This window comes from Equus przewalskii, chromosome 9, assembly GCF_037783145.1.
Source record: "Equus przewalskii isolate Varuska chromosome 9, EquPr2, whole genome shotgun sequence".
Lineage (NCBI taxonomy): Eukaryota > Metazoa > Chordata > Mammalia > Perissodactyla > Equidae > Equus > Equus przewalskii.
The window spans coordinates 11,621,324-11,726,835 of NC_091839.1; the positions used below are offsets into that span (position 1 = coordinate 11,621,324).

The window sequence follows — 105,512 nt, forward strand, 5'->3', positions numbered from 1 at the left end:
TTATATTTATCATCAAACAAAACAATACAACTATACTTCCAAATAAATAAATAGACTAAATTTCCAGTAGGCTCATCTTGTGTAAATATCATGTTATCAATGCCTGACACACAAGGGAAATCCAAGAGATAGAAAGAGTCAGAGGTTAGATCAAAACAGATAAACTGCTGAGGTAGGCAAGAGAATCCCAGAGAAATGTCAACAAGATGAGACATGGAAACAGAGATAAGGAGAGGTGGAAAGGAGAGATGGAGAGGTGGGGCAGAGACCAACAAAAAGACATGAGTATGAGAGAGGGAGATGCAGAAAGAGAAAAATGTGACAATATGCATTAAAAGAGACATAGAATTAGTGAGCAAGGGACTCAGATACAGAAAGTGGGAAACAGAATAAGACAGAGACAGAGATACAGAGAAACAGAGGCAGACAGAGATTCCCCCTCTGCAGTATCAGCACAGCTACCCCTCCCTGTGACCTCAGCAACAGGAGGACTGCACAGGCCCTTCTCTCCTGCTTCCTGCAAGTGTTTGAGCTCTTCTCTGACTTCCTGAAGCACTTTCCTGGCATACACAGGCAAGTCTACAAAAACCTGCAGGAAGTCAACACCTTCATAGGCTGCAATGTGGAGAAGCACGATGAAACCCTGGACCCCAGCAACCCCTGACTTCCTAGATACCTACCTGCTCCACATGGACAAAGAGAAGTTTGGGAGAGGGCAGCTGGAGGGGAGGGGGGAAGGAAAAGATTGGATATGAGAAGAAGGGAGGGGAAAGGTGTAGAGAGTGGGGAAGAGGGGGAGAGAAGAACAGAGGATGAGGAAGGGAGATTAGGAAAAAGGAGGGGAGATGCTGGAAGGAATGGAGGGGGAGTTGAAAGGAAGGAGAACGTGGGGAGGAGAGAGAGAGAGAGATACAGGAAATACAGGACAAGGGAAAAAATATATAGCAACAGGTGAAAAGACCCAGAGAGGCAGAAAGAGGCTTGGAGAGGAAGAGAGACAAACACACCAAAGAGATGGAGAAAGAGATTGAAACGAGCCAGATAGAGTGAAGAGAGACTGAGAGAGGCAGAAATAGAGATATATGGCTGGACACGCAGAGGATAGAGAAAAGTAAAATGAGCCAGACAATAAGAGAGACTCAGAAACAGGTGGAGGGTGCCTCAAGAAAAGTGTGTGCTCCTAGGCTCCAGCTTCCCCTGGTGTGAGCCTACCACTCAGGACCCAGGAGAAGTCCAACCAAACAGTGAGTTCCAGAGTTCCACCTGCAGAACCTCATCATCACTGTGGTTTCGCTATTCTTCACTGGCACTGAGACCACCAACACCGCTCTGCGCTATGGATTCCTGCTCATGCTCAAACATCCCTACAAAACAGATGGGTGGGCTGGGGATAACAAATTCGCAGGGGTGTTTTGACCCCTTTGGGGACTGTAGGAGTTGGGCTAAGGGTCTTTCATCAATTAGAGAGGGAGAATTTCCATCTTATAGCTGGATCATTGCAGATTTTGAAGGAACCTCCAACCAGGCCAGTTCTGACGATGGATGAATGAATGAAGAATCTGTCAATCTTTGCTCACACTGTTTTCTCTGACCAATTAAAGATCAACTCATCCATCCATCCATCCATCCATCCATCCATCCATCCATCTACCCACCCATTCATCCATCTGGTTTTTTTTAACTAATTAACCTGAATCTTCAGATTCTTGTATTTATGATTCCTAAAAAAACCATACAATTCCATTATTTATTTGGATTGATTGATTCATCTGTTTATCCTTTGAATCAATGATTAATTGAATGAACTATTTGCCATAGATTCATTGGCTCATTCATTCTTTAATGCATCCATCTGTCCTTCTATGAGCTAGGTCTCACTCCTTAATCCTTCTGTCAGTCAGTCTTTTACTTCATCCTTAATTCATCTATTCTTTCATTTATCCATTTAATAATTCACTCATTAATTCATCCTTGATTTATTCATCCATCATTTCATATATCCAACCATTTATTCTTTTATTTACTCATTCCCTCAATAATTTATTCATTCACTTACTCCTCTCTAAATCTGGCCATTGGCCCATTCACGTGATTTATTGATCTGTGGGTCATTTATTAATTAATGTTCATTAATTCATCTATTGTTTGATAAATAAATACATACATATATTCATTAATGTTCTTCTGTTCATCAATCTTTTCATTCATGAATTGATCCATTGCTTGTTTGATTGCTGCATCCATTTATTTATCCAGTTCTTCATGGGTTAATCTATTGATCTATTTCACTGTTATATCCCTGAAGACCTAACACAGTGCCACATCTTTAATACATACACAATAAATAGTAGTTTATATTTCTACTCATCTTGGAGAATTTTTATAGATTCATAGCGTACAGTTATTAATATGAAATTCTACACAAATAGAATAGTGGCTCACATAGGTGTGTATGTGTGTGTTTACCTGTGCATGTGGGGAGAGAACCCACAACATTCCTTAGATTTCAATGGGTAAGAATTCTTGTTGCTCCCACCCTGCTCCCTCCACACCAAGTTGGTTGTTCTGAGGGGTGTCATAATCTAAACCTATATTATAGATATTTCCTGGCTTATTGCCTCATAAAGTAGTGACCATACTGAAATGCCTCTTTAATGAGGTTCACTGGTCCTGCTCTTCTGTGCAGAGAGAGTCCACAAGGAGATTGATCAGTGGTTGACTCCCATCACCCTCCAGCCCTCAATGACTGAGCCAAAATGCCATACACTGATGCAGTCATCCATGAGATTCAGAGATTCTCAGAACTTATCCCCCTTAGCGTGCCCCACGTGGTCACCAAAGACACTCACTTCTGAGGGTATGTCATCCCCAAGGTGAGGCCAACCTGTCTCCTGCATCTGTTCTGGGTGGGCATCCTGGGTTCTCTTAATCTACAAACTTGACCTCCTGTTGGTTTTATCACTAGGGCCCTGTTGTTCTGTTTTTAGGGGTGGAGTGGGGAAGGGAATGACAATAACTTTGATCTTGTGACCCTTCCTAAGGACACTCAAGTATATCCCATCCTGAGTTCTGCTCTTCATGACCCATGTTACTTTGAAAAACCAGACACCTTCTACCATGACCACTTTCTGAATGCCAATAGGGAACTGAAGAAGAATGAAGCTTTTATCCCCTTCTCCACAAGTAAGCTGGATGCACACTTCCTTTCCCAGACACCAGAGTGCAGGTACCACCCCCTCCTTGAGACTATCCAGGAGAGGTCATTTTTTATTGAGCAGTGAGTATATACCAGTTGTTTTACCTGCATTAACCCACTCCAGCATAGCTACAACCCTAGATGGGGCTTGAGAAGTGAGATCATGTCCCAAAGGCACATCTTGATAAGCTGGACCCTAGACAAGTATTTAAACATCTCCACATGTTCAGGTATAAAATATCTGTGGAGCATTACTCTGAGTCCAGTGCTCTGTTGAGAGCTGAAGATAATACATTGGACAAGTCACATAGAGACACAGTTCCTGCTCCAGGAAATTTACGGTCCAGCAGGGGAGATGGGCATTCATTGTATGGTCACAAAATAATATCTAATGAAATGAATTTATGCTTGAAATGTGCTTAGAACTACTTGGCACAAGGTAAGTGCTCATATGGGCAATTATTATCTTACAATTAATCATAACTGTTACAAGTGTTCTAAAGGGGACTTTAGGAGCAAAAAATAGGAGGTATTATCAACTCTTGGTTGGTTGGTGAGGAAAAGCTTACCTGGAGCACTGATTTCTAAGCTAAGACCTCATGGGTGAGCATCAACGGGCCACTGGAAAGAGTGTTTCAGGCAGAAGGAACAGCAAGGACAGAGCCTGAAGGAGGATACAGCATGGTGCATTGAGAAAGCGGAAGAACCCAGGCAGCTGGGGTGTGGATTCCAGAAGGGGATAAGGGTGAAGAGCTCAGCTGAGTGTTGAAGGGAGTTTGGATTTATCCTGCTGGCACTGGGCAGCCAGCCAGGATCTTGTGCTCTGAAGTGTCTCTATCCCCGTTCTCCACATTTTGGCCCCATCTAGAGAAAACTTCTAGACCCAGAGTCCTCTTCACTTAGTAGAAAAGACAACCCGAGACACCAGTCTCGAGTCTTGAGCTCCATCAGTGACTTCAGTGACCCAGGGCTGAGGCTCTTCCCAGTGCAATGGCCTCCTCCCTCATTTCATCTTTTTTGTTTTTTAGTGCTTTTGTAAAATCTCATTTTTTAAAGATTGACCCTAAGCTAATATCTGTTGCCCATCTTTATTTTTTTCTTCTACTTCTCATCAAAGCTTCCAGTTAATAGTTATATATTCTAGTTGCAGCTCCTTCTAGTTCTGCTATGTGGGACACTGCACGGCTTGCTGAGTGGTGCTGCATCTGTGCCCGGGATCTGAATCAGTGAAACCCTGGGCCTCTGAAGCGGAGGGTGTGAACTCAACCACTCGGGCATAGGACCAGGCCCTCTCAATTCATCTTAAGTGAGAATTGGGGGTTCTCTGGGGGGGGGGGGTGAGGGTCAGCTACTCCATTCAATAGTCCTCACCTACATTTAGAGAGAGGTGGAGAAATAAGAACAGAGACAAGGAGATAAGGATAGAGTAAGTGAGAAACAGAGAGAAGAACAGAGAGATACATAGAGGGAGATGGAGACAGGATCTGCAGTGGTGAAAAGAGACAGAGAATGAACATGAGACAATAGAGGGAGGAGGGGAGAGAAGGAGAAGAAGGAAGGAGGAGGAGAGAGAAAGGAAAGGCAGAAGAAAAAGGAGAGAGAAGAGAGAAAGAGGGGAAAAAGAGAGTGACATAAGCAGAGAAGAAGAAATAGTAAAGGAGAAAAAAGGGATCTGTAGAAGGAGATGCAAAGTGAGACAGAGAGGGTTGCATACAGAATCAGATCCAAACAGACAGAGGCAGGGAGTTAAACAAGATGGAAGAAAGCAGGAACAAGGAGAGTTAAAGAGAAGTGAGACAGAGAAACAGTACCTGACAGGAGTTATAGACAGAGAAAAGACTAATTTTAACTGCCATGGACCGAAGTAAGACAAGCTGAGCCAAAAATGTGTTAGAGCTAAAGGGAACCAAAGTGTGTCCAAATGGACAGCCCCAGGGATGGGGAGGATGGAAGGAAAGGAGATAACAGGCGTCAGGCTGTTCTGGAAAGAGCAGGGTCACAGAACCACTTACAAGAAAAGAATCAGCCCTAAGCTCTGCCCTGAGTATCTCTAAGCTCATGTCTCCTGACTTCTGGATGTGCCAGAAACATGTGGACCCTTCCCCAGACGACTCCACACAGGCACAACATTTATCAACTTGAAAGGTCTAGCCAATTCATGGAGACTCGTCCTTGACATGACCTTCCAAGGTTGTCAGCTTGCAGATGAAGAACCATGGAGGTAAAGGAGGAGCCTCTCAGTGTCTCTGCCTTAGTTTTCAGCTTCGATTGTCCAAATTTCTCTCCAAGCTCTTGGTTTATAACCTAATGGGTGAGGTGTGTTACACCTCTGAGAATCTGATGGAAGCCGCAGACCCCCCACTCAAGTGCCTCAGTCTCATTCACAATTTTATGTACAGTCTGGGGATTTTTCACAACTCTTGAAGTGCATGGCTCTCAGTCTGAGATAAGACATCCCAGAGATAAACACATGCAGTGCCAGAGAGACACCAACACACACTCCTAACCAAACACATCGAGAAACAAACAGAAAGAACTAAGTACATCTATAGGATCCTTAGTAAAGGCCAGAAGAAAATTCTATTCTAAGAATTTTTCAAATATTATTTCTTTAAACTCAAAATAGCCCATGAGATAGGTACCATTATCCTCATATTAGAAATGAAGTGTATTAAAAATGTTATGTCAGAAACATGCACACATCTACATGTGGAGGCAGACACAAACACACACACACACACAGCTGACCAGAAGCGGGTCCTTAGGATCTCTGGGGCCACTGGACCCTTGGAAATGGATCAGAAGCTACAAACTTCTGGAAAAATGTGCAAAGTACATCCACCCAAAGATTTGTACCTGGATTCACAGGGTTTGTGAGCTACCTAAAGGCCCACCCTGAATGGCAGGTTAAAAGCCAACCTCATGCACATCTGTTGGAATGGATGCAGGTGTCTTGGCTTTGGGATATGACGGGGCAAAAAATGTGCATCCGCCCCATGCCCACATTGGTGATCCTCTGTGCCCACAGGGAAGCACATTTGTCCTGGCAAAGGCATCACTCACACCGAATTATTCCTCTTCTTCACCACCTTCCTCCAGAACTTCTCTGTGGCCAGCCCCATGGCCCCTGAGGACATTGACCTCACACCCAGGAGAGTGGTGTGGGCAAATATCCCCTGCATACAAGATCAGCTTCCTGCCCCCCCAAGGAGGCTGAGGGAAGCGGGTTGAAGGATTCCAGGGTCATGAAGTAGCCCCTCCTCTGTAGAGGATGTCTCCGGACTCTCTCTTTGTCTTCCTGCCTCTGAGAGACCTGCTGCAAGCCTGTATACTTCCCCCTCCTTGGTTGCCACCTCAGTGGGAAAGTCCTTCCTGCAGTCTCATCTCCTTCCATCTTGCTGAAGCACTTCAAAGACTCAAGATTGTTTTTCTTTCTGCTATTAATAGAATTCCAGAAGTGGTGTATGTATAGAAATGGGGGGCCAAAGGGCAAAACTTTGCTCACGATCTCTGCAATTCTGCCTCCCAGGTCAAGGCCCACCCTGAGTGACTTCTCTCCTCCTCAGAAGAGCCACAGCCTCCATTTATCAACTCCTTATGCTCCACAGTCTGTGGATACATGACCATGCTTGAATCCTTCTCCCATTTGCCCCTATGGTGAGTACAACAATCATGCCCATTTTACAGTTGAGTAAACAGAGGCTGGGCAGTGGCATCAGTTGTCCAAGGTCGCATGGTTAGTGAGTGGAGGAACATAATTCACACTGTCTGCCTGGCTCCAAAACTCAAATTCTTCACCATAGCTCCTTCTCCCCACACATATATTTTCAAATTAAGATGAAACCCACATAACACAAAATTAACCATTTTAAAGTGTAATGGCATTTAGTTCATTCACTACCACTATCTAGTTCCAAATATTTCCATCACCCCAGGAGAAAACCCCACACAAATTAGCAGTCACTCCCCATTCCCTCTTCTGCTGAGTCCCCGGCAAGCACCAGTCTGCTTTCTGTCCTGTGGAATGTGCTATAATGCAAACTGAATGTTGCGTTCTTACACCTGATGAATCTTCCAATGTATCATCTCTATTAAAATACATGAAAAAACAGGTGAATCCTCTAAGCAACCGCTCATGAAGTCTCCACTTATTTAGTTCACTCCCTGCAGGTATTGGTTCCCTCCTGCAATTCGGATTACAATTTTTAGTTTTGTTACTTTCGGGAATTCTTGTATTAATCATAATATTCAAGGTAATTAGTTTTTTTACTCAATGTTGAATGACTTATATGCAAGCTAGAGTAACAATCACTTGAAAACTTGAGTTGGTTGATCATTCTTAAAATTGTGAATGAGCCTCTTTCTCTGATAAGGATTACACTTGACTTATTATTTTAATAATAAACTAAACATTTTATTATCATTACTATTATGTCTGCTCCAGAGTTGTTAACTGTTACAAGTGAATGATTACAAAATCTTGTTCAAGTTCATGCACAATGGTTGTGTGACAATCCAAAATTATTGACCTATGGAATGTTTCCCCTGCCAGCATATACCACTCTGTCTGCTCACTAAGCTTAGCTCTTTTCCTTCCAACATGGATAACTGGGTAAAATAAAATGAAAGCCAAGTTCCAAGGGACACGATGGACCCAGGGCAGGCAGCAACCACCCTGGCACCAAGGGACAATAAATTGATCATCAATTCTTTCTATTGAAGGGTTATCGATCACAAGGGGAAAATGATGGAAATAATAAAAATAAAATGAAATTTTCATATACTGGGGTATATGGGGAAGCTATTCTGGTTGAAATTTGATTTGACCTAAAACATGTTTATGTCAGAGCAGTCTGACTTATGGTCCAACAACATGCATCCACTCTACATCTCCTTCAAACATCTCCCAAAGAAAAGACTGAAGTCTTTAAAGATAGGGGTGAGTGTCTCCCTTTCTCTGATGCTGATACCAGTAGTTCTTTGAAGATAAGCCTTCTTCCCAGGGAACCAAGGTAAAGTTGACCTGATAAACTGAGGCAAAATATCTCCTTGTGTCTTTGGGGGAAAAAATGTATATATTTCTCTCATACTTTGTTCCAAAATGGTATATAGCCAGGCTGTAAAACACACTTCCCCAGAGTGCTTTCTTCCCTGGGAAAGACAGTGCTTCCAGACTAGTCCTCACATTAGCTCTTTAAATATCTCTCTTACCTACAGATTGGTTATTGATTATTTATATCAACAGTGCATATCCAGAAGCCTCCAGGTACCAAGGAAAATAGAAATAACATTTGTTTTGCTTAATTTTAGAGCTACAGTCTTCCAATTCTGCTTTAAGAAAAGCTAGTTTGGGGAAATCAAAAGTCCCCATAATGGCCATTGCAATTCTGAACTACTTTTGGTCTGTTGAGCCCACTTAGTTAAAAATGTGCACGTAGGGGAACCAAAGTTCTTAAACATAAATCAGGCCAGGCCCCCTGAAGGAGGGTTTTCTTCAGAATGTTTAGATGACTGGGATCCTATTTCTGAAATTCCTTCTGAAAACCCAAGAAAGTTCTAAAGTCCTAGAGCTAACCCTGAGGAATCTATAAACAAAAGAAAAGTTGCTAGATTCCTAGCCCTGATTCCAAAAGTAATCTGAAAACCAAAGAAAGACTCCTGGATTATCAGAAAACCTGAGCCCAAAAAGGAGCTGTGCTACCTTCAGAAAAAAACTGGGTACTCACCAAAGATGACCCCTTGAACCCAAAGACAGAGAATGGAACCAGGAGGACAAAGACTCTCCCATTTCGAAATAAAATCTACCAGCTCATAACACAAGGAGAGCAGACCTCAGTATCTGAGAAGAGACTCACCGAACCAAAAGTAGGTGGCAGCACTTGTAAGCAATGAGCACAAGTGCTCCGTGTGGGTGCCTCACTCGATTCTGGGGGTCACTGTTTCTAGGAGATTTCCTCCCTTGGATCCACTTTTCTGACACCATATATGTCAACTAAAAAGGCAAATTCACCTGTTATTTTATCTCAAAATGAGTTTATTTGGAAATAGTCAAAAGAATTGCAATTTGGTATGAGCATACTATGGCAAACAAAGGCAAATCCAGAAAACCAAGGAAGGAAGCATGCTTTTTTAGCGAAAAAGGGGGAGTAGGCAGGGGCTGTTCTAAACTAAAAGTCCATTGGAGGAAAGTATCAGTTCAGAAGGGCAACGACTCCTAATTGGCTGAGCTGCAGCATATCTCATTGGCTGATTTGTTGCTGCGTGGGGAGAGAAATCCCCTTTTCATAGTAAAGTAGTCTTACTTCCAGTCAGATGCAAGCATCTATCTGTCTCTTCCTGTTTGGTGTAACTGACAATATGTGATAAGGTGTGAGAGCTCCCCCTACAGATCTTCCTGACTCTAATTTAGTTTAGATATCTTTTATTAATTTTCACTATATGTGTCTATATAGATATATATCTCCTGTCCTATGCATTCCTCTTTCAATGTGACACTGACAAGCCACCACTGAGATGTCCTCTTTTCCCGTCCACTTGAATATGGGTAGATTTGTAACTGCTTTGACTAATAGAATGCAGTAGAAGTGCTGCTGCATGACTTCCATGGCAAGGTCATAAACGGCAGTAGAGTTTCCACCTGGCTGTCTCTTGGGACACTTTGCTCTGCCCTCCAATCGTTGAATCCGCATGAGTCTGGATCGAGCAACACAATCTCACTCCCATTAGAGAATCCCTTGATGTTCCATCACCATCTTCTCAACAATCTGAATTCCATGCAGCACAACCACCAGCAGGAACCCTTGGCAGGAGAATCAGTGCCAAGCTTTCCTGCTGAAGTTATAGTGTAGCTTTCACAACTCAACTCTCTTTCTGGCTGCTTCTTCCAGTTGAGCCTGGAACCTACTGTTTGTGGCCATAACAGGGAAGAGAGGAACATTCTTTAGCTCCATGTGTGACCTCAAGCACTGCCCTTTCCTTCAGCAGTAAAGGTGTAGCTCAGGTTGTCTAAGGATCTGTAATCTGAGATGCAGTAAGCCCCTCACCCCACTGCAGCCCCCAGCCTCCCTTCTCCTGCGCACCAGGCCTTAGCACACACTGCGCCTGCCTGGGGTTGAGGCAGAGAAAGATGGAACAGGGGAGGGGAGGCAGTTACATTGGCTGTTTGTGATCCCCATCCTCACATCCATTCTCCCTGATATAGGAACCAGCTTTCCCTCCCACCCTTCTTCATGAAACAGCCTCACTCCAGAAATGCCTTGACTAGGCTTCTCAGCATGAGACAGGAGGCAAACCTAGGCAGAGAGCTGATGGGAAAGGCCATCCCTCTCCACGGTATCCAAGCTTCCCTCCTGATCTACCAAAGTCATCCACATCTAAGAGCTCAGCCTTGGCAGTCATCAAGTTGGGGTGTGAATCAGGCTATGACCTCAGGCCAGTCACTTCACCTCTCTCAACCTCAACTCAAAGATGAGGATTCGTTTAATTATCAAACACTTAAATAATGCTTACTTGGTGCCAAGCACTGTTCTAGACACTTTATCAGTACTGTCTCATTTAATCTTCAAAACCACCTGTGAACGGCATCTTATAGGGGAGATATGGCCCCATCCTTCCAGAACCTCAGGTCTGAAGGTGGAGACTGAAGATCATCTTCCTTCCATTGGCCCAATGAAGAGTAAAACAAAAGCAAGGCCATCCTGTGCAAATGTTCACGGCAGCTGTATTCACAGTAGACAAAGTTGGAAAGAACCCACATGCCAATTAACTCATGCAGGGATAAACATATGCGGTATTTCCAAACAATGGAATATTATTCCACCCATGAAATGAATGAGGTACTGATACATGCTAGAATGTGGATGAACCTTGAAAACATGCTCAATTAAAGAAGCCAGCCACAGGTCACTTACTGTATGATTCCCTTCATCTGAAACTTCCAGAAAACGTAAGTTCACAGAGACAGAATCATACTAGTTGTTGCCAGGGCCTAGAGGAAGGGACGAATGGGAACTGACTTCTTAATGGGTACAGAGTTTCCTTTTGGGGTGATGACAATGTTTTGTAATAGATAGAGATGATGGTTGCACAAATTTGTGATTGTACTAAATGCCATTGAATTGTACACTTTAAAATGGCTAAAGTTTAATTTTATTTTCTGTGAATTTTCCTTCAAAAATATATGTAATAATAGCAAGGCAGTACAGATAGCCATTTTGCCTAGAAATAGTAGAACTTTGTTTTGATCTCACTAATTTTAGAGGATAAGAACAGAGAGATAAAGGAGATATTTTTGAGTCACTCAGCACAGAAGTTGAGACTGAACTGGCCCTTTCACTCAAGGAGGGAACAGGAGGGTACGGCTGGGGCACATAGATGGGGACAAAGGGTAAAGAAAGGCACCTGTTGCTGCTGTCCTGGGTAACCTAGGATCTAAATCTTTCCCTTGTTTGGGCCTCAGTTTCCCTAACTGTGCTAGGAGTAGTGGTAACACTAAGTTACTGAGTATTTCTTGGGCCTGAAACCCTGAGATTTTACTCTTGGTCAACAGCTCAGGCCACCTGGAACAAATGGTGAATCCAGTCGTCTGGATGAAAGAGAAACAACAGAAAGTACTTACCACAGGGTAGAATGAACAGGGAGGAGTCAGGAGACCTCCACAGATTCATTGTGGGCAGAGACGAGGGCTGGATGCAAGGACTCTGAGGGGATCTTCATCCCTTCTCCCCCTCCCCAGTGGGGCAGGAAGCAGAGCTGGAACACAGGGGTCAGTTTCACCAACCTGTTCTTCTTTGATGTTAGGTTGATGTCTTCCGGGGTCTTAGGAGAGACCAAAGGGATGTTCTGCAGCATCAAGGTCAAGAAGAGGAAGAACTCTAAGTGAGCCAACCTCTTCTCCAGACAGATGTTTTCCTGAAGGCACGATAAGTGGATGTGTCTATCCATCTATCCATGCCTTATCTACCTTGGTGTGAGTGCACATAATTAATAAAATTTTTGGAAGGACATCTCCTATGATATTAACAGATATGGTTTCGGTGGTGAAATGAAGGTGATTTTTCACCTTCAACTTATTTATTTCCTTTTTTGTATAAAAATCATAAAAAATAATAAAGTTATTTTTACTTTAAAAGAAAAGCTGAAAATGCTTTCCTAATTCTTGGCACACAGCAGTTGCTCAATAACGGTTCATTTATTTGTCTGTTCTTTGTCGATGTGCATGCATGTGTGTGTCCTTCTCTTTCACGTTGTCTCCATCACTGACTGAGTCTCCATCTTTCTCTCCCATCATATCTCCTTTCTCTCATCCCCCTCAAAATATCTTTGTGTCTGTAGATGTCTTACTTTCTTTTTCTTTCAGCATCCTCATCTTCTTCAAAAAGTTTCACCCAGTGTTTGGGGTTAGACAAAAGGAGAAAGTCACACACAGACAAGGGGTAAGCAGGCACTCTCATAGGATGAGGAGGATGTCACTTACCCATGGAGAATAGGATGAAGGCTTCTTGCTTCCTGAAGTTGCCCTCCAAATCCAGGAAGTGGCCAGGATGGAAAGCATCTGGCTTCTCAAAGTGGTATGGGTCGTGGAGGACAGAGCTCAGGATGGTGTACACAGTAGTGTCCTAAGAGAGCATCAAAGCCAAAGGGACCAAAATTGCCATCAACAAGAGCATCTGGATCAATGATGGGACATCCACAATTGATAACAAGCTTCACTCACTGTATGATCTACAGATGGTGGCGAAAATAATTGCCAAAATAATGCATTTAAATAATTCTTCTCCATTTGGTTAATAGTTGTGTTCTGAGCTCTCCAGGAATCCCCACTGACCACCCTGACCCTTCTTCCCAATGACCCTTTGGACTTTTCCGTGATCCATCAACTAAAAGGCTCCTATCTGGCTCAGCTGAGGCCTCCAAGGACCCGACTCCAGCATAAGGGCCAGAATCTAATCTGATGGATGTGCCCATTGGGGGAATTAGATATTGTATCACCCCTAGGTACACCTATACTCTGGAACTTTCGCAACCATGGGAAAAAATGAATCAGAACCATAGGCATTGACCTGAAAATATATCAACAACATAATTGTATATTATAAAAGGAAAAGCAGACACACAGACACAAAATAAAAAACAAGTTGCAAATTGTATTAGTAGGAACACAAAAACTAGAAGGGAAGGAGACATGCACAGTGTACACACAAGTTCCAAAGTGATAGATACAGTATGAACGGATATTGGTGTATATGTGTATATATGTGGTATATGTCCACATAATTTAAAGAAAGTGTGCAAGGAGAACCATCAAATTTTGAATGCCTTCTCATCAAGGACAATGTAGGGGAAATGATAACATAGTCGTTCTTTTTTTTAAAAGAAAAGCTCTAGATATAACAAGTTTCAATAAGTATATGGTATTTTTTTTTTCAGAAAATCTAACATCTGCCAAAGGTAAAATATAAGACAGAGAGAAGGGACAGGACTTTTCTGTATTTCTAAAATGCCCCTCCCTGCCATAGAAATCTGGAAATATAAATTCTCATTGAAGTCCAACAACCAGAGACGTGAAGCATAAGACTGCAGGCAGACAGCACCTTCCATCCAAGATTCTGTCACCCTGCAGGTCTCATCTTAGGGAGATGATATCCTGGAAGTGAGTGTCCTTGATGATAGAGTGAGGGTCATCAAAGGGGGTAAGGTCACTGAATCTCTGAATTTCGTGTATCACAGCATCTATATAGGGCATTTTTGCCTGACCTTCTAAGGCTGGGATACGGTGTGGGCCAATCACTCTGTCTATCTCGACCTAGACTTTCTCTGAGAATGATGAGGGTGGGAATGGGTCATCAATTATTACCCAAGGCAGTGGGATTAGCCAAGTCACCCCAAAATGACATGTAGACTGGGAGGCAGGTCTTGTGAGCTCTTTACTAAGATATTGGGTTATTTTCCCTGTTCAATGAAACTATTGAGAAAGAAAATCAATGGCTTCTTTGTGGAGAAGTCTTGTCTATTGTTTACAATTTAGTTATGAAAGGGATAATTTAGGTAATACAGGAGGCTGGAAACTCATTCAACATTTAAGGCAACTTTTTAAAAAAATATATAAAAATGAGTTGTAGCTGGAACTGGAGACTTGTCCTTCTGTCCCACTGATGTGCTATGTGATTTTGGATTAGTTACTTCCCCTCTATGGGCCTAAATTCATTATCTGTAAAATAAAGGGGTTTGATTAGATGAAAGTTTCTCCAAGTCTGATCTGCAGATGATCCACAGGAGAATTAATAGAGAAGCTTTTTAATTAGTTGTAAATCATCAATATACTCCAAAAAGTCAAATTCTTTGTCAGCCTCAAAGTGCCAACCTCAAAGTGTTCTGTCAAGACCCATGTGCTCTCATAGACTCCAAAATGCCCTGTGAATATTAATGCTTTGTGATTGGAGCATGCTTTGTAAACCACAAAGCACTTTACAATCTCCCACGTGTTTTGCAGATTCCAAAACACTTCATAAGTACAAAAACATCTTCTAAACCATAGAGTGCTTCACTGAATTAAAAATATTTTGTAAACTGTGATTACCTTGTCAATTTCAAAGAGCTCTGTTGGCAGCAAAACTTCATTATAAGTTACAAATCCTTACAGAGGTGGATTTTTTATTTTTCAGACTGATCAGGACAGATGTCTTCGTTCATCACCCAACCACCTTCCAGCATGGCCTCAGAGACCCTTGACTGTCCCCAATCACATTCACCATAAGCCCAGCTCGTCTAAGACGTCCAGGTTCTTAAGCAGGAGAAGAGGCACGTAGTTGAGAGCGGTGCTGGAGGTCTCCATGACAACAGAGAACCGCAAGACCACCTTGTGGACAAGATTCTCATGGTGGAACTCACTCGCGGGATCCGAGAATTCCTGAGGGTAGAAATGGACAATCCTTGACGCCTCACCTTGGGAAGATTCCTAGATGGGTCTTTTCTCCCCACCCACCCACGTGTTACTCTGTAATGGTTTTTCTTTCACCCTATTAACTTTTCTCTCAATTCAAGGTCAACAGTGTAGCAAAAGGATTGGCTCTAGAGGCAAACTGACTGGTATTCAGCTCAGGCCCTAGAATTTACTAGCTGTGTGCATTTGGGCAAGGAACTTAACCTCTCTGTGCCTTAGGTCATGAAATGGGGTGGTTTTGATATTATGTATGTAAGCATTCAATAATTATTAGGGATTAATTTTTGTTGTTATTATCTTCTCTGCCCTTTGTTGTCTTTACTCTCCTGATTGGCTCTTACAGCTGTATATCAAGAGGTAATATCAAAGATCTTTAACAACCTGGATGACTCTTGCCAGACGAATCAGAACAAACATCAACCTCAACCAATCAGAACAGACATAGGCTCTGACCAATCAGAACAGATATGGGCCTCTGAATGCTCAGGATGGGAGGGAGTAGCTCAGGCAAGAGAAACAAAAGAAAAAAATAAATAAATGGAACAGCAGACTAAAAAACTTCTGCAAGGAAATGGAAACCATGAATAAAATGAAAAGACAAAACACCAACCGGGAGAAAATATTTGCAAACCATATATGTGGCAAGGAGTTAATTTCCAAAATATATAAAGTATTCCTACAACTAAACAGAAAATAAAAACCCAAATAACACATCAAAAAATAGGCAGAGGACATGAACTGACATTTTTCCAAAGAAGATGTACAGACGGCCAACAGGCACAGGAAAAGATGCTTGACCTCATTACTCATTACGAAAATGCAAACCAAAACTATGATGACATATCACCTCATACCCATCAGAATGGCTAATATTAACAAGACAAGAAATAACAAATGTTGGAGAGGATGTGGAAAAAGAGAACCCTCATACTATGCTGATGGGAATGCAAACCAATGCAGCCACTGTGGAAAACAGTACAGAGATTTATCAAAAATTAGAAATAGAAATACCATATGATGCAGCTATTTGACTTTTCTGTATTTACCCACAGCACATTAAAACACTTATTTGAACATATATATTCACCCTTATGTTCATTGCAGCATTATTAAGACAAGCCAAGACATGCAAACAACCTAAGTGTCCATCAAGGGATGAATGGATAACGAAGATATGGTATATGTGGACAATGGAATACTACTCAGTCATTAAAAAAGACAAAATTGTGCCATTTGTGACAACATGGCTGGACCTTGAAAATATTATGCTAAGCAAAATAACACAGACAAAGACAAATGCCATATGATTTAACTCATATGTGGGAGACAGACAAACAAAAACATCAATAAGGAGAACAGATTGATGGTTACCAGAGGAGAAGTGGGTGGAGGGAGGGTGAAAGGGGTACAGAGGCACATATTTATAGGGCACAATGGAAACTGGACAAAGTTTGGTCCATTTCATCTACTGCCCACCCAACCTCTAGATAAGTGCCTTCAGATTTCCTGCCCATCTGGAAGCTATGGATATGGGGATGGGGATCATAAACGGGCAAAAATAATCCCCTCCCCTCCCCTGTTCCACTTTTCTCTACCTCAATCCCAGGCAGGAGCAGTGTTGTTTGGGCCTAGTGCTCAGGAGAAGGGAGGCTGGGGGCTGTGGTGAGGTGAGGGGCTTACTGCATTTCAGATTGCAGTTCCTTAGACAACCTGAGCTACACCTTCACTACAAGAGGGAAAGGGCAGTGCTTGAGGTCACACAAGAAGATAAAGAATGTTCCTCTTTTCCCTGTTGGGGCCACAAACAGTAGGCTTCAGTCTCAACTGGAGGAGGTGGCCTGAAAGAGAGTTGTGAAATCTACTCTATAACTTCAGGAGGAAAACTGGGCACTGGTTCTTCTGCCAAGGGCTCTGACTGGTGGTTGTGCTGTGTGGAATTGACGTTGTTCAGGGACAGGTGATGGAACAATCAAATGATTCTCCAGTAGGGATGAGATACGTTTGCCGGAAACAGTTTGATAGAGAATCAATGAGTAGGGGGCAGAGCAAAGGATCCCAAGGGAAAGCCAGGTGGAAACTGTACTGCCTATCACGACCTTGCTTTGGAAGTCATGCAGTGGCACTTCCACTGCATACTATTGGTCAAACAGTTAAAAATTCCATTCACATTCAAGTGGAGGGGAAAGAGGATGTCTCAGTGTTTGCATGTTAGCATCACATTGAAAGACGAGTGGATTGGACAGCAGATACATACCTATACAGATATATAGGTATACAGTGGAAATCAACAAAAGAAACCTTAACTAAATTGGTGTAGGGAAAGCCTGTAGGAGGAGTTCTGAAACCCTATCACGTATCATCCATTACACCAAACAGGAAGAGACATGTAGAGTCTTGCATCTCTGACAGGAAGTGAAGCTACTTTACTACTAAAAGGAGATTTCTCTCCCCACCTAGCAGCAGCCCAGACAATGAGAAACGCTTCAACACAGCCAATGAGAAGCCATTGACACTCTGAAGTGCTACTTTCCTCCAATGAACTTTCAGTTTATAACATCTCATCCCTACTCTCCCTTTTCTTCTACAAAATCCTGCTCGCCTCATTGGTTTTCTGGATTTGCCTATGGTTTGTCATAGTTTCCACAATCTGAAATGCAATTCTTTTGGCTATTCCAAAATAAACTCATTTTGAGATAAAAATAACAGGTGAATTTGCCTTTTATTTGATATCTATGGTGTCCAAAAAGTGGATCCAGAGAGGCAACCTCCTAGAGACAATGACCTCCAGTATGGAGTGAGGTACCCATTTGAAACCACTTGTGCTCACCACTTATGTGTGTTGCCACCTGCTTTTGGTGTGCAGAGTCTCCTCTCAGATACTGAGCTCTGCTCTCCTTGTGTGAGTTCTCAGACTTCATTCAGAATCGGGAGAGGCTTTGTCATCTTGAGGGAGGGACTTGGTCCTCCTGGTTCAAGGATCTGTCTTTGGGTTCAAGGTGTTGTCCTTGGTGACTATTCAGTTGTTTTCCAGAGGTAGCACATTTCCTTTTTGGGCTTGGGCTTGCTGACAATCCAGGAGTTTTCTTTGGTTTTCAGATTCCTTTTGGAATCAAGGCTAGAAATCCAGCAACTTTTCTTTTCTTTTTAGATTCTTTTGGCATAGGGCAAAGACTTCAGCAACTTTCTTGCATTTTCAGAGGAAATTTCAGAAATGGGATCCCAGTCATCCAAATGTTCTGAGAGAAACCCTCCTTCAGGGACCCTGGGCAGGTTTATGTTTAAGAGGGTTGAGTGCCCTACATGCACATTTATAACTAATTGATCCAAACACACCAAAAGCAGTCCAGAATTTCAATGGCCATTATGGGCAACTTTGGATCTCCCCACACTAGCTTTTCTTAAAACCAAATTGGAAGACTGCAGCTCTAAAATTAAGCCCAAAAAATGGTATGCTTGTTTTCATTGGTACCTGGAGACTTCTGGATACTCACTTTCAAAGTAAATAATCAATAACCAATCTGTAGGTAAGACAGATATTTAAAGAGCTGATGTAAGGTCTAGTCTGGAAGCACTCTATTCCCCAGGGAAGAAAGAACTCTGGGAAAGTGTGTTTTACAACATGGTTATATACCATTTCAGAACAAAGAACATACAGCAACCATGACAGAAATATTTTTTTTCCCCAAAGTCACAAGGAAATATTTGGCAGAGTTTAGGATATATTCAGCAGGTCAGCTGAATCTTGATGCTCTGGGAAGAAATGTTTGTCTTCAGACAGCTACGGCATTGGCTTCAGAGAAAGGGAGACACTCATCCCTATCTTTAAATAGTGCATTCCTTGTTTTGGGGAAATGTTCGAAGCGATGGACAGTGCATGTTTGGTGGGCCATAAGTCAGGGTGCCCTGGGAAACACTAGTTTTAGGTCAAGTCATATTTAAACAAAATGGCTTCCCCATACATCTGAATATGCCCCTGTGTGAGCTACACATGTTCTTATGATGCAGCAAGGCTACTCTTACTGCATGTACCCAGGGAGTCTAGGCTTTCCCCCCATAGCTGGCTGTTTGTAAATTGGGTTTGTGGAGCCCAAGCACAGTTGGATGCAGTCTAATATCACATTCCTGTTGCTGTTTTTCTGTTAAGTGAATAGGCATCCAGTGTGGCTGGTTGCTATGATCATGGGCTTACAATGGCTTTAGGCCTCAGGCCTGCAAGGCTGTTATCAGCTCTCTTAGGATTGGAGCTGAGCAGAACTAGCCCCAGGCACAGGAGAGCCCAATTGTTCCAGGTTTTGGAAGGTGAGGCCAGTCTCCTTTGTGGCTATTTGTGAAGCACAGATTTTCTGCCACTGATAAGCCCCTCCCCTCAAAGGTCCAGTAACACCATCAACACACTCCTGGTCCATGCACACTTCCCAACCCCTGGAGTGTACCTAATCACCCCTCTGCAGTGGCCTGCACGCTGTCCACCATTGTCCCCCACACTTTGCCTGTTCCTCATGCAGGCTCTGATCCATAGAGGCAGACACACTCACCTGTCTGCAGAGGATCAAGGCCCCCAGTCTATGAAGGCTGACAAATAGCCTGGGGGTTTGCTATTGGGTTGGGCCAGTCCCTAGGGCAGGCTGCCTGCCCTGGCTCAGCTGAATTAAATCTGTTCTTTAGTGGGCATGGCACACTCCTGGACTAACAGGCCAGGGGAACAACTCCAATGGCATCTGCTAACATCTGTGTCAGGACACCTGCACTAGGTCACAACAATGGCTGTCACCAATGTCTCATTCTCCAGAAAGGTCTCATCCCTCACTGAGATGCACCCAGAGCCTAGTAGGTGAGTCGCTTTTCACCAAAGGACAGTGTACCTTTCTTTCTGGTGATTTTAGGTTGTTTTCAGAGATGGGTGAATTTGTGCATGGGCCATTTAAGAGCTGGCTTTATACCAAGTATGACCCATAGCTTTTCTGGAGGTAGTCCCCATTGCAGTTACTAGCCAGAAAATTACTAGTAGATATTATGACACTAATCTCAGTGGCACTGAGCCCAAATGATGCTTACAGAGGTAACATGCCCCCATTCCTCCAGAAAGGGCTGTGTAAATTACAGTTGCTCCTGCTCAGCTGTGAAGCTCCACAGCTTGCAAAGGTGGCTTTTTTCTCTACAAAAGGAATTTCTGCCTCTCCCACCACAGTCGGGGATGTCCCATGTTGTGAGGGTTCTATTTACCCTGTTTTCAGTGCTCTCTCTGGAGTAATTTTTACAAAAATGGTTGTAACCTGGTTGTGTTCACATAAGGAGGTGAGTTCAGAGTCCGCCCACACTGCCACTTGATGAGATCTCCTAATGTCCTTCATTTCTAATTTGGGGATCATGGTACCTATCTCATAGGGCTATTACAAGGATATAGAAATAGTAAAAATTAATAGAATTGAATTCTATTCTGCCCCATATTTATGATCCCATAAATATAGTTAGTGCTTTGTGTTTGTTTCTGTGTGTGAATTGTAGGGAGCGTGTGTGTGTGTGTGCACGTCTCTTGCACTGCATGTGTTTGTCTCTGAGATGTCTTCTTATCTCAGCCTGAGAGCCATGTACTTCAAGAGTTCTGAAAAATCCCCAGAATGTACATTGTTGTGAATGAGAATGATGCACTTGAGAGGGGAATCTATGGTTTCCATCAGATTCTCAGAGGTGTAAGGACCTGACTGAGGCAGAAGAGGCAGAAATTCCTCCTGGAGAGAAAAAAGACAGCTTCACAAGCCACAGAACTTCGCAGCCAGGTCGCTGCAACCCTAAGGTACACAGCCTTCCCTGGAGGAGTGGGGTACCTGAACCGAGGAGCATTACCACTATAAGCATCCTTCAGACTCAGAAAAAATGAGATGAGTCTCATAATATCTGGCTTTTCTGGCTATTAATTACAAAGGAGAATACACCAAGGAAACCTATCTGATATAAGCAGAAAAAAGTCAGTTCATAAAGAGCCCATGAACAAATTCATCTGTTGGTTTAGTAACCTAAAATCAGCAGAAAGATAGGTGTACAGTCTTTTGGTGAAAAGAGACTCACTTGATAGGCTGTGGGTACATCACAGTGAGAGATGAGACCTCTCCAGAGACTGAGAAATTGGCAGAAGGTGTCATTGTAACCTACTACAGGTGTGCTAACACAGATGCCGGCAGATGCCATTGGAGTTCTTCCTCTGGCCTGTTAGCCCAGGGGTCTGCCACACCCACTGGTGCATCAATTTAACCCAGCTGAACCAGAGCAGGGACTGGCCCCAATAAACAGAAAGCCCTGAGGCAAATTTTTGACCTGCACAGACTGGGTGCCTGGAACCACTGGAGGCAGGTAAGTGGCTCTGCCTCTGCAGGGAAGGGCATGCATGAGGAGCACTGGCATGGGAGGAGCATTGGGTGGAGTGTGTCGGGGCCTCTGCAGTTGGGCATATGGGTCCTCTCCAGGGGGCTGGGACGTGTGCATGGGCCAGGACCGTGTTGACAGTGTGTGTGGACCTGTGGGCTGTGGGGCTTATCAGCAACAAAAGACTTGTGCTTCACAAACAACAACAGGGCATTCGCCCCACCTTCCAAAGCTCGAAAGAATTGGGTGCTCCTGTGCCTGGGGCCAGCCCCACTCAGCTACAAAGCTGAGAGAGCAGGCAGCAGCCTTGTAGGTGGAGACCCACAGCAACTGTAAGCCCCTGAGGGTAGCAACCAGCCATCCTGGGGGCCTACAAACTTAACAGGAAATGGCAACAGGAAGGTGCTGTTAGAACTTCCAGCCAACTGTGCTGGGGCTCCCCAAACACAACAAAGTGACTGAAGGGTCCATAGCAGCCACACACTGCTGAGAATTACAAACGGCCAGCCAGGGAGACAGCCTAGACTCCTGGGCTACTGCAGCAAGAACAACCCTGCCACAACAGAAGGACACATGTAGCTCACACATAGGTCACTCCTGGAATATTTGAAACTGGTGACAAGAGGGAAGGACACTACTGGGCCTTAAAAGGCATGCCCTTCATAAGACCACCTCTCTAAGATCAGAGGACGTAGCTTATCCACTTAATACATAGATAGAAGCACAGAGAAAGAGGCAAAATGAGTAGGAAAAGGAATACGTTGAAGCAAGGCAACAGGACAACACCCCAGAAGAGGAACTAAATGAAGCAGAAAAAACAATCTACCTGACAAACAGTTCAAACAAAAAGTCGTAAAGATGCTCACTGATCTTGGGACAAGATTGGATAAACACAATGAGAACATCAACAAAACATTGGGACCTATTTCTAAAACCTGTCAGAAATGGAGAAAACAATACTGGAATTGAAAAATTCACTAGAAGAACTCAATACAGGGTAGGTGGTACAGAAGAACAGATCAGTGAACTGGAGAAAAGACTAGAGGAAATCACCCAAGATGAACAGATGAAAGAAAAAGAATTAAAATAACAAGAACAGTCTAAAGGATCTCTGAGACAACATGAAGCAGATTACATTTGCATTATAGGTGTCCCAGAAGGAAAAAGAGAAAGACAAAGGGACAGAGAATGCATCTGAAAACATAATAGCTGAAAACTTGCCTAACCTAAGGAAAGAAACAGACACCACAGTACAGGAAGTACAGAGATCACCAAACAAGATAAACCCAAAGAGGTCCAAGTCAAGAAACATTGTAATTAAAATGCCTAAAAGAGAGACTCCTAAAACCTACAACAGAAAGGTGGAAAGATACATACAATGGAAAGCCCATAGTTATCAGCTGACTTCCAAGCTGAAACCTTACAGGCTAGAAGGGAGTGGCATGATATATTTAATGTGCAGAAAGGCAAAAATCTACAGCCAAGAATACTGTACCCAGAGACGTTATCACTCAAAAAGGAAGGAGAGATAAAGAGTTTCCCAGACAAGCAAAGGTTAAAGGAGTTTATCACCAAGAAACCAGTTCCATAAGAAAGGCTAAAGAGACTTATTTCAGTGAATAAGAGAAGACCACAAATAGTAGTAAAAAAATTATAAAAACACAAGGCAAAAAATTCACTGGGACAGGCAAAAATACAGTAAAGGTAACAGATCAACCACCTATGGAGGTAACATAGAGGTCAAAAGACATAAGCACTAAAATCACCTAATTCAATGATAAGAGGGTAGTGAATAGATATGATATCAAAAGCATGAAATGTGGGAGGAAGGGGGGTAAAAGAGTAGAATTTTTAGTGAGAGATCAAACAAAAGAGATCATCAACTCAATATAGATTGCTATATGTGCATATTATTATATATGAACCTTATGGTAATCACAAACAAGAAACCTATAATAAATACACAAATAAGTAAGAGAAAGGAAATCAAACATAATAAAAAGAAAGCCATCAAACAACAAGCAAAGAGAGGAAAGGAAGAAGAAAGGAACAGAGAAGAACTATTAAGACACTCAGAATAAAAGTAACAAAATGGCAATACATACATATTTATCAATAGCTACTTTAATTGTCAATGAGCTATATTCTCCAATCAAAAGGCATAGAGGGGCCTACTGGATAACAATACAAGACCCATATACATGCTGCATACAAGAGACACACTTCATGCCTAAAGACTCTGGGAAACTGAAAGTGAATGGAAGGAAAAAGATACTCCATGCAAATGGCAAGGAAAAGAAAGCTGGGGCAGCAATAATTTTATCAGAAAAAGACTTTAAAATGAAAAATGTAAGAAGAGACAAAGGAGGGCACTACATAATGATAAAGGGAAAAATTCAACAAGAGGAAATAACCTTTGTATATATCTATGCAACCAAAAGAGGAGCACCCAAATACATAAAGCAATTACTAACAGACATAAAAGGAGAAATAGACAGTAACATGATAATAGTAGGGAAGTTTAACACTCCACTTACACCAGTGGATAGATCATCCAAACAGAAGGTCAATAAGAAAACATTGACCTTAAATGACACATTAGACCAGATAGACATAGGAGATATATACAGAACATTCCATCACAAAACCACAGAATACACATTCTTTTCAAGTGCACATGGAACATTCTCCAGGACTGGCCACAGATTAGGCCACAAAACTAGTCTCAGAAAATCTAAGAAGACCAAAATAATACCAAACGTCTTTTCTGACCACAATGGTATGAACCTAGAAATCAACTACAGGAAGAAAATCGCAAAAGCCACATATACGTGGAGATTAAACAACATGCTCCTGAACAATGGTTGGGTCAATGAAGAAATCAAAGGAGAAATCAAAAACTACCTGGAGATAAATGAAAATGGAAATACAACAGGGGAAAAGCTATGGCATAAAACAAAAGCAGTTCTAAGAGGGAAGTTTATGTCAATTCAGGCCAGCATAAACAAACAAGAAAAACCCCAAATAAACAATCTATCAGTGCACCAAAAGGAACTGGAAAAAGAACAAACAAAGCCCAAAATCAATAGAAGGAAGGAAATCATAAAAATAAGACCAAAAACAAATGAAATAGAGTCTTAAAAAAATAGAAAAAAATCAATGAAACTAAGACCTGTTTCTTTGAAAAGATAAAAAAATTGACAAACCCAGGGGCTGGCCCCGTGGCCGAGTGGTTAAGTTCGCGCGCTCTGCTGCAGGCGGCCCAGTGTTTCGTTAGTTCGAATCCTGGGCGCGGACATGGCACTGCTCATCAGACCACGCTGAGGCAGCATCCCACATGCTTGAAACGTGCATCCTTTGCCTCCTCACTTTGCCTCTTTCTCTGTGCTTATATCTATGTATTAAGTGGATCAACTATGTCTCCTGATCTTGGGGAAGGGGCCTTATGTAAGAGACAGCTTTTGAGGCTCTGCAGAGGATCCAGGCACCCAGACTATACAGAGTGAAAAGTTGCCTGAGGGCTTGCCATTGGGTGATGCCAGTTCTCAGGGCAGGCTGCCTTCCCTGGCTCAGCTGGATTAAATAGGTGCTCTAGTGTGTGTGGCAGACCCCTGGGCTAACAGGCCAGGAGAGGAACTCCAACAACATCTGCCAATGTCTGTGTCAGAACACCTGTAACAGGTGACAATGATGGCTGCTGCCAATGTCTCAGTCCCTGGAGAGGTCTCACCTCTCACTGAGATGTACCTGTAGCCTATGAAGTGAGCCTCCTTTCACCAAAGGACTGTGCACTTATCTTTCTGCTGATTTTAGGTTACTTTCCCAAACAGATGACTTTGTGCATGGGCCCTTTAAGAGCTGGCTTTTTCCTGCCTATGTCTGAAAACTTTTCTAGGGGTTTTCCCCATTGAAGTTGACTACCAGAAAGCCAGATATTATGAGACTCATCCTAGTTGTGCTGAGTCTGAAGGATGCTTATAGTAGTAACATTCCCCCACTCAGGTCCCCGTTCCTCCAGGGAAGGCTGCCTAACATAGGATTGCTCCTGGTTGGCTGTGAAGTTCCATGCCTTGTGAAGGTGGATTTTTTTCTCTCCAGAAAGGAATTTCTCTCTCTTCTGCCTCAGTCAAAACTGTCGCTTTTTTATTTTTTATTTTTTTTTATTTTTTTTAAGATTTTATTTTTTTCCTTTTTCTCCCCAAAGCCCCCCGGTACATAGTTGCATATTCTTTGTTGTGGGTCCTTCTAGTTTTGGCATGTGGGACGCTGCCTCAGCGTGGTTTGATGAGCAGTGCCATGTCCACGCCCAGGATTCGAACCAACGAAACACTGGGCCACCTGCAGCAGAGCGCGCGAACTTAACCACTCGGCCACGGGGCCAGCCCCAAAACTGTCGCTTTTTGCTGGGGTTCTTTTTATACAGTTTTCACACTTCTTTCTTGGGTAATTGTTGTACCTTGGCTTGGTCATGGCAGAAGGTAAGTTCAGAGTCCACCTATGCCACCATCTTGACACCAACCAGTACAGACATTGAGAAAATGGCAAACTGAGTTTTCCTTTATGTAGGTGAACTGCTGATGAGCCAGCAGAGAGCAAATAGGGCAGGGGGGTATGTTGCTATCAGGCATCTAGATGAGCTGTCAAAGAAGTATTTCTGGTTGTTTTGGGAAAACGCATAAATGGATGGTACTGAGACATAAAGTTGACAGGATCGTTTCTTAAGAATTTGCAAGACATAAATGTGGAGGCTGGGAAGGAGAAGCAGAGGCAGAGACACCGGGAGCAACAGAGGAATTGGTATAGAGGGCTGAGAAGAAAGACAGGAAGAAACAGAATGACACAGAGACACAGAGGAGACAGAGAGAGACATGGAGGGACCAAGAACAAGAGCGACATGCAGAGACAAAAGAGAGAGTCAAAGAGGCTCAAAGAGGCAGAAAGAAACAAAGGGAGAGAGGAATTGAGGGAGAGAAAATTAGAGAGACAGAAAGTCTCAGGAAAGGGTCTGCAGGGGCACAAGAGAAGATGGACAGATGAGACACAGAGAGAGAGGCTGCACTGACCTGACATTCCTGGGCTCACAGCTCACCCTCCCTCCGGTGGTGCCAAGCCTGGGGTACACTGACATCAACTAACAAGTGCAGAACAATTCCCTAAGACCAAAGGTTGGAGAGAAGAGATGAAGGGGGAGTGCCACATAAGGGACAGGGAGAGCAGAGCTTTTTAATTTGCACATGTGATTGATTGAACACCTGCTCTGAGCCACCCCTGCCCCCGAGACTGAACTCTACCAGCTCCCAGAGTCAGATCTGGGGCCTGAGTTGAGACCAACCACACAGCCCTGTAGCTGGATGGCCTGGGTCTGAGTCCCAGCCCGAGAGATGATAGCTGTGCAACCCTGGTCAAATGATATAGCCTCCCAATCGCCCATCTATGAAATGTGGATAATCAAAGCATTGGATATTCCTCACAGGGTTGTGGAAAGAATTAAATAACAATATGCGACATGCTTGGAATAGAGCCTGGCACCTGACACAGGCTAGTGAGTAGTAGCTGTTCTTAGTGCCATTTTCTTCACCGTTACTGAACAAAGGAGGACGGTCACAAAGAGCCGGGGCAGCAGCCAAATGCTCCTCAGGCCTTTGAGTCTGTGTCCAGTAACCTGCACCTCCTCCCCCTAGGAGCCCTCCAGGACCTCAACTTCTACAGCCACGCCATCACTGCAAACATCATCTGCTCCATTATCTTTGGAAAACCTGTCTCCTACAGAGATTCCCCAATTCCTGCTGCTCCTGGACTGGACCTACGAGTCTTTTGTGCTTGTCAGCTACTTCTCCAGCAATGTCAGGAAGAAGCTGAGGGACAGCGGGATAAGGAGGGCCTCCAGGATAGGGAAATGGGGGTGATTTGCTTATGAAGAAATGAGGTTAGTGCTGAAAGCTGGGCAGAGACAACAGGGAAAGACAAGGACACTGAGACCTGCAGGGAGGGGTAGATGGTAAGAAAGGGACTAAGAGACTAAAAGAAAGAAAGGGAAGTGATGGAGGTGGCAGGAATAGAGAGACTAAGGAATGAGGGCTTGGAAGAGAGGACAGAAGAGAAGACAGAGAAAACAGGACAAAGAGGGGCAGAGATGAAGAGATCCTGAGAGAGACAGTTGAAAAGACTGTGGTTGTGTGTGTGTCTGTGTGGATGTGTGAGACAGAGAGAAAATGAGTCAGACTTCAGGTTCTCTACTCTTCTGTCCCTGCTTCCGCTGAATCTTTGCCTGTGCCTTTGGTAAAGTCCCTCACTTGAAGAAATACGAGGATACATGAAAATAAAACACTGCGTTTCTTCATTGTCCCCACTTCTCCTCATTCTTTCTGTTTTTAAAAATTGCTCCCCAGACTATAAGGGAATATGCTCCTCTTTTAAAACAAAATAACAAAGTTTCTCTTTCTTGACCAATCTCGAAATACACCTTTTGTATATTAAGCTAAAAAAATTAAACTGAAGAACAGTATGCTTGGCTGTCTTTCTTCACCAGGTGAATGTCAGATTCACAGGTAGGATTGTTACAAAGTGGGAATGGGGCCCACAGTGAGTATTTGCAACAAGCCCAACAGGTGGTTTGCATTTCCTCTTCCCATAGAGAATCATGGAGAGAGAACACTCTGGAAGGATATCCACCAAAGAGGTAACAGTAGTTATCTATAGACGGAGCTACTAAGAAGGAATTTTATTTCGATAAGATTCTGCATTTTTGGAAATTATTTGCAGCAAGTTAGCTATTACACTTATCATGAGGAAAACAATACCAATATGCTTCACAGTAAATAAATACTCTGAAGTCATCAGACTCTTCCTGCGTAAACATCATGTTATCAATACTTGACACAGCAAGAGAGATGCAAGTGGTGAGGTGGAAGAGTCATAAAAAGGTTTGAGTAGAACAGATATATGGGCTGAGGTAGGCAAGCGAAGCCCAGAGAGATGATAAGAAGGCAAGACATACAGAGATAAGGAGAGATGGAATGGAAATGGAGAGGTGGGGCAGAGACCAAGAGAAAGACATCAGATTGAGAGAGGATGATGCAGAAAGAAAAAATGTGAGAATAACAGATCAAAGGAGACATGGAAGCAGTGAGCAAGGGACTCAGGTACAGAGAGAGAGACACACACACGCACACACACAGAGATAAGAGACATAAAGACAGAAACAGAGACAGAGACTCTCCCTTGGCAGTATCGTGGCATAGAAGGGCTGTCCCCCTGTGTGACCCAGCCCCAGGAGGACCTCATAACCCCTTCTCTCCTGCCTCTGCAGGTGTTCGAGCTTTTCTCTGACATGCTGAAGCACTGTCCTGGCACACAAAGGTAGGTCCACAAAAACCTGATGAAAATCAAAGCCTTCACTGTCCACATTGCGGAGGAGCACTGTGAAATGTTGGACCCCAGCAACCCCTGGGACTTCATTGATACCTACCTGCTCCACATGGACAGTGGGGTTTGGGAGAGGGAAGTTGGAGGGTATGGGAGGAATGAAAACACTGGGAGTGAGAAGAAGGGAGGGGAAAGGGTTAGAGAGTGAGGAAGAGGGGGAGGGCAGAACAGAGGATGAGGAGAGGAGATAAGAAAAGGACGGGAGATACTGGAGGGAACAGAGTGGGGAGATGAAGTATGGAAGAGAGGGAGAGAGAGATACAGGAAATACAGGAGAAGGGGCAAAAATACAGCAACAGGTGAAAAGACACACAGAGGCAGAAAGAGACTTGGAGAGGAAAAGAGACAAACACACCAAAGACCTGTTGAGAAAGATTGAAACACAGTCAGACAGAGTGAAGAGAGACAGAGACAGATCGAAATAGAGATATGTGGTTGTGCATGCAGAAGAGAGAGAAAAGTAAAATGAGCCAGTGGTTGGAGAGACCCAGAAACAGGTGGAGGGCATCCCAAAAGACATCTGGCCAGTGACACTCCAACCTCCCCTGACATTAGGCCTACTTCTCTGGACCCAGGAGAAGTCCGACCTGAACAGCGAGTTGCACCAGCAGAACCTCATCATCACTGTGCTCTCAGTCTACTTCACTGACACTGAGATCACCAGCATCACTCTGCACTATGGATTCCTGCTCATGCTCAAATACACTCACATCAAAAGTGGGTACACAGGAGACAGCCAATCGACGGGGGTCCTCTGACCCCTTTTAGTGCAGCAGAAGTGGGGCTAGAGTTCCTTAATCCATGAGAGAGGGTGCATTCCTCTCTTATACCTGGATCACTGCAGCTTTTGAAGGAGCCTCCAACTAGGCCAGCCCTGTTGGTGGATGGATGGATGAAGAATCTGTCAATCTGTTCTCCTACTGTTTTCTAAATGACTTACAGACTAACGCATCCATCCATCCATCCATCCATTCTTCTGTCTGTCCTTTTATTCATTAATTAACCTATATCCTCAAATTCTTTTGTCATTTATTTATCCAAAAACATACACTTATGTTCATTATTTGGATTAATTGATTTATCTGTTAATCCTTTGAAACAGTGATTGATTGAGTGAAATATTTGTCATTGATTCATTGGCCCATTCACTCATTCATGTATCCATTTGTGCTTCTATGAGCTAGGTTTCATTCCTTAGCTCTTCCATCAGTCAGTCTTTCAATTCATCCTTCATCCATATTTTCCATCATTTATCCATTTAATTCATTTGCTCATCCTTGATTTATCCATTGATCATTCAATCCATCCATACAATTATTTCTTTATTTACTCATTCCTTCACTACATTATTCAGTCAGTCATTCTTCCCTAAATCTGGCCATTCATCCATTCATGTGGTTTGTTGGTCTAAGGACTATTTATTACTTAATGATTCATTAATTCATCTATTCATTTATAAGTAAATGCATACATACATTCACTAATGTTCTTCTATTCATCAATCTTTCCATTCATGAATTGATCCATTGGTGAATTGATTGATTGCTGTGTTCATTTATTAATCTAGTTGGTCTTGGGTTAATCTAGTTGTCTGTTTCACTGTTGTATTCCTGAGGACCTCATACAGTGCCTCATCTGTCTTACATTCACAATAAATAGCAGTTCACCTTTTTACTCATCTTGGAGAATTTTGAAAGGGTCATAGCCTAGAGTTATGAATCTGAATTTCTATGGAAAAATGTGGCACATGTGGGTATGTGTGTGTCTGTTTACCTGTGCACGGGGATGCAGCATACATAACATTCATTAGATTCAATGGATGAGAATTCTTGTTTCTTCCTCCCACCCCGCTGACAGACAAAGCTGGTTGCTTTGAGGGTTATCAATAATCTAACACTTTGCTGTAGATATTTCCTGGCTCATTGGCCCATAGAACAGTGTCCCTGCTGAACACCTGTTTAAAATGAGGTCAACTGGTCCCACTCGTCTGTGCAGAGAGAATCCACAAAGAAATTGATCAGGAGATTGGCTCACACGACCCTGCAGCCTTCAAGGACCAATCCAAAATACCACACACTGAGACAATCATTCATGAGATTCAGAGATTCTCGAAACTTATCCCCATTGGCGTGCCCCACGTGGTCACCAAAGACACTCAATTCTGAGCATACATCACCCTCAAGGTGAGGCCAGCTGGGTTCCCACATCTGTCCTAGGTGGGCATCCTGGGTTCTCTTAATCACCAAGCTTGACCTCTTGTTGGTTTTATCACTAGAGCCCTCTTGTTCCATTTTTTTCTGGGGTGGAATGGGGAACGGAATAGCAATATCTTTTGATCTGGTGACCTTCCCTCATGGCACAGAAGAATAGCCCATCCTGAGCTTTGCTCTCCATGACCCACGTTACTTTGAAAAACCAGACGCCTTCAACCTTGACCACTTTCTGGATGCCAAAGGATCACTGAAGAAGAATGAAACTTTTACCCCCTTCTCCACAGACAAGCTGGAACCACACTGCCTTTCCCAGACACCAGAGTGCAGGTGCCATCCCATCCTTGAGGCAATCAACGAGAGGTGTTTATTTATTCAGCAGTGAGCATATGACACTTGCTTTACCTGTGTTAACCCACTACAATCCTAGAGGGGGTTTGAGAAGTGAGATCACCTCCCAGACACATGTTGATAAGTTGGATCCTGGGCAAGTGTTTTCACATCTCCGCATGTAAGTACAAAATATCTGTTCAGCATTACTCTCAGCCCAGTGCTCTATTGGAGTCCAAAGATAATACACAGGACAAGCAACATAAAGACACAGTTCCTGTCCCAGGAAATTTATGTTCCAGCAGGGGAGATGGACATTCACTGTGTGGTCACAAAATAGTGTCTAATTGAATGAATTAATGCTTGCAATGTGCTTAGAACTGGGTGGCACAAATTAAGTGCTTATGGGGCAATTATTACTATTATAATTAATCATACTTGTGATAAGTGTTCCTAAGGGGACCTTTGGAGCACAAAATAAGAATTACTGACTACTCTTGGTAGGTTGGTGAGGAAAAGCTTACCTGAAGCCCTGGCTTCTAAGCAAAGACCTCATGGGTGAGCATCAGTCAGCCACTGGAGAGTGTTCCAGACAGAGGCAGCAGCAAGGGCAAAACCTGAAGGCGGAGGCAGTGTGGAGCATTTGAAAAACTACAGATCAGTGAGCCTTCTTGAGGATTACAGGTGAGGATAAGGGTGAGGACCTCACCTGGAGGGCCTTGAAAGTTGGGTGGCATTTGGATTTCTCCTGCTGGCACTGGGGAACCAGAGAGGCTCGTGACATGCTCTGACATGTCTCTGTTTCCATTTTCCGAACTTAGGCCCCATCTAGAGAAAACCTCTAGCCCCAGGTTCCTTACCATTCAGTAGAAAGGAAGACCCAAGATCAAGTCCCTGTCTTGAGTTGTATCAATCACTTCAGCGACCCAGGACTTTGGTTCTGCACAGTGCAATGGCCTCCTCCCTCATTTCATCTTAAGTGAGAGTTGACGGCCATGTGGTTGGGGGGGTGGGTCAATTCCTCCATTCAATAACCCTGTCCTATGTTTAGAGAGAAGCAGAGAGACAGAGAAACAAGGACAGAGAGAGACAGAGAATAGAGGGAATGAGAAACAGAGAGAGGAACAAAGAGAGACACAGAGGGAGAAAGATACAGGGGAGGTATTGCTGGAAAGGGACAGAGAGTGAATGTGAGATGAGACAGGGAGGAGGGGAGAGAGAGAGAGAAGGAGAAGAAGGAAGAAGGAGGGGATAGAGAAGGAAGGAGGGAAGGGGAGAGGAAAAGGGAGAGACACAGATAAGAGAGAGGAAACAAAGAGAGTCACATAAGCAGAGAAGAAGAAATAGTACAAGAGAGAAAAGAGATCTTTAGAGGGTGATGTCAAATGAGAGCAAGAGAGAAGCAGAGCCAAACAGAGACATGGAGGAAAGTAAGAAGGGAGAATGCAGAAAAAAAGGAGACAAAGAGGAGAGAGACAGACAAACAGTGACTGACAGGAGGTATAGACAAACAAAAAGACTGAGGCTGGCTGCCATGGCCAGAAAGACAACCTGAGCCAAAAAGGTGTGAGAGACAAAGGGATACCAAAGCACATCCAAAGGACAGTCACAGGGATGAGGAGGATGGGGTGGGAGGGAGATAACACGTGTCAGGTTGTTCTGGAAAGAGCTGAGTTGCAGAACCAGTTAGAGGAGAAGGACCAGTCCGGAGTTCTGCCCAGAGTACCTCGAGGCACATGTCTCCTGACTTCTGGATGTGCCAGGAAGATGTGGACCCTTGCCCAGATAGCTTCACACAGGCACGATGTCTATCAACTTGAAATGTCTAGCAAATTCCCAGAAACTCATCCTTGACCTACCCTTCCAAGGTTGTCAGTTTGCGGATGAAGAATCGTGGAGGTAAAGGAGGAGGTTCTCAGTGTCTCTGCCTAAGTTTTGGGCTCCCTTTGTCCTCATTTCTCTCCAAGCTGGTTATTTATAATCTATTGGGAGGGGGTATCTCTACACCTCTGAGAATGTGATGGAAGCCATAGACTCCTAACTCAAGTGCCTCAGTCTCATTTACAACTTAATGTACAATTCAGAGATTTTTCAGAACTCTTGAAGTACATGGCTCTCAGTCTGAGACAAGAAGAAATCTCAGAGATAGACAAACATACGCAGCACCAGAGACACACCCTACAGAAACTCTCCACCTCACACACCCAGAAACAAACACAAAGCACTAACTACATTTATAGGATTCTAAATATGGGCCAGGATAGAATTCTATTTTAAGAAATTTTAAAAATATTAACTTGTTTAACCTCACAATAGCCCAACGAGATAGGTACCATTCTCCCCATATTAGACAAGAAGGACATTAGAAATGTTATGTAACAAATATGCACACACCTACATGTGGAGCAGACACAAACACACACACACACACATCTGACCAGAAGTGAGTCTTTAGATCCTGTGGGGAAACCAAACCCTTTGGAAATCTAATAGAAACTGCAAACGCTGTCAAGGAAAATTGTGCAAGGCACACTCACCCTAAAATTTGCCTCTTGGTCATCAGGGTTTGAGAACCCCCTAAAACTCCACTCTGAATTGCAGATTAAAGGTCAATGCCATGCAAATCTGTTGCAATGGACACAGATGTCTGGACTTTGGAATGTGACAGGTCAAAGAATGTGCACCTGCCCCATGCCCTCATTGGTGATCCTCTGTGCCCACAGGCAAGTGCATTTGTCTTGGTGAAGGCATTGCTCACACTGAATTATTCCTATTCTTCACCGCCATCCTCCAGAACTTCTCCCTGGCCAGCACCATGGCCCCTGAGGACATCAACTGCACTCCATGGGGCAGTCGTGTGGGCAAACTACTCCCAATGTACCAGACCAGCTTCCTGCCCCACCAAGGGGGCTGAGGGAAGGGGGTCAAAGGATGCCATGGTCATGAAGTATCCCCACCTCTGCAAAGAATGGCCCCTGACTCTCTCCATGTCTTCCCACCTCTGAGAGACCTACTGCAAGCCTGTATCCTTCCCCCTCCTTTGTTGCCACCTCTGTGGGAAAGTCCTTCCTGCAGTCTCACCTTCCATAATGCTGCAGCTCTTCTAAAGCCTCAAGTAGGTTTTGCCTTTCCTCTGTTAATAGAATTCCAGAAGTGATGTATATATAGAAATGGGGGCTAAAACAGGAAATTTGGCTCAGGATCCCTGCAGTTCCACCTCCCAGGCCACAGCTGACCCTGAGTGACTTCTCCCTTCCTCAGAACAACCACACCCTCCACTTGTCAACCCCTTGTGCTCCACAATCTGGGCATACATGACTGTGTTTGAATCCTCTTCCTCTTAGCCCCTGTGGTGGGTACAATGATCATGCCCACTTTACAGATGAGTAGAAAGAGACCAGGTAGTGACATCAGTTGCCCGAGGTCACATGGCTAGTGAGTGGAGGAGCATGATTCCCACTCTGTCTACGTGGCTCTAGAATTCAAACTCTTCAACATAGCTCTTTCTCCCTCCACATATATTTTTAAATTAGTGAAGTGAATTAACATAACATAAAATTAACAATTTTAAAGTTTGCAATTCAATGGGAGTTGATTCATTCAGGATGTTGTGCATCCACCACCACTATCTACTTCCAAATATTTTCATCACCCCAGGAGAAAACCCCACACCCATCAGCAGTTGCTCCTCATTTTCCCCTTCCTCTCGGCCTCTGGAAAACACATCTGCTTTCTATCTCTGTGGATTTGCCTATTCTGGAAATTTCCTATGAATGGAGTCACACAATGTGTGATCTTTTGTGTCTGGCCACTTTCACTCAGCCTGACATTTTCTAGGTTCATCTGCATTGTTGATGATAGTTGTAGACCATTGTTGTTGTCCCACATCCTCATTCTTACTGGCTTTCCCCTTCTTCCTTCTATGAAAGGGCCTCCTCAGCCCGTGGCCCCTGAGCTGTGTGACTCTAAACTGGTGATATGGATTCCCTCATATTCCCCTTCAAGTCCCCTGAGACTCAAATAAACATCCAAACCCTGACCTCTTGAGTCAGGTGGTGATTCAGGCCATTTTACATGTGACTCATTTATTGTCAGGTTACTAGAGATCTTTCCAGAAGAGGAGACCAAATCCTTCAACTCAATGCCAGGTCCATGAAGGCAAACTCATTGTGTTGTTCATTGCTGTACTCTCAGCACCTAGACAGTGTGTGACATATGACAGGTATTCAAAAATATTTGCTGAGGAATGAATGAATAAATAAATGAGCGGCTAAATCAGGTAAACCTCCAACTCACCCAACATGACTCTAGGCCTCCCTATCAGGCCATGTTTCCTTCTCCCTATCTCACTCTCCTATGATGCCCATAATAAATCCTTGTCCCCAAAGGACACAAGGTGCCCCAGTTCTGAATGCCAGCTACTGTCGATCACTCATGTTGCAATGCCCCCCACCCTTTGACAAAACCAGCTGAGAGCCACCCTTGCAGTGCAACTAGCCTAAACCCAGCCTCACAAGTTCCACAGTTGACAACTCCACCCTTCCTTGAGAGAGGTGCTCTCCATTCAGTGGCATTGCCCACGGAGATAACTCTGGCCAGCCAGGGACAATGGGAAGGAGGCCTTGGGATGCAATGAAGATGCTAAACTCCTGGTCTGTGTGGCACCTCCCACATTTAGCTTCTTGTTTCCTCTGGAGAGTTACCTGGAATCTGCCAAGGTACATTCCTGGCATACCTTGTCCCAGCAATCACAGAAATAAGACAACAAACAAGAGAGCAGCCTGCTTTTTAAGAGAGGTAGGAGGAGGAAAGACAGGCACAGAGACAACCATGGCGCTGATGGCCATCCTGCTTCTCATCATCCTCATTGGCCTCTTGCTACTCTGGAGCCAGCCCACTTCCCGGGGTCGCCTCCCTCCTGGACCTTGGCCTCTGCCCTTCCTGGGAAACATTTTGCATCTGGACCACAAGGACTTTCTCAAGTCCTTCCAGGCGGTGAGATGGGGAGGGCAAAGGGGTGGAGAGCAGGAGGGAGTTGGACAGGAAACAGCTCACAAGCAGAAAAGCATGTTGGGGTAAAACTCTGGGTGGGACTTGGCCGGCCAGCTTGGGGATTGTATTCATCCAGCAGCGACCTGGCCCGACTTACCCACTGGAGAAGCTTCTGGAATTCCTGTGGGAAAGAATGGAGGAAAGGCAGACTGGAGGGAGAAATTCTGATAGACTTGACACTTAGAGCTGTGGTCCTGTGGCAATTGGGAAGAAGAAGTACTATAACTCAGGTGAGGGGAGTCTCTGCAATTCTTAAAATCCAAAGCTGTGAGGGTTCTTGGAAAAGCCGAAAGAGAAGGATACTTGGGGTGAGGGAATGTGTGGGAGACGTGAAGGAGGCCACAGAGTTCAAGTCTCCATTCTTCCCTGATGGAGCTGCAGCCAGTGGGATTTAGGCTACCCTGGAAGGTGTGATCCAGGTGGGAGCGTTAAGACCTTTCTCTTGAGTTAGAGAGTGAGATCAGGACCTGCCCCCACAGCTGCGAGAGAAATACGGGGATGTCTTCACGATCTACCTGGGGACCCAGCCAGCCGTCATCCTGTGTGGGTACGAGGCAGTGAGAGAGGCCCTGGTGGATCAGGCTGAGGCTTTTTCTGGCCGAGGTCACGTTGCCATCCTCGACCCCATCTTGCAGGGAGCTGGTGAGTCAGGATGGAGGTGGGGATTGGAGAGAGGCTGAGAGAACACCCCACGCCTCCTCCCAACCTTCCTTACATACTGCACCAATCAGGTGTTGCCTTTGCCAATGGAAAGTCTTGGAAGACCCTTCGACGATTCTCTGTGGCCACCATGAAGGACTTTGGCATGGGGAAACGGAGCATGGAGGAACGAATCAAGGAGGAGTCTCAGTGTCTGGTGGAGGAGCTGCGGAAATCCCAAGGTGAGCCCAGGATGGGGTAGAAAGACAGAGGGGCAGGCAGAGTGTGAGCGAGATGGGGACAGAGATGAGGACAGAGAGAACATGACTGATGGAGAGAGAGCCAGGACACAGACAGGTAGATTCAGACACAGGTTCAGAGAAAGACAGAGAGAGAGAAAGAGTCTAAGAGGATGAGGATGAGAGAGAGAGACAGAGACTGGGAAGAAGAGAGGGAAAGGCAGAGAAAGCAGACAGAGAAACAGAGAAAAGAGATAGAGAGACAGAAAGGCAGAGGCAAACTGAAGACACTGACAAAGATTGATCCAGAAGCAGAAACTGCAAGGAAAAGACTTAAAAATATAAAAATAGAAATAGATTAGGGGAGACACGGAGGGTCAGTGAGGCAGGGAGGCAGGGAGCACGAAGAGATGGGGCATGAAAAGAGCAAGTACAGAGAAGCAGCTGAGCCTCCAAGAAAGAGTCAGAGACAAGACCAGAGAAAGACACAGGAAGACCAAGAAAGTCAGACCCGGACAGGGACAGAGAAAAACAAGAAGAGACACATAAAGAGGACTCTCAGAAAGAAAAATGAGGTGCAGAGACCCATTGAGAGCTGGGCTGGCCAAGAGACAGAGAAAGCCATCAACCAACAAAGCCAAGAGAGCACCGCCAGTGCAATATAAGGGTTAGGGCAATACAAGTGTTAGGGCAATACAAGGACCTACATGACAGACCTCTTGTCCCCAGGGTCCTATCTGGATCCCACCTTCCTCTTTAACTCTGTTACGGCCAACATCCTCTGTTCCATTATATTTGGTGAGCGCTTTAATTACCAGGACACCCAATTCTTACGGCTGCTAAATTTAATGAATGAAGTCCTCATCATCCTCAGCTCTTTCTACAGCCAGGTGAGGCCAAAGATTCCACAGTGGTCAGGAATTGGGGTGGGTGAACCCTGGGAAGGGATCAGATGCTATCTATCCTGAACACTGAAGCAAGAGGGCATCAGGAGGTTGCCTTTCTATGTACGTATGTCACACCCTACATCCTTTCAGGTGAGGCAATGTCAGATTGGGAGGAGGAATCAGACCTCTGACAAGGTTGGACTTTGAAAGAAACCTCAGCAGACATAAGAGTGATTGCGGCAGGGTGCAGCTGTTCCTGCCCCACTGTGTGTCTGGGTGTGTGGGTGTGTGTCTCCTCAGGTAGGAGTCGCATTCCTGAAATCCACGTGGAGAATGGTGCCCTTCAGAGGTTTCTACTGTGCAGTGCACAACGTCAACACCCAGAACAGAAGCCTAGAGCCTAGAACCGGTTCTGAGGCCTTCCCTGCTTCCCCGTAGGTGTTTGAATTCCTCTCTAGCATCTTGAAACACTTTCCTGGCCCACACACTCGCTTGTACAGAATCATTCAAGAAATGGAAAATTTTACCTCTGAGAACATCAAGAGGCACTGGAAAACGCTGGACCCCAGCAACCCAAGGGACCTCATTGATTCCTTCCTGCTCCGCATGGACAAGGCAAGGGTTGAATTGGATTAGGGATGGGTGGGAAAAAGAGTTATGGGCACACTACTGACATTGAGATAGTGTGTTTGAGTATGATGTATGTGTTGTTTAAATATTGAAATTCTTCCCTAGGGGTTAGTAAGAATGCCAATGACCCAACCCCACTTCCCCTCATTCCCTACTTAGCTCCCCAGGATCCCCTCCTGAAAAGTCTATTAAGAGGCAGCAGCTAAAGAGTTAAGGTCTGGCCCAGCAGGAGACCTCTGAGACCCTGTTCCCCCACCTCATTATTTTTTTTCTAATATTTTATTGAGGTCACATCGGTTTATAAGATTGTGTAAATTTCAGGTGTTCATTATATATTTCAGCTTCTGTATACACTGCATCATGTTCACCACCAAAAGTCTAGTTTCCATCATCACAATACATATGTGCCCCTTTATCCCTATCTCCTTCCCCCCACCCCCTTCCCCTTTGGTAACCACAAATCTGTTCTCATTATTTTAGTGTTTGTTGTTTGTTTTCCAGTGAAATCATATGGTATTGTTTTTGTGTTGTTTCTCTTAGCATAATAATCTCAAGGTCCAACTGCATTGCCAAAAATGGCACAATTTTATCTTTTTTAATGGCTGAGTAGTATTCCACTGTGTGTGTGCGTGTGTGTGTGTGTGGACTGCATCTTCTTTATCATCCATTGATGGATGCTTAGGTTGTTTCCAAGTCTTAGCTATTGTGAGTAATGCTGCAATGAAAATAAGGCACATATAACTTTTCAAATTAGGGTTCTCATGTTCTTTGGATAAATATTCAAAAGTAGAATGGCACGATCATATGGTATTTCTATTTTTAAATTTTTGAGAACTCTCCACACTGTTTTCCATAGTGGCTGCACCATCTTACATTCCCACCAGCAGTGTATGAGGGTTCTCTTTTCTCCACATCCTCTCCAACATTTGTTATCTTGTGTCTTGTTAATAATAGCCATTCTGACAGGTGTGAAGTGATATCTCATTGTACTTTTGATTTGCATTTCCCCAATAATGAGTGATGTTGAACATCTTTTCATGTGCCTATTGGCCATCTGTATATCTTCTTTGGAAGAATGTCTGTTCACATCCTCTGCCCATTTCTTGATCTGGCTGTTTGCTTTTTTTTGTTGAGTTCTACGAGTTCTTTATGTGTTTTGGAAATTAACTCCTTGTCGGATATATGATTTGCAAATAGTTTCTCCCAGTTGGTGGATTGTCTTTTTGTTTTGTTGGTGGTTCTATTTCCTTGTAGAAGCTTTTTAGTCTGATGTAGTCCCATTTGTTTATTTTTTCTTTTGTTTCCCCTGTCTGAGAAGCCCCTCCCATTCTGATTGGTCAGAGACCCAAGTCTGTTCTTATTGGTCAGAGCCCATGTCTGGTCTGCTGCTTTGGAGGCTCATGTCTGTTCTGACTGCTCTGGCAGGAGTCATACAGGTTGTTAAATATCTTCAATGTTACCTCTGGTTATACAACTGCAAGAGCCAATCAGGAGAGTAAAGACACCAAAGGACAGAGAAGATCATAAGAACAACAAAAAATCAATCCCTAACATTATTGAATGCTTCCATACATAATATCAAAACAACACCTTTTGATGAACTAAGGCACAGAGAGATTAAGTTCCTTGACCAAAGGCACACAGCTAGTAAATGATAGGGCCTGAGCTTGATTCCAGTCTTTTGGCTCCAGAGCCCACTCTTTTGCTACGTTGTTGGCCTTGAATAAAGAAAAAATGAAGCAGAGAAACAGAAAAACAGGCACAGAGTAACATGGGTGTGTGAGGGGAGATGCAAAGACCTAGAAACTAAAATGGATGCAAGGAGCGGCATCAAGGATTGTCCATTGCCTCCCCCAGGAATGCTCAGATCCTGAGACTGACTTCCACCACAAGAATCTCATCCACACCGTGCTCTCGTTGCTCTTCGCTGGCACGGAGACCTCCAGCTCCACACTCCGCTATGCGCTTCTTCTCCTTTTTAAGTACCCGGATGTCTTAGGTGAGCTGGGCTTATGGTGCATGGAGGCATGGACATTGGAGGCTCTCTGAGGCCTTGCTGGAAGGTCTTTTGGAGATAGGTGAAAACAGACGACTTCTGTCTTAATCAATATGAAAAATTAAAAACCCCACCCCGTAGGGGTTTGTAACTTATACTGAAGCCTTGCTGCCAACAAATCTCTTTGAATTTGACAAGGTACTTCATAGTTTACACAGTTTTTTTCATTCAATGAAGCAGTCTAAGGTTTAGAAGGTACTTTTGTACTTATGAAGTGTTTTGTAATTTGCAAAAACACTTGGGAGGTTGTAAGGTGCTTTATGGTTTACAGGGCATGCTCCAGGCACAAAGCATTATTATTCCCAAGGCATATTGCAGTCTACAAAAGGACGTGCTTCTTGACAGAATTTGGAGTATACTGCTGATTTACAGCTAAATAAAAAGCTGCTAGAAAGGTTCTCATGTGGATGGTCTGTAGATCAGACTTGGAGAAACTCTCATCTAATCAAACCCCTTTATTTTACACATAATGAATTTAGTCCCGGAGTGGAGAAATGACTTATCCAAGATCACATACCAAATCAGTGGGACAGAGGGACATGACCCCACTTCCAGCCACAACTCATTTTCAGTTTGTTTTTTTGAAAAAAAAATAGGTGCCTTAAGTGTTGAATGAATTTCCACCCGCCCATCCTTATGCAAGTGATTCCCTCTCATAACTAGAGTGGAAACAACAGACAAGACTTCCCACGAATCAAGCCACTGACTTTCTTTCTTGATACTTTCATTGAGAAGGAACAATTACCCAACATCTCAGTAAACCGTTGATGAGAACTTCCCCCCAGTCTGCAAGTCACTTTTTAGGTGACTTGGCTAAGCCCATTGTTATGGACATTCATTGATAACCCTCCTCTCACCCTCACCGTTCTTAGAGAAAGTCCAGGCAGAGATTGACAGAGTGATTGGCCCACATCGTCTCCCAGCCCTTGAAGATCAGGCAAAAATGCCTTATACAGATGCTGTGATCCATGAGATACAAAGATTTATTGACCTCATCCCCTTTGGTGTCCCCCACCTTGTCATCAAGGACACTGACTTCCGGGGATATCATCTCCCTAAGGTGAGACCAGCAGGGCCACAGAATCTTGGATGGAAGTGCTGACTGCCTGCAGTCTTTTGCTTCATATCTCTGGTTGTTGGATTGCAATGAGAATTTTTATTGCCAGATTTCTGTTGGACGAAGGGGCATTTTAGAAATACAGAGAAGAATTCTCCCTTTTGTCTGGCTTGTATTTTTCCTTTATTAGACGTTAGATTTCTGAAAAAAGTATATATACTTGTTGAAACTTGTAATACAATAGGGCATTATTTTCAAACTATTTTATCATCTCCCCTACCTTCCTCATTCTTGAGAAGGCATTCACAATTTGCCTTTTCTCCTTCCACACTTTCTTTGAATTATATGGACATATACCACATATGTATACCAATATCAGTTCATACTGTATCTATCACTTTGAAACTTGTGTGTAGTGTGCACATTTCCACCCCTTCCTGTCTTTATGCTCATACCAATACACTTTCAACCTATTTTTATTTTGTGATTGTATGTGTGTGGCTTTCCTTTTACAGTATAAGAGTATGCTGTCAATATATTTTCAGGTCAAGGCATAGAGTTCTAACTCATTGTCTCCATGGTCGCAAATGTTCCTGAGTATTGATGTACCTAGGAGTGATACTCATAATATCTAACCACCCAATGGGCACACCCATCTTATTAGATTCCTGTCCTTGTGCAGGAGTCGGGTCCTTGGAGGCCTCCACTGAGCCAGATGTGACCCTTTTACTTTATGGTTCATGGAGCAGTCCAAAGGATGTTTGGGAAGAAGAGTCAAGGTGCTCAGTGGAGATTCCTGGAGAGCTCAGGGCACAACCAATAACCAAATGGGGCAGAATAATTCCATTCACCATTTTATCAATTATTTTAACCATCAACTGTAGACCATACAGCGGATAAAGGTTATTGTCAACTGTGTATGTACCATCGTTGATTCAACTGCTCCTTGTTGATGGCCATTTGGGCCCCCTTGGCTTTGATGTCCTCTTAGGACACTACTGTGTATGTCATGCTGACCTCTGTCCTCCATGACCCACGCCACTTTGAGAAGCCAGATGTCTTCTACCCTGGTCACTTTCTGGATGCAGAGGGCAACTTCAGAAAGCACGAAGCCTTCATTCCTTTCTCCATGGGTAAGTCATGCCCTCCCATCTTATGAGAATGCCTGCTGACCTCCTGTCTGTGTGTGATTTTCTCCCTTTGTCCAACCCCAAACACTGGGTGAACACCTTTGAAAAAGATGAGGATTCTGAAGGAAAGAGAAAGTAAGACATCTACAGACACAGAGATATTGTGAGGGAGATGAGAGAGAGGAGGGATGATGGGGGAGAAAGATGGAGACGAAATCAGTGATGGAGATAATGTGACAGACAAAGACACACACATGCATGCACATGCACACACAAAGAACAGAAAAGAAAATAATTTATTATTGATCACTTGTATGTTCCAAGAATTGGGAAAAGCATGTTCAGCTTTTCTTTCAAAATAAAAGTAACTGTATAATTTTTCCATTTTTTATACAAATAAGGAAGTAAAGTTGAAAGTGACAATCACCTGCATTCACTACCAAAATCTTGTCTGTTAATGTTTCAGAAGATGTGCTTTCAAACTTTTTACTAAATATGTGGGCACACACCAAGGTAGGTGATGGATGGATGGATGGGTAGATAGATAGAGAAATACATACATACATATATACATACATACATAGATGATAGGTTGGTAGATAAAAGAAAGGGCAGAGGGAAGAAAGAGAACAGAAGGGAAGAGGAAAGAAGGAAAATTCAATGACTTATTTCTTATGAGCCAGTTGTTAAAATCCAAGCCCCAGACTAGAGTGTGGCCCAGAAGGCACTTAGGGCACAATAATTGGGGGAATTCTCACTCTTATGGTCCTGCAGTTGTCCTGATCCAATCACATACCAGATAATTCAACTTTTAGCAACTCACTTGAAATTTATCATACGCTATAATTTTAAATCTCCTTACATCTGTTTCTAGTATATTTATAATCTGATGTATTTTACAAAAGGTTCTTCTTTTTAAAAAATTCCAGCAGAATTTTGTGTTGAGAATTCTCAACTATCTTTTTGGCTCCTGACACATGATCAAATTGTTTTTCTCCTTTGACCTGTTAAAAAAAACTATAGTGGATGTCTTAGTGTTGAACCAGGCACTCTTTCGTAGAACTGGAGCAAGAGAGGCCCAGAGAGCAGGGGGCTTGCCCGAGGCCCCCTAGGAAGTCATGACATATGTTACTCAGGGCAGGTTGAGCTGTGATAAACAACCTGAACAATTAGGCAGCTTAAAGCCTAGAAGTGAATTTCATGCTCATGCAACATGCCCATCCCAGGACATCACAGTCCTGTAGAGATGGGGACTATCAGAGACTCTATCCTGACACAGGCAGAAGCAGGGTAAACAGCATGGCAGACATCCATCTAGCCCTCACTTGATTGGCCAAAGCAAGTTCCATCCAAGTTCAACATGGCAGAGATGTTAAATGCACCCAGGGATGTGCCCTGAATATTTGTGAACAATAGTGCACTTTACTACACTGGGTGGGGCATCCCTTTCCCACTGATGCTGCAGGTCCAAACTATGGCCCAGCCCAGGGGCAAGTTTGCTGCCCACTCTTGATTATGCCAGTGACACAAGCTTGTGCTAAGTCAACGGTGAACCCTGGGGGCTCCCTCGAGGTGGGACAATTTTGTGATGATGGATCCCATTTTGCAGGAAGATGAGTAGGGGTTATGAGAGGCAGAAACTTAAGGTCAAGGGTGGGTGGGGCAAGCTATTCAAAATGTTTATCAGGTGTGATGGGGCCACTGACCATTCATAACTGCCACTGGTGGTGGCGTTGGAACATAGTCTGGGAGGCTTACCCATTTGATGCTGATTGTGGACAGGTCTAGGGTCCAGGTGGATGGTCAAAGTGACCAGACAAGTGGGGGCACTCAGAAGCTTAGAACAGTGGCTGTGCATCACCCATTCAGAAGTAGTTCAGTATTTTAATGGCCAATCCAGATCCTGGTGCCCACCTACTGCATATCAGTCCAGGATGGGGGCCGCAGAGGTGTCAGCTCCCCTCTACCTCTCTCTCATGGCTCCTCATAACCAGGGCATGCTAGTCCAATGGTTTCACATTATCTCATGAATTGACTTAGTTGAGAATATACTTAACCAGAGACACAGAGAAAGAGAGATAACAGAAGAGAGACAAAAACAAGGACCGAGAGAGACAGTGTGAGTCACGGCAGGGGATAGGCTGAGAAGAGGTGGGACAGAGAGAAACAAACACAGACACACACATGTTGTTGGCATTGAGGACAAGAATAGGAGCAGAGTTACCTCACAGGTAAGTCTTGTAAATGAGCCTGCAAATGTCCTGGGTGAGTGGGGGTTCAACAAGCAAGTGCTCTCAGAGGGTTCCCCCCAGTGACACACATGTCCCTTATGTCTTCAGGAAAACGTCTCTGTCTGGGTGAGGGCTTGGCTCGCTCCCAGCTCTTCCTCATCTTGACCTCGATGCTGCAGAACTTCTCCTTGGGCTCTCCTCAGGCCCCAGAAGACATTGACTTCACACCCAGGATAAATGGGTTGACAAAGCTGCCCTCTGTGTTCCAGCTGTCCTTCCTTCCCCGCCAGGGAGGGGGACAAGGGATGCAGACCCCCTCAGAATCTTTGCATCCAGCCCCCACCTCTGCCCACAATGAATTTGTGGAGGTCTCCTGACTCCTCCCTGTTCACTCTCCCCAGTGGAAAGTACTTTCTGTAGTCTTTCCTTCATCCAGCCTGTTGTAGTCACCATTTATCCCAGACGGCCTGCACTGTTGATGGAGAGTAAAATCTCAGGGTTTCAGGGTCAAGAAATACTCAATAACTTACCACCATCCCTAGCAGACTTAGGGAAACTGAGGCCGAAAGGAAGGAAAGGTTTCCATCCAAGATTACCGAGGACAGCAGCAACAGGTGTCCCTTGTCCACATCTACACCCCCCACCCCCACCCTCCTGTTACCTACTTGAGTTGAAAAGACCAGTTCAGCGCACAACTTATGTGCTGTGTGACTCAAAAATATCTTCCTTACCTCTCTGATTTTATCCTCTAAAATCAGCGAGATCAAAATAAAGTTCTACCATTTCTAGGCAAAACGGCTATCTGTGCTGCCTTGCTATTATCATTTCCTTTTGGAAGTGAAATTCACAGAACATAAAATTAACTCTTAACCATGTTAAAGTGTCCAATTCAATGGCGTTTAGTACAAACACAATGGTGTGCAACCACCATCTTTATCTTTTCCTAAATATTTTCATCATCCCAAAAGGAAGCTCTGTACCTATTAGGAAGTCAGGAGGCAAGGTGGTAGGAGGGAAAGGACTATATTACAGTTTGCTAGCAAGAGGGAAGATGGCCGACTCGTCTCAGAAAGAACCATCTCACCGAACAAAGAAGACAAGCCAGTTATATACAGGCTATTCTCCAGGTTGGGGAGGCTGCTGGTCTCTGTGTGGGGGCAGACATCTGATCCCAGCTCCTGATACTGCATTGTCTTACTGGATATGCATCAGAGAGTGGAGCGATGTCCTATACCCTGATCTTTCAGTTGTCATTGATGATGGCTATCAGCATAGGCTCTCTGCCTGGGGGTCATCACATTCCTAAGAACTCAAAAGAACAAAGTTATCACCTTAATTCAGCTGGCATGGGCCACAAAATCTACGGAGCATGTGAAACCAGCAAACAGTCATTGATGATTAAGTATCTAGGTGCTAAAGTTTTCCCTTTTTGCAATTACTGATTATAGTTTTTAGCTCTTTAACCCACCCATTGTTAACTGTGCTGCTTAGGCAATATGCTACCTGACTCTCACTAGGCTCCTATAGATAACATCTCCCTGGAACCTGGGTCACCATGGTAATGGGTATGTGAAGTGTGTTTCAGGAATCAGAACTCCTTGTCCACTTCAGGCCAGATGAGACCACCAACTCATCAACTAGGCCTGTGTGGATGTCCGATAGGTGACCTTTTGACGTCAAGAGGCTAAATTCTCCACCCTCAGATCATGCTAATGCTGCCATTTTGTGAATGTGGGTCCCATGAAGAGGCATTATCTGGCTATGATTGCACATGTCGTCAATTACTAACCTCTCCTCACCTCCAATCACCTCTCTCCACATTTCAGACCACCTTGCCTCCTATCCCATAAATATCCCTGAGTCCCTATTTTCAGGGACGTGAATTTGAGACTCTTGCTCTTCCTTGCTCACATGGCTGCCTTGTGATTAAACCCTCTCTCTGTTGCAATCTTGTCCTCTCGGTGTTTGGCTTTCTGAGCAGTGGGCAAAAACAAACCTGGTTCAGTAACACATGTCTGGGCTAGTTAATCAGAGGTCATTTAAAGTTACAATGTGGTTTCCTAACTACAATATGGCTTCTCTTATGTCAACCTTGTGTTGAGTCAGTATCATTTTCACATGACTGCAGAGCTATCCATGCCATATTTTGGTTACTGTTAAGTTTTGTTTGGCATGATTTCTCTGTTCCAGGATGAAAGTGCTCATGTACTTAAGACCCATAACTAGGAGTAAATCAAACAAATCCATGTCACATTGTGTGAAACCTCCCACAGTTCTTGTTGTAGAATCCAATTTCTTTTGTTTAGTGACAAATTGTTGGGATAAATGAATAGTTTGAGCAACAGAAAAGGAATAACCATGTCCTGTACCATTAATAGCGTTGGCTATTGGCCAGGTTTCAGGATCATAGTTAGTAATATCAGATGAACTGTGAACATTGGAAGTCTACCTCTCTGCCACAATAAATTGTTTTAGAGCATTGCAAAGGGAGAAACCCACCAAGGTAACCCATATGTATTAGAAAGGGGAAGTAGGCCACATATTCAACAATTGGACTGATTAATATGTGAAGCAAAGGAATGAGCCCATTGTAAAAAGACATTGCCATCAGAGGTCCATGCAGTAAACAACCATAGGATCAGAAAAACTTTAAATGACATTCTGGTCACTAATTAAAAGATTTTGTGCTTAACCTATGCTGAGGGAAAGAGGTCAGACACAAAAGATCACACGTTGTGTGATTCCATTCATTTGAAATTTCCAGAATTTGCAAATCAAAAGAGAAAGATAGCAGACTGGTGTTTATCAGGGGCTGAGGGGAAGGGAGAATGGGAAATGACTGCTAATGGGTACAAGGTTTTCTCCTAGGTGATGAAAGTGTTTGAAACTAGATAGTGGTGATGGATGCACAACACTGTGAATGAACTAAATGACACTAAATCATACACCTTAAAATGGTTAATTCTATGTTATGTGAATTTCATCTTAATTTTAAAATATATGTTGAGGAAGAAGGAGCAATCGTTACTGCCTACAAACATAGGTTCTTTATCCACCACACAAGAGGGCCAAATGAAAACTAGAATGCCAGCCTAATGGCAAGGAAGTGGTTTTTATTTCTGGTGATATCAGCCGGGAGACGAGAGTGAACCCTCAAATTTGTTTTGTTTCATCTCATCTCCCCAAAAGAGAGGAGGCAAGGGGTTTTATTTCATTTAGTCCTTTTTCTGGGGTTTTGTCCTGTTCCCTTGCTTGGAAATTATTCCTTTGTCTCCTCATTATGCTCTTTCTCTGTGCTTATTTCTAGGTTTTAGGTGAGTTGGCTATGTCTCCTGATCTTGGAGAAGTGGCCTTATGTATGAGATGCTTTATGAGGCCAAGCAATGTGCTTCCCTCTCGTCACCAGTCCATGAGAACGAGGAGTGACCCCTTTGTGGGCTATTTGTGTCCTTCCGCTGTGGCAGGGTTGCTCCCATTGCAGGTACCCAGGGAGTCTAGTCTTTCCTTCCCTGGCCTGCTGTTTGTAAATCCAGTTTGGGGAACCTCAGCACCATTGGCTACAAAGCCTATCAGCACACTCCTATTGCAGTTTTCCTGTTAATTGGGTTGATACCCAGTGTAGCTCGTTGCTAGGCTCAGGGGCTTACAGTTGCTATAGGCCTCAGGCCTACAAGGCTGTTGTCGGTTCTCTTAGGAGTGCAGCTGAGTGGGGCTGGCCCTAAGCAGGGAGCACTCAATTGTTTTAGGCTTTGGAATGTGGGGCTGATCCTTTTTATGGCTATTTGTGAAGCACAGTCTTCTGCCACTGATAAGCCTCACCCCGCACAGGAACACACACACCGTCAACACAGTCCTGGTCCATGCAAACTTCTCAACCCCCTGTAGTGTACCCTGATGCCACACTGTAGAGGCCCCCACCTCTCCACCAATGGCCCCCACAGTTCAACTGGTCCTCACATGGGCCCTGCCCCACAGACGCAGATACCCTGAGGCAAGGGGTTTTAAAGGTTTGTGAGGAATGTGGCTGCTTGTAGAGAGGGAGGAGAGTCAGTGCCTTTGCTGGTTGGAGTTTTCCCACCAGCCTACATTCAGCCTAAAGATGTTGTTTGCAGGGAGGAGGGAGAGATGATAAGGAAATTTGCAGGCAGGTGACCTTGGTTGTTTGTTTCCATGGCAGATAGTGTATTCTTGAGCAGAAGTCAGGGAGTAAGCAGGGAAAGAGTGCTTTGGTTTTAACCCCATATATGCGGGGTGTGATGTAGGGGAACTGATATCAGGACCAGTATCACTATAGTGAAGAGTTTGAGTTCTAGTGCCAGCCAGACAGAGTGTGAATCATGCTCCTCCTCTTAGTAGCCATGTGACCTCAGACAGCTGATTCCACTGACTAGCCCCTGTTTATGCCATAGGACATGACTATTGTACCCACCACACTAGGCTAATGGGAGGAGGATTCAAGCAGGATCATATATGCACAGATCGTGGAGAACAAGGAGGTGAAAAGTGGAGGCTGTGGCTCTTCTGAGGAAAGTGGAAGTCTCTCGGGGTGAGCTGTGACCTGGGAGGTGGAACTGCAGAGATCCTGAGCCGGGTTTCCCCTTTAGCCCTCACTTCCATAGGAATAACACTTCTGGAATTCTCTTAACAAAGGAAAGGAAAACATCCCCTGAGTCCTTAAAAGCTGTAGCATGATAGAAAGAGGTAAGACCACAGAAAGGACTTTTCCACAGAGGCAGCAACCAAGGAAGAGGAAGGGTATAGTCTTGCAATGGGACCCTCAGAGGTGAGATGACATGGAGAGAGTGAGGGGCCATTCTCTGCCCCTCCACAGTCTTGGAAAGAAGTGAGGGAAGAGGGAGTGACACTGAAAGCCTCCTCCTTTATCTCCATGGTTCTTCATCTGCAATCTGACAGCCTTGGAAGGTCATGTAAAGAACAAGTTTCCAGGAATTTGCTAAACCTTTCAAGTTGATAGACGTTGTGCCTGTGTGGAGATATCTGAGGAAGGGTCCACATCTTTCTGGAGCATCCAGAAGTTAGGAGACATGAGCTTAGAGATACTGGGGGCAGGGCTGGTTCTTCTCCTGTAACTGATTCTGTAACCCAGCTCTTTCTAGAACAGCATGATGCCTGTTATCTCCCTCCCACCCCAACCCCCCCATCCCTGGGGCTGTCCATTTAGACAAACTTTGGCATCTCTTTTTGGCATCTCTAACACCATTTTTGTTCAGCTTGTCTTTCTGCCCGTGGTGATCAGACTCAGTTTTTTTCTCTGTCTATATCTCCTGTCAGGCACTGTTTCTCTGTCTCTCTTCTCTGTATCTTCTTTTTCTGATTTCTTCCATCTTGTTTACCTCTCTGTCTCTATTTGAATCTGAATCTGAATGCAACTCTCTAGCTCTCGTTTTTCATCTCCCTCTAAAGATCCCTTTTCTCTCTTTTGCTATGTTTTCTCCACTTAAACCATTCTCTTTTTCTCTCTTTCTCTTTTCTGTTTCTCTCCTTCTTCTTCCCCGTTCTCTCCTCCTGTCTCCCCTCCTCCTTCCTCCTTTTTCTCCCTCTCCCCTCCTCCCTCTATTGTCTCACGTTCACTCTATGTCTCTTTCCACCACTATCTCCCCTGTCTCTATCTCCCTCTGTCTCTCTTTATCTTTCTTTCTGTTTTTCACTCACCCTATACTTCTCTCACTCTCTGTCCTTATTTATACACCTCTCTGCCTCTCTCTAAATATAGGACAGGACTACTGAATGAAGGAATTGACCCTCACCCCGTCACAAGGCCCCCAAATCTCACGTAAGATTAAAAGAAGGGTGAGGCCATCTCACTGGGTAGAGGCAGGGCCCTGGGTCACTGAAGTCACTGATGGAACTCAAGATTAGGGACTTGATTCTCAGGTCTTCCTTTCTACCAAATGTTGAGGACTCTGGGGCTAGAGGTTTTCTCTGAATGGAGCCAAAAAGTGGGGAACGGAGTTAGAGACACATCAGAGTATGTCAAGACCCTACTTGGCTCCCCAGTGCCAGGCAGGTTAAATCCAAACTCCCCCCAATTTTCAAGGCCCTCCAGCAGAGGTCACCACCCTTGTCCCCTTCTGGAATCCACACCCCAGGCTTCCTGGGATCTTCCAGTTCCTCAGTGCACCATGCTGTATCGACCTTCAGGCTCTGCCCTTGCTGTTCCTTCTGCTTTGAAACAGTCTTCCCAGTGGCCAGTTGATGCTCATGATGTCTTAGCTTAGAATCCAATGTTTCAGGTAAGCTTTTCCCCACCAACATACCAACAGTTGTCAGTACTTCCTATTTTGTGTTCCCAAAGTCCTCGTTAGAGCACTTATCACAATTATGATTACTTATAATAATAATAACTGCCCCTTTGACACTTACTTTCTGTCAAGCCATTCTAAGCACATTGCAAGCATTAATTCATTCAATTAGATGTTACTTTGTAACCATATGATGAATGTCCATCTTCCCTGTTTGGCAATAAATTTTCTAGGGCAGGACCTATGTCTCTATGTGACTTGTTTGATGCATTATCTTCAGCCTCAACACACATTGCACTCAGAGTAATGCTGAACAGATATTTTAACTGAGATTTGGAAAGGTTGAAACATTTGTCCAGGGTCCAGCTTGCCAAGATGTAATTTGGGACGAGATCTCACTTCTCAAGCCCCATTTAGAGTTGTAGTGAAGATGGAGTAAGTTAATGCAGGTAAGGCAACTAGCACATACTCACTGCTCAAAAAACAGAGACCTCTCCTTGATTGACTCAAGTATGGGATGGCACCTGTACTCTGATGTCTGGGAAAGGGAGTGCGAGTCCAGCTTACCTATGGAGAAGGGGATGAAAGCTTCATTCTTCTTCAGTGCTCCATTGGCATCCAGAAAGTGGTCAGGGTTGAATACATCTGGTTTTTCAAAGTAACGTGGGTCATGGAGAGCAGAGCTCAGGATGGGATGTACTTCAGTGCCCTGAGGGAAGATCACAACCCCATCCCTAAAACAAAACAAGAGGACCCCTACTGATAAAACCAACAAGAGTTCAAGTTTGGAGATTAAGAGAACCCAGGATGCCCACCTAGGACAGATGTGGGAGCTCAGCTGGTCTCACCTTGGGGATGATGCACCCTCGGAAGTGAGTGTCTATGTCTCTGGTGACCACATGGGGCACGCCAATGGGAATGAGGTCTGAGAATCTCTGAATCTCATGGATGACTGCATCAGTGTATGGCATTTTGGCTCAGTCATCGAGGGCAGGTGGTGATGTGAGCCAATCACCTGATCAATCTCCGTGTGGACCCTCTCTGCACAAAGGAGTAGACCCAGTGAACCTCATTTCAAAGAGACATTTCACCAGGGACACTGCTCTATGGGCCAAGGAACCAAAAAATATCTATAATAAAGGGTTAGCCTATTGACACCCCTCAGAGCAATCAGCTTGGGGTGGGGGGAGGAGGGAGGAAGTAACAAGAATTCTCACCCATTGAAATCTAATGAATGTTATGGATTTTCTCCCCACATGCACAGGTAAACACAGACACACACATACCCATGTAGGCCACATTTTTGCATAGAATTTCAGATTAATAATCCTAGGCTATGATCCTGTCAAAATTCTCGAAGTTGAGTTGAAAAATGAACTACTAATTATTCTAGATGTAGGACAGATGAGGTATTGTGCTAGGTCCTCAGGAATACAACAGTGAAATAGGTAAATAGGTTAGTCCATGAACAAGTGGATAAATAATGAATAAAACAATCAACCGACCAGTGGATCAATTCATGAATGGAAAGATTGATGAATAAAAGAACATTAATAAATGTATGTATTTATTTACTCAAGACTCAATAGATAAACTAATGAATCATTAATTAATAAATGGTCCGTAGGTCAATAAATCACACAAATGGGTGAATGGCCAGATTTAGGAAGGAATAAGCAAATGAATAGATTAGTGAGGAAATGAGTTAAAAGAGGAGTAAGAGGATGGATGGATTGAATGATAGATGAGTAAATCGAGAATGAGTAAACAAGTGAATTATTAAATGCATAAATGAAGGAATATAGGGATGAAGGATGAATTGAAAGACTGACTGAGGGAAGGATTAAAGAATGAGATCTAGCTCATAGAAGGACAGATGGATGCATGAAGAAATGAATGAGCCAATAAATCAATGACAAATATTTCATTCAATTAATCAGTGTTTCAAAGGATGAACAGATTAATCAATTCATCCAAAAAAAGAATAGAAGTGTATGTTTTAGGATAAATCATAGATAAAAGAAACTGATGATACAAGTTAATTAATGAATAAAAGGACAGACCAATGATGGATGGATGGATGGATGGATGGATGGATGGATGGATGGGTGGGTGGATGGATGAATTGGTCCTTAAGTGATCAAAGGAAACAGTGGGAGAACAGATTGACAAACTCTTCATCCATCCATCCACCAACAGCACTGGCCCTGTTGGGGCCTCCTTCAAAACCTGCAGTGATCCAGGTATAAGAGGGGAAGGCACCCTCTCTCATTGAGGAAGGACTCCTAGCCTCAATTCTGCCGCCACAAAAGTGGTCAGAAGACCCCCATCGACTGGCTGTCCCCCACCTGCCCACCTGTGATGTGAGGGTATTTGAGCATGATCAGGAATCCATAGCGGAGAGTGGTGCTAATGGTCTCAGTGCTGGCGAAGAAAAGCGAGAGTGCACTGAGGATGAGATTCTGCTGGTGGAACTCACTGTTCGGGTCGGACTTCTCCTGGGTCCAGGGGGGTAAGATTGATGTTAGTGGAGGCTAGAGCCTCACTGCTGTCATGTCTCTTGGGATGCCCTCCACCAATTTCTGGGTCTCTCATACCACCTGGCTCATTTTAATTTTCTCTATCCTCTGCATGCACAACCACATAGCTCTATATCGGTCTCTATCTCTCTTCACTCTGTCTGGTTCTATTTCAATCTCTCTCTCCATCTCTTTGGCGTGTTTGTCTCTTTTCCTCTGAAAGCCCCTTCCTGCCTCTGTGGGTCTTCTCACCTGTTGCTGTATTTTAGTCCCTTCTTCTATATTTCCTGTATCTGTCTCTCTCTTCTCTACTTACTCTTTCCTTTCATCTCCTCACTCCGTTCCTCCAGCTTCTCCACTACCTTTCTTATCTCCCCTCCTCATCCTCTGTTATTCCCTACCCCGCTTCCCCACTCTTTCCTATTTTCCCCTCCCTCCTTCTCACTCCTCATCTTTTCTGCTCTCTCCTCCCCTCCAATTCCCCTCTCCCAAACCCCATTTTATCCATGTGGAGCAGGTAGGTATCGATGAAGTCCCAGGGGTTGCTTGGGTCCAGGGTTTCACGGTGCTCCTCCACACTGTGGCCAATGAAGGCTTTGATTTCCATCAGGTTTTTGTAGACTTGCCTGTGTGTGCCAGGAAAGTGCTGCAGGAAGTCAGAGAAGAGCTCGAACACCTGCAGAGGCAGGAGAGAAGGGGCTGTGAGGTCCTCCTGGGGCGGAGGCCACATGGAGGGGCAACCCAGCCGGGCCCTGATGCCCTAAATGGGCTTCTCAGTCTCCCTCTGTCTCTGTCTCTGTCTCTCTGTCTCTCTCTGTATCTGAGTCCCTTGCTCACGGATTCTATGTCTCCTTTGATCTGTTATTCTCACATTTTTCCCTTTCTGCATCTTCCTCTCTCATCCTCATGTCTCATTCTCATCCACCTCTCCATCTCTCCTTTCCACCTCTCCTTATTTCTGTTTGTTTCGCCTTCTGATCCTCTCTCTGGCCTTCTATTGCCTACCTCAGCAGTTTATCTGTTTTGCTCAAACCTCTCTATGACCCTTCCAGCTCTTGCATCTCCCTTGCTGTGTCAGACATTGACAACACGATGTTTACACAAGATAAGCCTACTGAGCACTTAGACTATTTATTTACTTTAGCGTATTTGTACTGTTTTGTCTCTTGATAAATGTAATACCTAACTTCTTGCAAATAACTGAAAGAAAAGCAGAAACGTATCAATGTAAAATTCCTTCTCAATCCCTCCTTCTATACATAACCGTTATTAACTTTTTGGAGGATCTCCTTCGAGTCTCTTGTCTCTCCATGGTTCTCTATGGTAAGAGAAAATTGAAACCATTGGGCTTGTCACAAATACTCACCACAGGCCTCATTCCAGATTCTTAACAGTCCTACCTGTGAATCTGACATACAGCTGGTGAAGAATGACAGCCAGGCATACTGTTCTTCAGTTTGATATTTTTAACTTAACATACAATAGGGGTATTTCCAGACTAGTCCAGAAAGATAAACTTAATTATTTTGTTTTAAAAGAGGAGCATTTTCTTTTATAATCTGGTAGAAATTTTTTTAAAACAGAAAGGAGGAGAAATGGGGAAAATGAAGAAATGTAGTTTCTTATTTTCGTGTATCCTTGAATTTCTTCAAGTGAGGGCCTTTGCCAAAGACAGAGGCAAAGATTCAGAGGAAGCAAAGACAGAAGAATAGAGAGCCTGAAACTGTGACTCATTCTCTCTCACACACACACATACACACAGACACACACGCAAACATACTCTTTTCAACTGTCCCTCAGGATCTCTTCATTATGCCTTTCTTTGTCTTGTTTTCTCTCTGTCTTGTCTCTTTTCCTCCCCTGTTCTCTCCTCTCTCTTCCAAGCCCTCATTCCTTAGTCTCTCTCTCTCTATTTTGGCCACCCCCATCACTCCCCTTTGTTTCTTTTAGTCTCTGAGTCCCCTTCTCACCATCCCTCCCCCCATCTCCAGGTCTCAGTGTTCCTGTCTTTTCCTGCTGTTTCTGCCCATCTTCCAGCCCTAAGCTGCATTTATAGCCAACAAGGCAGATCACCCCTTTCCCCTGCTCTGGATGCCCTCCTTGTTCCCATTGTCCCTCACTCTCTCCCTGACCTGACTGGAGAAGGATTTGATGAGCGCATTCGACTGGTAAAACAAGTCCAGGAGCCAGAGGAATTGGGCATCTCTGCAGGAGAAGCATTTTCCAAAGACAATGGAACAGATGATGTTGGCAGTAATGGCATGGAAGAAGAAAATGGGGTCCTGGAGGGCTCCTGGGGGAGAAGGAGAGGGTCACCAGACACAGACTCAAAGGCCTGGGAAGTATTTGTCTGCTGCCTCAGCTCTGTGTGACTGTCCTCTTTTACTCAGGAAAGATGAAAAAAACAGGACCAGGAATAGCTAATATTCATTAGCCCGTATTAGGTGCCAGGCTCTATTCTAAGCATTTACCATAGTGTTGTATTCAATTCTCACCAAAACCCATGAGAAAAATGCAATTCTGTTATTATCCCCATTTCATAGACGGACGATAGAGGGATTATGTCACTTGGCCAGGGTTACCCAGCTACTCATCACTGGGGCCAGGACTCAGACCCCAGCCATCCAGCTACAGAGCTTGTGTGGTTGGTCCCCAATGAGGCCACAGCTCTGATTCTGGGAGCAGGTAGAGTTCAGTCCCAGGGGCCAGTGTGGCTCAGAGTAGATGTTCAATCAATCATACATGTAAATTGAAAAGCTCTGCTCTCCCTGTCTGTTTTCGTCACTGGACCTTCATCTCTTCCCTCCATTTCTTGGGCTCTGGCCTTCAAGAATCCTTCTGCCCTTGTTAGTTGATGTCTGTGTACCCCAGGCTTAGCCCCATTGGAGAGACGGTGGGCAGTGAGCCCAGGAACATCAGGTAGGTGCAGCCTGTCTCTCTGCATCTCACCTGTCCATCTTACTTACTCCCCTGCAGACTGTTTCCTGAACCTGTCTAATTTTCTCTGCCTCAGTTTCTCTCTTCCTTTGTATCCTTCTGCTCCTCCGAGACTCTTCCACTCTCTCTCTTGTCCCTGCATGTCTCTCTTGGTCTTGATCCCTCCATCTCTCTCTCTGTCTCCTTCTCGGTCTCTCCGTGTCACTCTGTTTCTTTCTGTCTTTCTTCTCAGCCCTCTGTCCCTATTCCTGGGGTACTCCTCGTGTCTCTGCCTCTGCCTCTGTTTCAGGGTTCTTGCACCGGCACCTGCCTCTCTCTGGTACCTTCCACCTGCACCTTTCAGAGTCTCTACTCAGAAACAAACCAACACTGAGCCTTTCCCTCACCACTCAATCTAGAGTAGCTCCCACCACCTTCTAAAATGTCACTCTGCTTTATTTTAATCATAGCTCTTGTCCACCTAATATTTCCTTATTTGTTTGTTTTATGTGCCCTGTGCTATGCCACATCACCAATGTCTAAAATATTTCCCAGCAAACAGAAGGTGCCCAGTAAATTATTATTGCATGAGTGAACAAATGAATGAGTGGATCAAAGCAGCTGCCATTTAACTTACTATACACTAGACTGTGTGCAATATCCCGTTTAATCTTCACAGCAATCTAAGAAGGCATGCATTCTTGGAGTCACCATCTCATTTTACAGAGTAGGAAGCCAAGATTAAAGCTTGAGTAATGGGCAAGAGGTGAATATGGAAAACAAACCCATGTCTGTCTGACTCCAGAAGGATTTGGGAGCATATGGGGGAATGGAGGAGGAATAGTGCCACCCTCTCCAATCTGACCCATCATATCACCCATTATTCCCTCTCCATCCCTCCCTCTTTCAATCTCTCTCTCTCTCTCTCTCTCTCTCTCCCTCTCCCTATCTCTGTCCACAAAGATGCAATAATAATGGAGGATCATGGACACCTTGAGAATCTTTTAAGGGAATCTATGGAAGAGCATTAGGGGGATCTGGAACTCTCAAAATGTTATGCTAAATGTGTATGGATAATGCAGGGGAGGGGACCCAAAGCTTTAATCAAATTCCCAAAGGATTTAGTGATCCCCAAATTATTAGGCAGCTTCAGTTTATGAGGGCATTAGAGATGAAGAGACCTCTGTGCTGGACCCAGGCTCACCTCAGAGAAGTCCCAGCTGGGTGGCTGTGGACAAGTGCCCTTCCCAGGCTGAGTTTCACTGTCCATGCCTCTAACACAGGGATAGCTCCTTTCCCAGCCCTCTTGCTGCAAACAAGACCTGATGAATTCCCACGAACATACAGATAAATCTTAGCCACAGAATTCTGAGTGAAGAAACTAAGTCCAGGTATTTACACATAAGCATGGTATGCTTGTGATACATTAAATACAATGACAATGAAATAACATGCACTTGGGGCCTTCATATCTGTGATAAAACATTCCCTGTTAAAAGTGAAGGGATGACAAGCCCAAGATTCAAGAGTGTGGTTGCCATGGTGGGGGAGAGAGAACAGAGAAGCACAGGGCAGTTGGAAGTGATTGTCACTGCTCCAATTCTCTTTTCCGTAGTGGGTTCACAGGTGTGGATTGCATTATTAATAAATAAATAGATCATCAAACATGAAATCATGCCTGGAAGTCAGGGATACAGAGCTTAGTAAATACTCCACGGTGTCAGCAGCTATTACAGTGCGTTAATGTTCATTATTGTAAGCACTTTGTACCTTGCCTAGTGTCCTGCTCTTCTTCTTGCCTCCCCATTGTCCTGGCACTGCCATGAGCCAGTCATTGCTGTCTTTTGTTGGCAGAGGAGAAACGTACTTGATTAGTGCCACTACTATTTTTTCTCTCTATTTCAGTGATGAGCAGGCACCCAGAAATACGACAGAAGATGGTAGAGGAGGGTGAATTGCTACACCCATGGTTCACACATAGACACCACTTCATAGCCAATTACCTGCTCCAGGCACAGTGCCCATGCACCTCCAACAGAGCAAGAACACCTCTAACTATCTGACCACCATCCACGATGCACAGCTCCGTTCTCCTTACTCACTCACCTTCACACATCCCACCCCTGAGCCTGAAAGGATGCCTCACTCCTTATGGGGAGTGATCACCTCATACAGAGGCAGGGAGCCACTCTCAGACCCTGTCCATCTGCATCTCACCCTCAGGAAGGATTTGAGTAGGCCTCTTCTCACCATCTGCAGAAGGTTCCCCAAGAAGGACAGAGGACGGGGTCTTTGTGGGGGCGGCTGTGGGCCTTTAAGTGGCCTCTGGCCAGGAGGAGCAACAGTCCTGTGAGGAAAGTAAGGAACAGGAGCACGCTGAGCTCCATGGTCCCAGTCTGACTGCCTTCCAACCCACTGCAGCCTTCTGCTGGCCTTTTATCCTGACCCTGCCTCCCCACCCAGTTATGTAACTTCCTCCATTCCCTACCTCCTCTCTCATCATTGTCCAGGAGTGTGAACTTTAAAGAGAGGAGCTAAGAGACCCATAATTCCTGCTCCAGCAGCCCAGTGACCTGCTGACTCACTCCCCCTGTACTCCCTCCCTAGATGTTGGCATAGGTACTGTGGTAGAGATACCAAGGTCCACATGAGTGTTTGTGTGTATACCTGTGTGTGTGTTTATATTTCTGGGTATGGGTGAGCATGCATTGTCTACTTGCATGTGTTTGTCCGTGTCTGCTTGCATCTGTGTGTGTGCTTGCATGATTTCCATGTGTGAAAGTGTATTTGTATTCACGTGAGCATGCTCATTTGTGTTTCTGTGTATGAGTCTGCATGTGTTTATGTGTATATTTTTTCATATGTGCAGGCTTTAATGTACTTATATGGTTTCATACCTAAAGGTGTGTTTGCATTTGCATGGTGGTCATGGTATATGTCCCTGAGTGTGAATCTCTGTGTTCTTGTGTGACATTCACAGATGGGAGTGATGGGAAAACAGAAGGAGAGGGAAGAACTTGCGATTCTCAGAGGTGGAGGAGGTCAGGTGGAGAGAGACTGAGACCTGGCAGGTAGAGGATTCAGCTCTTCTGGATGTCTGATTGCTCTGACCAGTGCCAGGTGGCTCTCTCCCTGCTTCTGGCTTTGCCTTCACAGTGCAGGAGTGTTCTCTGACCCTCACTTACAATCTGTATGTGTGTGCCTCTCTCTCTCCTGCTCTCTCTCTCTCTCTGTCTCAGTGTCTCTGATTCCCTATTTATACTCCGAACTCCAGGCATTCAGAGACTGGGTCCAGTTTGATTGATGTCCATTGGTCTTGCACCTGTCTCTGTCATCACTCTGAGCCTGCCCCCACCCAGCCTCTGGCAGGCTCAGTCCATGTTTGCTGAATATGTGAATGAATGTGTCCATGTCCACCTGTCATGGCTTGGGCCTTCCTCTCCACCTCTCTCTGTCTTTTTCTTTAAAAGGGAGTGGGGGAGATGAGGCACCATATTTCTTGCAATGTTAGGCAAAATCCATGATGGACCCAGAATCATGACCCTGGCAGTTGAGTCAAAGTCCTCTGACCCAGGAGGAGAGGACCAACAATCCTGACCTCTTGAAGTCAGGGGTGGAACCTGTACTTTCCTGACCTTGGAGATCTGCCACCATGGACTTTTCTGAACCCAGGTTCTGGTTCCTGCTGTACTGTGTGATCTGGCACTGAGCTTAGGTCTTCATTCCAGTCCCAAGAATCACTGGTGGAGATGGGTGAACTGCTTTACAGAGAGTAGCTCACTTAATTCTCACCCTTTGAGGTGGGTATGTTTGTCATCCCCACTTTATAAATGGGGAAAGTGAAGCCTAGAGAGGTCAAGAGTTTAGCCCAAGGTCACACAGCACTGTAGAGCTGCATTGCCTTTTATGGCTTGTGGCTATTAAGCACTTGAAATATAGCTAGTGGAACTAATTAAAACTAAAATTTAATCTTAATTAGAAAGCTGATACTCAATTCCATTATTGGAGACTTTCTAAGTACATTTGGAAGAAGTTGGGCGTGTGAATCTCCCTTTTCAATTGCAGCTCTCATGAAATCTAGGTACAGATCAAGTATTTCTGAAGAAAATTTGAGATCTCAATTAAGATGCGCAGTAAGTGCAAGATAGACCCCAGATTGCAAACACTTATGGTAAAGAAAAGATGTAAGATGTGAAGCAGAGGCAAAAACAGAAAGAACCTGGAGACACTGAGAGGCCAAGAAATAGATAAGAGATGTAATACAGAAATGCAGGCCAACAAAGGGAAGGTGCAAGGGAGCCAGCCCTGAGGCCTAGTGGTTAAAGTTTAGTGCACTCTTCTTCGGCAGCCCGGTTTCTTCTCCTGGGTGCGGAACCACACCACTTGAGAGTCAGCAGCCATGCTGTGGCAGCAGCCCACATAGAAGAACTAGAAGAACTTACAACTACACACGAGGATGTACTGGGCTTTGAGGAGGAAAAAGGAAGAAAAAGGGAGGACGATTGGGAACAGATGTTAGCTTAGGGAGACTCTTCCCCTACCAAAAAAATAAAATGGAATGTGTTTCTTTAGGAAAAAAAAAGGAAGGGAAAGTGCAAAAGAGATATAGAGAGAGAGAATAGGGGAGCAAGAGAGACAGAGATACAAACACACAGGGACAGGGACCTGCAGGGGGTGAGGGTGGGGCTGGCATCTGTGAAAGAGCTTGTTTATAATGTGAAAGTGTGTTTGTATTATTATTATTTTATTTTTAACAGCTTTACTAAGGTATAATTGACATAAAATAAACTACATGTATTTAAAGTGTACAATTTGATCAATTTGGACATATTGCACACCTGTGAAACCATCACCACAATCAAGATAATGAACATATCCATCACCCCTAAAGTCTCCTCATGCCCTTCTGTAACTCTTCTTTTCCCCCATTTCCAACCCTCTCCCCAGGAAACCACTGATCTGCTGTTTGTCACTAGAAATGAGCTAGCAATTTCTAAATTTTATGTAAATGGAATCATACAGTATGTCCTTATTTGTGTCTGCCTTCTTCCACTGAGTACAATTACTTTGAAGTCTGGGGTAGGCTGAATAATGCCCTCCCGAATATGTCCACATCCTAATCCCTAATCTGTGAATGCTACCTTACATAGCAAAAGGGATTTTGTAGATAGGATTAAATTAAGGTTTATCAAGTGAGCAGATTATCCTGGATTGTTCAAGTAGACCACAGATGTAATTATATGGCTCCTTATAAGGAGACAAGGTCCATGAAAATGTGCTCAACATCACTAATCATCAGGGAAATGCAAATCAAAACCACAATGAGACATCACCTCATATTTGTTAAAACGGGCATTATGAAAAAGACAATAACAAGTGTTGGTGAAGTTGCAGAGAAAAGGAACCTGGTGTACTGTTGGTGAGAATGTAAAGTGGTGCAGCCACTATGGAAAATAGTATAGAGGTTCCTGAAAATAGTAAAAATAGAGCTACCTTAGGAAGGAAATTCTGACACAGGCTACAACATGGATAAAATTTGAGGACACTATGCTAAGTGAAATAACTAGACACAAAAAGGCAGACATTGTATGATTCCACCTATATGAGGTTCCTAGAATAGTCAGATTCATAAACACAGAAAAGAGAATTGTGGCTGCCAGGGGCTGTGGGAGAGAAATGGGGAGTTAGGGTTTAATGCTTACAGAGTTTCAGTTTTGCAAGATAAAAGGAGTACTGGAGATGGATGGTGGTGATGGTTGCACAACAATGTGAATATATTAATGCCACTGAACTTTAAAAATGGTTTAGATGATAAATTTCATGTTACATATATGTGACCACAATTTTTTTTAAAGTTTTCAAAAAAAAAAATAGAACTACCATATGACCCAGCAATCCACTACTGGGTATTTATCTGAAGAAAATGAAAACACTAACTTGAAAAGATATGTGTACTCCCATGTTCATTGCAATGTTTTTTACAATAGCCAAGATATGGAAGCAATCTAAGTGTCCATCAATGCATAAATGGATAAAGAAAGAAAAAAAACAAAACACCGAATTCATAGATGCAGAGAACAGATTGGTGGTTGACAGAGGTAGAAGTGAGGGATGGGCAAAATGGGTGAAGGTGATCAAAATGTACAAACTTCCAGTTATAAAAGAAATAAGTCATGGGAAAATAATGTACGGCATGGTGACTATAGTTAATAATGCTGTACTGCATATTTGAAAGTTGCTAAGAGAGAAGAACTTAAAAGTTCTCAACAAAAGAAAAAAAATTTGTAACTATGTATGGTGATGAATGCTAACTACATTTATTGTGGTGATTATTTCACAGTATACACAAATATTCAATCATTATGTTATACACCTGAAAATGATATAATGGTATCTGTGAACTATATCTCAATTTTCTAAAACAATATTACTTTCAGATAATTATGTTATAAAATATTTTATCTTGATAATTCTATAAACTATATTTCTAATGACTTAAGAAAAAAAGGAGGCAAGAAGGTCAAAGTGAGTAGTAGGCGATATGGTGATTAGAAGCAAGAGGTTGAGCTGATGTGAAGGGGCCACAAGCCGAGGAATGCAGGCAGCTTCTAGAAGTTGGAAAAGGCAAGGAAATGAATTCTCCCCTAGGAACCTCCAAAAAAGGAACACAGTCCTGCTGACACCTTGATTTTAGCCCTGTAAGACCCATGTCAGACTTCTAACCCACAGAACTATGAGAGAACAAATTCATGTTGTTTTACATCACCAAATCAATGGTAATTTGTTACAGCAGCACAATGAAAATGAACATAATCTTCCTTAATTTCTTACAGAATATTTTGTAGGTTTCATTGTACAGGCATTTCACACATTTTGTCAGATTCATTCCTAAGTATTCCATATTTCTTGTGATACAGTAAAGATTCTTTTTAAATTCTATTTCTGACTGATCTATTTCTATTTCTGATTGCTAGTATATACAAATACACTTGATTTTTTATGTTTATCTTGGATCCTGCAACCTTGCTAAACTCACTTATTAGTTCAAGTGCATTATTTGTAGATTCCATCAAATTTTCTACATAAACAATCATGTCATCTGAGAACAAAGGAGGTTTACTTCTTCATTTCCAATCTAGGTGTCTACGTGGAGGTGTGTTTGCATTTGTATGGTGGTGGTGATATGTGTTCCTCTGTGTGAGTCTGCATATGCTTGTTGTGTGTGTGAGTGTGCCTATTGTAGTTCCTGTCTTTGTGTGTCCTGAAGATGCTCAGTGTCTTTCTTCTTCAACTCTCCTTTTCTGTGGCAGAGACAATGAGAGTAACAGAGAGAGGGGATAAGAAAGAAAACACCAGTGAGGCCCAGAGACGGGGGTAAAACAGGTGGAGGAAGGAAGAAAGACTGTGATCTGGGGACATAAAGACAGCCAGTTGAGGGGCCTGTCTCTCTTAGACTCTGTCTTTCTGAGTGAGGTACACAGTTCTCTCCTTGTCTTTTTCTGTCTGTCTCCCACTGTGGGGTGTCTTTTTCTGGTCTGCTCTGCATCTCTCTGTCTTGCATTCTCCCTCTTGCTTGATATCTCTGGCTCTTTCTCTAGACTCTGAGTTGCAGGAGCACAGAGTCTCATTCCAATTTGATCTAGGCCCACTAGGCCCGGGTCTGCCCTAGCGGGGGTCAGTCCATAATTGCCCAATATGTGAATGAATGCGTCCATGTCTGCCTGCCTATCAGCCTCTTTCTTTCTCTCTCCTTTAAAATGAAGAACTAGCATCTCATTTGTGAAGCTCAACAAACTGCTTGACACCACAAAAGATCCTCATCTAAGGCGTGGGTGTGGCTGAGTCACCCCTCAAGTGTGAGAGTGAGGCAGGGACAATGCTTTACATGAGTCTGAAAGTCAAAGCTGCCGGGTCCAGTCTCACCCCATATTTCTCCCACTCAGGAGAAGTGGAATGACAATTCTGACCTCTTGAATCCAGGGGTGGAACCTTAACTCTCCTGACCTTGGAAAGGTGCTACCATGGACTTTCCTGACCCCAGGTCCTGGTTCTTGCTGTGTTGTGTGATCAGGCACTGAGCTTGGGTCCTCATTCCTGCCCTGGGATCGCTGGTGGGGACAGGTAGAGTGCTTTACACAGAGTAAATCACTTAATCCTCATAGTTTAAGGTAGGTATTGTTGTCATCCCCACTTCATATATGGGGAGAGCGAGGCACACAGAGGTTGAGAGTGTTGCCCAAGATGACATGGCAGGTTAGAACCTCATTGTCCAATGTGGTAGCCATGTGCCGCAAGCGACTACTAAGTACTTGAAATATACTTAGTGGGACTAATTAAAATTTAACTTTAATCAGAAAATTGATACTGAATTCAGTTATTGGAAATATTCTAAGTACAGTCGGAAAAACTTGGGTATGTGAATCTGCATTGTTAACTTAATTTTCATGGCCTCTAAATACATATCAAATATTTCTGAAGAAAACTTTTGATCCCAATTAAAATGTGCTGTAAGTGCAAAATACACAGCAGATTGCAAAGACTTATAATGAATAAAGATACCATGTGAGGCAGAGGCAGAAACAGAGAAAGCCAGAGACAGGGAGAGGTCAAGAAATAAATAAGAGATGTAACACATAGATGGAGGCATACAAAGAGAAGCTGCAAGAGAGACAGAGACAGAAAACAGGGGAGCAAAAGAGACAGAGATACAAACACACAGGAGCACGGGGCCTGCAAAGGGTGAGGGCAGGGCTGGCACCTGTGAAAAGCTTGTTATTATATGTGAAAGTGTGTTTCTTTTATTATGTTTTTATTTTTAACAGCTTCTTGAGGTATAATTGACATACAATAAATTGCACGTATTTAAAGTGTACAATGTGATCAATTCTGACATGTTGCACACCTGTGAAACCATCGCCACAATCAAGATAATGAACATATCCATCACCCCAGAGTCTCCTGATGCCCTTCTGTAACTCCACCCTGACCGTACTTCCAACCCCCTCCCCAGGCAACCACTGATCTGAGTTTGTCCCTAGAAATTAGCCAGCAATTTCTAAATTTTGTATAAATAGAATCATACATTATGTCCTCTTTTGGATCTGGTGTCTTCCACTCAGCATAATCATTTTGAAGTCTGGAGTAGGCTGAATAATGCACTCCCAAATATGTCTATATCCTAATTCCTACAACCTGTGAATATGAACTTACCTGGTAAAATGAACTTTGTAAACAGGATTAAATTAATGTTCATCAAGCGGTGAGATTATCCAAGTAGGCCAGGGATGTAATCACAAGGATCTTTGTAAAAAAGAGGCAAGAAGCTCAAAGTGAGCAGTAGGAGAGGTGATGATGGAAAGCAAGAGGTTGTAGTGACATGAAGAGGCCCTGAGCTAAGGAATGCAACTTCCAGAAGAATACAACCATGTCAACACCTTGATTTTAGCCCAGTGAGATTGATTTTGGCCTCTGAACTCCAGAACTGTAAGAGAATAAATTGTTTTGTTTTATGCCACTAAGTTTGTGGTGATTTATGGAAGCACTACTAAGAGACTAATATAAGGTTTGCTCATGTTGTTGCAGATGTCAGTCTCTCATTCGTTTTCATTACTAAGAGTACTCCATTGTATGGACACTCCACTGTTTGATTACCCGTGGATGTGTTGATGGCCATTTGGGTTGCTTCCAGTTTGAAGCTATTATAACTCTAGCTGCTCATGAATATTTGCATACAAGTGTTTGTGTGTACATATACTTTCATTTCTCTTGAGAAAATACCTATTTGTGGAATGGTTGGGTCATATGATACATACATACATTTTCTAAGAAACTGTCAACCTGTTTGCCAAAGTGGTTATAAGATTTTACATTCCCAGCAGCTGTGTATGAGAGTTCCAGTTGCTCCACATCCTGGTCAACAGCAATCTTTTGTGGTACAGTGGTATGGTCAGTCTATTTAATTTTAGCCATTCTGATAGGTGTATAGTGGTATCTCATTGCAATTTTAATTTTAATTTCCATAATGACTAATGGTGCTGTACATCTCTTAATGTGCTAATTTGTCCTATGTATGTCATCTTTGGTGAAGTGTCTGATCAATTTTTTGTCCATTTAAATTGGGTTGTTTGTTTCCTTACTATTGTGTTTTGAAAGTTATTTATTTATTCTGGAGACAAAGCCTTTGTCAGATATGTGACTTGTAAATATTTTCTCCCAGTCTATGGCTTGTCTTCTTGTTCTCTTAACAGCTTCTTTTGAGGAGCAAACATTTTTAATTCTGATAAAGCTCAACTTATCATTCTTTATAGATTACACTTTTTTTAATTTTTATTTTTTCCGATGTACATATTTCGAATTCTGTATACATTACATCATGTTCACCACCCGAACACTAATTATAGTGCACCCCCTCACATGTGAGCCTAATCACCCCTTTTGCCCTACCCCCCCCTTCCCCAATGGTAACCACCAGTCCAATCTCCAATGCTATGTGTGTTTTTTTGTCATTTTTATCTTCTACTTATGAGTGAGATCATATGGTATTTGACCTTGAGGGTATTACGCTGAGTGAAATAAGTCAGAGGGAGAAAGTCAAAGTCAAATAGATTACACTTTCAGTGTCATATCTCAAAATATTTCCCCACTCAAGGTAACAAAGATCTGATCCTACATCTTTTCCTAGAAGTTTTACATTTATGTCTATGATCCATTTGTAGTCAATTTCCACATGAGATAATAGATATGGATCAAAATTCCTTTCTTGGCATATAAATATCCAATTTTTTCATGACTAGTTGTTGAAAGTATTGCTTATCCACTGAATTGCCTTTGCACCTTATTAAAAAATCGATGAACATATAGGTGTGTCAATTTGTGGGCTCTCTATTTTTCTAGTCTTTATGTTGTTGACCTTGATCCCAGTACCAAACTGTCTTGATTGTAGACTTATCTTTCCTGAGGCCCAGTGTTTTAGTCCTTCAACACTAGCCTTCTTTTTCAAAATTGTATTCCTTGAAGTCTTTTGCATTTATGCCTGAATTTTTAAATCTGCAAATAGAAAAAGCCTGCTGAGAGTTTGTTTGGTATTGCTCTGAATTCATAGGGAATTACTATCTTAACCATATGAGTCTTCTGACCAGTGAAGACAGTACATAGCTACATTAATTTCATCTTTGTGGTAGGCAGAATAATGGCTCCCCCAAAGATGTCCACATCCTAATTCTCAGAGCCTGTGAATCTTTTAGGTTAGATGGTAAGGGAGAATTATTGTTGCAGATGGAATTAAGGTTACTAATTAGCTGAATTTAAGATCAGGACGGTATTCTGGATTATCCAGGTGGATGTGATGCAATCATGAGGGTCCTTAAACGTGAGTGAAAAAGGGAGGAAGAAGAGAAGGATCATAGGGAAATTTGACTATAGAAGAATGGTCGGAGAGATACAATATTGCTGATCCTGAGATGGACAAAAGGGCCATAAGCCAAGGAATGCAGGCAGCCTCTAGAAGCTGGAAAAAGGCAAGAAAACAGATTCTCCCCTAGATTTTCCAGAAAGGAACCCAGTCCTGCTGAAACCTTGATTTTAGCTCAGTGAGACCCACATTGAACTTCTGATCTACAGACCTAAGGATCATAAATTTGTGTTGGTTTACATCACTGAATTTCTGATATTTGTTATAGAAGCAATAAAAACTAATACAATCTTCTGTAATTTCTTTCAACAATGTTTTGTAGATTTCAGTGTACAGGCCTTTTCCATATTTTGCCAGATTTATTCCTAAGTATTTCATCTTTTTGATGATATAGCAAATATTCTTTTAAAATATCTATTTCTGATTGATCATTGGTAGTATAGAGATACACATTTGATTTTTTATGTTGCTTTTGTGTCCCTAATGATTGATAATGCTGATCATTTTTTATATGCCTGTTGACCATTTGTACATCTTCATTGGAGAAAAGTCCATTCATGTGCTTTGCTCAATTTTCAATCAGGTTGTTTCTTTGCTCTTGAGTAGTAGGAGTTCTTTATATATTCCGGATATTAACCCCTGATCATATATATTATCTGCAAATATTTCCCCATCCTATAAGTTGCCATTTCACTCTACTTATTGTGTCCTTTGATGCACAGAAGTTGTTAACTTTGATGCAGTCCAATTTGAATGTAAGACTTGAAGCCATAAAACTCCTAGAATAAAACATAGGCAGTATACGCTTTGATATTGGTTTTTGCAGCACCTTTTCAACTACCGTGTCTACTCAGGAAATGGGGACAAAAGAAAAAGTTAACAAATGGGAATACATCAAACTAAAAAGCTTCTGCAAAGCAAAGTAAACCATGAACAAAATCAGAAGACAACCAACCAACTTGGAGAAAATATTTGCAAATCACTTATACAACAAGGGGCTGACGTCCAAAATATATAAAGAGCTCATACAACTAAGCAACAACAACAACAAAAAAAACCCAATCAAAAAATGGTCAGAGGATATGAACAAACATTTTTCCAAAGAAGGTATACAGATGGTCGACAAACACATGAAATCATGTTCAACATCACTACCTATTATGGAAATGCAAATCAAAACTACAATTAGATATCACCATACAACTGTCAGAACAGCTAAATTACCAAGACAAATAAAAACAAATTTTGAAGAGGATGTGAAGAAAAGGGAAACCTCATACACTGTTGGTGGGAATGCAAACTAGGGCAACCACTATGGAAAACAGTATGGATATTTATCAAAAAATTGAAAATAGAAATACCACGTGATTCACCTATCCCACTACCCAAAGAACTTGAAATCTATGGTCCAAAGAGATTTATACACCCTTATGTTCATTGCAGCATTATTCACAACAACCAAGATGTGGAAGCAGCCCAAGTGCACTTCTATGGATGAATGGACAAAGAAGATGTGGTATATACATCTACATATAATATACAATGGAATACTACTCCACCATAAAAAAAAAGACAAAATCTTCCCATTTGCAACAACATGGATGGACCTTGAGGGTATGATGTTAAGTGAAATAAGCCAGACAAAGACAAGTATTGCATGAGTTCACTCATATGTAGATGATAACAAATACATGGATAAATAGAACAGATCAGTGGTTACTGAGGCGAAGGGATTTTGGGAGTGGGAGAAAGGGGAAAGGGGCACATGTGTAAGACCATAGAAAAAATTAGACTACTGGTGGTGAGCACAATGACGTCTATTCAGAAATTGGTAAATAATAATGTACACCGAAATTTCACAATGTTATGAACCCTTATGATCTCAATAAAATTACTGGAAAAACAAAGAAATGAAGAGTATAATACTGGAAATGGAAAATTCACTAGAGGGAATCAATAGCAAAGTAGATGATACAGAAGAATGAATCAGCAAACTGAGTGAAAAACTAGAGGAAATCACCTGAGCTGAACAGATAAAAGAAAAAAGAATTGAAAAGAATGAATATAGTCTAAGGGACCTCTAGGACAACATCAAGCACACTAACATCTGTATTATAGGTGACCCAGAAGGAAAAGAGAGAGACAAAGGGGAAGAGAAGCCATTTGAAGAAATAATCGCTGAAAACTTTTCTAACTTAAGGAAGGAAACAGACATCCAGGTACAGGAAACACGAAGAGCATCAAACAAGATAAACCCAAAGAGGCCCACACTAAGACATATTATAATTAAAATGTCAACTGTTAAAGATAAAGAAAGAATCCTAAAAGCTGCAAGAGAAAGTCAATAAGATACATACAAAGGACACCCCATAAGGCTATCAGCTGACTTCTCAGCAGAAAGCTTACAGGCTATAAGGGAGTGGCATGATGTATTTAAAGTGCTGAAGGGAAAACCTACAGCCAAGAATATCTACCTTGAAAGGTTAGCATTCAGAATGGAAGGAGAGAGAAAGAGTTTCTCAGTGAGGCTGGCCCGGTGGCATAGTGGTTAAGTTCACATGCACCACATCCGTGGCCCGGGATTCCTCAGTTTGAATCCCAGGTACAGATCTAGCACAACTTATCAAGCTATGCTGTGGCAGGCATCTCACATATAAAACAGAGGAAGATGGGGGGCTGGCCCCGTGGCCGAGTGGTTAAGTTCGCGCGCTCCGCTGCAGGCGGCCCAATGTTTCGTCAGTTCGAATCCTGGGCGCGGACATGGCACTGCTCGTCAGACCACGCTGAGGCAGCGTCCCACATGCCACAACTAGAGGAACCCACAACGAAGAATACACAACTATGTACCGGGGGGCTTTGGGGAGAAAAAGGAAAAAATAAAATCTTTAAAAAAAAAAAATAGAGGAAGATGGGCACAGACGTTAGCTCAGGGCTAATCTTCCTCAAAAATAAAAAATTTTTAAAAAGTTTCTCAGACAAGCAAAAACTAAAGGAGTTTATCACCAAGAAACCAGCCTTAAAAGAAATGCTAAAGGGACTTATTTAAGTGGAAAAGGGAAGATCACAAATAGAAATAAGAAAGTTAGCCCAAAAAAAGCAACAAAATCACTGGTAAGGCAAATATACAGTAAAACTAGCACATCAACAACCTAGGAAGCTAATATTAAGATCAAAAAACATAAGTACTTACCCACAACATGACTAACAAAAATGTACAACTGAAATCTCACAAGGTTGTAATCTATCATAACATTAATAAAAAGAAAAAAACATAAGTACTAAAATTATCTATTTCCATAATAAAAGAGTAATGCATACACATGCACAAAAAAAGAGGTTAGAAATGATATAAAAAACATAAAATGTGAGGAGGGCTGTAAAAGAGTAGAGCTTTTAGCAAGAGGCCAAACTGAAGAGACCATTAACTCAATATAAATTGCTATATACATAGGTTATTATACATGAACCTCATGGCAATCACAAATAAGAAGCCTATCACAAATATACAAAAAATTAGGAGAAATGAACCCAAACATAATACTACAGAAAGCCATCAAATCACAATGGAATAGAGCCAGAGAAGAAAGGAACAGGGAAGAACTACTAAAACACGCCTCAAAAAAAGTAACAAAGTGGTAAGAAGTACATTCTTACCAATAGCTACTTTAAATGTCAATGGACCAAATACTCCAATAAAAAGGCATAGGGTGGCTGATTGGATAAAAATACAAGATCCATATACGTGCTGCATATAAGAGACACATTTCAGACCTAAAGACACTCACAAACTGAAAGTGAAGGGATGGAAAAAGATAGTCCATGCAAATGGCAATGAAAAGAAAGCTGGGGTAACAATACTTATAAAAATAGACTTTAAAACAAAAACCGTAACAAGGGACAAAGAAGGGCACTACATAATGATAAAGGGAATAATCCAACAAGAGGATATAACTCTTGCAAATATCTATACACCCAACAGAAGAGCACCTGAATACATAAAGCAATTAATAACAGACATAAAAGGAGAAATAGACAGTAACACAGTGATAGTAGGTGACTTTAACACACCACTTACACCAATGGATAGGTCATCCAAACAGAAGATCAATAAGGAAACATTGGCCTTAAATGATACATTTGACCAGAAGGACTTAGTAGACATTTACAGAAGATTCTATCCAAAAACCATATTTAAAATGCACATGGAACATTCTCCAGGATAGATCAAATATTAGGCCACAAAACAAGTCTCAATAAATTTAAGAAGATTGAAATACTGCCAAGCATCTTTCTGATCACAATGATATGAAACTAGAAATCAACTACAGGAAGAAAATCAGAAAAGCCACAAATATGTAACTATTAAACAAAATACTACTGAAAAATGAGTGGGTCAATGAAGAAATCAAAAAATACCTAGAGACAAATGAAAATGAAAATACAACATGCCAAAATTTATGAGATACAGCAAAAGCTGTTCTAAGAGGAAAGTTTACAGGCCAACCTCAACAAATAAAAAAATCTCAAATAAACAATCTAAGAGTGCACCAAAAGAACTGGAAAAGGAAGAACAAACAAAGCTCAAAATAGGTAGAAGAATGCACATAATAAAAATCAGAGCATAAATAAATGAAATAGAGAAAAAAATAATAGAAAAAAAACAAATGAAACTAAAAGCTAGTTATTCAAAAGGACAAACAAAATTGACAAACCTTTAGCTAGCGTCACTAAGGAAAAAAGAGAGAAGGTTCAAATAAATAAAATTGGAAATGAAAGATTATGAGAATACTATGAAAAGCTATACTCCAACAAATTAATCTAGAAGAAATGGATAAATTCTTAGAATCTACAACTTTCCAAAACAGAATCAAGAAGAAATAGAGAATTTGAATAGACCAAACACCCATAAGGAGATCAAAACAATAATCAAAAACCTCCCAAAACAATAAAAGTCCTGGACCAGACAGCTTCCCTGGTGAATTCTACCAAACATTCAAAGAAGAAAATGCCTATCCTTCTCAAATTCTTCCAAAAAATTGAAGAGGAGGGGAAGCTTCCTTACTCATTCTATGAAGCTGACAGTACCCTGATTTTAAAAAAAAAAGCAGACAAGGACAACAAAAAAGAAGAAAATTACAGGCCAATATCACTGATGGACATCAACAGAAAAATCTTCAACAAAATACTAGCAAATTGAATACAACAATACATTAAAAAGATCATACATCATGATCAAGTGAGATTCATTCCACAGATGCAGGGATGGTACAACATCTTCAAATCAATCAATGTGATACACCACTTTAACTGAATGAAGAATAAAAATCACATGATCTTCTCAATAGATGCAGAGAAAGTATTTGACAAGATATAGCATCCGTTTATGATAAAACCTCCGAATATAATGGGAGTAGAAGGAAAATACCTCAACATAATAAGGTCATATATGGCAAACCCACGGCTGATAGCATTCTCAATGGAGAAAAACTGAAACCTGCCCCTCTAAGAACAGGACCCCGACAAGGGTGCCCATTTTCACCACTCATTTAACAAAGTATTGGAAGTCCTAGCCAGAGCAATCAGAAAAAGAAAAGGGATCAAAATTGGAAAGAGAAAACTGAAACTGTCACTATTTCCAGATGACATGTTTTTATAGAGAGAAAATCCTAAAGAATCCCCTAGAAAACTTTTAGAAATAATAAATGAATACAGAAAAGTTTCAGGATACGAAATCAACATACAAACATCAGTTGTGTTTCTATACACTAACAATGAAGTAGCAGAAAGAGAAATTAAGAATATAATCTCACTTACAAATGCAACAAAAAGAATGACACACATAGGAATAAACTTAATCAAAGAGGTGAAAGACATATACCCTGAAAACTATAAAACTTTGTTAAAAGAAATTGAACAAGACACAAAGAAATGGAAAGGCACTTCATGCTCTTGGATTGGAAGAATTAACATAGTTTAAATGTCCATACTTGCTAAATCAATCTACAGATTCAATGCATCCCTATCAAAGTTTCAACAACATTTTTCACAGAAATAGAACAAAGAATCGTAAAATGTTTTTTCTTTTGAGGAAGATTAGCCCTGAGATAACTGCTGACAGTCCTATTCTTTTTGCTGAGGAAGACTGGCCCTGAGCTAACATCCATACCCATCTTCCTCTACTTTATATGTGGGATGCCTACCACAGCATGGCTTAGCCAAGCGGTGCCGTGTCTGCACCCAGGATCCGAACCAGCGAACCCCGGGCCACCATGAAGTGGAACGTGCGAATTTAACTGCTGCGCCACTGGGCCGGCCCCAAGAATCCTAAAATTTATATGGAACAACAAAAGACCCAAATACCCAAGGAAACCTGAGAAAAAGAATAAAGCTGGAGGTATCACACTCCCTGATTTCAAACTATACTACAAGGGCTGGCCCCATGGCCAAGTAGTTAAGTTCTCATGCTCCACTTCAGGAGCCCAGGGTTTCACCAGTTCGGATCCTGGATGCAGACATGCCACCATTTATTAGGCCATGTTGAGGCGGTGTCCCACATACCACAACTAGAAGGACCCACAACTAAAATATACAACTATGTACTGGGGGGATTTGGGGAGAAAAAGCAGGAAAAAAAGGAAAAGAAAAAAACAAGATTGGTAACAGTTGTTAGCTCAGGTGCCAATCTTTAAATATATATATATACTACAAAGCTATAGTAACCAAAACAGCACAGTACTGCACAAAAACAGACACACAGATCAGTGGAACAGAATTGAGAGCCCAGAAATAAACCCACACATCTAGGGACAACTAATTTTTGACAAGGGAGCCAAGAACATACAATGAAGAAAGGAAAGTCTCTTCAGTAAATGGTGCTGGGGAAAACTGGACTGCCACAGGCAAAGGAATGTAGGTAGACCATTATATGATACCACACGCAAAAATTAACTCAAAATGGATTAACGACTTGAATGTAACACCTGAAATCATGAAACATCTAGAAGGAAACATAGGCAGTATGGTCTTTGACATCAGTCTTAGCAGCATATTTTTAAGTACCATATCTGACAGGGCAAGGGAAACAATAGAAAAAAATTAACTAAAGGGATTACATCACTAAAAAGCTTCTGCACAGCAAAGGAAACCAACAACAAGATAAAAAGACAACCTAAGAATTGGGAGAAGATATTTGCAAACCATATGTCTGACAAGGGGTTAACATCCAAAATAGATAAAGAATTCATACATCTCAACATCAAAAAAACTAACAACCCAATTAAAAACTGGGTGAAATATCTGAACAGACATTTCTACAAAGAAGATATACAGATGGCCAACAGGCACATGAAAACATCTTCAACATCACTAACTATCAGGGAAATGCAAAGTACAATTACAATGAGATATCACCTTATGCCCATCAGAATGGTTATACTTAATAAGACGGGAAATAACAAGTGTTAGAGAGGATGTGGAGAAAATGGAACTCTCATGCACTGCTGGTAGGAGTACAAACTGGTGGAGCCACGATGGAAAACAGTATGGAGATTCCTCAAAAAATTCAGAATAGAACTATCATAGTATCCAGCTATTGTGTTTCTGTGTATTTATCCAAAGAACATGAAAACATGAATGCAAAAAGATACATGCACCCCTATGTTCATTGCAGCATTATTCACAATAGCTAAGACTTGGAAGCAACCTAGTTGCGCATCAAAGGATGAATGCATAAAGAACATATGGTATATATACACAAAGGGTTACTACTCAACCATAAAAAAGGACAACATCTGGCCATTTGCGACAACGTGGATGGACCTTGAGGGTATTATGCTAAGTGAAGTCAGTCAGAGAGAAAGTCAAATACCTTTTGATCTCACTCATAAATAGAAGACAAAAACAGCAACAAACAAACACATAGCAACAGAGATTGGATTGGTGGTTACTGGAGGGGAAGAGGAGAGGGGAAGGGTAAAAGGGGTTCTTAGGCAAATGTACGTGGTGATGGATGGTAATTATTCTTTGGCTGGTGAGCATGATCTTATTTATAGAGAAATCAAAATAGACTGATGTACACACAAAATGTATATGATATTATAAACAAATAGTACCCCAATAAATAAAAAAACTAAAAAAAAATAAATTTAACTTCATGCCAATGAAAGTTTCCATCCCAGGCCCTCACAGTCCTGTAGAGATGGGGACTTTCAGAGACTCTATCCTGACACAGGCAGAAATAGGGTAAACAGCATGGTAGTCATCAATTTAACCCTCACGTCATTGGCCAAAGCAAGTGTCTCCCAAGTCAACGTGGCAGAGATGTTTAAGCACCCAGGGATTTTTAAACAATATTTGTGAACAATAACGTACTTTACCACACTCAGTGGGGCAGCTCTCTGGGCCCCTCCCTTTCCCACTGAGGCTGCAGGTCCACACTATGGCCCAGCTCAGGGACATGTTTGCTGTCCACCCTCAGTTATGCCAGTGACATGAGCCTGTGCTGAAGTCAACAGTGGATCCTGAGGTCTCCCTCTAGATGGGACACTTTTATGATGGTGGATCCCGTTTTCCAGGAAGTTATGAGTGGGGCATGTGAGACCCAGAAACTTAAGTTCGAAGATGGGTGGGTGGTGCTTTCAAAATGTCTGTCAGGTGTGATGGGGCCACTGACCAAGGAGAACTGCCCCTGGTGGTGTTGTTGGAACAGATTGTGGGAGGATTACCCATTAGCTGCTGATTGTAGGTACGTCTGGGGTCCCGAGGGAGGGCCACGTTGACCAGACAATTGGGGCACTCAGAAGCTTAGAGAAGTGGCTGTGCATCATCCATTCAGAAGTAGTTCAATATTTTAACAGCCAGTCCAGATACAGGTGCCCACCTATTGCATATGAATCCAAAATGGGGGCCACTGAGGTTTCAGCTCCCCTCTACCTCTCGCTCATGGCTTCTCATACCCAGGGAACACCAGCATTGATTTTTCCAGTCTTTTCACATTGTCTCATAAATTGGCTTAGTTGAGAATATACTTAACTAAAGACACAAACGAAATAGAAATTGTGAGACAGGCAAAGACACGGACCAAGAGAGACAGAGGGCATGAGAAGAGGTGGGACAGAGAGAAACACACACACACTTCTGTTGTTGGTATTGAGGACAAGAACAGGAGCAGAGACAGCTCACGTGTAAATCTATATAAATGAGCACGTAAATGTTATGGGAGAGAGGGTGTGGGGCAACCAAGTTCTTTCCTAGGGCTCCCCTCAATGATCCACTCCCCACCGCTTATGTTTTCAGGAAAACTTATCTGTCTGGGGGAGAGCTTGGCCTACTTAGGGCTCTTCCTCTTCTTGAACTCAATGCTGCAGAACTTCTCCTTGGGCTCTCCCAAGGCCCCAGAAGACATTGACCTCACACCAAGGATAAACGGGTTGGCAAAACCGCCCCCTGTGTTCCACCTGTGCTTCCTGCCATGCCGGGGAGGGGTACAAGGGATGCAGATCCCCTCAGAGTTTTTGCATCCAGCCCCCGTCTCTGCCCATGGTGAATCTGTGGAGGTCTCATGACTCCTCGCTCCTCACTCACCCTTGTGGAAAGTACTGTCTCTAGTTTTTCCTTCGTCCGGATTGTTGTAGTCACCATTTATCCCAGATGGCCTGCACTGCTGATGGAGAGTAAAATCTCAGGGTTTCAGGGCCAAGAAATGCTCAATAACTTAGTGTTACCACCAGCCCTCGCAGAGTTAGGAAAACTGAAGCCCCAAAGAGGGAAAGATTTAGATCCAAGTTTACCCAAGACAGCAGCAGCAGGTGCCCTGCTCCTGTCCCTTGTCCCCATTTACACTCCCACCCTCACCCTCCTGTTAACTCCTTGAGTTGAAAGGGCCAGTTCAGCCCTCGACTTCTGTGCTGTGTGACTCAAAAACATCTCCCTTATCTCTCTGGTTTTATCCTCTAAAACTAGTGAGATCAAAATAAAGTTCTATTTCTGGGCAAAATGACTATCTGTGCTGCCTTGCTATTATTATATGTTTTTGGAGGTAAAATTCACAGAACATAAAATTAACCATTAACAATTTTAAACTGTCCAATTTAATTGCATTTAGTACAATCAGAGTGATGTGCAACCATCATTTCTATCTATTCCCAAACATTTTCATCACTCCAAAAGGAAACTCTATACCCATTAAGAAGTCGGTTCCCATTCTTCTCTCCCTCCGGGCCGTCACCACAACTAATATGCTTCTGTCAATGTGAACTTATCTATTCTGGAAGTTTCATATGAATGGGATCATACAGTAAGTGACCTGTGTCTGGCTCTTTCATTAAGCGTGTTTTCAAGGTTCATGCACATGGTAGCACGCATCAGTACTTCATTCCATTTATGGCCAAATAATATTCCATTGTTTGGAAATGCCACATTTGTTTATCCCTGAAGCAGTTGATTGGCATGTGGGTCATTTCCACCACTGTCTCTTGTGAATAGTGCTGCTGTGAACATTTGTGCACAGGGTGGCCCTGCTTTTGTTTTACTCTTCACGGGGAAAATGGGAGGAAGGTGATCTTCAGTTTCTGCCTTCAGACATGGGCTCTGGAAGGGTAGGGCCAGACCTCTCCTCTCAGATGGTTTTGAAGATTAAATGAGACATTAGTGATAAGGTGGCTAGAACAGTGCTTGTCAGCAAGTAAGCATTATTTAAGTGACTGATCAGTAAACAAACCCTCATCTTTGAGTTGAAGCTGAGAGAAGTGAAGTCACTGGACTTAGATCACAGACTGACTAACACCCTAGCCTGATGACTGCCATGAGTGAGCTCTTAAATATGGATGACATTAGAGGATCAGGTGGGAAAGTTGGGTGCCATGGAGAGAGGTGGGCATCCCATCAGCCCTGTGCCTGGGTTTTCCTCCTGTCCCATCATAAGGGGCCCAGTCAAGGCCTGTCTGGAGTGAGGCTGTTTCATGGAGAAGGGTGAGAGGGATAGCTGCTCCCTATATTGGGGAGGATGGGTGTAGGTATGGGAATCACAACCGGCCAAAGTAAGCCTCTCCCCTCCCTTGTTCCATCTTTCTCTACCTCAACCTCAGGCAGGCACAGTACAAGCTAGGGCCCAGCGCTGTGGGGGAAAGAGGCTGGGGGATGTGGTGGGGTGAGGGGCTTACTACATCTCAGATTACAGGTCCTTAGACAGCCTAAGATACATCTTAACAGCTGAGGGAATGAGATGTGCTTGAGGTCACACGTGGAGCCAAAGAATATTCCTCTCTTTGTTCGGACCACAAACAGTAGGCTTCAGGCTCAACTGGAGGTAGTGGCCAGAAAGAGAGTTGTGAAAGTTGCTCTATAACTTCAGGAGGAAAACTGGGCACTGGTTCTTCTGCCAAGTGCTCTGGTTCATAGTTGTGCTGTGCGGAATTGAGGTTGTTCAGGAGATGGTGATGGAACAGTACAACATTCTCCAACAGGAGTGAGATTAGGTTGCTGGAACCAGTCCCATGGGGAATCAACAAGTGGAGGGCAGAGGGAAATGTCCCCAGAGAAAGCCAGGTGGAAACTACTACCTTTTATGACCTTGCATTGGAAGTCATGCGGCAGCACTCCCACTGCATTTCTTGGTCAAAGCTGTTATAAATTATCCCCAGATTCAAGTGAGGGGGAAAAGAGGACATCTCAGTTGTGGCATGTCAGTGTCACATTGAAAGAAGAGCGCACAGGACAGAAGATATATATCCATATAGATATATAAGGTAGAAACTAATAAAAGAAACCTAAACTAAATTGGATTCAGGAAGGCCTGTAGGGGGAGCTCTCATATCCTATCACATATAGTCAATTGCACCAAACAGGAAGAGACAGATAAATGCTTGCATCTCTGACAGGAAGTCAAACTACTTTAAGACTGAAGAGAGATTTCTCTCCTCACTCAACAACCACTCAGCCAATGAGATACCCTCCAGATCAGCCAATGAGAAGCCATTACCCTCCTGAAGTGTTACTTTCCTCGAATGGACTTTTGGTTTAGAACAGCCCCTCCATATTCTCCCTTTTTCTCTATAAAAGCAGCTCCCCTCCTTTGTTTTCTGGATTTGCCTATGGTTTGCCAAAGCATGCACATTCCAAATTGAAATTATTTTGGCTATTCATAAGTAAACTCATTATGACATAAAATAACAGATGAGTTTTCCTTTTTAGTTGCCATATATGGTTTCAGAAAAGTGGATCCAAAGAGGCAATCTCCTAGAGACAGTGACCTCCAGTATGCAGTTAGGTACCCACATGAAACCACGTGTGCTCACCGCTTATGTGCTCTGCCACCTGCTTTTGGTTTGGAGAGTCTCCTCTCAGACACTGAACTCTGCTCTCCTTGTGTTTTAAGCTCTTGGACGTTATTCAGAAATGAGGCTTTGTCCTCTCAGGGGAGGGAATTTATCCTCCTGGTTCAAGACATCATCTTTGGTGAGTACTTAGTTGTTTTCTGAAGGCATCATAATTCCTTTGGGGGCTCAGACTTGCTGACAATCCAGGAGTTTTCCCTTTGTTTTCAGATTCCTTTTGGAATCAGGGCTAGGAGTCCAGCAACTTTTCTTTTCTTTTTAGATTCCTTGGGAGATAGGGCTAGGACTTTTGCAACTTTCTTGCGTTTTCAGGGGAAATTTCAGAAATGAGATCCTAGTCACCTGAATGTTGTGAGTGAAACTTTCCTTCAGAGACCTCAGGCTGGTTTATGTTTAAGAACTTTGGGATACCTACATGTGCATTTTCAAGTAAGTGGGCTGAACAGACCATAAGCAGCACAGAATTTCAATGGCCATTACGGGGAAATTTTTTTTTTTTTTTTTTTTTGGGTAAGGAGGATTGTTGCTGAGCTAACATCTGTGCCAATCTTCCTCCATTTCTTTTCTATGTGGGATGCAGCTGCAGCACAGCTTCGTGAGCATTGTGTGGGTTCATGCCCAGGATCCTAATCTATGAGCCCTTGGCTGCTGACGTGGAGTGTACAAACTTTATCACTATGCCACTGGGCCAGCCTTTTCATGAGGAACTATTGATCTTCCCAAACTAGCTTTTCTTAAAACCAAATTGGAAGACTGAGGCTCTAAAATTAAGCAAAACAAATGGTCTGTCTATTTTCATTGGTACCTGTAGGCTTCTGAATACACACTGTTGATGCAAATAATCAATAACCAATTTATAAGTTACAAAGATATTTAAACAGCTGGTGTGAGGACTAGCCCAGAAGTGCTCTCTTCCCCAGAGAAGAAATAACTCTGGGGAAGTGTGGTTTACAGCATGTTTATATACTGTTTCAGAACAAAGAAGATAGAGCAAGTATGACAGAAATATAATTTTTTCCCCAAAGTCACAAGGAGATGTTTTCCTGCAGTTTAGCACATACTCAGCAGGTCAATTTGACCTTAGTTCTCCGGGAAGAAAAGCTTACCTTCAAAGAAATACTGATATCAGGGTCAGATAAAGGGAGATACTCGTCCCTATCTTTAAAGACTGCATTCTTTGCTTTGGGAAAATGTTTAAAGCAGATGTACAATGCGTGTTTGGTGGATCGTAAGTCAGGCTGCTCTTGGATAAACAAGATTTAGGCTGAATCAGATTTAAACCAGAATGGCTTCCCCCTATATCTTGATATGTGAAAATTTCTTATTATTTGCATTACTTTCATTTTCCCCCTTGTGATAGATAATCTTTCCATAGACGGTACTGATGATGAAGTTATTGTCCCTTGGTGCCTGGGTGGTTGCTGCCTGCTCTGGGTCCATCATGTCCCTTGGAGCTGGTATTTTATTTTATTAATTTACCCAGTTATCCATATTGGGGAGAAAAGAGCTGAGCTTAGTGAACAGACATAGAGGTACATGCTGCTGGGGGAAGCATTCCATAGGTCAGAAATTTTGGATCGTTGCAGAAATATTGTACACACATTTCAACAAGATTTCATAGTCATCATTTACAACAGAAGTAATGATAATAATGTGTTTAGCTCAGAAGAATAAGTCTTAAGTATAATCCTTATCAGAGAAGGAGGCTTATTCAAAATTAGAAGAATGACTGACCGTCTCAAGTTGTTGAGCAATCGTTACCCTAGCTCACGTATCAATGTTACAACACTGAGTAAAGAAAACTATAATTAGTTTGAATATTAAGATTAATACAAGAATTCCAAGAAGTAAGAAAAATAAATTGTAATCTGGATCGCAGAAGGGAACCAATACCTGCAAGGAGGGAACTAAATCAATCAAGACTGGGTGCGGGGTCTTATAGGGTATTAACCTGTGTTTTCACATGTTTTAACAGAGGTGACACATTGGAAGATCCCCCAGGTATAAAGACACAACATTCAGTTTGCATTATAGCACATGTACCACCTTGAGATACAGTTAGAATATCTAAGGTCATTCTATTTTGAAGGACACCATTTCTCATTAAGCACGTCTCAGTATTCAATAAAGCCATTCCTGTTTGAGTATCCTTAAGAGCCTGCTGAGTAAATTTCATCAGGGCTTCTACATGTGGTATGAACTCTGCTAATCCTGTGAAGAGAACAAATGTAACTGTCAGGTGGTAAAACCAATGGAATACTGAACGAGTCCATGTGGCCTTAAGGAGAGGAAGATTGGTAACAGTTGTTAATTTAGGGTGAGTCCTTTGTGACACTAAGGGAGCCGTAGGGTTCAGCGTCCTAGCCATCCAAAGCCAAGGCCAAAGATTTGTTCCAGAAGATCATTGAGTTCCAATGGGTGCCACCCAATAAGTGTCTGGCCTTCAAGACCAGCCTGTTCCAAACCAATCACTTCTTTTGAAGAATGACAGTACTTTGACATGGCTCCAGGGATATTAATCCCACGTTTCTGGTACAGTTAGGTAAATTTTGTTTGGAATAGTTTCTCTCTTCCAGAATAAAGGTGCTGATGTACTTAAAGACCCATAACTAGGAGTGAATCAAACAAATCCATGTCAGATTAGGGTGAAACATCCCACAATTCTTGTTGTAGAATCCAATTTCTTTTCTTTAGTGGCTAATTGTTGGGATAATTGAATAGTTTGAGCAACAGAAAAGAAAGAACCCTGTCGTGTACCTCTAATAGCATTGGCTCTTAGCAAGGCTTCAGGGTCATAATTAGTGATATCAGATGAACTGTGAACATTGGAAGTCTACCTCTCTATCATAGTAAATTATTTTAGAGCTTTGCAATCTGTAATTTGATAGGGAGAAGCCCAACAAGGTAACCCAGATGTACTAGAAAGGGGAAGTTGGCCGTATATCCAAATTGGACTGATTAATATGTGAAGCAAAGGAATGAGCCCATTGTAAGAAGACATTGCCATCAGAGGCCCATTCAGATGGATTGAATAAACAAACATGGTATCAGAAAAACCTTAAATGACATTCTGGTAATCAACTAACAGGTTTTGCACTTCAAACATGCTGAGTGAAAGAGGCCAGACACAAAAGATTGTGTGACCCCATTTATATGAAATATCCAGAATAGGCAAATCCACAGAGATAGAAAGCAGACTGGTGTTTGCCAGGCACTGAGGGGAAGGGGGGATGAGGAGTGACTGCTAATTGGAATGGGATTTTATCCTGGGTGATGAAAATGTTTGGAACTAGATAGTGGTGGTGCCTGCACAACATTGTGAATGAACCAAGTGCCACTGAATTATACACTTTAAAATGGTTAATTTTATGCTATGTCAATTTCATCTTAATTTAAAAACATATATTTAGGGAGAAGGAGCTGCGGTGAAGAGTTTGAATTCTAGAGCCAGGCAGATAGAATGCGAATTGCGCTCCTCCAGTCACTAGCCATGTGACCTCAGAAAGACCTCAGACAACTGATGCCACTGTCCACCCTCTGTTGACTCATCTGTAAAATGGGCATGGTCATTGTACCCACCAAAGGGGCTAATGGGAAGAGGATTTTAGTGTGGGCAGGTAGGCACGGGTCGTGGAGCACAAGGAGTTGATTAGTGGAGGATTAGCTGTTCTGAGGAAGGGAGAAGTCACTGAGAGTGACCTGTGGCCGAGGAGGTGGACTGCAGAGATCCTGAGCCAAGTTTCCCCTTTTAGCTCCCATTTCTATATATACACTGCTTCTGGCATTCTATTAACAGAGGAAATGAAAACACCTCCTTAAGTCTTTAGAAGATGTGTGGCACGATGGGAAGAGGTAAGACTAAAGAAAAGAGTTTCCCGTTGAGGTGGCAAATAAGAAGGGGGAGGGATGCAGACTTGCAGTGGTTCTCTCCGAGGGAGGGAGACACGAAGAAAGTCATGGACCATTCTCTGCAGAGGTGAGGATACTTCATGACCCTGGAATCCTTCAATCCCCTTCCTTAGCCCCCTCGACGGGGCAGGAAGCTGATCTGGTATATTGGGGGTAATTTGCCCACACCACTTTCCCGAGGTGTGAGGTCAATGTCTTCAGGGGCCACAGGGCTGGCCACGGAGAAGTTCTGAAGGATGGTGGTGAAGAAGAGGAATAATTCGTTGCGAGCGATGCCTTCTCCAAGACAAGTGCGTTTCCCTGTGGGCACAGAGGATCACGAATGTGGGCATGGGTCAGCTGCAAATTCTTTTCCCTGTCACATCCCAAAGCCCAGAAAACTGTGTCCATTGCTACAGATTAGTATGAGATTAGCCTTTAATCTGCAATTCAGAATGGATTTTTAGGGAGTTCCCAAACCCTGTGAAGCCAGATGCACATCTTTGGTGGATGTGCCTTGCACATTTTTCCAGAAGAGAGTTTGTAGCTTCTGTTAGCTTTCCAAAGGGTTCAGTGGCCTTACAGAGCATAGGAACCCACTTTCTGGTTGGATATGTGTGTGTGTGTGCTTGTGTGTGTGTGTGTCTGTGTGCCACACATAGCTGTGTGCATATTTCTGACATAACATTTTTAATGTCCTTCATTTCTAATATGGGGGAGAATGGTACCTATCTCATGGGGCTACTATGAGGTTAAAGAAGTTAATATTTGTACGAGTTCTTAGAATTCTGTTCTGGCCCCTATTTGGGATCCTATGAATGTAGTTAGTGATTTGTGTTTCTTTCTTGGTGTGTGTAGTGGGGAGTGTGTGTGTCTCTGGCACAGCATGAGTTGATCTATCTCTGGGATGTCTTCTTGTCTCAGCCTGAGAGCCATGCCCTTCAAGAGTTCTGAAAAATCCCCAGAGTGCACATAAAATGGTGAATGAGACTGATGCACTTGAGAGTGGACTCAATGGCTCCCATCAGACTCTCAGAGGTGTATGGACCACCCTCCCAATAAGTTATAAACCATGGGCTTTTAGAGAAATGAGGACAAAGGTCCCCAAAAACTCAGACAGAGGCACTGAGAGCCTCCTTCTTGATCTCTGTGGGTCATCATCTGCAGGCTGACAACCTTGGAAGGTCATGTCAATGATGGGTTTCTAGCCGTTTGCTAGACCTTTCAGATTGATAGATGTTGTGCCTGTGTGGAGCTATCTGAGGAAGCTCCACATATTTCTGGCATACCCAGATGTTAGGAGACATGAGCTTAGAGATACTTGGGCCAGGGCTGTGAGCTGGTTCTTCTCCCGTAACGGGTTCTGCAACCCAGCTCTTTCCAGAACAGCATGATGCCTGTTATCTCCCTCCCACCCCATCCTCCCCATCCCTGGGGCGGTCCATTTGGACACACATTAGTATCCCTTTGTCTCTAATAGCTTTTTGGCTGAGCTCGTCTCTTTTTCTGGCTGTGGCAGTCTGCCTCCTTCTTTTTCTCTCTGTAAACCTCCTGTCAGTTGCTGTTTGTCTGTCTCACTTCTCTTGGTCTCCTCTTTTTCTGCTCTCTTCTGCTTGTTTTCCTCTCTGCCTCTGTCTATTTGGATCTGATTCTGTTTGCAACTCTCTCTGTCTCACTTGCCATCTCCCTCTACAGATCCCTTTCCTCTCCTAACTATTTCTTCTTCTTTGCTTATGTCACTCTTTTTTCTCTCTTCTGTTTTTCTCCCTCTCATTTCCTCTTTCCTTCCTCCTATCTCATCATCCTCCCTCCTTCTTCTCCTTCTCTCTTTCTCCTCTCCTCCCTTTCTTGTCTCATGTTCACTCATTGTCTTTATCCACCACTGTTCCCCATCTCTATATCCCTCTGTAATTCGTTCTGTTCTCACTCACTCTATCCTTCTCTGTCTGTCTCTGTCCTTATGTCTCCACCTCTCTGTCTCTCTCTAAACATAGGGCAGGACTATTAAATGGAGGAATTGACCCTCATCCCAGCACATAGCCCCCATCTCTCACTACAGATGAAATTAAGGGGGAGGCCATTGCACTGGACAGATCCAGGGCCCTGGGTCACTTAAATCACTGATGGAAGTCAAGACTAGGGGCCATTTTCTGGGGTCTTCCTTTCTACTAAATGAAGAGGACTCTGAGACTAGAGGTTTTCTCTGGATGGGGCTAAAGTGTGGAGAAAAGGGATGAAGACACTTTAGAGCATTTCTTGATCCACCCTGGCTCCTCATTGCCAGCAGGATAAATCCAAACTCCCCGAAACACTCAAGTCCTTCCAGCTGAGCTCTTCATCCTTATCCCCTTCTTGAATCTACACCCCAGGCTACTCCGGTTCTTCTAGTTTCTCAATGCAGCATGCTGCCTCCATCTTCAGGCTCTGCCCTTGCTGTTTCCTCTACATGTAACACTCTCCAGTGGGCAGGTGATGCTCACTCATGAAGTCTTCGCTTAGAAGCCAGTGCTTCAGGTAAACTTTTCCTCACCAACCTACCGAGAGTCGTCAGGACTCCCTATTTTCTGCTCCCAAAGATCCTTTAGAGCACTTATCACAATTACGATTAATTATAAGAATAGTAATTGCGCCTATGAGCTCTTACTTTTTGTCAAGCCATTATAATCACATTCCAAGCATCAATTCATTGAGTTAGTTATTATTTTGTGACCATATGATGAATGCCCATCTCCACTGCTGGACCATAAGTTTCTAGAGGCTGGCACTGTGTGTCTACGTGACTTGTCCAGTGTATTATCTTTGGCCCCCAACAGAGCACTAAGCTCAGAGTAATTCCCAACCGATGTTTTATTCCTGAAGATGTGGAGATGTTATCATACCTGCCCAGGGTTCAGCTTGCCAAGATGTGCCTTTGGGACATGATATCACTTCTCAAGCCCCCTCGAGTAGTGAAGATGGAGTGGATTAATGTAGGTAAAGAAACTGGTATATACTCACTGCTCAATAAATAAAGGCTTTTCCTTGATAGTCTGAATGAGGGGATGGCACTTGTTCTCTGGTATCTGGGAAAGGAAGTGTGGCTCCAGCTTACCTGTGGAGAAGGGGATAAAAGCTTCATTCTTCTTCAGTGCCCCACTGGCATCCAGAAAGTGGTCAGGGTTGAAGGCGTCTGGTTTCTCAAAGTAACGTGGGTCATGGAGAGCAGAGCTCAGGATGGGATATACTTCAGTGCCCTGAGGGAGGGTCACAAGGTCAAAGATACTGCTGTTCCCTTCCCCACTCCACCCCTAAAGACAAAACAGGAGGGCTCGAGTGATAAAACCAACGGGAGGTCAAGTTTGCAGATCAAGAGAACCCAGGATGCCCACCCAGAACAGATGTGGGGGACACACTGGCCTCACCTTGGGGATGATGTACCCTCGGAAGTGAGTGTCGTTGGTGACAACGTGGGGCACCCCAAGGGGGAGGAGGTCTGAGAATCTCTGAATTTCGTGGATGACTGCATCAGTGTATGGCATTTTGGTGCGGTCATCAAGGGCTGGAGGGCGTTGTGAGCCAATCACCAGATCAATCTCCTTGTGGACTCTCTCTGCACAGAAGAGTGGGACCAGTGAACTTCTTTTCAAAGAGGCATTTCAGCAGGGTCACTGCTCTATGGGCCAATGAACCAGGATATACCTCTAGTAAAGGGTTAGATATTAGATTTTTGACACTCATTGGAGTAACCAGCTTTTAATGGGAGAGGGGAGGAAGCAACAAGAATTCACACCTGTTAAAATCTAAGAAATGCTATGTATTCTCTCCCCACATGCTAAGGTAAACACAGACACACACATACCCATGTGGGCCATCTTTTGCACAGAATTTCAGATTGACAGCTCTAGGCTATGGACCTAAAAACATTCTCCAAGACGAGCAGAAAAAGGAACAAATATTTATTGTGTATGTATGATAGATGAGGCGCTGTGCTAGGTCCTCAGGAATATAACAGCAAAATAGATAAATAGGTTAACCCATGAACAAGTGGATAAATAAATGAATACAGCAATCAATCAATTAGCGAGTGAATCAATTCATCAATGGAAAGATTGAGGAATAGAAGAACATTAACGAATGTAGTATGTATTTACTTATCAATCAACAGATGAATTAGAGAATCCTTAATTAATAAATATTCCATAGACAGATAAATCACATGAATGGGTCCATGGCCCGATTTATGGAGGAACAAGTGAATGAATAAATTAGAGAGGTAATGAGTAAATAAAGGAATACATGGATGATGGATTGAATGATAGATGGGTAAGTCAAGGATGAACAAGTGAGTGAATTATTCAGTGGATAAATGAAGGAATAGATGGATGAAGGATGAATTGACCGACTGACTGATGGAAGGATTAGGGAATGAGACCTAGCTCATAGAAGGAGAGATGGATACATGAATGCATCAATGAGCCAATGAATCAAGGAAAAATAGTCCACTCAATTAATCACTGTTCCAGAAGATCACCAGAGGAATCAATTAATCCAAATAAAGAATGGAAGTGTATGCTTTTGGATAAATCACAGATGAAAGAATCTGAGGATACAGGTTAATGAGTAAAAGATCAGACAGATGAATAGATGGATACATGTTGGATGGATGGATGGATGGATGAGTTGACCTTTAAGTGATCAGAGAAATCAGTGGGAGAACAGATTGACAGATTCTTCATTCATCCATACACCAATAGGGCTGGCCTAGTTGGGGCCTCCTTCAAAACCTTCAGTGCTCCAGGTATAAGAGAGGAAAGTGTCCTGTCTCATTCAGGAAGGACCCCTAGCCTCACTTCTGCAGTTCCAAAAGAGGTCCCATTTATTGGCTGTTCCCAGCCCACCCACCTGTGATGTGGGGGTATTTGAGCATGAGCAGGAATCCATAGCGGAGAGTCGTGCTAGTGGTCTCAGTGCCAGCGAAGAAGAGTGAGAGCACAGTGATGATGAGGTTTTGCTGGTGGAACTCGGTGTTGGGGTCAGACTTCTCCTGGGTCCAGAGGGGTAGGGCTCATGTCAGGGAGGCTGGAACCTCGTGGCACAGTGTCTCTCGAGGTACCTTCCACCTGTTTCTGGATCTCTCACACACCTGGCTCATTTTACTTTTCTCTATCCTCTGCATGCCAAACCATATATCTCTATTTCTGTCTCTCTCCATCTCTCTCCACTCTGTCTGGCTCTGTATCAATCTCCCTCTCCATCTCTTTGCTGTGTTTGTCTCTCTTCCTTTCCCAGATTCTTTATGCCTCTGTGGTTCTTTTCACATGTTGCTGTATTTTTGCCTCTTGTTCTGTATTTCCAGTATCTCTCTTTCTCTCTTCTCCCTACTTTCTCTTTCCTTTACTCTCCCACTCCGTTCCTGCTGACAACTCCCTTCCCTATTCCTAATCTCCCTCTTCTTCCTCTGGTCTTTCTTCCCCCTCTTCCCCACTCTTTACCCCTTTCCCCTCCTTTCTTCTCACCCCCAAAATTTCCTCCCTCCCCTCCAACACCCCTCTCCCAAACCGCACTTTGTCCATGCGGAGCAGGTAGGTATCAATAAGGTCTCGGGGATTGCTGGGGTCCAAGGTTTTGCGGTGCTCCTCCACACTGCGGCCAATGAAGGTGTTGATTTCCATCAGGTTTCTGTAGACCTGCCTGTGTGTGCCAGGAAAGTGCTTCAGGAAGTCAGAGAAGAGCTGGAACACCTGAGGAGAGAAGGGGCTGTGAGGTCCTCCCAGGGCTGAGAGAGCTGGTCACTGGGAAGGGCAGACCTGCTGGGCCCTAGTACCTCAGAGGGGGAATCTCTGTCTCTCTGTCTCTGTCTCTGTCTCATTCTCTCTTCCTCTCTCTTTCTGTCTCTGAGTCCCTTGCTCACTGATTCTATGTCTCCTTTGATCTGTTATTCTCACATTTTTCTCTTTCTACCTCTTCCTCTCTCATCCTCATGTCTTTTGGTTGGTCTCTGCCCCAACTCTCCACCTCTCCTTTTCATCTCTTCGTATCTCTCTGTGTCTCTCCTTATCATCTCTCTGGGCTTCTCTTGCCTACCTCAGCACTGTATCTGTTTTGCCCAAATGTCTATCTGACTCTTTCTACCTTGTGCATCTCCCTTGCTATGTCAGGCATTGATAACACAATGTTTACACAAGATGAACCTGCTGATGACTTAGACTATTTATTTATCTTGGAGAATATTTGTATTTTTTGGTCTCAAGATAAATGTAATACTTAACTTGTTGCAAGTAATTTCAAAAAATGCAGAAATGTGTGAATGTAAAATTGCTTCTTAATCCCTCCCTCAATAGATAACCACTGTTAACTTTCTGGTGGATCTCCCTCTAGACTTTTCTATCTCCACATTTCTCTAAGGGAGTAGAATATTGAAACCACCTGTTGGGCTTGTCACAAATACCCACCCTGGGCCCCATTCCAGATTCATAACAGTCCTAACTGTGAATCTGACATACATCTAATGAAGAATGATAGCCAGGCATACTGTTCTGCTGTTTCATGTTTTTAACTTAATATAGAATAGGGGTATTTCCAGATTAGTGAAGAAAAGAGACTTTATTATATTGTTTTAAAAGAGGAGCATATATCTTTATAATCTGGGGGAATTTTTAATAAACAGAAAGAAGGAGGAGAAATGGGGAAAATGAAGAAATGCAGTTTCTTATTTTCATGTATTGTTGAGTTTCTTTAAGTGAGGGGCTTTGACAAATACAGAGGCAAAGATTACAGGAAGCAGAGACAGAAGAGTAGAGAGCCTGAATGTCTGATTTGCTCTCTCTCTCTCTCTGTCTCACACACACACACAAACACATACACTCACACTCTCTTTCTATTGTCTCTTCTCAGGATCTCTTAATCTCCACCCTTATTTGCCTTGTTTTCTCTCTGTCTTCTCTCTTCTCTCTTCCAGGATCTGATTCCTTAGTCTCTGTGCTATTTTGACCACACCCAACACTCTCCTTTCTCTTAGTCTCTCAGTCCTCTTGTTACCATCTCTCCCTCCTTCCTGGTCTCAGTGTCTCTGTCTCTCCCTATTGTCTCTGCTCTTCTTCCAGCCTTAAGCTGCATTTCTGGTCCCCAAAGCAGATCACCCCTTAGCCCAGCCTTGCATGCTCCCTTTGTCCCCATTGTCCTTCACTCTCTCCCAGACCTGACTGGAGAACGAGCTGATGAGCGCAAAGGACCGGTAAAACAAGTCCAGGAGCCGCAGGAACTCAGGATCTCTGAAGGAGAAGCGTTTTCCAAAGACAATGGAGCAGATGATGTTGGCAGTGATGGCATGGAAGAAGAAGGTGGGATCCTGGAGAGCTCCTAGTGGGAGGAAGTGTAGGTCATAAGATGGAGACTCAAAGGCCTAGAGGGCATTTGACTGCTGCCCCAGTTCTGTGTGTCTGTCCTTCATTGCTTACTAATGGTGAAGAAAATGGGATCAGAAAGAGCTAACACTCACTAGCCCGTATTATGCCAGCCCCTATTGTAAACGCTTAACATATTGCTTTATTTAATTCTTGCCACAACCATGTGAGGAACGTGCAATTCTGTTATTATCCCCATTACATAGACATGTAACATAGAGGTATGTCATTTGATCAAGGTTACCCAGTCACTCATCACGGTGGCCAGTACTCAGATCCAGGCCGCCCAGCTACAGGGCTGTGTAGTTGGTCCCCATTCAGGTTCCAGCTCTGACTCTGGCAGCAGGTATAAGAGTTCAGTCCCAGGGGCAGGGGTGGTGCAGAGCAAGTGTTCAATCAATCACAGGTACAAATTAAAAAGCTCTGCTCTCCATGTCCCCTATCTGTCATTCCTCCTTCATCTCTTCCCTCTGCCTCTTGGGCTCTGGTCTTCTGGAATCGTTCTGCACTGGTTAGTTGATGTCTGTCAACCCTTGGCTTGGCCCTGTTAGATGGAGGGTGGGCTGCAAGCCCAGGGACATCATGTAGGTGCAGACTCTCCCTCTGGGTCTCACCCATCCATCTTCTCTTATTCCCCTGCAGACCCTTTCCTGACCCCGTCTGTCTGCCTCTCTAACTTTCTCTGCCTCAGTTTCTCTCTGCCTTCTTTTCTTTCTGCCTCTCCGAGCCTCTTCCACTCTCTCTCTTGTCTCTGCATGTCTCTCTTGGTCTTGGTGCCTCCATCTCTGCCTCTGTCTCCTTGTGTGTCTCTCTGTGTCACTCTGTTTCTTTCTGTCTTCCTTCTCTGCCTTCTGTCCCTATTCTGCTATTGCTCCCAGTGACTCTGCCTCTGCCTCTCCCTACCAAACTGCTCATTTATGTCTTGCACATTGTTAAGAAAGGACCCTGTCGCCTGTGTGTCTCATAAACACTTGTTCATGGGAAGTCCAATAACAACCGGAAGTGATTCTTTCATGCCCATCCAGCTGCCTGAGAGCAGCATACGCCCCTGGCTCTTTGCTCACTACCAGCTCATCAGCAGTTCAACTACAGAAAGGAAAACTCAGTTTGTCATTTTCAAAATGTCTATAATTTCCCTTTTCTCTCTCTGCTTTTTTTAGGTAAACCATACTTTTGCCTTTGATAGATACTGTTAATCCATGCGTTGGTTTCCCTGAACACATGTAAATAGCGTGCTAATATCTTAGTCTGTGTCTTTCGATTATTCTTGACACTACAAACCCCGCATCTCTTCTGGCTCCCCATGTCCCTCTCCTGCTCGTCTCTGTCCCTCTCCATGCTCCTTTCTCTGTCCCTGTCCCTCAGTCTTATGGTCTCTCAGGCTTTGTCTTCCTCTATCTCTGCCTCGCCCTCTCTTTCTATGTCTACCCCTCAGTCTTTCTGTTGCTCTCACTCCACACCTCTCCTGATTGCATGTCCTTCTTTCCTGTCCATCCCCTGAAGCTCACCCTTGGTATTCCGCAGCTCCTCCATCAGAAACTGAGCCTCCTCCTGAATCCGCTCCTCCACACTCCGCTTTCCCATCCCGAAGTTCCTCATGGTGGCCAGGGAGAATCGTCGAAGGGTCTTCCAACGTTCTCCATTGGCAAAGACCACACCTGGGGGTGAAGAATTTGGAGGGAGACTCTGTATCCCTCTCCACACCTTACTTTCTCTTCCCTGACTCACCTCCCCAATCCCCATCCTCCATTCTGCCCCCACTCAGTGCTTCTGAGGTCCTTACCATATCCCTGGAAGACTTGGTCAACGACAGCGATTTTCCCCCGGCCAGAGAATGCTTCAGCTTGGTCCACCAGGGCCTCCCGGATGGCTTCTGTCCCACACAGCATGACTGTAGGCCTTGGCCCCAGGTACACCGTGAAGACACCCCCATATTTCTCTTGAAGCTGCCAAGCATACCCAGCCCCAGGGTTGCCGTTAGTCAGTGTGTCCCTCTGTGGCCAATCATGTTGTTAAACCATTAAAACACTTACATTTGATTGATAAGTAGCTGCTGCCCCAAGACCCTCCACCCCAGGACCCAGCAACTAAAAGATTAACCCATCACCCACACACAGTCCATGTGATTGGTGCCCTAAGCAGTAGAGATGGTCAAATATTTCTAATATGGCCCTTGCACATACCCTTGAGTCTAGACACATCTCCCTGGCATTGCAACTAAAGAATCATCCTTCTTGTGACTCAACTTCAACCTGCTCTCTGCCTCCTGACATTTTCCCTAGAGAACTAATCTGAATTCCCTGCTTGGTAGACATGAAGAGAAACTGATGGCTCTCTGGGGGTGATCACGATATTTGAAAAGCCATCTACCAGTACAGCCCCTTGGGAAACTCCTTGGCTGTACTTACTGAGGCTGAACACATGTATGCTCAGTGACTCAGCAACTACACTCTCAACAAAATGCCCAACAAAAATATGTATGTGGATTCACCAAAAATTGAAGAAGGACATTCACAGAAGCCTTACAAATGAAATGCTGGCACCACTGATACAGAATAAAGTGTAATGATGTATTTATGCCATGGAATACTATGCAGCAAATGAAAAGGAAGAAACCACTGCTACACCTAACAACGTGAATGAAACTCACAGATATAATGTTGAGCGAAAGCAACTAGACATAAAAGAGCCCATAAGTCATGATTCTATTTAGATCCAGTTCAGTAAAATAACATGAACCTATGGTGTCAGGATGGTAAGAGGGTAGTGCCTGGAAGGTGACATGAAGGTGGTTTCTGGGGACAGGCTGTATTGTTGCTTATCTTCTCAACAATTACATGAGGATGTTGATTTGGGAAAATTCACTGACTGCACACTTATGATTTGCATTTTTTAGGGTGATGTTCAACTTCAATAAAAAGTTGACTTGAAATCATAAAAAGATTAAGTTTACTTAAAACTTACATTGGTCTCTGCAAAACCTCCTCATGAGTCTCCCTACTTCCATTCCTGTCCCCTGTACAATCATTTCACTACCAACCAACCCCATCCTCCCCCACCCCAAAGCCAGAGTAATCCCGTTAAAATGTAACTTAATTAATATCCCTAACCTGCTCCAAACCCTCCAGAGCTCCCACTGCACTGAGAAGAAGACCTGAAGTCTCCATTGTGGACCACATGGCCCTACATAACACTGCCCCGTCACCCCTCTGACTTCTCCTCCCACTCAACCCTTCCATCACTCACATCCAGCCTCTGTGTTGTCCCCCAAACATGCTGAACTTGCCCCTGTTTCAGAGTTCTTGCATTGACACCTGTCTCTCTCTTGTGCCTTCCACCTGCACCTTTCAGATTCTCTGCTCAGAAACAAAGCAAGACGGAGCCTTTCCCTCACCACTCAATCTAAAGTAGCTCCCACCACTTTCTAAAACGTCACTCTGCTTTATTTTAATCATAACCCTTGTCTACTTAATATTTCCTTATTTGTTTATTTTGTATGCCCTGTCCAATGACACATCAAGCATGCCTAAAATATTCCCCAGCAAACAAAATGTTCCAGTAAATTTTGACTGCACAAGTGATTAAATGAGTAGATCAAAGTAGCTGTCATTTAAATTACTATACACCAAGGTCTATGCAATATTTCTTTTATTCTTGTGGTCACCATCACATTTTACAGAAGAGGAAGCCAAGAGTAGGAGTTGAGTAATAGTCAGGGGTTGAATCTGGAACACGAACCCATGTTTGTCTGACTCCAGAAGGACTTGGGAGCATATGGGGGAATGGAGGTGGAGCAGTGCCATCTCCCAAACCTGTCTCATAATGACACCCACTAGCCCATGCCCTCTTCCCTCCTCCTCTCTCTCCATCTCTCTCTTCCTCTCTTTCTCTCTCTCTGCCTTCCCTCTCTCTGTCTTTCTCTCTCTCTCTCCACAAAGATTCAATAATAATGGAAGATCAGGGAGAGCTTGAGGATCCTCGAAGGGTCTATGGAAGAGCTTTAGGGGGTCTGCAACTCTCAAAATTTTATGCTAAATGTGTATGGATCATTGTAGGGGAGGGAGCCCACAGCTTTAATCAAATTCCCAAAGGATTTAGTGATCCCGAAATTGTTAGGCAGCTTCAGTCCATGACAGCATTGGAGAAGAAGAGAATTCCATCCTGGACCCAGGTGCCCCTCAGAGAAGTCCCAGCAGGGCGACTGTGGACAAGTGCCCTCCCCAGGGTGAGCTTCACTGTCTATACCTCTAAGATGGAGATAGCTTCTCTCCCAGCCCTCTTCTTGTAACCAAGACCTGATGAAGTCCCATGACAATACAGATAAATGCTGGCCACACAATGCTGAAAGAAAAAACTAACTCCAGGAATTTACACAAAAGCATGTGAAATAATATGTGAAATATATATTCATATATATATATGTGAAATAATATGTGAAAGTGAAATGATATGTGACTCTTGTGATGGATTGAAGTCAATGAAAGTGAAATATTATGCACTTGGAGCCTCCGCATCTGTGATAAAATGTTGTCTATTAAAAGCAAAGCGATGACAAGCCCACGATTCAGGAGTGTGTTTGCCATAGTGAGGGAAAGTGGACAGAGAAGCACAGGGCAGGTGGAAGTGACTGCCAGTGTTCTACTTCTCTGTTGGATAGGGTGTTCATGGCTATAGATTACATTATTAATAACTAAATAGATCATGAAACATGAAATCATGCCTGGAAAGCAGGGATACAGAGCCTAGTAAATGCTCCACAGTGTCAGCTACTATTACCTTGCATTAATATTCATTATTCTAATCACTCTGTAAATGGTCTTCTGTCCTGTTCTCCCTCCTGCCTCCTCCTCGTCCTGACATTGCCATGAGCCAGTCTTTGCTGTCCTTTGTTTGCAGAGGAGAAACCTACTTAATTGTTGTCACTGCCACTTTTTCTGTCTCTTCAAGTGGTGCGCAGTCACCCAGGAACACGACAGAGGGTGGCAGAAGAGGGTGAAATTCCACAGGTGTGTTTCACACACAGATGTTTCTTCATGCCTAATTGCCTGCTCCAGGGACAGTGCCCATGCACTTCCAGTAGAGCAAGGACATCTCAGACTGATCAGATCCACCATGCACAGCTCCATGCCCCTTACTCACCAACCTTTACGCATCCCAGCCCTGAGCCTGGAAGGATGCCTCACTCCTTCTGGGGAATGATCTCCCCATACAGAGGCAGAGAGCCCCTCTCAGACCCCATCCATCTGTGTCTCACCATTAGGAAGGATTTGAGTAGGCCTCTTCTGTCCATCTGCAGAAGGTTCCCCAAGAAGGGCAGAGGACGGGGTCCTGGTGGGAGGTGGCCATAGGCTTTTGGGTGGCCCCTGACCAGGAGAAGCAAGAGTCCCATGAGGAGAACAAGGAGGAGGAGCATGCTGAGCTCCATGGTCCCAGTCTGACTGCCTTCCAACCCACTGCAGCCTCGAGCTGGGCTTTTTATACTGAGCCTGCCTCCCCACCCAGTTACATAAGTTCCTCCATTCCCCACCTCCTCTCTCTTCATTGTCTGGGAGTGTCAACATTAGGGAGAGGAGCTAAGGGACCCATAATTCCTGTTCTGGCACTCTGGTGAACTGATCACTCCCTACCTATGCACTCTGTCCCTAGATGTTGGCAGATGTGACATGGTAGAGATGCCAAGGTCCACATGAGTGTTTGTGTGTTTATATTTCTGGGTATGGCTGAGCATGCACTGTCTACTTTTTTGGCCATGTTTGTGCATTTAGGCTTGCATGCATTTGTCTGTGCCTGCTTCCATCTGTGTGTGCTTGCATGGTTTTCATATGTGAAAGGGTGTTTCTATTTATGTGAATGAGTTGACATGTGTCTCTGTATAAGTGTGCATGTGTTTACATGCATATTTTTGCATGTGTGTGGACTTATATGTATTTATATGGTTGATACCTGAAGGTGTGTGTTTCTTTGCATGGTGTTCGTGGTATATATCACTGTTTGTGAGTCTGAGTGTGCTTGTATGTTTGTGCATCAACCAGTTCTTGTCCTTAAAGAGCCTACAGACCCGCAGGGGCTATCTCTGCAGTCCCCCTTCCTTCATCCTCCCTTTTGTGAGAGCCACCAATGGGAGTGATGGGAGAAACAGAAGGAGGGGAGAGAGACACTGAAGCAGTGAGACTCAGAGATGGAGGCAGTCAGGTGGAGAGGCACAGAGAGACACTGAGACCTGGCAGGTGGAGCGTTCAGCTCTTCTGGATGTCTTATTGTTCTGACCAGTGTAAGGTGGTTCACTCCCTGCCTCTGCCTCTGTCTTCACAGTGCAGGACCTTTCTCTGACATTCGCTGACAATCTGTTTGTATGTACCTCTCTCTTCTGCTATTTATTATGTCTCAGTGTCTCTGTTTCTCACTTTAGACTCTGAGCTCCACAGTTCAGACTGTGTCAAGTTTGACTGACGTCTGCTGAGCTTCCATGTATCTCCATCAGGACTCTGAGATTGCCCAAACCCACCCTCTGAAAGGCTGAGTCCATATTTACTGAATATGAGAATGAATGTGTGCACGTCCCTCTGTCATGGCCTGGGGCCTGGCTTTCCCCCTGTCTCTGTCTCTCTCTTATAAAAAAGAGTGGAGGAAGATGAGACAGCATCTTTCTTTCAGTGTTAGGCAAAACCCTTGCTGGTCCCAGGATTCTGACCCTGGCAGTTGAGTCATATTCCTCCAAACAGGGAAAAATGGAGCAACAATCCTGACCTCTTGCATTCAGGGATGGAACCTGTACTTTCCTGACCTTGGAGAGCTGCCACCATGGAATTTACTGAACCTAGGTACTGGCTCCTGCTGTGCTATGTGATCTGGCACTGAGCTTGGGTCCTCACTCCATCCTAGGAATCACTGCTGGGAATGGATGAAGTGCTTTACACAGAGTAACTCACTTATCCTCACCCTTTGAGGCAGGTGTGGTTGTTATCCCCACTTTATAAACACGGTAAGTGCAGCACAAAGAGGTTGAGATTGTTTCCCAAGGTCACATTGTGGGTTAGAACTGCATTGTCCAATATGGTAGACTCTTGCCACTTGTGGCTGTTAAGCATTTGAAAGATGATTAGTAGGACTAATTAAAACTAAAATTTAATTTAATTGCAAAATTGACACTCGATTCAGTTATTTGAAATCTTCTAAGTACATTTGGAACAATGTTGGTATGTAAATCTCCTTTTTCAATTGTAACTTTCATGAAATCTCAATATAGATCAACTGTTTCTGAAAAAAATTTAGGCTCCCAGTTAGGATGTGCTATAACTGCAAAACAGACAACAGATTTAAAAGACTTTAAAGACAAAAGATATGGTGAGAGGAAGAGGCAGAACCAGAAAGAAACCCAGAGACAGGGAGAGGCCAAGAAATGGACAAGTGATGTCACACAGAAATGGAGGCAGACAAAGGGAAGGTGCAAGAGACAGAGAGAGAGAACAGGAGAGCAAGAACAAACCACAGGGACAGGAAACTGCAGGGGGTGAGGATAGGGCTGGCATCTGTGAAAAAGCTTATTGTTATACGTGAAAGTGTATTTGTATTATTATTATTTTATTTTTAAAAGTTGGCTGAGGTATAATTGACATACAATTAACGGCATATATTTAAAGTGTACAACTGGGTCGATCTGACGCATTGCACACCTGTGAAACCATCACCACAATCAGGATAATGAACATATCGCTCACCCCGAAAGTCTCCTTGTGCCCTTCTGTAACTGGTCCCTTACCCCGTTACCAACCCCCTCCCCAGGCAATCGCTGATCTGCTGCTTGTCCCTACAGATTAGCTTCCATTTTCTAAACTTTATATAAATGGAATCTCACATTATGTTCTCTTTTGCATCTGCCTTCTTCCACCCAGCATAATCATTTTGAAGTCTAACTATTTTGAAGTCTAATTATTTTTAAGTCTGTGGCAGGCTGAGTAATGGCCTCCCAAATACGTCCACCTCCTAATCCCTATAACCTGTGAATGCGACCTTACATGGTAAAAGGAACTTTGTAAATGGGATTAATTTAAGGCTCATCAAATGGTGAAATTGTCCGTGTTTAACAAGGATGTAATCACAAGAATCCTTGTAAGAAAGAGGCAAGAAGTTCAATGTGAACAGTAGGAGAACTGACGATGGAAAGCAAGAGGTTGTAGTGACATGAAGGGGCCCCGAGTAAAGGAATGCAACTTCCAGAGGAAAGACAGCCATGTCGACACCTTGACTTTAACCCAGAGAGATTGATTTTGCATTCTGACTTCAGAACTGTCACAGAACAAATTGTGTCGTATATGCCACTAAGTTTATTGAAGCACTGCTAAGAGACTAATATAAGTTTCACTCACGTTTTTGCAGATGTCACTCTCTCATCTCTTTTCATTGCTGAGAGTACTCCATTGTATGGACAATCCACTGTTTGATTACCCATGGATGTGTTGATGGCCATTTGGGTTGCTTCCAGTTTCGGGCTATTACAGCTTTAGCTGCTTATGAATATTTGCATACTAGTGTTTGCATGTACATTTGCTTTCACTTCTCTTGAGTAAATACCTATTTGTGGACCAGTTAGGTCATACGATAAGTATACATATTTTATAAGAAACTGCCAACCTGTTTGCCAAAGTGGTTGTAAGATTTTACATTCCCAGCAGCTGCATATGAGAGTTCCAGTTGCTCCACATCCTTATCAACACTCAGGATTGTCAGTCTCTTTAATTTTAGCCTTTCTGATAGGTGTGTAGTGGTATCTTATTGTAATTTTCATTTTAATTTCCATAGTGACAAATGGTGCTGAACATCTTTTCGTGTGCCAATTTGTCCTATGTATGTCATCTTTGCTGAAGTGTCTGGTCAAAGCTTTTGTCCATTGTTTAAATTGGGTCGTTTGTTTTCTTACTATTGAGTTTTGAAAATTCTTTATCCATTCTGAACACAAGGCCTTTGTCAGAGAGGTGATTTGTAAATATTTTCTCCCAATCCATGGCTTGTCTTCTTGTTCTCTTAACAGTTTCTTTGATAAGCAAATGTTTTTAATTCTGATAAAGTTCAACCTATCCTTGTTTTTACGGATTGCACTTTTAGTGTCATATCTCAAAAACGTTGCCCAAGCCAAGGTCACAAAGATTTGATCCTATGTCTTTTCCTAGAAGATTTTCAGTTTGAGGTTTTCCTTTTAGGTCTATGATAGATTTGTAGTCAATGTTTTGCATGAGGTGACAAGTATGGATCAAACCTCCTGTTTTGGCATACGAATGTCCAATTTTCCAGCACTACTTGTTGAAGGTATTGTTTCTCCACTGAATTGTCTTTGCACCTTTTTCAAAAATCAGATGAACATGTATGTGGGTCAATTTCTGGTCTCTCTATTCTTCTATTCATTATTTTGTTAATCTTGACTACAATACCAAACTGCCTTGATTATTGTAGAGTTACATTTCCTGAGATCAGATGTTGTAATCCTTCAACATTGGTGTTCTTTTTCAAAGTCATATTACTTGAAGTCTTTTGCATTGTGTCTGAATTTTAGAATCAGTTTGTCAATTTCTACAAGGAAAAAACAGCCTGCTGGAATTTTGATGGAATGTGCTGAATCCACAGAGAACTGACATCTTAACCATAAGAGTCTTCTGACCTATGAAGATAGTATATTTCTCCATTGATTTAAATCTTTATGGTAGGCAGAATAATGGCTCCCCAAAGATGTCTACATACTGATAACCAGAACCTGTGGATATTTTAGGTTTGATAGCAAAGGAGAATTATCCTTGCAGATGGGTTTAAGGTTACTACTCAACTGAATTTAAGATATGGATAGTTTCTGGATTATTCAGGTCGATGCAATGTAATCATGAGGGTCCTCAAAAGTAAGTGGAAAAGGGAAGGAGAAGGATGAGAGGAAACCTGACTATAGAAGCATGATCAGAGAAGTACGTTATTGTTGGCTCTAAAATGGAGGAAGGGACACAAGCCAAGGCATGAAGGTAGCCTCTAGAAGCTGGGAAAAGGCAAGGAAACAGATTCTCCCTTAGAAATTCCTCAAAGGGACCCGGGCCTCCTGACACCTTGATTTTGCCCAGTGAGACCTATATTGTACCTCTGACCAACAGAACTAAAGATCATAAGTTAGTGTTTTTTATATCATTTAATTTGCGTTAGTTTGTTATAGATAGCAGAAACAGAAAGCCAATACAATCTTGTTTAATTTCTCTAAGCAATATATGGTAACTTTCAGTGTGCAGGCCTTACACATGTTTTGTCAGATTCATTCCTAAATATTTCATATTTTTGATGATATAGCAAATTTTCTTTGAAAACTTCCATTTCTGATTAGTCATTGCTAGTGTATAGAAATACACTCGAAATTTTGTCAATGTTGTATCCTGAAACCTTGCTAAAACCCACGTTACTTCTAGTAGATTTTGTGTGTGTGTAGATTTCATTAGATTTTAACAATCTTGTCATCTGTGAATAAAAGAGTTTTACTTCTTTGTTTCAAATCTAGATGTCTTTTATTCCTTTTACTTTCTTTATTGTACCAGCTAGAACCTCTGATATAATCTTTAATAGAAAGTAGTAAAAACAGACATTCTTGACTTGCTCTCAATCTTAGAAGAAAAGCTTTCATTCTCTCACCGTTAAGTATGATGTTATCTGTAGGATTTTTGCAGACACCTTTTATCAGGTTGAAGAATTCCCCTTATTTTCAGTTTGTTGATATATTTTAATCACAAGTGAATATTGGATTTTAGCAAATGTTGTTTTACATATATATTGCAATGATCATAGATATAATTTTTTGTTTGTTATTATGGTGAATTACATTAATTGATTATGAAATGTTAACACTAACTTTGCATTCCTGAGTAAACCCACATGGGTAATATAGGGAAATCATGGGGTTTACTCATAATGTATTACCTTTTTTATATATTGTTGGTTTTTATTTGCTGAAATCTTATTTAGAATTGTTTATCTTCATGAGGATATTGATCTGTACTTTTTTCTTTTCTTGGTAATGTCTTTGATTTTCATATTAGGGTAATACTGGCCTCATAGAATGAGTTTAGAAGTATTACGTCTTCTTAAATTTCTTGAAGGTTTTGTATAGGATAGATAATGTTTCTCTCTTAAATGTTTGGTAAAATTCTCTAGTGAAGCCATATAGGCCTGGAATTTTTATGGCAACAAAGGTTTTAAAAAAATTTTAATTGCAGTAAAATACACATAACATAAAACTTACTGTCTTAACCAATTTTCAGTGTCCAGTTCAGTAGTGTTAAGCATATTTACATTGTTGTGAAAGCCGCCTCCAGAATGATTTTGTTCTTGCAACACTGAAACTCTGCACACATTAAACAACAACTCCCCATGTCCCTCCTGCCCCAATCCCTGGCAATCTCCATTCTACATGCTGTTTCTATGAATTTGACTGCTCTGGATCTCTCATATAACTGGAATCATGAATATTTGTTTTTTCTGGCTGGCTTATTTCACTTTGCAAAATGTTCTCAAGGTTTCTTCATGTTATAGCATGTTTCAGATTTCCTTCTTTTTAAGGCTGAATTATATTCCAGTATGTGCATATACCACATTTTGCTTGTCCATTCATCCTTTGATAGTCGCTTGGGTTGCTTCCACCTTTAAGCTATTGTGAATAATGCTGCTATGGTCATGGGTATACAAGTAACTCTGTGACACACTGCTCTCATTGCTTTTGAATATGCACCCAGAAGTGAAATTGCGAGAGTATACAGTAAATCTATTTTTAATTATTTGAGGAACTGCCATACTGTTTCCATAGTGGCTGCACCATTTTACACTCTCACCAACAGTGCACAAGGGTTCCAATTTCTCCATATCCTCGTCAACATTTGTTACCATATATATATGTACTGTATATTATTTACATATACATGTGGTTTTATTGAATGTGAGGTGATATCTCATTTTGGTTTTGATTTGCATTTCCCTAATGATTAATGATGTGGAGCATTTTTTCATATGGCACTTAACCATTTGTAGATCCTCTTTGGAGAAATATATGTTCCTGTGCTTTGCTCACTTTTCAATCAGGTTGTTTCTTTGTTGTGGAATTGTAGGAGTTCCTTATATATTCTGAATAGTAACCCTTTATCAGATATATTAATCCTACGAGCCATATTTCAAGTGTTTAACAGCCACATGTGGCAAGTGGCTACCATATTAGACAATGCACTTCTAGCCCACATTGTGACCTTGGATAAAATTTTCGGAGCTGGCCCAGTGGTTAGTGGTTAAGTTCACATGCTCCAGTTCAGTGGTCCAGGGTTCACCAGTTTGGATCCTGGGCACAGACCTACACACCACTCGCCAATCCATGCTGTGGTGGCATCCCACATAGAAGAACTAGAAGGACATACACTAGGATATACAACTATGTGCTGGGGCTTGGGGAAGAAAAAAACTCTCAATATCTCTGTGCTTCACTCTCCCCATATATAATGTGGGGATGACAACCATACGTACCTCAGAGGGTGAGGATTAAGTGAGTTAATGTGTAAAGCACTACACCTGCCCCCACCATTGATTCCCAGGATGGAATGAGGACACAAGATCACTGCCAGGTCACACAGCACAGCAGGAGCCAGTACCTGGGTTCAGGAAAGTCCATGGTGGAAGCTCTCCAAGGTCCAAAGTCCAAAGCTCTCCAAAGCCCTGCACCGTGAAGACAGAGCCAGAGGCAGAGAGAGAACCCCCTGGCACTAATCAGAGCACTCAGACATCCAGAGGAGCTGAAGTCTCCACCTGCCTGGTCTCAGTTCCTCTGTCTCTCTCCACCTGACCCCCTCCACCTCTGAGTCTCACCAGTTCTATGTCTCACCCCGCTCCTTTTCTCCCATCACTCCTACCTATGGTTGTCACAGAAGAGAGGATGAAGGAAGGGGTACTGGACAGATAGACACACATCTTTCCATTTCTTTATATCTTCTTCTATTTTTTTTCCATAACATAACATAACAACTTATGATTTTCAGTGTATAGATCTTAACCTCCTTGGTTAAATTTATTCCTAGGTATTTTATTCTTTTTGTGGCAACTGTAAGTAGGATTCTATTCTTGACTTCTTCTGCTACTTCGTTATTAGTATGTAGAAATGAAACTGATTTTCGTATGTTGATTTTGTACTCTGCAACTTTTTTGTAGTGGTTGATTATTTTTAATCAAATACTGGTGGGTTTTTAGGATTTTCTATATAGAATCACGTGATGCACAAACAGTGAGAGTTATACTTCTTCCTTTCCAATTTTGGTCCCTTTTACTTCTTTTTCTTGTCTAATTGTTCTGGCTAAAACTTCTAGTACTATGTCGAATAAGAGTGGTGAGAGTGGGCACCCTTGTCTTCTTCCTGTTCTCATAGGA

At 43.0% G+C, this 105,512-nt stretch overlaps 2 protein-coding genes and 2 pseudogenes across 2 annotated transcripts; 2 read left to right on the plus strand and 2 right to left on the minus strand.

Annotated features, from left to right (window-relative positions):
* Positions 1-11,839: 11,839 nt before the first annotated feature.
* LOC103562356 (cytochrome P450 2B11-like) lies at positions 11,840-59,197 on the minus strand (annotated as a pseudogene).
* On the plus strand, positions 25,966-34,492 carry LOC139073666 (cytochrome P450 2B11-like; annotated as a pseudogene).
* On the plus strand, positions 36,252-46,178 carry LOC103562353 (cytochrome P450 2B4-like). Its single transcript, XM_008537383.2, has 9 exons — positions 36,252-36,457; positions 36,994-37,156; positions 37,246-37,395; positions 38,122-38,282; positions 38,718-38,894; positions 40,767-40,908; positions 41,838-42,025; positions 43,014-43,155; positions 45,492-46,178. The coding sequence occupies exons 1-9, from the start codon at positions 36,293-36,295 to the stop codon at positions 45,758-45,760; spliced, it is 1,557 nt and encodes a 518-aa protein (XP_008535605.2). The 5' UTR covers positions 36,252-36,292; the 3' UTR covers positions 45,761-46,178.
* A 22,568-nt stretch (positions 59,198-81,765) lies between the features above and the next one.
* On the minus strand, positions 81,766-97,596 carry LOC103562352 (cytochrome P450 2B11-like). The gene is made up of 9 exons (XM_008537382.2): positions 97,348-97,596; positions 93,877-94,039; positions 93,602-93,751; positions 91,889-92,049; positions 90,255-90,431; positions 89,593-89,734; positions 88,113-88,300; positions 87,803-87,944; positions 81,766-85,032 (listed from the first exon to the last, which is right to left on the minus strand). The coding sequence occupies exons 1-9, from the start codon at positions 97,516-97,518 to the stop codon at positions 84,842-84,844; spliced, it is 1,485 nt and encodes a 494-aa protein (XP_008535604.2). The 5' UTR covers positions 97,519-97,596; the 3' UTR covers positions 81,766-84,841.
* Positions 97,597-105,512: the final 7,916 nt, after the last annotated feature.

Excerpts from the sequence above, each read along its gene's own strand:
- LOC103562352 (XM_008537382.2), bottom strand. The coding sequence starts at position 97,518 with ATGGAGCTCAGCATGCTCCTCCTCCTTGTTCTCCTCATGGGACTCTTG. Across the intron at positions 94,040-97,347 it reads TACTCAAATCCTTCCTAATG|CTTCAAGAGAAATATGGGGG; the intron begins GTGAGACACAGA and ends TATGCTTGGCAG. Across the intron at positions 93,752-93,876 it reads CCAAGTCTTCCAGGGATATG|GTGTGGTCTTTGCCAATGGA; the intron begins GTAAGGACCTCA and ends CTTCACCCCCAG.
- LOC103562353 (XM_008537383.2), top strand. The coding sequence starts at position 36,293 with ATGGCGCTGATGGCCATCCTGCTTCTCATCATCCTCATTGGCCTCTTG. Across the intron at positions 36,458-36,993 it reads TTCTCAAGTCCTTCCAGGCG|CTGCGAGAGAAATACGGGGA; the intron begins GTGAGATGGGGA and ends CTGCCCCCACAG. Across the intron at positions 38,283-38,717 it reads TCAGCTCTTTCTACAGCCAG|GTGTTTGAATTCCTCTCTAG; the intron begins GTGAGGCCAAAG and ends GCTTCCCCGTAG.